Raw genomic sequence first — 144,179 nt, forward strand, 5'->3', positions numbered from 1 at the left:
GGCACTGAACCCTTCAAATAAGAGTTGAGCTTGAAAAATTGATCATTTTTTGGGAAAATGAGCTCAAGGGTTTGAGCCCTTAAGGGTCGAGCCCTCCATTTTCCCACATCTAACTTTGAGTAACTTCTAGAAATAATCTAATGTAGTAGATGAAAGAGAGTGTTTTAAAGAGGCGGGATACATGAAAATATCATAAAATTTTAAAATAATATAATAATAAATTATTTTTATAAAACAAAATCAAGGAAAATATCATAAAATTTTAAAATAACTAACTAATAATTATTTTTTATTATTATAACCAAACATAAAATAATGTTTGCTTTTTATAAAATCTCTATAAAATAAATATTTTTTTATAAAATCTCTAAACTAACTAAAAATTACTTATTTTTTAATTTTAAACAAATGAGTCCTAGAAGAAATTGAATTACAAAGTATAAAAAGGGACTATAATTTTTAGAGTGCTCTTTAATTGTTAATCTTATTTTGGATATATTCTTTGACTTCATTTTATTTTATTCATATTTTCAATATAATTAAAATTTTACTTTTTGATTGGATAAGTTAATTGAGACAAAAACAACTTTCATTTATGCCAATTCCTTTCAATTAGTTCCTTGTAAGATGACTTTGATTCGCTATATTGTGTAAGATTCATGTATTTGCTACATGTTTAAATTTTGTGCACGCCATCACCTTTGAGGAATTACTTCTGCCAACGACAATTGGAGCTTCGACAGCCGGAGGTGGCAATCCAATAGTTGAAGCTTTGGCGACGGTGGATTTTTATTTTAAAAAAAATTCTAAGAGTATTTTGGTCTTTCCAGTATAAAATATAATTCTAATTTAATCCATTGGTCTTACGGTATAATTTCACAATTTTTTGGGATTGATTTAAAATTATGTTACTTCCTAGTTCAATAACAAAATTCTCACCCGAAAAAAAAAAAATACTGTCTGTATAATTTTACAAAAACTGTAAGACATTTGGACAATATATAATATATTTTTCAAAAAGTGGATTAGTGGATGGATCCTTGCATGAGATGGATTTCTTGTTTTCTTCTAGCTTCACACTTTTTATGCAAAAATCATATTTCATGTCTGGTTAGAGTATAATGAAATTAAGGCTCTAATTCGTTTGTACTAAGGGAGAAAAATCCCATTTCACCCTTCACGAGATGAGGAAAAATCAAAATCTAATACATGTTTAATGCGTTGGAGATTTTTTAAAACTAAGAAGAAAAAGAAGTGAAAATAAAAAGGAAAAAGAGAATGTAATAGAAATAGTGTTTAAGAGTATGCCCGTCATACAAATGGAATCATTGCATAGGTTTTATTTGAAATGTATATTTATAATATAAAAAGGCTACTCTTATTTAATGAGAAAGATTCCAAAGCATATGAGAATTACCATTGATATTACACATGAAAATAAGGCCGATCTATTTATGTAAATAGACTTAATTATAAGTTTAATTTTGGCTTTTTTGTTAAAAAGGCTAAATTAGGTTGAGAAATTCTTGGATGGATCAGATGTATTACATTATTTATAATTTTTTCAATAAAAACATCCCATGCTAGATGGCTATAAATGTAAATTGATTCTCTTGTCGACAATGATAAAGAGAGAAAAGCTAACAAATTAAAGAGACACTCTATTCAACAAATAAAGTCATTAAAAATAATGGTATATAAAATTTTATTTGATTAAATTAATACAACATAACATGTTTTTATTGAATAAATCATGAATGACGTGAAGCACTTGGTTCATCTGAGAATTTCTCAAGTCCGGCTACAGTTTAAACAACCTAAATTGTACGCTCATGCAATCTTGTTTGTTTACTTTAATATTTTGAATAAAATTTAATTAAATTATATTACAAAATATTGGATATTTATTTATTTATTTATATAGGGGAGGAAAAATATTTACTTATATTTATAATAATAGTTATTTTTTGGCCCCATATTTACTATAGTAGTTAATTAATATAACATAAACTGAAGTTTTGTTTTATTTATTAGTTTAATTTTCAACTTATAAAAATTTTAAAAAATCAAATTAATTATATTTTTTATATATATACTCTTTCTGTTAAAAAATATAAGGCATTTTTAACCGAATCTTACCCCCAATAAAGTGATTATCTACTTTCAAACTAACCCTATATTTTTATATTTACCCCCGTCAAACATTCTACCATAAATATAAAGTCATCTATCAAGAGAGGCACTTTTAAAAAAAAGGCAATGATTACACTTTGAAAGACTAAAAATGCTTTACATTATTAAATATTTAATTTTTTAAAAAATACCTTACATTTTTTAATGGAGAGAATATATGTATCATATTATATATATTTATATAAATGTGTGTGTGTATTATTTTATTTATATATAAATATAATATAAAAATATAAACAGACAGGCTTGATAAGCCAACAATTTTGGCTTGATAGAATTGACCTATCTGCTTAAATGGGAAAGATTGTAAGCTTAAACCTAGCCTTTTTCTTAAATAGATTAGGCCCTAATTAGGCTAGACCATGGACTACCAATAGAGCTTTTGGCTTATTTTCACCTCTAATTGACATCTTAAATCATGCCCAATATCTAAGTTTCAATATCACAAATAAAATATCCTCTATAAATCAAGATCCAAAAAATTGAACAACCATATTCATCAATTTTAGTATATGTTTGGTTTTCAGTTTATATTTGGTAAAATTATATTTGAAGGATCAAAATATATGTTGAATTTGGCAAAAGTACTATCCGGGAATGATTTAAATGTACTTTTGAAAGTTATTTTAACAAGTCTTTAGTTGTTTGGCCTTCAAACTCTTATTGCCATAAGTGCTCTAGATCATCAATATTTAATGAGGATAAATAAATAACTAAATTTTATTAGTATTCTACAGTAAAAAAATTTCTTACAATTTAAACCAAATAAACTACAAGGGTTTTACATGGCTGCATGGCAAATGAAGTATTAAAATGTAAGATATTTTTAACTGAATCTCACCTCCTAATAAAATATTTATCTACTTTAAACTAATCCTATTTTTTCATATTTATCTCTATTAAATACCCTATAATAAATATAAAGTCACTATCAATAGGTACATTTTGTTAAAAAAAGATAATAATTACACCTTCAAAGATTAAAAATATTTTATAAATATTTAACTTTTTAAAAAATATTTTATATTTTTTAACAGAGGTAATAGACTTTAACCCTATTCTTTTAAAATGTTTTGGACCCATTGATTTTGGGAAAACATATGCTCCGGGACACACCAAAGCGAAAAGGCAAACGTATTATTCGAATCTTATCCAAGTCTATTTCTCTTTAGGTGGAGAGAGATAAGGGTTCATCGAGCGCTGTTTGATCCACTAAGTCTAAAGTCTAAATAGAATGTTTATCCAAAAAATAATGTGAATAGAATGTCATTCACTAATACAGCCCTAAAAGTAACGTCTCTTTCAACAAAATGGAATAAAGGCCTGACTCAGATATTGGAGAAGACGTGAGTTTGTCAATATAACTATTAAACATATACCACAAACACAAATCATCAATCCCATATATAAAAGTCCCACATACGGCAATCCTAGAAATAGAAACAAAAACCCTCCCTTGCCATGAAGCTAGATTTGACAGAACCATTGATTTTTTTTAGGCTTGGCTCGTGAAGAGGCAATTTTGTACAGTTTGAGAATGACAATGTTGTTTCGAATTGTTTCATTCCAAAGAAATGCGATCTCATGATTTCTCTTCAGTTTAGAATCTGAATCTGATTCCGGTTAGACTAAGCAAGTGGAAGTTGTTTATTTGCAAGTCTTTTCATGATCCTTCACTTCATTCTAAAGCTTGATATAAGGAATCATGTTTTCCTTCATGCACATGGTTTGATCAATTATACCCAACTCAGCTTGTAAAAGCATCTCTTATATTTTCCAAAGCTTGGCATATATAACCCCTTGATTCATGATTCTCTCCAGAGCTTGTTTCGTAGGGCTAAAAACAGTTTGTTCTCCAAGATTCTTTTTTTGGATCGTGCGCATGTGTCCTCTATTTGAGGTAATTAATCCTGTTTAAGACACCGAGCATTCAATGTAAAGTTTGGTAGGGTACAAAAATATTTTTTAGGAAAAAAATGAGAGATATATTAATTTTTTTAAAATACATTTCCCATTTCATCTTTAGAGAATATTTTTTTATGTACCAACGTGTACTAAAGTTTTGTTTGAAATAGAAAGAAAATAGAGGAAAACGACATTTTTAACCATTGTTTCTCTTTAATTTTCTCTTGGAAAGATGAAAAACTTTATGTTAAAAGAGGGAAAAATATCTTTTTCTTCTACTTTTATCTTTTTCATATTTTCCTATCATTCCAAACAGAAGATAAATGTCGATCACTTTTTTTAATAAAAATTTAAACTTTAATTTATTATATTAAGAAAAACTAACTCGATTCATAGACTTAACATGTTAAATTTTTTGGTCTATCGCATAATGCTTGTTAAGTGTTGCAGTAAAATTTAAAACGTCAATTGTCTTTCTTAATGCCTGGCAAACAAATTGTCTTTCTTAATGTTCCATGTATCAAATACGTAGCTGGAAAACATTAGTGGACGACAACTCAGGAATTAAAAAAAAAAAAAGGTTTCCTTACCATTCTTTAATACTTATGATTGTTCTCCGCGTCAGGTTATTCAAAGCAGCCAAACTCAATATTCAATCCAATTTGGCTGTAAGCATTAAAAAATAATAATTGAGAAACCTATGTAGCAAAGTTGCGCCAAATTAAATAAAGGCACGAGACTTGATTAGGATCTTTAATCAGAAGATTCCGAAACTAATGTTACATATCGAGATTTGAGACGTAAAAAAAAAAAAAAAGGGAAATGACAAGAAGGCCCCCATAAAAAATTAATGTTAAATTAAAATTTTTTCATAGTTACAGTTTTCAAATTCAGTACTTCTTCTATTCTGTTTTAATATTAAAATTCTTAACTTGACATTAATTTTTTTTTCAAGATGCTTATTTATTATTTTTAAATTAAAAAAAAAAAGCAAAAAAATATGAGTATACAAAAGATTCCTCAATCATTAGAGCATTGGGTCCAATCATATATAGACCTCAAAATTCTAACCCCACTAGGAGCGTGATTGTGGGCCGATTTGATGGGATTAAAAACCCAAAAAGAAAAAAGAAAGTAATCAAAACTCATCAAATCTCTTTTTCTCATTGTGTGATTATGCCAGTGTTCAGTTTAATTTTTTCTACAAGAAAAAAAATATTACATGAAGAGAAACATTATTTTAAGAAAAAGGACAATCATTTATTCTATAGAAAGAAAATTTAAGTACAAAATATCAATTGATTCTTGAAATTGCTTATGTGAAAAGACATGGTCATTGGATTTACCTATTCTAAGAATTGAGCAATGGAGAGAATCCAAATCCGAACAAGGCACGAGGACTTGCTCAGTGAAGGATATGAAGAGAGCGAAATAAGCGTTTGATGAGGGCAGCTTTAGGGAGTGAAGTGCGAGTGATTGGAGCTAATTGGCGCTGTTGCATCACTTCACCAATCGTTGGTAATCTAAAAGTGAGAGTCACCTTCTTTTCCAACACGTTCACTTCCAATGATTCTGTCTCTGCTGATCCAATTCATTCATTTTTGCCTTGTCTTAGTCTCATCAACATAATTTCTAACATCAAATTATTAATAATCATGAACTACATGAATATTTTCACTATCATATATTGCTATAAGGGTCCACACATTATGTACTTATTTCAAGAAGTCGTTTACATGTTCATTTTTAAATTGATATTTGGATTATTCAAATTTAATTTCAATTATTGAAATTTAAAATATTTTATCTATAGTTTTTGAAGTTAAGACTTTATTTTTAAAAAAACAAGAAATTAATAGGCTGACAAGTATATTTGTTTTTCATTTTGAACCTATTAAATGGAAAATACAGGAAAAAGTAAGCATGAAATAATATAAAATATGGATTGATAGAAATTAAGAGACGACCATCCTATGCTCGTCCTAGGAGTCATGAGTATAATTTTTATTTTTAAAATAAAATAAAATATTGAAGTAGTGATTTAGAATTTAGATGCTTGAGCTCTACTGAATTTTTATATTAGTTGACTTCTTAAAAAAAGTTTTTATTGCTTATGTTATCAAGATTATTATTAAAAAAATGTAATCACCCTAAGCCACAAAACCAACCAAACTTGGGTATTTACAAAAATATAAGATATTTTTAACTGAATTTCACCTCTCAATAAAGTAATTACTTACTTTTTAACTAACATTATTTTTTCATATTTATCCCTATGAAACACCTTGCAATAAATATAAAATCACTAACTAATAGAGGTATTTTTGAAAAAAGAATAATAATTTCACCTTAAAAGAATAAAAATGCTTTACATTTTTTAATATTTAATTTTTTAAAAAATATCTTATATTTTTTAGCAAAAGGGGTATATTTTTTTAGACAAAAAAAATCATATGCCTAAGATACTTCTTCTTTTTGGAATAAGTATATATATATATATATATATATATATTTTTCACATCGTTTGTGATCTCACTACCTATTGTTTTAACTTATTTTTAAATTTATAAGCTAGTTACTGTAATTTAATTGGAAAAATATTTGAACTATAGAAATGTAATCAATCATGCCAAACCCAAAATGACATCCTTTCATTCGGAAATTTTTGAGACATTAAAATAAAAATTTACAATGTAACCTGGCTTAAAAAAAAAAAGAATTTATCCAGTTATCCATGTTTACATTTTTAAATAGCTAGCAAGTTAATTAATCATTGATATAAGTTACTACCTTTTAAGTCTATTTATAAGAAATAATTTATAATTAAAATTTTAATTATTCTCAGAGGTAAAGCTAATTAACAAAACTAACTCCAAATCTTTCAAGAAAAAAAAGAAAATAAAAGGTCTTTCTTTAGTGAATAAAAACAAACTTTTTGACAGCAGTGGTTCTGTCTTGTGGTTTTATAGAACAAATAAGATGCTGAGCCAGCTTGTAAACTAAGAGAAGGCTCAAAGTCATCAGAAGGTGACAAAGGAACTTTTTTTTTTTTTTTAACTTTTTGGCATATTTGGGAAAATGAGTTAAAAGACAAGAGAATATCTGAATCAAAAGGTAATAATTACAGTGATAATCATAAATTAACAGCTTATATATTCCAAAACATTTTGTCATTGCCAGCCTATTTAATGGTGGCAAGTATCAAGGATCACATGGTCTAAACTCTTCCCTACTTCTCTTCCTCTTTAGCCTGTTTCAAGATATTCTTACCCATAATACTCCAAAAAAAAAAAAAAGAAGTTTCTTTGAAATGGTCACTTAACAAATAAATTAGGGCAAGGTATTTCACCTTATATGCTCAATGTATTTTGATCCAATTGAATCACAATACCTGAATTTTAACATGGTAATAATATTAATAATAAGATTTCATCATAGAATAAATAATATATAAAGAATCAACATAGCTTGATTTAATTAAAATTAAGTATATTCAACATATAATATTAAGTATATAAGATTATAAGGTTTTCTAATAAAATTAAAACCGATGTTTCAGTGTTTCACCAAAAAAATTATAATGTAACTTTTACTCTTTAATTTTTTTCTCAAGTATCAATTTAATTTTGAACTTTGACATGGTATAACATATCTCTTATAATTTATTGAGCTAATCAATTATAAAGAATGGATTGTAATAGGTTAAAAAATTATAAAAATTGAGTTATTTTGAATCAACAAACTATTAGAACTGAGTTATTCTTTTTTTTATTGAGTATTAGTGCAATTTCATTTAAGGCATATCGAGCACTAATTTAAACAACTTTCTTTATGAGAATTCAAATTTTTTCATTATATTGTGGGGAACTATTTTTACTAAATCTAACATCATTAGTAGAACAGAGTTGTTCTCAAACAAAGTTAGGGGTTAAAATAATATTTTGCCAATAAAAAAATTAAACAAATTGATGAGTTAGGGTATTTTCAGGAAATTCCTTAACTAGTTTCATAGTATATGTACATAGAAAAGTTAAGCTGCTGAAGGTGGACATAGACAAGTTTAATGCAAAATCTGAAAATACTAATCCTCTAACACAATTAACCAAAACCAGTTAACTGAAAAGTAATGCAACGTCCCACGAATTAAAGGAAAGGAACATACCGTTCATTTTGTGATAATGTCAGAAACTCTCTTCTGGCAATTCTTACATTGCATATCAGCAAAAACAACCACCTTCTGAACCTGATTTCACGACAAAAATCCAAACCCATCATCATCTTCATCTTCAACCTCCAAATCAATTAATCTCTGGTCATCACAGAGAGAGAGAGAGAGAGAGAGAGAGGAAGCAAGAAACAGAACATACTATTGGATGAGACAGAGACTCCATAGAAGCCAAGGTAGCTCCAGAAATAGAAAACCCATCTGACATTTTTATACCAACTTCATATTCTTCCTTCTCAGCTCCATCGTCAAAATCCATACCTGTAAAACGCCAATCCGTACACAACCACCTGAAAGAGGCCTCACTTTATGATAACTTTATTAAGATGGCAAGTTCTTTCAAATTCAATCCCATCACCAAGAAAATGATCGATGAACAGCTAGCCAGCTTGCTAGTTGCTTCTGTGTCGTTGATAGAGCAATCCCATCTCCATGACTGCTTCTTGGAGCTTCAGGAGGATGAGGAAGAGTTGGTAAAGTGAAAGAGGGTCTGTGCCTAAGTTGAAAAGGATGGTTCTTTCTTTATTACCATTATTATAGCCCCACAGAGTGCTTGGTGGAGTTAAATTGGGACTTTTTCAACACAAGAAATTATTCCACTCCGAGGTTGCTTCTCAGATCCGGCATTATAAGAAGGGTTCAAAGTTAGTTTTGCATTCCAGTTTACTTCAAGGGTTTAAAAACATTTTAAACTCAACTATGAGGTAATATTATTCAATATTAAAAATTCTCTATCTTGATAGTTTTTATATTATTCTCCTGTCCCGTGTGGGTTTCACATTTGAATTTTTAAAATAAAAAATATTTGTAATGAAAAATAAAAATATTTTTTATTATAAAATAAAAATATTAAAAAAGTTCAAATGTGAGACCTACTATATAATATATATAATGAAAAATATTAAAAAATTTAAATGTAGGACTCACGTTAGAAGAGAAGAGACAGTTAATGTCAATGATATCAAGATAATGAATTTCTAATATTAAGAGATATAATTGATCTATAATTGAGTTTAAGGTAATCATAAATCTAATATTGTATGCAAAAATGACCCTTAACTCTTATTAGAATCAATGTATTTAATTAATGATGTTAATTTTACAAGGCAGGATATTGCAGCTTCAATTTATCCTCAAAAGCCTAAGCATTTACTTGTCTCTTTGTGAGAATGGGTTCTTCAAATTATACACTGAGTGGAACGGATTTATCTTTGGTGCTCATCACCTGAGTGGAACGGATTTATCTTGGTGCTCATCAAGGTGATGAGCACCATGGGTGAGGAATATGGACCGTTCAAATTTTTTAATTTGGATAATTTAAATTTAAATAATTAATTTTATATTTTTTAAAATACTTAAAAATTTATAAAAATTATAAGAAAATTTTTAATAAATCTTTTCATGATTAATATGGTCTATATTTAATCTGAAATGTCTAATTTAATATTAAAATTTTTTATATATTGGTTATCTAATGTATTTTGTATAATCTAAATTTAAAATTTTTAACTTATAATTTTTTTAAAAAATATTTTTTAAAAAATTCTAGTTAAAATATTATATATTTTATTTTTTCAAATAAAAAATTATAAAAAATTTTAATATTAAATTTGAAGTGTACCGAGCACATCTAAATAATCAATATATAAAAATTTTAAAATTAAATTAACTATTCAAATTAGATTTGCACTGTCCTAATTGATGATAACTATTTATTAATGAAATAAATAAATTTTTATTTTAATAAATATAAAATAAAATTAAAATTATAAATTAAAATGTCATAAATAATTTTTTATTTTAATAATTATAAAATATAATTATAATTATAAATTAAAAATGTTAAATCTTGACCATCCATAGTTTAAATCCCATCATCATGAGCACCCAAGACAGACCCGAGTGGGACTCCCATGGGTCTCAACTTTGTTAATTGGCTCGTACTCTTATCTATTTTCAACAAAATGACATTGTTGTATTGAGATCTAAGAAAAGAAACTTGACCTTGACTTGCATTATGTGGAAATGAGGGAAAATCGATTTAAGGAGATTTATTTTATATGCAAAATCGGATAAAATATAAAATTAATAAAAGGGTAAAGACTAATAAATATCCCAAACCATCTCTGTTTCTGTATACTCAAACCAGAAATTTGTGATCCACAGTAAACTCCTGTCACAAGAGAACACAAAATGTCCTAATGCAGGACATTGATAAACTAGTTATCATTTAGGGAAGAAAAAGCTCCCCCCAACCCTCCTTTTATCTCTAAGGTCCAATTTAATTACTAAAAAAGAATGAAATGAAATCGATTGAAAAAATAAATGTAAAAATAAAATTATCGAAGGAGATATGAAAATACATTTATAAGAGAAAGAAGTAATTTAGTTTACAAAATTATGAATTATAATTCATAAAATTTTGAAGGGTGTGATAATTCTCATATTTATAGTACTTTCTCTATTTTTATTTATAGAAAAATTATCAATTTTAGCTTCTTTTTTATATAAACAAAATCACATTTTTCAATAAGTATTTATTGCAAACTTTTTAAATTATCCCTCATAATTTTATTATTTATTGTAAACTTTTAAATTTTTTATTTTCAGACACAATTAATATAATTAAATAACTTTATTAATTTGTGTGATACAGTTTTTTTCTTACAAATAAAAATGGAGGGAGTATATATTAATGAGCATTATCATATTTATCATGAGAGTAAAGGTGATTTACCTCATTTTTATTTTAACTATTTCAATTTATTTTATTTCATTTTACTCCTTTCTAACAATCTGGGTAGGTTAAGTCTATGTATTCACTAGAAGATGAGAAAGATTTAGGAAGAAGAAGGAACTTAAGATGCCAAAAGCGGTGATAATGAGACGCATTGGATCCAACCTGGAGAAGAATAGGGCCTTCTGGAAGGAACAGAAGTCAAAATGAAGGCTCCTTAATTTCTTTGGTTTATTGTAATTAGTGGTCATTGTCTGGCATTAACATTCTACTTTTCTCGCTCCACTTGTACTACGATGCATACTATTCAAACTCTATGCAAGCCTCAATATACACCTCATGCCGATCTTTTAAATTAGTCAAATGCTAACTACTCTCTGTATACCAAGCCTCTTGTGTTGACTGTACGTGTCTTCGTCTCTATAATTTTAGTTGAATATTGTATGAACCAATTAGGAAGAAACCATTTGACAAGTCTTTGTTAATTTTCATGTTTATCTTATGTTTTCAACTAAAAGAATTTCTATATTATTCATGACTTATATTTCTTCTATTTAAAAATATAAAATATTTTTAATCGAATCTCATCTCTTAATAAAGTAATTATTTACTTTTCAACTAACCTTATCTTTTTATATTTAGTCCTATTAAATACCCTATAATAAATATAAAATCATTATTAATAGGGACACTTTTGAAAAAAAATAATGATTACACCTCAAAAAATTAAAAATACCTTATATTTTTTAACATCCAACTCTTGAAAAAATATATTATATTTTTAAACTGAAGGAGTAAATAATATGATTTATGGGAATTTTTATTGATACATAGATGGTATAGATACTGATTTTTCAATATATATTCATGGTTTTTCTTTTGGTTTACATTGAGATGATTCATGTCATTTTCAGTTACCTCATATTTTTGAATGTTTGATCAAATAAAAAATATTTTTAATAATCAAAACCAGCTGGACACATGAATCTAATTTTTGAACACAAAATACACTTCTTCAAAATATGAATTCATAAAGGTCAGGGATTCTTTTGAAAAATTAGACTGAGCATAATCTTACATTAAAATATGTGATATACGGAGAATGAATCTAAAATTACCAATTTTCACTGCCTCTAAAGTAATTAAGGGATCTGAATAGCTCTCACTTAATTAAGATATCAAATCAAGTGCATGTTTGCGTTAACAATGATTCTAGCGCAAAATTAGAGATTCGTGTTTTAAAAGAAAAAATAAAATAAAATACTTTCTAACTCTTCTCCGATCGTATTAATCTTAATCCTTCAATTTATTGAAGAGATCTTATTTGCAGCGCTTTGTCTCTAAAATTGATTGACAGCTCATCAAATTGATAAATTGTTTTAATTTTTAAGTATCTCTCAACTGACGCGTGTGATAATAAATTGAATTAAAACTGGCCTTGCCCATGTTTTTAAACTTTAAGTAATGAACTTTTTCCTTTTCAATTTTTAAAAACAAAAAATACAAAATTTTGAGGCATTTTTCTATAAAAAAAATACAAAATTGCACCGAACCATTTCATTAAGATGCCAAAATTTTTTTCATTTTATGTAAAATCTGATGATTAAAAAAAAAAAGATTGAGATGCTGAGGCATTACAACTTATGCTAAACATCAGAGTATGGCATTAGAGACCCAAAGTAGTATGTTTGAATTTCATATAATTAATTATAAAAAATAATTAATATGATTGGTTTGAAATATGATTGATTATATTATGTGGTATATAATTAATTTTAATTAAAATTAAAAAATAGAATTAAAATAAGGTATAACCATTGTTTTATAAGAAAATTCCAAACATCTACTATCTTATAAGTTAAAATTAATTATGAATCTAAAATCATGTTTTCAAAAAAAAATTCAAACACCTATTATACATGTCAAAATTAATTATAAATTTAAAATCATGATTTTCTTAAAAATATCTAGACATCTTCACACATGTCAAAATCAATTATAAACTCAAAGCCATTATTATCTCATAAATTACTACTGCCTACTTTTCAATTTAATTTTTCAATTATACATTTTGAAAAATTCATCCAAAAATTATATAAATTATTTTAAAATTTTATTTTCTGTTTCAAAATTAATTTTGAAATAATAAGAGGTATTTGAATATTTTTTAAAAATTATGATTTTAAATTCATAATTAATTGTAGTATGCATAGTAAAATTTGAATATTTTTAAGAAAACGCGGTGTTAAATTCATGATTAATTTTAACATATAAGAAAAGTATTTACGTAATCTTTACTAAAACATAATTTCCATACAATTAATTGATTTTAAACCAAAATCCAAACAATCACTAAGATATATGTCCCTTTGGGGGTGGGGGGTTTGGCTTTCCATCGCTGTAATGAAAAAAGTATTATTAGATTTGAACTGTTTAATTGAGTTTGATTTGATGATTTAAATTTAATAATTTTTTTAAAAAAATCAAGTTAAAAAACCAACTAAAGGCAGCCTGAATAAAGACTTTCACCATTAAGCACGCAATCAGAAGTTCAAATCTCAACCCTTATATGCATAACAATTTATTTTTAAAAAAATCTACTCATTGCTCTCAATATGGAGAAATATCCTTTACTGCCGGCAGAGCATACTGCTTATACTTGCCCAAAAAAAAAATTGAGCAAGAAGACGGAGTCATACTCTCCTATTCATTCAGTTCACAAATCCTTTGTCCTTGTGGTTAAAAGGACGCACTCATGCTTTCGTTTAGCCCGAGATTTTGGCAAACAAAGAGTCAACTGTTGACTGTATTCTACATCTTGATAAAAGACTACCAATTACTCAATTAGAAAGCACAAATATAGAACTGAAATTAAAAGCACAAATAGACAAGGAGAGAAGCTAAATAAAAGGGGCGATCTCTCTATTCTTATTATTAAATATATGGTTAGGTAACAAATTCCACTTCAGCATATCAAAACAAAACCTAAGTCACTCTGAGACAACCACGGTTATTGCACTACGCCTAAAAACTTCCAGCCAAAACTTTAAGGCATCATCCTTGCCTCCCTCGGGCTTCCACATTCCATACAAGCACCAAAATCAACTGAAGCTTCGATGCCAAAAGATTGCCCAAAATAAATAACAAAACTTGACCTAACACGCAAGAGCAGGCATGCATCGAAAAGATGCAGGGGAGAGTATATGCTATGTATGTACTTTTTGAGAAAACAGAGTGGGGAGACCAAGGAGACTAGCAAACCTAGTATATAAATGTGTATATATAAAAGTTCACAAAAGTCACCTACACATGACCAAGTTAGTTAAAGAGGGCACCACTGAAGAGCTGAAAATAGCTTGATCACCCCTGCCGTATTTGAAGTCGTCATGATCGACCACTTTCAAGGATGCCGCGATCATATAACTGTCAGAAGATTGGGGGTCTGAGGAATCCGGTGACTTTCTGCAGCTGTTTCGACCTGATCTGGTGCTGCTACTGCGTCCCCTCTTCCTAGATGACTTCCATCTTAACTGAGAAAGTATATCGTCCTTTGAAAGGTCTGGAACCAGCTCAGGCTTTCTTGATTTACTGTCACTTTCAGAATTCAAGTTAGTATCATTCCCACTTTGCTTTGAATGCCTGGCATCTCCGGCAGATGCAACTGCATTTGATTTGCTGGGATCTTGTGATGTTTTTAAGCTGGATAATATAGAACTAACTAGGTCAGGCCTTTCCCGCACTTGCAACCACCCACTCCCTGTCCAATCCTGGGCCGGTCTCAAGTCACCAGATCCAAATATTGACACTAACTTCTCTCCTGCAAAGAGGAGGTACCAATGAATAGACGTTAACAGAATAGAACCAAAACTAATAAAGATGCCCCCGGGAACAAAAATTTATGAAAATCGATAAGAGCTAACAAGAGGAAAGAATTGTTTGCTGTACCTGGGAAATAAACATGACACCTAGCTTCCGACTCTTTCTGAACAACGATACCTTCCCACCAACCATCATGCCACCAGACATCCACAACCGAACCAACATTAACCATCCCAGAAACCTTACACTGACTAGACTGAGGGGCCGGGCGCATCTTAGCACGCCCATTCAAATGGAGATCCAAGTGGTCTTGTGCTGCAATTCTGGAAGCTGAAACCCATTCCTGGATGACAAAAGAACAATGAGAAAAAAATTTCAAGCTTAAAGCAACCACGCAATTGTTCTTAAGAAAATTATAGTAAGTCAGTGGTCATGGAAGTTACCTCAAGCTTCCTAGCTTCATCAACTGCATCCTGAATGTCTTGATATTGCACCTTCACTTTATCTTGGTGTTTCTTTATGACAGAAGCTCTAAACCAGCAGCCCCTAATACCGCTGTCTTGAGAGAGGACCTCAACCTGAGAACCTACAGCTAAATACTGTAAAGTGTTCTTTTTTGTCTCTTTGCCAGCTGTAAAGCGAACTTGTTTTAAGGAATCGTTTCCATTTTTTCTTTTAGTTTCATTTCGACTATCATTCAGAGTTCCCATTTCAATAGCAGCACCTTCACCATCAACTTTTGCCCATCGCAACCTCTTGTTAGGTCTCATCCCAGATGCAAACTGGAGGTCCTCTACTTCCACTTTATCATCAGACTGCTGAGAACTTCCATTAGATTTTGCGTCAGAAAGGGTATACATGTATCTGAGTATTTCCTGTCTCCAGTAACCTTTAACTTGAGTTATATCAAAGTGCTTAACATCATCATTGTCAAATTGATTGTCGCAGACAAACGGTTCCAACATGGTATGTCTTGCTTCGTTCTGAAACTTTTCATAATGCTGGGGACTGAGTACAGTAGCCAATCCATCTATGCATTCGATGCTCAGATCTTGAAGACAAAGAGAAAAGAAAATCTCTCTGTCACTAAAACTGTGAGGCAAAAAATTACCAACCTCATCAATTTTGTGAAACCAGCGTACCATAACCATCTTATTGCCTCTGGAGTCCTCATACATGTCTTCCAAGTAGGCAACGAGACGTTTATCTTCTTCTGCTAAAACATATACGAAATCATAAACCTGAAAATGTTTTGACAAGTCAAAGGAAATGAAAAAAGGAGTATAACAGTCAGATTGTATATTATGTAAGGCCAAGGGAAGGGGAAAAACCGCAAATAAAAAACATGAATACTCACAGATATCTTTAAACCATTCCATATAAATGATTTGTAGTGCTGTCTTCGCTTCCTACAGGTCCACGAAGACCCTAACCATGAGAACTCTTTTGCACAATGGCCCAACTTGCGCAATTGATTATCCTGAAAACCCGAAATAGAAAATGAGAAAGCGAAAAAATAACAAAACCAGGAGCTCAACATACAGCAAGAAGTTCACAGGAAGATGCTAGGGGGATCATTGTAGATTTGCGTAATCAAATACCTTCAAGGTTTCCATGACATGTCTACTGCCACCATTTTGTTCCCTGACAGACGCATCCTCGCGCTGTGAATCTGAAAAATTAATTGGCAAATTTTAGAGAAAACACAGATTTGGCAACGCACAGTAAACCACATTAAATAGAAATAATACAACACATATCGCAAGAAAATTTTGCAAAAATAAGCGAGATAGAATTTTATGGTTTAAAAGATCGAAAATTTTATTAAAAAAAAGGTACTTTCAGACAGAGAGGCTTGAAATCCCATGCGATAAGGAACGCTACGCAGGTGCCCAACCAGACAGACATCCACCGAAGGTTTAGATGTCTCAGACAAAATAACCCATGCAAAAACTGGCGGAAAAACCTTGTAGGGAGAGAATAGCGAACAGCCCCAGTGAAACTCAATTTTACAAGGAGTTCTACCACGCCGCCCCGAACAGCAAATAGAATCGCATAAAGATACAATAGACTATGGTCAAGACATGAAAACTGGATGAGGAGAAAAGGATGAAACACCCTTCAGCTAAAAGCGACCAGCCGGCCAAAAGAAAATCACAAAGACAGCACGAGAACATTCGGAGACATTGAAATCAATCCCAATTTCATAGCTTTATTGATATTGGTCGTATACCAATACCAAATGAAACCCCAGATAAGAATTTGAATGAGAATCCCGAAACTCGAAAAAGAAATTTTAGACTTTGGAACGGGCGACGAAAACTTTGAGAAAATGATAAGGGATGAGGCGTAGGAACCTGAAACAATGGAATTCAACCAATCAATAACGTCTCTGCGTGATTTGAGCTTCAATAGCGATAACGAAGATGTCGATGACCCAATGAAAGCAAGGACCTCATCTCTAACAGCATAGTTATAAGACATGTGCCTCGTGCTCTTTTCTCTCCCAACCACGGCCAGATCTGAGCTCCCATTTCTTCTTTTGAGAAAATACCGCACCTCCTTCCTTCCCTTGCTTTCGCCGCCTGAGACAAACACCTCCTCCCAGCTCACATACCCACACGGCGTCGTGGCCTTCGCCGACGCCAATCTCTCCATATCACCTTGATGTTTCAATCTCTCGCCGAAACCCGATTCAAACCCTGCTTTTCCCTCCCAAGTTATCGCTTGCCTTCGCTTATCTTCGCTTCCGCGCGTGCCTGGATGAGCAAATACTCGATCTCCCTCTCTCTGCGAGTACAGAAATGAGAAGAAGATAGAGGAGGGAATATTGAAAGGGATTTATAGTTATTATTAATAATTAATTAATTAATAAGGGTGAATTTGAAAGAAGAGTGAGAAGGAGAGAGGGAAGAAATTAGGGTTTCGAAACAGGGGAAAGTCGAAGGAAGTTTCGTGAAGAGTGGGAACAAAGGCAAGGAGATGGTGACGTCAGCCCATAGAAAATGGATCCAAAACGGCAGCTAAGCCGGCCGAATGGGACATTACAAAATGAAAATTATATAATGGAAAACCCGGAAACGGGATCTAACGGTAGGATTGGGGAAAAGGTTGGTAGGAATAGGAGCCACAGCTTCACCGGCAGTTACCGGTAACGGTTTTCACGAAAACATTGCGAAATCAATTATGAGCTGTCAAAAAAAAACTTATTTTAATTAGGAGACAAGTCCACGATGTGGGCCTCCCCACTTGCCTTGCCGTGGATCCCACTACTCGGTCCACTGTCATCCATTTACGACCCCCTGCTCTAGGACTTTGCGCTGTCTGGAGTAGGCAAGTGGAATTTTACTTTCTCTATTTTAATTTAATTATTTATTTTATTATTAAATTAAATATTTTTAAATATAAGGAAATTTTAATTTTTAGACAGGTAATTAATGAATTTTTTAAAATATATTTAATAAATAAACTAGTAAATCATTCACATCTAAATAAAATATTATATTAAATAAAATTAAATATAAAAAAATTATATTAATTAAAAAAATTATCATAACGTGTCTTGATTAAAATAATTTATATTTTTAAATAGAGAAAATATTATTATTACCATTGCCACTTTAGTATTGTTATTACACACGCGATTATGATGACAAAAAACCATGGTCAACAGCAGTTTGAATAATTTAGTCATCCAACGGTGAAATAACCTTTTTCACTAACAACAATGCTTTTTAATTTTTAGTGATAATAAAATAAATGTAATATTATAATCTTGATGTTCTTTATGGCCAAAAATATCTAGCGTCAAGATAAATAAATAAAAGGAAAACTGCATCGGATCAGATCAAATTGTGAGGATGAGGTGAAACATAGATAATCATCAAGGATTCAATGTTTCATGATATAATTAGAAAATAAAAGAAAAAGGAGGGGACAGGGATCTAAAGGATTGATATTATTATGAGAGGGGGAACATGCTTTTATGTTTAAAATATGAATTTTAGTGTGATTAAGTGTATTTGGAATTATCACTTAATAATTTAAATTATTTGGTGAAATTATGATATTCCTTTTATGTGGTTATTTTATTGATCTTTGCTAAATATAATTGAACAAAATTCAATATACAAATACAAGAAAATTAAGTTCAAATATTTATTGATGCCCATGTCCACACTTACAATTTAAGACTTATTTAGCAATCTATTTTGAGAACAGTTTTTTATTCTCCACTATAAAAAGATAAAAAAATTTATTTAATAATGTATTTTTAAAAAGTATTTTAGAAAATAAAAAACCATATTGTTCTGAAAAATAAAAAAATAAAACCATCTTTTCGATGTTCTAAGATTATTATTTTGAAGAATAATGGAGGGTGAAAAAAACATCCATTTTTATTATCTTTTATTTTAAAAATATATTTTACAAAATATTATTTTTTAAAATAATAAAATAAAAATAATTTTAAGCAGGCCCTTAATCTGCTCTTGAAGTCACGGTACTCCTTTTTTAAATCGAAATCATCATTTACATCGAATATTGAGAATAGGAGTCAGTGAGGAGAGTGAGTTCTGAAATTTCCGCCAAAACATCTTTGAAAATTCCACTAGGCAGATCCATTATTTGAATAGATTAATTGAGAATTCTGAGAAAGACATATTAAAGCATTTAATTGATCATTACTCTCTTCGTTTTATAAAAAAATTTAATATTTTAAAATATAAGACATTTTAATAAAAATAAAATTTTATTAACAATAATTTTCTAACATTACATTTTTTATATATTCTCTCTCTTTAATATTTTTTTATTAGTGAAATATTAAATAAATAATATTTTTAAAAGTTTATATTTCTATCTTGAAAAAGTAAAGTTGTAAAATATATTTAATGAGTTTTATTGAAATGTAAAATTTTATCTAAAATATTTTATAATTTAAGACAAAGAGAATACATGATTTTCTAAAATTCCATAAACTTAACCTTGTAGTTTTTTCCCTGATGAAAATATAAATATTATTAAAAAACACTACAAACGGGAAAAAAAAAAATTCAGCCAAAAAACACCAAGGTTGCTTCGCAGTAATTGCAAATGCCATGGTATTTGTCCACATAGAAAACGAGAATACGAAGGTTTCAGTAAATAAACACCAAAGGATATGAACAAACTGAAGAAACAAACATTTGTTTGAACAGAAAATAAAAGATTTAAATTTATAAGTCCTTTAATTTTAAAAAATATATTTTAAATTTTAAATAATTAAAATTGTGACTATTTTATCTTACTATTAACTTTTAACAAAAGGTTGTTAGTTTTTTAAAAATTAAAATTTAATATGCAATTTTATCAAATTTTACTTTTTTTCTTTCTCTTACTCTCATTTGATAAAAATCACACATTAATTTTTAATTTAATGAATATTTATTTAAATTTAATTGTAAGAGCGAAATTAATTTAATTTTAATTATTTAAAGTTTATAATATACATTTTAAAATTTTAAAATTTAAATTACGTGTCAACCCCATGATAACTATTATTGGCATTTCAACAGCAAAAGAAAATAGGGTGCCTATCTGTAGCTACATAAAGCAAATTAACCGGGAGGAAATTATTAAAATTAGTTATAAAGCCCATGTTTCTAATGATTTGACCGTTAAATGCTTGTTAACGAGCAAAGAAGTTCAATGAGAAAAGTTGACTTGAACGTAAAAAAAAAAAAAAAAGTCTCCAATTACATTACGACATACACCAATATTATATTCATTGCTCTGAGTTTTCAATTCACAAACTAGTAGGTAAACTATATTGTTTACCAGCATTTTTTGGATCTCTTCAAACGTGACAAGGAAGGGACTATTTCCAACTGATTTTTAAATCTCAAGACTCTAATTTCGTAGAAAGGGTTGTTGATTCTTTTTTTTTTTTTTTGCCAGAAGAAAATTTAAAAAGGGTTGTTGATGATTACCCGGAAACAAAAAGGAGAGAGAAGCTTAATTTAAGCAGGTCTCACCTAATGTTTGGATTAATAAATTTAAAATTAGATTTTAGATTTAAAACTTTACATTCAAAATTAATGTATTAAAAATTCTTTATTTAGATCGCATAAAAAAATTTAAATAAAAAACAATAAAAGCAAAAGATGGTAAATGAAAGTGAAAGACTAGCAATAACAGTTAAATAATTAGTTATGGTGTAGAAGAAATTTAAAATTATAAAAAAATTATAATAAAATATGAACCTGTATAAATTTTTATATATCCAGAGCATGGATTTGGTTAAAATCCAAACGGACCTATATCTAAATGCAAAATTATGATATTTAGTTAACCTGTTAATTACTTATAAACTAATATAAAATCGTACTCTTGTATTTATGAATTCACAAATATATTCAATAATTTTAAAGGTCAACGCTAAGCGGCGAGTAAATTGTCGGTCTCTCGTTTTTTTTTTTTATTTCGTTGATTTTTTGTCTTTATTAATTATTGATGGAATGATTTGGAGAAATTATTATGTAAAAAGCAACATGAAAAAATTTAATGAAAAACTATATCTTACATCTTGTGAGAGACATGAATGCTGTCAGACAATGAAGATATAATTAGAATTAGATTGTTTTCTTGTGGATCGAATTATTAGTAGATATTTTTTAATACATATGTTCCCATCTTATTCTAAATTTAATAATATCTATGTTCTATGTTGTTAGGAATGAAAATCTTGTATCATCTTTCCCCATTTTTAAACTGCATAGTTATATAAAGTATTAATATCAATGTAACAAAGTAATGGTAGTTTTTTAGAGTTCTTAAAGTATACCCAGTGCACTATGTCATCTTTGATTTGTTCAATAAAAATATAACATTTAAATAATATTAAATATAAATGGGTTAATATTTAATTTAAACTTTAAATTATAGATTCAGGGATAATTTGAACACTAAATTTTAAAAGGTATATTTTGAATCATAAGCAATTAAAATTGAGGCAATTTTATCCTACCATTAAATATAAACAAGTGTTTATTAAAATGAAAACTAATGTGCGATTTTCACCAAGTGAGAGTAAAAGAGAGAGAGTGTGTGTAATTTGTTGAAGATAACATATTAAGCCTTGATTTTTAAAAAACCAACAAACATTTGTTGAATTTTAATGGTGGGGATAAAATTACTTTAACTTTAATTATTTAAAGTTTAAAATGTATCTTTTAAAAGTGTAGGGTTTAAATTATATATTAACCTAATATAAATTAATCCAAATATTAATAATAGTAGAGAGAGAAAATATAAAAAATTAAACAGATGTTTTATAATAAAAATAAAGTCATTAAAACAATGACACATATAATTTTATTTGATTGAATTAGTATAATTTTATTAGATGAATAATGGATCATGTGGTGTATTAGGTGTATCTAAATTTTTTTTTCTTAAACTCTATGCAATATGTATGAGACCCATATCCAGTTATTACTATTGTTATAAACATTTTTACAATAATTAATCACAAATTTAAGTTCAAATAGGCAAAGAACTATAAACATTCAAGATCCATTAATACCATTAATTTTACGCCATGACTCGTCAAGTATAAATACATTAATGTGCAAGATAAGTAAAATAAGCATTAAGTAAATGACCTTATATGACATTAATCTAATTGAGCTAACATATTTTCGTGCATCTTCACGACAGCTGACAAAAATAACTATTGTGAGTTTTTTTTTCTTTATTGTTTGTTCTTGAATTATTATAATTATAGTTGTCAAATTCTTGAGTTAATTTTATAAATTTAACATTTTTACTTTTCAGCTTATAAAATCGTGTTAACTTATTCATAAACTCAGACTAGATATAAACTCGGTTAAACTCGCGAGTTTACCTTTAAGTTTAACATTTTTACGTTTTCAACTTATAAAATAGCGTCAACTAATTTATAAACTTGAACCAGATGCAAATTTAGTTAAACTTGTCAAACGTGTCAATTTTTTTTTAAGTTAAGCGAGTTAAGTATATACTATGAAGAATTCAGTTTATAAAAGTTATATAACCTAATTCAGAAAAAAAATACATGAAATGCAAAAACTAATATTAATAAAAAAGAAAAAATACCAAAAATAAGTTTTCTTATTTTAAAATTTTTATGTCTCGTATATTGTAGTTTATCAATAATGATGAGTGTAATTTCAATGATTTATATTTTTAATATATTTAAATTAAATTGTAATTATATTTTAATAGCTATTTATTAATAGAGATAAACTTTTATGAGTTTACTATTCGAGTTTGTAATATGAGTTTATATTTCTGTCATGAGTTTACTTAAACTCTTGAGTTTAACAACCTTGATCATGGCCGTTGAGTATGAGTAAAATCTTACATAAAAACAGAATACAAAAAACTAAGAAAGAAATTAGAGAATAATTTAAGAATACTTTACTTCATTGGGGATGAAAATTAACCATTTAATCACGGGTACGTAAATTTGGAAACAATTGTGATTTGATAAAAATTATCATCAACTAATTCTCTTGATACATTGATTACAAGGCTTGATTTAAAAAAAACATTAAAAAGAATTAGTCTAATTAATAAGGATTTAATCTGCAACTTAGAAGATCTTGGATTCAAATGTGAGGAGGACTTTGTTGTTAGATTTATTTTCATATAAACAATTTTTAAGTTTACCGACATACACTGTCTCACTGAACTTGATAAGTCTTCATACTTTAACCCGCTAAAAAAAATTTAAATAAAAAAAGGGAGAGAAGAAAGATTGCAGAAAACCAAGTTGCTAAAAACATGGCTGATGTCATGGGACATTCAAAGCGCGTTATTTGAATTTTTGAGACGATAGAGACTCCAAATGTTTTAATGAATTATTTATGCTAAGGGGAATACGTGCGTCGGAGCATGAATGTTTATCACTTTCTTGATGTATGACTTGCTAATATTTATGCTAAGGGGAATACGTGCGTCGGAGCATGAATGTTTATCACTTTCTTGATGTATGACTTGCTAATATTTTTTTGATCTCTTGTAATACTACTTTCTAAATATCTACTCCTGAGATGTCATCGTCTTGATTATTTAAGCTCATATGAATATAATAATTGTTTCATAAATTGTATTTTTCTGTTCCAGGCACTTTCCTTATTAACTTTTCCTTGTTGACTTTAAAGAAAACTTACTCCTTTCACTAAAAAATATAAAATATTTTTAATTGAATATCATTCTTAATAAAGCAGTTACCTACTTTTAAACTAACTCTATCTTTTCATACTTACCCTTATTAAACACCTTATAATAAATATAAAATCATTGGATATTTTAAAAAAAAAGACAATGATTACACCTTAAAAGACTAAAAATGCTTTACATTTTTTAATATCCAACTTTTTAAAAAATACCTTACATTTTTTAAATGGATGAAGTATTAGTTAAGTCAAGAAAAAATTCAGAGACTTGTTTGATTACCTGTGTTTTTTTTTTTTGTAAAAAAAATTGAAAATGCATTTTCTGTTATCTATTCTGAAAAACAAAGAAATTAAAAATTGTTCTAAAAAATTAGAAAACCAAAACATGTTTTAAATATTTTGTTATTTTTTGTTCTATGAAACTAAAAAAAACAGAAAATATCATGTTTTGATTAATGACAGTAATGTTAATAAAATAAATTATTCTTTTACCTTTTATTTTCCAATTTAAATATTTTTTTAATAATAATTTAAACAGATTTTTTTTTCAAAATTTGTTATGAAAAAACTATTATATAATTTTAAAAAAATATATAAAACATAAAACAGAACTAAACAAGCTCTTGTTATCCAATTTTAAAACTTGCTATCTAATAATTAAAATATCCGAACCTAAACTCAATTATTGGAATTGGCCAGCATGAAGCATGATATCAGCCAGGGCCGTGGAACCTATAAGACAAGCGAGGCAATTGCCATATGCCTCCAAATTTTTTAAACGTCCCCATTATATATGTGTGTATGTATAATTGCTATTTATACTGTTATATATATATATATATATATATTTATAAATAATTGGTTGAAAAGATCCAATCTTTCACAGCATAACATTATTTATTGAGATGGGCCCATTATTTATGAAAAAAAATAACGAGATCCATAATACATGGATTTACAGTACATTAGCTTGCTCTAATTTTCTCTCATGATCTCACTTTTCTTTTTCATCTTTTTTTATTCTAAAGTCTAAACATTGACAAATATTGATATTAAAATTGTGTATGGTTTTAGACCATCAAGGCTAGCCTTATTAAAATCTTGTTTAAAAATTATATAATTATTATTGTTTCTTCACATAAATAATTAATATTATATATTTTCTTTGTTAAAAAATATAAAATATTTTTAATTTTTTAAAGTGTGATTATTATTTTTTTTCTTTCAAAAAGTGCTCATACTAAATAAGTCACTTTATATTTATTTTATTATAAAACACTTTATTAAATAAGAGTAAATATAAAAATATATAGTTAGTTTAAAAATAACGAACTACTTTATTAATGTAAGATTCGATTAAAAATGATTTACATTGTTAAACAGATGAAGCATCTTAATATTCACATTCTATCTTAATATATAAGATCAAGACGGAGTGGGAGCACTTTGCCAACTCTAATTTTCATTTTTTTATTAAATTAATTTAATATTTTATTAGAATTACTATAATATAAGATTTTAATATATCATTTTGTAAAAAATAATTTGTGGTTATTTTTCTAAAGTGGCAATTACACAAGCTTTACTGATATTTTCATTTTAGGCCTCAAAATTTCTTCGCGGACACTAATGCCAACTTTGTCGGCTCTCTTCATAAATTCTTTCTTTCTTTATTTTTTTTTAAAATTGGAAATTTAAGAACATGGCGAAGTTTGACAAGTCACAATGCATTCTTACAATTTACTAATTTTTCATAAAAGTTTGTCTCATTTTGTCTCATTTTTTATTACTCTCAATGTATCTTTTCATGAAAGATATGGTTGAGTATTAAACATTAATAAATACTTCTTTTAACAAATATTCGAACTTTGATTTATAAAATTATGGGAGACTATCCTTTTTAGCTAGTCTCAATCCTTATTGGTTAGTACATTATATTACTAAAATCATAATGTAATATGATGATTATGAAATTATTAATATATATTTAAAGTTAAACAAATGAGAGTGAATTTGAAGGTTATTTGGAAACTCGCGTGTCAGGATCACTCTCCCTGGCCCTAACTCAATTGTTCAAAATGACTCCTGTACATTTATATGTTAAAAAAAAGGGACATGCATGAGTGACTATTTATTAATTATAAAAAAGTAAATATATCAATAGTACTTCCTTTAATTTTTTATTATAACACATTTTCAACTATTTTACACATATTAAAAAATTTTAATATCATAAAAAATGAGTTGCACTCTCTTTTTTATTCTTGACTTTTAATAATAATATAACTTCATTAAATATTTTTACATTAATCAAGAAAATATAAAATTAAAAAATGTGATTTAAATATTATAAGATATTTTATATTTTGGATTTAAATTAAAATTAAAAATGATTTTTTAAAGGATGCTTTATAAATAAAACCAACGGGAGCATATTGTTACAATTTATTTCTTGATTCTCTCCTTCCAAACTCTAAACATTAAGTTATATTTTTTGGGTTTATCAAGTCATGAAAAAACCGAAGTAAAAGTGCAATTACCATTTAGACTTGTATTTCTTCAGGCCAAACCAAAAAAAAAAAAAAGACTTATGTTTCACGCTATACTTATTATTTTTATCTTTTCATTTTCAAATTATATATATTGACTTTTATGATCGATTTCATAGAATGATCACATGTGAGAAGGGAGGGGATTGAGATGCTTAAAAACGTGATATGAGGACCAACCGATTGACGTTATACCTTGTTTTTTTGGCAAAAATAAAAAAATAAAAATCATTGAGCATAGCATTAAAAAAAAAAAACATGAGATGAGTTGAATTTTTAAAACTCACTAGAATATGAACAAACTTCAATATTTAAGAGAGAATAATAGATAAGTTCTAAAAAGACTAATTAATTCAAATTAAGTTATGAGTGTCAAATTCTAAGAATGTTAAGTTTGTCTTTTAATTTTGTAATTTCGTTGTAATGAATTTGCTGTTTGTGTTTTCAATTTTAACATGGTTGGAGAATAAATAAATTTATTTTTTTGTTAAAATTTTAAACACAAATTATAAATTCATCATAATAAAATTATAAATTTAAGAGTTAAATTTGTAAATTCTTAAAATTTGATACTTGTAACATAATTTGAATTAATTGAGGACCTCTCTGAGCATGTTTGGATTACATCTCAACCTAAGTTGGAATATCCTCAACCAAGGTTGTGATGTCAAGAGCCTCAAAACTAATGTTGGATTAAAAAAATTCCAACTAGCGTTAGGTTCTAATGAACATTTTTGTGAAAGCCAACTGCTTAAGCTTCTGCGATAGTGTTTTTGAAAGCCAACGCCCCATGCTTTTCTCTCTCCTCATTATCTTCACCTCTACCAATTCTCTCCTTGCTCTGCTTCTCACCTTCTTTTTCATGCTGTCGTCATCCCTTACTCGCCCTTCACCTCCATCTCCTTTGCTTTGTTGGATTTGACTAGAGATCATCGTTGTCGGCTGATCTCGACTATGTGTTGCTTACGTTAATAGCCACTGGCAATAGTCTTGGGCACGCAACTGGTGAATGCAAGCAAGCCTTTATGATTGTCATCGTCATTGCCGTCATCATCCATGAGTTTTGCCATGGGTTTAATTGAGTTTGGGTGTCATCTTGCCAATTATGCCGTTTGAGGAAGAAGAAGGGAATGATCGAGGAGGCGAGGAGGAATAATTATAAATATAAATATATTATAATATAATTATAATTATAATGTTATAATAATTTATCCATTTCTAAATATTCTATTCCAAATTGTAATATTATAAGATAATTATAATTATAGTATATAAATAAAATGATCCAACAAATAAAATATCAATCAATTTTATAAAATAAAAATTCTATATTTTATGAAATTTAGAATTTAAAATATGAAATATCTAAAATATATGTGAAATTTATGAAGATAAGAAAGGATCTAAAATATCTAGAACAAATAAAGAAGAATCATAACAAAAATATCATAATATAACATTATAATTTTATAATGTTCTGAATATGTTTTTTTTATTTTATAATTTTAATATTTTATTTTCTAAAAAATATATATTTAAATTTATAAATTTATTTCAACTTTTCATAATTGAGATTTTTAAATTTTATCATTTAATTCTACATTTTTAAAAAATTAAGATTTTTGACTTGTCAATATATTTTACATTTTTAATCTATGTTTGTTTTAAATGTAATTTTAAGTTTCATATTTTTTCTTAAAAATATCAAATTAGTCATAAGAATATATAACAAAACCTATGCTCGTTTTTGTCATCATACATCTCAATTGACTTTTAAATCAAATCATTTAAAAAAATTTCAGTTTGTCCAACTGATTTTTTAAAAAAATATCCAAATATAAATTACATTACATTCACTGACTTTTTTTCTAACCTCAATTTGTTAACGTTAATTAAACTCTAACTTTAATTGTAACTTTTTTAATTCAAACACATACTCTGTCATTATCCCAATATTCAAAGATAATTTTAAAAGTATTTATTGCTCAAAAAAAAATTCTTAAATTATCATCAGCCAAATTCCAACCAAGAAAAGTTTTTGTATTGACTCGATACATCATATTATTCATAATTTATTTAATAAAAATATGACATGTTAGATGATGGTAAATATAAATTTATTCCATCATTAACGATGAAAAAGAGAAATGACAAGAAAGTCAAAAAATAAATTTATTAAAAATGATAACACTAGTTTCTTCTTGATTGAATTGGTACTAACATGGCATACTTTATTAGACAAATTATAATTCACATGGTACATTGGGTTAATACAAATATTTTCCATTGTTATGTGATATAAGTTGCGCACATATCAATTAAACCAGCTTTCATTTGCTGACTGGCCATGTTCTTATGTTATTTATTGTTTATTGACCTTTTAAATAAATTTTATATAATGTATTGGCACTCATCTCCTATTTTTTATTAATTTATAAATAATTCAAGTAAATAATATTATTCATAATTTATAATCATATTTTAATAAGCTGGGTCTAAAAAAAAACGAGAAATAGGGTTAAAACTTAAAATTTTTTGATTAGTTTTCTTTATTCTTCTATCTTGCATCTCTTTATTATTAAAATTTTCTAACCTTATTTATCTTTTTTTTCTTAAATCCAACTCATTAAAATCTCCCCTCTCATCCCCACTATTCCCTCCAATTAAGCAAAGAGATGTACATAAAACGTGCCCTTATCTGCAATGACGTCATCCATTTAAGAGTTTACATGCAAATTGATTTTCTAATTAATTGAAATTATGATTAATTATGATTAAGTTCTTACCTGAGTATCGTGTATGAGGAAGTGTTTACTCTTCAATGCTAATAATTACGTGACACCATAATTAAATAAATTGTTTTTTTAATCATGTTTCTGAAACAATGTTTAAACAAATTTTATCATACACGCACATATATATAGTGAAGTTCCTTCGCTATTTCGTATGTTTTTAGAATGGTTAATTTCATCACAATCCTTCCCTTCCATTCTTATACTGCCCCGTCCCTTTCCTTGCTCCGATGGAAACTATGAAATAAAATAATATCTGTCTGGTTTGTTTGAAAGTGGAAACACATTATTTAATTTCAAGACTTATATATAAATTAAAATGAAAATATTCAGGCTCTATTATTAGAGCCCGCCATGTGGGGATAGATAATATCAGGCCTGTCAATTCTCACCATCGTCCTTATCCTTCCTCAAGGTCAAACAAGTAAATAAATAAAGAGTGAAAAAGACCTAAAACATGTGAAAAATAAAAATGAAGAGACATAGAATATTAAAAAAATATAAAAATTTAGAATAAAATGTGAGTAAAATATTAGAATTTAAAGTTATATTTTAAAAAAAGTTATAAATTATGACTGCATACAGTTTTTCTTGCTCAATCCTACGTATTCTGGGCATCTCTGTGAGGAAATCATTATAAGTCAATTTGAATTTTGATTCACTGATTGGCTTTAAGCCTACCCATGCAGTGAGTATTTTAATAATAGTTATTGAATCTTATAAATACTTAAAAATTATAAAATGTGTTTTTCTCTAAAAATTTAAACATGTGCTGATTTTGTCATTTTAAGTATATGGTTTCATAACGTGAGAGATTTCAAATCTAAATGATAGGATTCAATGATAGGATATGTGGGGACACAAGTATTTAATGATAGGATTTGTGGGGACACAAATGGGAAGTAATTGGATTCTTGGCAAATTTATTGCTTCAACAAATTTATCTTGGCGTTAGTAAGTTAGTTGGGAGTGATTTACTTGCCCCTCCTATCTATGCGTCATTTATAACATTTTTATTATAAAAAAAATTTAAATTTTATTAACTCTATTTAAAAAATAAAAATTTAACTTTTAATTTTGACCCTCTTAAAGACTCCACAAAAATAATAAAAGTGTATACCATAAAAATCAAATATTTTATCATTTAATAACCTTTCAGCAATTAACAAAAGTTAAAAAGTAAGAGTGAATACAATAATTATTGATGTGTCTTGTAAAGAGGATTAAAATAAAATATTTTTATATGTCTTACAAATAGCATCTGATGAGTATAATCTTGTATATGGGACTAAAGATAGTATTGCTTATTTCCTTCTTGCTGGTAAATTTTATGGCAATGATGTTTGAAGGGAATGAATTTTTGAATGCAAGTTACTCCCTTCATCTCAAATTATAAGATATTTTTAAATAAAATTTTATATATCGATGAGCCTCATTAAATACTTTTAACAACCTTATCTTTCTAAACAAAAATATAAACTTTTAAAAATACCCATAATTTAATATATTGAAAAGAGAAGGGACAAAAATTAATTATATAGAGAGAAATAATAATATTAAAATTGATGCATTTAATAAAATTTTAATCTACTCAAAGTGTCTTATATTTTAGGATAGAAAAATTGTAACACCCTCAAATTTACAAACCGATTTTTCACAAATTATTAAAACCATTATCATGGTAAAAAATTTTCTTACCATGATACATTCAAGACATAACATAAGTCTTAAAATATCCAAAAAGGCAATTAAAACCATGAGGGACAGATATAATCTTCATGGCATGATATTCAAATCAGATCATAAATCAAGAGGGACAGACATAATCCTCTTGGTCATATAAACACTTTTAATAAAAAGGATTAGAGTACATGCTTCACAAAGAAGATATGTCCTAAGTTGGCATAAGATATATTGTATAATTCAAAATAAGAGGCAACATAAAAGATGGTGTCTCATACACCATAGTTACACCTCTGGTGCTTTCTCGGCCGGACTCACTCCTGTAAAAATATTAACCACAGGGAATGAGACTTAAAAGTCCCAGTAACCAAAATTAATATGTAATGATGCATGCGGTTGTAACTAATCATGCGATTGCTAAGTGGGCACACAAAATATTTAACCAAACAATATTTTTAAACAAACCGAACAAGTATTTAATTTGCATGATTGCACCTTACATCCTCCTTTCGCCATGCTCGGATGCCAAATCACCCGGCCAAATGTGAGTTGGACCAAGCGACACGCCACTCATTGGGTCCAATGAGGGCTTACCACGTGGTAATAATTAACCGAACAGAAATGGCCATTAACACCATACATTAAAATACCCTGACAAGTCATGCATCATTCAAATATCCAAACAGAAATATATCCGAATAATAATATCTCATCATGATAAATAAAAATAAATTTTTAACCCACTTGGCAATAATTTCACGGAAGTATATAATAGTATTTATTTTCAATAATTCATAATTTTTTCAAACAACAAAACAACACATAACCATTCACAAACACACCCATCACAACACATTAATAATGGTTACCTTGTGTCTTGAATAACAAGTTCCCCTTCACAACTCCTTTTTCACCACTATCTTTGTTAATATAATCTACATAATTATTTCACAATACTATATATTAATTTTACATTAAAATAATAACTCTAATTTAAATAGTTAGAAAGTCTTAGATCTATAATCCATATTAACACTAATTTAAGATTTATGCCTCATTTAACTTTTCAAATTCTTTTCTAAAATTCTCATACCCTAATAAACTATTTTTTTATCCTCAAATCACTTCTAGTATCACAATTTCATCCTTCTATATTCTAAAAATGTGTCCAAAAATAAATTAAATTTTAAAATTATCCTGAAGCCTCAAATCACCTTTCTACAACCTCAAAAATACCTATTCATACTTAAATAAATATTTAATAATTATAGGTTTATCCCTACATCTCAGATTCCACATAAATTCAACCATATAGATCTAGATTTTAATTCAAAAATTCTTAATCATGAGTTTCAACCTCAAAAAATATTATATAATATTTATTATATCCCTAAGAGTTTTAACCTATATTTTTAATCCATCATATCATTAGATTAATTATCCTATAGAAAAATCCTAATCAAAATATTTACTCTATCCTACAAAATAATCATATCACTAGAAAGCTAATATTATTTATAAAATAACTATAAAATTAATTTTGTAATTAAATAAATTTTTAAATGCTAATCTAAACAGGAAAGTTAGAACATACCTGAAGAAAAAGAAAATAATCCCCTCTTGTAAGAAAACGCCGAGCAACATGAGAGGAAGAGAGAAAAATAATATAAAAATGAGATTGTGAGTCCCAAAATTATATTAAAAAAAAATATAGGTTTGAATTTAATTATTCAAACCTTTGGGCCAAAAGTTGCAATTTCCTCTAAATTGCATCTTAGCCTCTCATGCTTCCTAATGCACACACCCCCTCCTTTTTATACATGAAGGCACCTCTTCTCTTCCCTCATCTAACCAATGTGGGATTTAGAAACAACAACCTTTCACCCCCCCTTTTTTTGTTCCTTCTACCTTCTCTTTTTTTAACACACACATAAAAAAAATTATTTATGTATTATATCTTAACTAAATATTGCTTATGTGGTTTTAAATTTAAATTTTTAAATTCATAATTAAATACCTAATCATAATATTATTTCTAAATAACCTCAAATAATATAAATTCCTATTATTATCATTTTTTTTCCTTAAAACCTAAATTCCACAATTTCTTTATTATATAAAAATCAGGATGTTACAAAATTCTTTCAAAAGTGCATATAATTTGGGACAGAGGGAGTATGATTTATAACCAAAATGTCTCATATTTTTATGAAATTTGAAATGTGCAACATTAGTGCATTTTATGACTTATAGTAAAAGATAGGCCACTTTATAAATCATAATTATATTTTTTTAATACAAGGCCACAGATAACCATGCAAGATTAAGTTAAATCAAGATGCATAAGAATGTGACATTTAAACGGAGGATCTTCAAAAATTGAGATGTCGATATTGTCGTTTAAAGCTTGACAAGCTAGCCAACCAATTCGCACAATTGTTGAATTCTCCAAACATATAGTTGAAGTTGATGACCTAGTCCCTTATGGTGAGGTCTCTGATTTTGCTTATAACTTCATTGAAGGGGGTGGTTGGGATTGTGGTAATGTCGAATAAGCGATAAAGTTTCAATGGAGTCAGAGTAAACATTAACATGGGTAATTTTGTATTTTCAAAAAAGAAAAAGACCTTTAAGGATGGTCAGGAGCTCAACGGTAGTACTAGGATGATAACCAAGGTATTTGGTAAAGCCTTTTATCCAATCATCTTAGTCATTGCGGATAAGGCCATTGCATGTAGCAGCTCCATTGGTGAAGACTAAACCATCAACACCCAATCTAACCCAACCAGGTTTTGGTAGAGTCCATTTAGCAAGAGATCTGTCATGGTCTAAATGCACATTCTCGAGTTGAGTTTGGAGATAGCTATCATTGATAATGTCTTGGGTGCTGGAGAAGATGATATCCTTGTCAGGAATGTGATCTTTAGGTTATATATAAGAGCAGCGATCTTTCCAAATGTTCCAACATATGTGAGCAAATAGTTTTTTCCAAGGGGTTCTTCTGGTATTTGGGCCTCCAACGCTATTTTTTGCATTCCAAAGAATCTAATCTTGTAAGGAAAGACAAAAGAAAGTGTTAAGTTTTGAGTATTTTACTAATTTCATCCACGCTTGGCTTGATTTAGTGTAGTCGTGTAAAATATGAATGGAGGAGTCAAGGGAGTTGCAATCGAAGGGGCAAGCTCTTATGGAAGGATTCACGTTGTTAGGATTGACAAATTTGGTGTGGAGATGATCCCATGTAGCTTTTCAGGAAAAAAAACTTGATCTTTTCATAAGTAGGCTATTTCCATATAGTAGACCAAATTTTGGAATTGATATCTCCTCCACAATTCTTAATAGCTTTATCAGAAAACTTGATGGAGAAGTTGCCATTAGAAGAAGGTCTCCAAACATAAGTATTATTTTTTCCATGAGGGTTGGGAGGTTGAACCAATAGGATGGAGAAGATAACGATTAATTTTTGTGAATATTCCATCTACTTGTAACTAAGCGAAAATTAGAAATTCTAGTATGAAGAAGGTCCTCAGCTTTAAGAGAAGCATACGTAACAAGAGGCTCGGGCAAAGGAGACCACCTATCACACCAGAAGGATATTTGATCTCCCTTGCTGACTTTCCAGCCAACATGAGATATAAAGGCATCCTAAACTTTACAAATACTATTTCAAGTGTAAGAGGAGGAATTAGTTTTGCAAACCATTGGGATGGTAGGTTTATTGCACTTATATTGATTGTAAAGGATCCGAACCCAAAGACAATTAGGTTTGGCAATAGTGCCTCAACAAAGTTTCATGATGAAAACAATATTTTGATTATTGATTTTCTTGAAGCCAATACCGCCATTTTCTTTTCCCTTAGTAATATCATCTTAAGAGAGAAGGTGAGGTTTTTTTCGATCCATCATAGGAGTCTTAAAGAAAGTTACGAAACCTTTTATCTAATTCAAAGAGTACATTGTCAAGAAGAATCATAGTTTACATAATAGAGTTAGGAATGAAAGATAGCACAGACTTTATGAGAATAGATTTTCCTACAGTGTTGAAATAGTGACTCTTCCATGAAGATAAACGAGAATGAGTATTTCCAATAAGAGGAGTAAAAGTTAATTTAAAAGCTCTTTCATGCAGAATGGAAATCTCGAGATATTTGCCAAGATTTCCAATAGGAGAGATTCCTAATTCATTGCTAAGTTATAAGGCTCTATTAATGTTGATATTTTTAGAACAATAGAGTTTTCATTTAGCATTGAGATGTAAAATTATATTTTGCATAGTTACATTTGATTTATACACTGAAATGTGAAATCAAAATTCTTCACACTTCTTGTATGCCAAGAAAAAAAATCTTCAAGCTTGTTTAGCAAACAAGAACACTTATTTCCTTTTTAGATCTACTGATATGCTGTTTGTATTGAAAAACCTCATTCACTCCAACTATAGATGAATTTTACATACACAGAAAATAAATAAATTGTTTTGCATAGAACAAGTTTTGAATGCCTCTTAGAAAATTTAAAAAAGGTCATGTAAAAAAAAAAAAGGCTCCCCATGCCAGAAGCTAGAGAAGTTTTTGAAGGTAGACAATTGCCAGAGTCGTAGAATACTAGGATGAAACATTGGTATGGTATCTATTAAGCATTAGAACTTTTCCAAGTTTCAATGCCTCTCGAAATATGAAATTAGAGATCGATAATCCTACTTAGGGGGGTGTTAGAAAAGTTAAGTCTTGGCTTGAGATTGTGCTTTTCCGGGCAATGGATAAAATGGATACTTGTTAATGCAAAATTTGGTTAAAAAATTATTTAATTTTATATTTTTAATTAATATAATAATATATAAAATACATGTTTTCATCACTCCACCCCCATTTTTTGGTTCACCCGTGGCTTGGCCTTTTTGTTTTTTGTTTTTTTAAACTTGTCTTGATGGATTTGTCTTTGGAGATAGTTAATTTGAGTATTCAATAAATATGTTTTTGTATCGAATTTTTAACTTGTTTAAATTTCAGTTGAATATAATTAATTATAAAAATAGTTGATAATATGATTAATTTTAATTATAATTAATTATATTATAATATAATTTATTTAGATACTGAAATTGATGTTAATTGTATAAATTACTATAAAATATATTACTTTTTAAAATTAAATTATTGATAAAGTTATATTTAATCGTATTATATTTGTTAAACTTTATTTAAGAAGTAAATTATATTATTGAACAGTAAAATTTAATCTACAAGCAATCTTTAAAGGTTTATTTTAAATTTTAATTTTAAATCAATAATTAATTATCAATTTTTTTGACCGCTTGAGTAATTTTTTTAAAAATTGATTATTTAGGCTCCAAAATTAATTATAATGTTAATCCAAACAGCCTATTCATCTCCAAAGCCTTGATGATAGTAAGCCGAATATTACTTCGATAAGGCCCAATGTATAAGGCCTAAAAGATCAACTCTGAAGGCTACGACAGCAAATCAAAATGGGCTGGAAGAATTGGGTTAAGAGAAATGCAGGCCCAAAATAACAAAGCACGTGAGGTTCCCGGCTTTTAGCTATGTGCTGGCCTTTTGTATTGACGAGTTTGAAAGCCTTTTTTCCCCACTTTCACGCCGGACCACGATTCAAATCTCTGCTTAAAGCTAAGAATATAAGCCAACCTAGATTATATAAATTGACTAATATGATTTGAATTAAGTTCAACTCATTTTTATGAATTGGGTTCAATGCATATGAAAATGGCTTTAACTCAATCCAATCCTTGAGTATTGATAGATTGAATGAATTAACCTGTCAACTCTTTGTTTTTTTTAATTCATTAATTTATGAATTTTTTTTAAAAATAAACTTAAATGTTGAGTTTTAATATGATAGTTTTTTCATAATTTATTCTAAATACACTAAAAAATTAAGCCAGCCACGTAAGTCATATCTTATATGATTTATACCCCTCTTTAATGATAAAATTTTTCTTTTTTTTTTAATTTTTTAAAAATAATATAAGTTAAATAGGTCAACTCTAATTTATTGAAATTAACCTATATGATTTATAAGTTATACAGCCTAGGTAAGAAAAAACTTATTCTTATTTGAATTACTTGTTTTTCAATATGATTAGTTATTTGAGCCAATTCATATAACTTGAAGCATATTACAGTTCTAACTCTATTATAAGAGTTATCCACATTTACTATTAGGCAATGCTTTGAATGAAAAGATAGTTATGCACAATTTAAAAAGAAAGTTATTTTTATTTTTATCCTTTCTTCTATCTGGGCCAACGAGGTTGTAAGCTCTTTAGATTTACTCCCACCATAATATAATGTAGTGTATCATGACTAATGCCAGTATGAGTTGGATCAGTAAAATGTACTAATTTCTTATAATATAATGAATCAATGTTTAAATTTTTGTTGAAAGATGCCCCTATATTAATTGTAACTAGATAGACAATCTTATGAATTTATACAGTTAGTTATAAAATTTTCAATATGTTACCCTTTCTGTTAAAAAATATAAGTTTTTTTTGAGAAGTTGAATGTTAAAAAATATAAGACATTTTTAGTCTTTCGAGATGTAATCATTGCATTTTTTTTTCAAAGATGCTCTTATTGATAATAATTTTATATTTATTATAAGGTGTTTCATAGAGATAAATATTAAAAGATAGGGTTAGTTGAAAAACAAGTAACTACTTTATTGGGGTGAGATTTTTTAAACAAAAAAATATTTTAATAATATTTGTTTTTTATTTATAAATTAAAATCATGGTGTTTTCGCAACTCTATGTTTAGATATGACATGAATTTAGATTTAAGTCAAATATCTTTTTTAGACATTTAAAAATTTATTGATTTGGAAATCCAAATTTTATCCTTTTTTATATAAATTTAAATTTTATCTTAATTCATTCATAATTTAAAATCTTTTTTAAACCTTATAATTTTAAATTTTTATATGCATTTTTGAAACACTACCAAATAGCAATAACTTTTGTTATTTAAACTATTTAAATAAAATTTTTTATTTAACCTGCCTATTCAAATTACCAAATATTACCTGATATCATATTATTAATGCATTAATAACAAGGCACGTAATTGTGATTTTTCCCAAAATTTTTGTACCGAAAAAAGGCTCCAGTGCTCATGTCTGGGGCGATGAAACCAGAGCAAAGAGAAGCAGCAGCTCAACAGCGTACAACTATCGCAAAGCAAAGCCCCCTCGTATTCTCCGCCTCCTCCATCTTCTTCTCCTTTCGTTTCCATATTCTTTCCTTCATTCCCATTCTTATTCACTCAATTCCTCTCTGTTGTCTCTCTCACATTACCACATTCATCTTATATTCCATCTCCGCCATGGCTTCTCTCTTTCTTTCCTCCTCCTTCGCCACCACCTCCCCTACCGCCTCCATTTCTTTCTCCTCTTCTCTTTCTACTTCCCTCTCATGGCGTAAATTCACCGCATTACCTTCCAAGCCTCGCCGAAGAGTCTTCTCCATTCAAGCCAAGATCCGGGAAATCTTTATGCCTGCCCTCAGCTCCACCATGACAGAGGGGAAGATTGTCTCCTGGGTTAAATCTGAGGGGGATGTTCTCTCCAAGGGCGAGAGCGTTGTCGTGGTTGAGTCCGACAAGGCTGACATGGATGTCGAGACTTTCTACGATGGGATTCTCGCCGCTATTGTAGTTGGTGAGGGCGAGACCGCTCCTGTTGGTGCTCCCATTGGACTGTTGGCCGAGACGGAAGAGGAAATTGCTGAAGCCAAAGCCAAGGCAGCCAAATCAGGCTCTTCTGCCCCCGCCGCCGTAGCTGCTCCTGTTGCTTCCACTCCTCCGCCTAGCACTTCGAATCCTGCTCCGGCGATCGATCATCAGTCTCCTCCGCCGGCCAAGGTGGCTTCTGCTGGACCAGGAAAAACCGTGGCGACTCCTTATGCAAAGAAGCTTGCGAAACAGCACAAGATAGATATTGGATCGGTCGTTGGCACTGGTCCTTTTGGGCGGGTTACTCCTGCTGATGTGGAGGCAGCTGTTGGAATCACGCCTTCCAAGAGTAATGCGGCTAATACTGCTGAGCCAGCTCCGGTGGCCGCTCCTCCACCAAAAGCTGCTGTTCCCGCTGCTCCCGCGGCTTCTCTACCTCCAATTCCTGGTTCTACAGTTGTTCCTTTCACAACAATGCAAGCTGCGGTTGCGAAGAACATGGTGGACAGTCTTACTGTGCCTACATTCCGAGTGGGGTATCCTGTGAAGACTGACGCACTTGATTCTCTATATGAAAAGGTATATACGCTGAAAGCATTCTTTCGTTCGTGTTGCTAGCTGAATACGGGGTTTCTGATGCAAATTTATATATTTCCTATTTAATCCTTAGGTTAAACCAAAGGGAGTGACTATGACGGCCATTCTAGCAAAGGCCGCAGCAATGGCTCTTGTTCAGCATCCAGTAGTAAATGCAAGCTGCAAAGATGGGAAGAACTTTACCTATAACAGTAGCATAAACATAGCTGTTGCTGTGGCAATCAATGGTGGTTTAATTACACCTGTTCTTCAGGATGCGGATAAGGTCCGTGATTCATTATGAAACCTGATTTCTAAATCAAAACTTTCACTTGAGCATTTGTTTCTGTTATCAACTTCCCATTGGTTTTCAAATGCCAAGTTTTTTGTTTTCTTGTTTTGGTACTTCAGTTGGATCTCTATCTTCTGTCTCAAAAGTGGAAAGAGCTAGTTAACAAAGCTCGAGCAAAGCAGTTGCAACCTCATGAGTATAATTCAGGTTTCATTAGGAAGTTATTTGTGTGTCTTTTCTAGTGCTCATTCGAAGGGATTTGAATCTTTCAACCTAAGTTAACCTGCGCCCTTCTGTCCACAGGAACTTTCACGCTTTCCAATTTGGGTATGTTTGGAGTCGATAGGTTTGATGCCATACTTCCTCCAGGGCAGGTACGTAGTGACATCAAGGACTTCAACCCATGACTTTTATAGATTCCGTACTTCATTTTGTGGTATTTTTGTTTTTTTTTTTTTTTTGGCTGAAATTTGCCATTTACTTGTTAGGGTGCTATCATGGCTGTTGGAGCATCAAAGCCTACTGTTGTGGCTGATGCAGATGGATTCTTCAGTGTGAAAAATAAAATGCTGGTGAGTTATTTGCTTATAATTAAATGTTTTATTGTGCTATTGTTCACTTATTTCACTTTATGCTTAGAGCAACAAATTCATCTAGCGGACCTTGAAGTGCTTTTTGACAGAGATCGGCTTCTTAGTCAATAAAATAAGTGGTTAACAATGGATGATAGGTTGAAACAAATGGAGTGATAAAAAACCTAACTAAACTCTCCAGAACCTTGAATATACCCATTTATCTCACAACAACTACTCTCAAAAAGTTGTATATTCTCCGCACTCTATGAGAAATAGTTTCACTCAAAAAGCACAATCTTCTTTTCTAGAAGTTTGCACTCTCTTCTTTGCTAGCTTGTTTCTAAAAGGGCAGTAATGTGTTGACACTTACAGCCGCTTATATCTATGTGGTTTTAATGGTTCATGTCCTAGGCTGGCTTAGATAGAGAACTAGAGTGAGAAATTACTGTGATTACTAATGATGGAAGTTGCAACACATTCAAGTGTCGAGAAACAACTTGAGTTTCTTGGACTCACATAAACAGATCTACATCCTGCCTTGAAGTATGTGAGGCTTTAGACAATACTTGGCCAAAGTTATTTGCTCGACTGGAAAAATTCATCAAGTTCAAGCAAATTTTTGGACACTTGCCAGTTGTGGAGGATTTATAACAGATTGTCTTCAATATCATTTTTCTTGACAATATTGTATTATATTGTCACAAACAAAATGGTACTGAACTTCTACATTCTAAATTTAGTTTGTCTGCAATGAATTTGATCTTTGGGTAGGCGAAATTCACTTCACCAGCCACTCTGAACTATGGTCACTTCCTTATCCGAACTGAACTAACTAAGCAAACTTGCAATCAAATAGTCTCCTTGAAGGTCAATGTCATGACCTTTATCTCCAAGTAACTGTGTAATTACTAATCATAACACATAACCTGTGAGAGATCTTTGCTTGTTCAAGTCCCTTGTGTCATCTGAGTGAACAAATCCTTCCAATCTTCTCTAGTTCTGATTAAATTCAAAACTCAGATCTGCAACACGTTTTACATACCGCAGAATCTACTTCAGTGCCTTGCCTTATGTCTCCTCAGGGTTTCCCATCTAGCAGGTAACTACGCTGACCGGTGAGTGCACCAGCTATGTCATGTTCTCTAGCGGCTTGGCATGGACAAAACAAAAACTGAGCAAACCATTAGCAGCCTGAGAAAACCAGTACTGAGGAAAATATCTGACTTATACGTTAACAAAGCCTCTAGCTATCGCCAAGTTCAAAAATTGCTTGATCTAGATTGCTTTTTATAGGAATTAAGTTTCGCCCTTCAAGGTAATTTTGGAGGAAGGAGGAGGTACAAGTATTGGTTGAAGCTTAATATAATTCAAATTGAGATGGAGATTTTGTTTGTGACAAAAGTGTTGTGACAGTGGGTAGTGGTTACTATATCTTTTGACTCTGCAGTTGGCGTCATTTCCTGGCATATTAATGTGTTGCAATTTCTATCATGAGAGTCCACTCAGATTTCTTCATTTCAGTTTGGTGCAGTGGATGGCCAATTAAAGCCACATACCATGAATATTCCACTCAAATTTCTTGATTTCAGTGGGGTCTAGTGCATGGCCAATTAAATCCGCATACAGGATGCAGCTAGAAAGTAAACATATTTCCATAAAAGGGAATTGTGGGTATGGGCATTGTCAAGACAAGAAGAGTCAGTTATTTTTGTGACCAAAAAGGTATATTATTAGAGAGGTCCGCAGAAATGTGTGACATGAAAAATGCAAAACCTGTGAGGATGCTATTCGCTGCCCATTTTGGGATGTTCACATTTATGTCACCATCAATAGATAAAAAGATAATTCATGCCCTGAGTTTTGAATGTTGTCCAGACTTTTTCAATATGCTTTTGTTGTGATGTGGTTTGTTTGTTGGCATGCCTATTCTTGAGAGTTCTCTTGCCATTTTTTTTTGGGGCTCCCGTAGTGTCTTTTATGTCTCAGCTGACTATTGATTTGGTTGATCTTGGACTTTTTACTAGCTCCAATCTACATCTTCTCAACATATTATAGCAAATACTTTTAATGATAAGCGCTTGATGAGCTCATTCCTTTCTTCCCTGCTATGTTGCTTGATGTAAGTAGATGGTAGGACTTGTTTTTCCCCCTAGCCATCAAGGATATAATTACTCGATTGTATTATTCATCCAAAGAGAACATGTATGCTGCAATTTCTCAAGTTATTTATTTTCTAGAATCTCTACAACGATTCATGAAAATGTATTTGGTTGTGGTTGTCCAGTTAGAGCTTATAGCTTGTAATGTCCATAAATCATCATTTTGTAGAGGGTTCAATTCCCTTCGTAGTCAATGAACGATATGTTCTTCTAGTAGAGGTTGCATTGCAAATAACAAATCCAATTTGCTAAGGCTGAAAATTGTTTGCTAATATTTTTTAAGCACTTTCCAAATTCAACTATCGCACTCTTATCTAGAGGTAATTGTCATCTTGATCTTGTTGCTGATGATGGTATTTAAGGGTTAAAATTTATATTTTTTGCGTGCTTTATCTGCCACACTTATAGCGACCAGTTTTCTTTATTCTCAAGTTTGCATGAATAAAAAATCCATGATCTCTCTTCAGAGTTCAAAAACTATGTTTCATGGTCTGGGAAAAAAATAGGTTCTTGCTCGGCAACCCAAGAGCTTTGTGGACGTTCTTCTTGTGCTTGTTTCCTACCATAGCTGCAAATGTTTCTAACTTCCAACGATGTTTTGCATAATCAGACTGCTGTATTCAGATTGCATTGTACAATCTCATATGGCTTGCTTTCATATTGTTAGGTTATGTGAATGGATTTGAGTTGATGTGGAAAGTCTTATATCATAAAGTTAGGTTTAATAATTAATGCACAATAAAGGAAAAAGGCCTATAAATTTGAGTCTTGAAGCTTTAAGTTAAGATGTGATGTCTTTCTCTTAATCTTGGTTTTGTACAACATTTATCGCAGTTTACAAGCAGCTAAATGCTTGTACAACATGTTGGGACCATCTCTGAGGAAATTGTAAATGTAAATGACGTTTTCTCTGGATATGATTCTCATGGGCTCAAATTTTTCTTTTGCAGGTGAATGTAACAGCTGATCACCGAATAATCTATGGGGCTGACTTGGCTGCATTCCTTCAGACGTTCTCAAAGATTGTTGAAAACCCAGAAAGCTTGACTTTATAGTCTCTCATCACCTTGACATTATTATCTGAGCTTTCCACCATTTGATCCCAAGTCAACGAGATCTGTTCAGCAAAGTGCTAACATCTGGTTCATACTTTATAGCTTCTACTTTGCCTAAGCTTCAGGAGCTATTTTAATTTTATTAGTAACGTTATGGATGGATTTTGAAGGAGAGAAGATAGCTTTGAATTTTTTCTGCGTGAAAAGTGTTGTAAACAGTAATTTGTGATTAATAAAAACAAGGTTCGAGCATATTTAAAAATTGTTTTCCCTACACGGAAAAAGGAATAACATTTGTAATGTATGGACTTATCTTGACTCAACCTTGTGAACGAGAAATAACTGATGTACTTCTGCTTTAAAAAATAATATAAAATATGGTCTTGTTGATCAGACGATCACTGACCAGTAATCACTCACTCAAGGCTACTTATCTTTATAGTCTTTTGAATTTTGTTCGGCTACTCAAGCTTGTGAGGCGTAGCCTTCTTTTATAATTTATCCTCCTGGCGCTCTTTGTTTACCAGGCTTGTAATTATACATTTTTTTTTTTCAATGAAACATTGTGGGCGATAATAGCCATAATTAAATTAATTTTTTTTTCTCTTTTATTGCTCAGCGGATGACTCTCAATGGAGATTCGAACTTTAATTCGTAATGTTGTGAGGAATTAGATTTTTTCACTGGACTCAACACCGGTTCATCAAATTAATCTACTTTTAGTTTATATATAAGAATGTAATCTAAAATTTGCTTTTAGTGATTCAATTTTATTTTTTTGAGCCAAGCCAAGATTCGGTTAATTTGATCCAGTTTTCATGACCCAGAAATTGATTAATGATAAATGATAGTAGACAACATAATATTTATCTCAGCTTCTATATAATGAACATGGAATCCATTTCCCTTCATATACCAATCAAAAAGTCCAAACGTAAATGCATCTTCAATTCTTCATATAAAAACCAACCAAATGGAAGAATCTATACAGGAGTCACTGTTATACAGGACATAGGTATCACTGCCATCTTAAATATATACAGAGAACATTCTATTTCTTCTCTCCTTTGTTCTTAGGGTTGAGTTTTCTATTTTTCTTCTTTTGGAAGTTTGGCAAAGCATGAAACAACCCTCCTTGAACAGAAGAGATAAAGAGATATCTATCTATCTATCTATCTATCTATATATTCACCAGTCCAACGTAATATTTCCAGAAAGGTATAGTTTATCAATGTATTCTATAACTGGAACTGAGGCATTGATGTACCTCATCATTTTCTTCTCAGCTGACTGATCTGCGATTATAATAATATTAAGTTTTGGTCTCTTTGAAACAGGAAATTTAAACGAAACTAGAAAATTTTCTTCGTCAGACCTGAGCTATAAAAGAAATGTAGATCAAGCTAATTATAAAGAAACAACAGGAACATATTAGACGCACCGTTTTTTTCCCCCAATAAGCCTCACTTCTTGTTTATATTTGTTATTTGTTAATAAATTGCAATTAACTTGGGCTACCTCTATTTTTGGTGAGCACAAGGAGTAGACTTTTCTAGTCGTTGAGATTATGTCCCTCGAGTATTGACAGCAAATGGTAGACTCATTCCAATTAAGTTGCTATATACATATTCTAAAATACTATGACGTGATATCTAATGATGATATGGTTGATCAAATATAATATCTCCAAGGAGTAACAGTCTATCACTCTTCAAACTGTGCACGTCCCTCAATTTATCCCTCTTCAACTGTACGTTTTACATTTATTTCTTGAATGCAAAGGGTTCGGATCTTATTCTCCCTTTTAGTCTAAATAATTAGGCATTTTAGACAAGTTTCTAGCCATAATAAGTTGAATTAGACACTTCCTTGTTTTGAAGAACCAAGACTCATGCAGGTGACCTCAGCGTTACGATTAAAACTGCTTCTTGCCTCGCAATGCAAAATTTGTATAAATGCTACTCATAACTACCAATATGAAGTGTCAAATTTTCAGTCTATAATATATTGTGATGTATGTCTGTATAAACTTCACAGTTCAAACACATCAAACACTGAACAAGATAAGATGATAAAGACTTACTTGTTTCATTAAGCCTCACCAAAAGTTGGTCTCTTGTTGGAAGTGCATACATGCCAGCAGCTACAGCCGCTCTTATTGTCCATGAATGATAAGGAGCACAAACCTGTGCATAGGCTGTTGACGCTGCTTCTTTTAGAGAACTGTCGCTGGAAATGTCAAAATCATAAATTATGTGTCAACACCATCCGCCAACCACTTGAAAATAACCGAAAATGATATGGAAAAGACGACACTATCTTTATACACTACTCATTATTACTGCATAGAAGGAGCTTAGACTTACAAACGGTGACACTATACAGGGTAGGTCTACTTTCCCAGTTATCTAAACAATCCAGAATGAGAGAACCACGGAGGTAGCGTGATTAACTATGACGCAAATTTATTCTCTGTACTTCTTATACAAGATAAGGACACATACAACTTCATAGTGACGAAATTGTTTTTCAAACAAGAGTTCTGTCGTAAAACCATGAAAGTATAAATTCAGTGTAAAAACTCAGGATTGGAGGATCTCTAATATTTATCCCATTTGTTTCAGTCGTCATGAGCCGTACTGAAATCCATTGATCTAACATACTTACTAACAGTGCACTCATGGATGGAACTGGTTTAATGGGAAGTCAGCGCTTGAACGAATGATAGGAGCAAATGATTAGAAATTAAGTTATAAGCCTTGGCAAGCGCATAACGTGTCATTCATTTTTTTTTTTTTTAAACTACATTATGTAGGACCTGTGCTCTGCATAAAGTTTAAGGTGAGCCACACTATTCATGGCTTATGAATAGTATAACTTCTTTTAAAATTTATATTGTATATAGATTGAAGTAATATTTGGTGATGCAAAAAACACTTTCCATTTACATGTTGAATATAGTGAAAAATGGAGGGCACTGTTAGCATGCCTTTTCCCATTCCTAAATGTTACTTCTTTTCATGGAGTTAAGGAACCGCCGAAAAGAATTACACATTTTATCCACACACACACACACACACAAAAACAAACAAAACAAAACAATAGCATTACTCACAGTCAATTCACCATCTTTCTATGTTTTAGACCCAACAAAAAAAAAAAAGAAAAAGAAAATTCTCAAAGATAAGATACATACTCAGTTAACAAAAACTGTTTGAATATAGCTTTGACAAGGTCAAGACCCTGCCGAACTCTGCGTAGACAACGTGAAAGGCTTCCTTGTGTTTTCACAGTCCCATTTGCAACATCAAGGTCAATTATATCCCGTAGAGTTTCATATGTCTTTGATGCATCCTTGAGCGCATGAAGCTGAACAATATCATAAGAAACGGTGTTAATGGTCTGTGATGAAGATCCGTGAAATTGAAATGATACTGCTAAAATGAACCAACTACGCGTAAAAGGATAAGTAACTAAACAAACCAAAGACCGGACAAACTTCAAGAATGAAGTGTAAATTGCCATGATAACAGCTATATACAACCGTTAATAAAAATGAGTAAACAGGAGGGCTACAAGTTATAGGTATAACATAACTAGAGCCTTGTGAAACAATTTGAAAAAAAATTCCGTATCAGAGCTCAGAAAGGGATCGCAATTCTCGATATCTCTTTTTAGAAATGCACATATTGTTCTGATACATTGGAACTTCTGACCTTCTGGGTCAGGTTCATAATAAAAAATTGCATTTCATAGCAAACAAAGCAAAAGCTATAACTAATGGTTGCAAGCAACATCTAGGCTTAGCCACCACACATGATGAGATGGCAAAGATAACGTCAGTCCATGTTACATTTCCCGCAAAATATTGTTACATAAATCAGAAACTGTCAGGAGTTGGATACATATTTTGAAGCACAAACGCTTTATAGGATAAATCAATGTTCCATCAAAGACTTAAATTTCCATTACGAAAAGAAATTTTATTGCAACTTAATATAAGACAAATAGGCTTCGACATAATGTGCAAATTCGAAGCAAAAAAAAAAAATCCTACCTCAGTTGGCACAACATTATCTAGATCACTGATAAATAAACAGACCAGAAAAAAACGAAAAAGAAAAGGCAAGAGAAAAATCTTGAAACCTTGCAACCATAATCTAATGTCGATACAAAACATTCAAACTTCTAGTTACAAACACAAACGAAGAACATCAAATCAAGAAGAAGTCTAATCGAAAGGCCAAAAAGGAAAACAAACCTTGGAGATGTACTCCAATTCAGCGAATTTGAAAACGAGGCCAAGTGAATTAAAGAGAACAGAGACGTGAGAGCAAGCATGGCAAAACTTGTCGAGGCGAAGCTCTTGTTGATCTGTATTCCCATTATTCTCAGAGCCACTGAACTTGGCAAGGTCCTCAAAGGCCTCGGCTATGGCGGATAGAGGTGCGACCGCCATCGTCGAAGGCGGTTGTGCACACACGCCTTCGCTATGAACCATTGCTGGGATCGGGATTCCGTTGTTGGTAGATCGAAAAAACTGCAGAATCGTTGAAGTTAGAAACGTCAAAAGAGAAATGGAACAAGGTAACTTTAATTTCGTGGTGCCTCTACGTGTTACTCCTTAGAAAGAGAGAGAGAGAAGGAATAAACCGATAGTCCGTCTCCTTTACGCAGTTTCTCGGTTCGCGCCATTTCACCATGAACGTTGGTTATATTGGGCTAGTTGCGTCCTCTTCATTGTTGGGCCAGCCTAGTTACGGTCCATTAGGCTGGCCCATTTTATCAGGGTTGCAACAAGATTTTGCACCAGAAACATTGTCTTTCGCCCCCCGGGGGGGGGGGGAATCTAACAGTAATAGTGAAAAGGAGTGTTGGGATTTCAATGTTAAGCAAATGCTTTCTGTTTTACAGTTCATGTATTAATCTTATGATTAAATTTATTTTCACCAAATAATTATATTTTTACTTATTTTTAAGAAAAAAATGGGTCAATACCCAAAAAAAAAAAAATCTCTCTCTCGCACATGCATATTTACACAAGTTTATTTTGTATTTTACGTGAGCTTGGGAAAATTAAATATCAAATTTCACTAATATTGAGAGGCCATTGGTTGCGCTGGATCTAAACTATTTCTTTCTATTTTTAAAAGATCAGTCAGTTTAAAATGAATATAATTTTCTGTTACAATATTTTGTTTCATTTCTTTTTCGCTTTGGTATCTCACGTCTTTAACTTAGGCTAATCCAATTACTAGCTTGTAGGTACTTCTCTGATGGGCATCTTCTCACTGAAAATTGAATCGCTACCCAAGGCTCAAATTTGAACCTTTTTATTAATTTGGACCTACCCTTTAGCTAATTGAATCAAGCGACCGGTGATTTTACTCACAATATTTTCCATTAACTTGATTTTATGTTGAACGTTTTTAATCATTGGATACATTAGGAGTCGTAGTATGTATGAAAAACGCCGTGATCTTGATGTTGTACATTTTATATTAGTTGCAACCAGTCTTTTAGATTGTTTTTTTTTTATGAATATTAAGATCTTATGTGATGTTTATTGTTTTAGATTTTTCAATATTTTTCAGTTATTATTTTTTGTATATTTAATTTAATTTAATTGATATATTTGTACCTATAAATAAAAGATATTTCAGTTGTATTTAAATTAATTATCTTCGTCTCTCTCATTCTCTTCTTCTAAGTTTCTCTATTCTCTTTTATTCGCCAGGAGGGCACCATTATAATTATTGAATTAGAGATTATTGGAAGCATGCTCACTTGAATATTGAAAAAATTTCTATCATTCATGTGTTCTTGTTATTTTATATGTTATTTATTTATTGGATTTTTTGTTCAATTGCTTTCTTCCTCTCTCAGTTAATCAAATAATTACATATTATATGCCACATCCAAGATTAGGAGGCACAATTTAATTTTAAAATAATAGATCTTGAAATTATCCACACATAACATAGAGTGGATCTAAAAGTTATTCACACAAAATATAAAGTGGATCCTAAAATTATCCACATATAATATAGAGTGAAGCTTGAATTTATTCACATGAAAATACAAGGTAGATCTCAAAAATATCCACATATAATATAAAATAAATTTTGAAGATATCCACAGAACTTAAAATGGATATTAAAATTATATATCCACACAATATAATGTAGATCCTAAAGATATCTACATTTATTTGTTTATTTAGTTATCCTATATGCCTTCAATTCCTTATTTTAATTCATTGTTTATATATATAATTTATTTAGCTATCTATATATATAATTTTTAGAAAAACATATCTTGAGGTTATTTATATAAAATAGATCATGAAGTTATCCATATAAAAGATAAAGTAAATCTTGAAGCAAGTTATCCATATAACATAAAGTAAATCTTGAAGATATCTACATTCAAATATTTATTTATTTTATAATTTTTTTATTTTATAATCGAGAATCATAACTATCATATCTCGATTTGTTTATTTTATTTATGATAATCATATCTCTATTTCCCATTTTTGATTATATAATTTGAATTACTAGCGTTATATATATAAACACACATGTGTGCGTGCGATTGTTTTTAATTTTTAGAAAAAACATAATTACAGGTCCTTATGATTTTATTCAGTTTTAAAGAATTAGTAATTCATGCCAAGCTTGATGGGTCTCTAGAAAAAAAAAAGTTAGGGTTAGGCTTAACTATGTGAACTTTTTTAAAAAGATAAAATATTTTAAGTTCAATTCGAATAAGCGTGGCTCGAATTAAGCCTAGTCATTGAAATTAACAGCTTTATATGCATATATAGTTGGTAATTTTGACCAAGCCTGAACTTGACAGAAAAAAAATTAGGACTGAGCTTAATTATATGGGCTTTTTTAAAGGATAGAATATTTTAAGCCCTATCTGAATAAGCCCAATTTAAATAAATCTGTCATACCTGAATTACCAGCTTTAAGTTTTGTTTTTTTCCCTGTAGTTTTTTTAGTGATTTCAGTCTCTATAATTTCATCAAGATTGGGTGACGTTTGTTACTTAGGTTTTTATAGTTTTAATGTTTTCAATGTTTTTTTTCTATCTCTATAAGAATTAAAAATATTGAAAAAAAATTATAAGGATTAAAACAAAAATCTAACAAAATTATGGGGATCAATTTATGATCATAATAAATTATATGGCTGTAAGCTATATTTAATTTATTATCATATGAGCATAAGTCATATTTAATTTTATTATTGGATGGCTAGATGCTATATTCAATTTTCTTATTATAGGGTGAGAAGCCATATTTGATTTTGTTATCATTTGATCAGAAGTCATATTTAATTTTATTATTAGATGGCTAGAAACCATATTTAATTTTGATATTAGATGCCCAAAACCCATATTTAATTTGATTATTAGATGGCTAGAAGTCATATTTAATTTTATAATTTTATAGCTTGGAGCCATAGTTGATTTTGTTATTATATAGTCGAAAACCATCCCAGTTTTGATGACTATTCTATGAAAGGATAATTTTATGATCATAATGACTGATATAAATTTTGTGAAATTTTGATTGGTATTTTGATTATTAATTTATTTGTCTTAACTAACATGCTATCAAAGCTCTAAAGGCTAATAGTTTAAAAAGAATTGTCAAGTTTAAAAGATTATTTTCTTATAATACTAAAAATTATAGCTAATAGAGTTTATGTTATAGAACATGTAGCCATATAGATACAAGGTCAATTATTATGCCTTAAAAGACTATAAGGTGTTGAGAAAATATTAATGAGTGATTATGAGAAGCCATTACAGTAATGCTTTGAGAATCAAATTGGATGTTAAACCGAAAAGGCTAGTGGTTCACGGTTTACCTAGTCCAACTTAAAAATTAAATTAAAAGAAATATATATGTATATATAATAAATATAAGAAAAAAATAAAATTGCTACATAACTTGAAAATATGAAAATTGGGCTGGTTTTTAAGTAGTTCACAGCCTGTTAAGAGCAGTCCAATCTAGTCCAATAACTAAAACAACTAGATAGTTCAAATGTAGTTATTAAGGTGACTAGCCAGTGGTCCAACTAGGTGGATCATTCGGTCCAGTTTGGTTTTGTAATATCCTTAGTTTTAAATTCAGATTAATTAAGCTTAAATAGATTAGTAAAGTGAATCTTTGAGGTATGTGGCTAGAGAGGCTTAACGGGCGTGTTTGATCTCGATTTTAGTACCAAACCCGAGTCTGAAGGAGAATCGGGTTATCTGGGGATAGAAGAGGAAGAATTTTTGAAATAAGTGGTTCTGTGCCATGCATTGTAGTGTGGGGTTGGTCCACCGCGGTGCATGCATGCTAACACGCTTGGGAGAAGCTCTCTATACCATGCGCCACGGTAGACGCGGCGCATTGTGCGTCCGCTACAGCGCATGGCCAAAATTTTACAGTATTAAGTCACAAATTTGAAGTGAAAATGAAGAGAAAACAAAAGAGAACGAAGGAGTAATGAAAAAGCTGAGCTAGGGTTTGAAGAAATTGATTGTTGGGAGTAATTTGGAGCTTATAAACACTCAAGGTAAGCTTTCTAACTTAAATCTTCCTCTCTTCTTCCATTTTCTTGATGGTAGAGGTTATGGTTTGATTTCTAATGGTGATTTTTAGTTTATAGAAGTTATAGGTCCGAACCCATTGACTTAAATAGAGTTAATGGAGGTAGATTGAACTGATATTTATGATTTTATAATGATTGGTGGTTGGAGGACATTAAATGTTCGAAATTCTCATAAATTTAGTGGTAGGAAATAATGTGGCCTCATTAATACCCATTTAAGAGGTTAATGTTGTAAATGAGAGTTAAAGGAAGCTAAAAAATTTGTAGGTTCTTCTATATGAGTTAAGAATAAAGCTTGAGTATTAAGAAATGATGAAAATGCTAGTGAAAAATAATTCAAAATAGATATTGATATTTTACATGATAAATGCTTGTATTGTAATTACCATTGACACCATTCAAGCTTCTTTATATAATCAAGATGATCATATTAAAGAGGCTAGCATTTTAGAAGAAACCAAGACATAACTAGCTTTAAGTTCTTAGAAAAGGATTAAGTACATGATAACAATAAAGAGATTTTGAAAAGTTATGACAATATAAGAAATGATAGAACTAAAAAGAATAAAGTTATTGACAACACTTTTAATGAGAATGAAAAATTACAATCAAATGAGAATCTTGATATATAGGATGTGGATGAAAAACTAATCAGATTAGAGAAAAAGACACAATACAAGTAGAATTACATTATATTCACTTGTTCATGTATGGAAGTTATGAACTTATAGTTCAAGTACCTGAAGTGTGATATACACTAGCATTCATGCGAAAGAGAAATATGAGATGTCACATGAAAAGCTTGGCTTTCAATATAAGAATGTCTTGCAAAGATTAAATAAATGCATTAATATACTATCTCATGGTGGATGAAATTATATTTGAACATGTTATTAGTTTGACAGTATAGAAATTTGACATGTGTCTAATAAATGATGGCATATTTATATTGCTTTTTGTACATTGGTATTTTATTGAAAATCTCATAAGGATTCAAGATGACAAAAAGTTATAAAGATTCTTAAGAAATTTTCTTTTTCATTTGTTCATATAATTATATACATATTAATTTGCATCAAAATTGATTGATTTAGCATTATTGAATATTTTGAAAAGTTTATATAAACACTTGATTGTTAATGAAAGATGTTAAAATATTGGGTAATTATATGTGAATTGAGATCATTTTTTTAAAGAGGATAATGAAATATGGTCTTGAAGCACCATATATAAATGCTTTCATATCACAATTTATGATATTGTATTGATTCCCAATGAAATTATGCATTTAATATGATATGTTTGAGAAATCATTGTGTGTGATTTCTTTACTAAATTTATTTAGGATCAAGATTAATTAATCATGCATGTGTTATACATGTATAGTTTGAACCACATGAGTTGATCTTTAAGAGGTTATTTGTTTTTGAAAATACATGTATATCCAAAATTGTTTTGCTACTCCCACAAAATATACAATAACTAAAAAATGTATTCATGTTCAAAAGATATGTATTGTTATATAAAAAAAAAGATATGTATATAAAATATGTTTTAAAGGTAGTGATTCATATATATATATATATAGTATAGACATAAGAGATATCAACTCACAATGATGTTGGCAACAACAATATTCAAGAATTGATGCAAAAATTCATATTACAATAACTCAAAAGGACTCAAGAACAATGAGTGATATCGTCAATCAATAATAATAAAAGTTATATTGTGCTCTTTTTTTCTTAACTAAGATTTTGTTCTATTAGATTTTCTTAATAAGGTTTTTAATGAGACATTTTCAGTGAGCATGAAGATATTGTGTACTTGATCTTTTTCCTTCACCATGTTTTTGTCTCATTAGGTTTTTTTTTAATAGTTTTAATGAGACACAATATCAGGGGAGTGTTATGAACATTATGATATTATATGAATGTTTGTTATCTTAAATTTTCTAATATTTTTTGATTACCATAATATTTTTAATAATTATTATCTTGTATATTTTATTTAATTTATTTAATATGTTTGTGTCTATAAATTGAATGCACCTCAGTTATATTCTACAACTAAGATGAGAAGACTCTTAATTCTCTCAATCTCTTGTTCTCTCCTAATTTTCTCTATTATTTTCTCCTCTCAATCCTTATTTTCATAACGTTTGACAATTTGCCATAAAGTAGTCACATTGAAAACTAGTCCATATATCTTTTTCTTATTTATAATAGAAATACATCGGAACATACAATATGCTAATAACATTAGTGCGATTTTATTGTATGCTTATCACTTAGCTAACTAATACTATATATACTGCCCCAGCTAATACTGTGTCTAAATTATAGATCCAGAATCTAGCTAGACCTTGCTTGCAAGCTCAACTCCTTCGTGTTCTTCCCTCTCTTCTGAACTACTAGTATCAATACTCTTACTGTGAACTTGAACGGGCTTGTAAGTATAGCATTTGGCGCACCACAAGTAGAAGATAAGGTTAATAAGTTGGAGCAAAGTGATGATCCAGTAAAAGTACTCCAACCTGCCCTTGTTCAGGTTGTTATCGGGAAGCCAGTTCGATCCATCCGGACGTCGAGTGAACCTGTGAATCAAGGTAACCAGCAGAGTGCTGCCATAGTTTCCGACGGATATGACGGCCCAGAATAGAGCCATGGCGGTGCTCCTCATGCTTTCCGGCGACTGATCGTAGAAAAACTCCATATGCCCTATCGACATGAACGCCTCAGCCACACCGTGAAGGCTGTACTGAGGCAGCAACCAGAACACCGAGATGGGAATGGTGGCATGAGAATGATCGGCGAGGCCGTGGGCGAAAGCGGCATTCTTGCGCTTGATCTCGACGAAGCCGGCGACAAGGGTGGCGAGGGTGGAGACGACGAAGCCGATGCCCATGCGGTGGAGGAAGGAGATACCACGGTCGAGGCCGGTGAAGCGACGAGCGATAGGGATGAAGACGCGGTCGTAGAAGGCGGTGGTGGAGAGCATGGAGATGATGGTGAAGACGGACATGGAGCCGGCGGGGATCTGAAAAGAGCGAGTGAGGTGCCTGTCCATGGTCTTGGCTTGTTGAAGAGAAAAGGTGCCTTGCTGGGCATAGGCCGTGATGAGGAGGATGCCTGAGGCCCATATTGGGCCCATTCTTATAAGGGACTTCAATTCTTCTACTCTGTGAACTGTGCTTAGCCTCCATGGGTTTGGGCTTTTCACGTTGTCTCCTTCTGTTGCAATAGCTGCCTTGTCCAAAAACCTACATTACGCTCCATGTTTAGAAGAATTAGAAAAATACTAATCATCTTGTAACTTACTGACATAAAATTCACGTTACTAGTGAGAAGTAGAGGGTTCAGTCCCGCTAGCTTCAAACGTTTAGTTTGTCCTATGTACTAAAAAGAAGGAACCATAAAGGTGTCTTTGTCACTTGAATCGGGCCTAGGCCCAATTAAAAACTGATGGGCTATTGGGCCTAATATAGGTTAGCGAGTGTGATCCAAAACTTTATCATGCGAAAAAACTTTGCCATATAACATGACCATATAGTATGGAAAGAAAACAAACTTGTTTGTGATAGTGATGAATTTTTATAGGACTCAGATATATGAGCAAGATGATACAACTTGTTGCGGCAAAGCTAAGTAATTAAGCACCTGAATTTGGTGCACATCCATGTGTGCGTCCTATTTGTAATATACAAATAAAATATGAATGATTTATATATGATTTTGTTTATGTACTTCTTCTGATCTTAATTATAAGACAAAGTTTTAAAACTTTTTTTTATCCTAAATATATGGCAAAGACGTAGTAGTTATTTTTTCCCCAATATTGTCCCCTTTAATTGCATCAAGTTATTAGCAAACTTTTAATTTCTGATTAACACATTTTATTGTAGTCATTAATTTATGTGAAGGATAAAATTAAGAATCAAATATTTTTTTAAGTTTAAAAATATTAACCATGAAATTAAGAATCAAACATTAAGATTAGAGGAAGAAGTATCTTTTACATTAAAATATTTTTTAATAAATTTTAGTTACAATAAAAAAAAAATCCAGGACCCTCCATATCTCACACCCAAATGATCCAAATAAAATATACACATGATAAACATCTTGATAGACATATAAGCAATCATATGCACCAAAACCAACTTTAGAAGGGCCGGCAACGATAGGAATGAAAGAAGAGGTAAGGATCTACCCATATGGATGTAAAAGCAAAAGCACATGAGAGACAAAAGGCCCGCCGGTTTGTGCAGTGCAGTGCCGGGTGGGACCACCAAATATCATGACTCGTAATCTTATCATAATCAAATCGGACAGCCACTAATTTATTACCGGACAAAATATCAGTCAATAATTCAGGCTCAAAATTTTAATAAATAGTGTTATTCAATCATAACTCAAAAGGGTAAGCTCAATCCAAGTTAGATTTGATCAAATGGTTTGTATAAGATCAAACTTATATAAAAAAAATTATATAATTAAGCTCAACTTTGATGTTTTGCTAGGTTGTTTGAATATTTGAATTGTCAAAATTTCTTAATTTTTTAAACAAATTTTATTTTTACTTCAAAATTATTTATTTATATTATTATTATTATTAAAAAAATATAAAATACTTTTTTTACTTAAAAATTACAATAATCACATTTATTTAAAAAAATCGTGGGTCTTGAAATTTAAAAATTAAGATTAAAATATATTTTAAATATTATTTTAAGATATTTTATAAATCAAGACAATAAAAATATGACAATGTGAATATTTTAAATTTTTGAAAAAATATTTATAATAATATACCCAAATATGGTATCTTATTACTATATACTAAAATTTGAAGAATTAATTAATATATAATATATTTTTTTAAGAAAAGTAAAATGTTATTGTGGTGTTCAGGCCAAGCCTCAAACCGAATCTAAGTTTGGCCTGAATTTTGAGTTAGTCTGAAGATGGAAGGAATTATTTTATTAAGCCTGTTCTTTTAAAAAAAAAAATTATTCAAACTGTCCTGAAGTAATGCCTTTAATTTGATTGTACAAAAAAAAAAATGCAACATATTTTTTCGAACCCTAAAGAGAAGCAAGAGAAGGATTAAAGAGGCACTCACTTCATTTGGTCGGTATGTATTAGCTTCCCTCCCAAAGATATGGGTGCATCAAGTTCATCGTTCTGGTACAGCAATTCTGCATCATCCACATTCATCTTTCTCTTTCTAAAAGCAGCCACACCCACCTGCACCAATCGGGTAAACGGACTCCCAGCCGGGTCCATGTGCCGGTAAAGCGGGTACCCGACCATGAAAGCAATGATTGAGATAAACATTGCAACGGTGGGGATGCCCAGACCCAAGCCCCACCCGATGTTGTCTTGAATGTAGACAAGCAACGTGACTGCCACCAATATTGATGCTCCCATCACGAAGTAGTACCAATTGAAGTAGGACCATGTCTTGGTGGACTGCTTCGGATCCGCGTCGTCGAACTGCTCCGCCCCGAATGATACCACACAGGGTCGGATCCCGCCTGACCCGATGGCGCCTAAAAGGAGTGACACGTACAGAACTGCTAGCTGTCCCCCATTAGCCTCTTGGCATGGCTCTTCGCCTCTACATGGCGGTGGCCTTAGCTGTGGAAGTATGGCTGATATCGTCAGGCTTATCATTCCCTGCTCATTATCAACATAAATAACAATATTTATTAGTTTTAGTTGGCATATATACATTAGAAAGATGAAACATCTTTGAAATGGTAATTATTTGAGCTTATGCATGATCAAGATTACGACACAAAAGTTTCTACTATATCAACTTTGGAAGAAATTTTTTAATGGAAAAAACTACTGCAGTGAAAGCAGTTCAAATTTTAACTTAAATTTTATTATAAGCTTTCAACTTGCTCTTGACTTATTCTCTCTTTAGTTTATTAGGTCTATTTACATCAATTACGATCGACTATATGTTTACCAAAGTCTTCTAATCAGCCTAATGGCATCAATTTGCCTTTTAATGAAGAAGGTCACGGGTTTGAAACAGGCAAGGTTTAACTAAATAGTATATGATGTGCAAGCAGATTTCTTTGTAAGAGAATCGTAAGGTGCGTGAATGAATAAAGAAAATAGATTATTTGGCTCATCTTTTTGTTGCACATGAATTAAAAAGTGATTAATATGGAATCCGTAAACAGCAACGCATTGTCGCTAGTAAATATGCGTACCGCTTCAGAATCATCAGAGTCAAAGAAATGGACATCTGATGACTTAGCAGAGATTTTAAACTTAGATAGACATTATTAAAAAAAATTTAAAAAAATCCAGAAGATGAAAATTAAGGACGCTCTAGGTGGAACTTATAGAAGCGCTTCTAAATAAAAGCGTCCCCAAAGGAGGAAGAAGAAGAGAGAGAAAGAGAGGGAGTGAAGGGATCTTAACTATTTGGTAGATGATGGAAGCGACAGAGATGGTCCAGAACTTTCCAGCAAAAGAATCAGCGATGAAGGCACCAACAAGAGGGGTCAAGCTTGCAGTTCCACCAAAATTTGTGAGTGTGTTTGCTGCTTTTGTTAGCGGCAAATGAAGCTGCCCGGTCAAGTAACTTATCATATTTGCATTGAAACCCACCACGGCTAGTTTCTCACACATCTCATTAGCTACACGTACACCAATTAATTACTCATTAAACAACTTAATTAAGACGTAATGTTGAAGAAGAAGAAAAAGAATATATGTGTGTGTGTGTGTGTTACCGAATATGAAGGGCATTGTGACGAGCCCTCCCTTTTTCCTTCTCTCGTGGCTTCGGTTTTCTGTCTGTTGCTCCATTTCTGTGTGTTTGCTGGTTAATTTCTGAGCTTGCTAGTACATATAATGGCCTCAGGACAAGTATTTATAGGCCAGACTGAGACTTGGAATTCTGTAGAGACTTCATGGCCACAAAAAAGAAACATTTTTCTTTTTCTTTCTTTAGGAGGTTCAATAATTAGGTCTCTTGAATCTGGGTCGATCACTAGGTGGGTAACAAGATAGAGCCTGGAGCTAATGATAGGGGGTTGAGATAAAAATACATACTACTAAACTTTCATAAATTTTAGGGGTTGGAAATATGCAAAATCTATATTATATATATCACACTAAGAAAATTTTAAAAATTTGGAGATTCGTGGTCCTTGCTAGTTGCCTTCTCTCCCCGATGGGTATGCTGTATAGTATATATCTTTTTTTTAATCTAGAAACATTAATTGGTTGCTTTAATTGATTCATATTTTTCATTGCAATATTTAAGAATAATTTTACATATATGTTAGAAATTGAAAATGACCCTTTTTAATTTGTGATTGTTTGTTTGTTTTTAAATATATGACAATTTTCATTAATTAGCTATGGGAATCGATTGTAAATTATGCAAAAGTAAAAAGATGGTGATGATGAGCAGGTTATATGTAGTTAAACCTAATTTTATTTTAACTAATAATACATTAATTAATATGACTTTATAGAAAATCAAGCATTATTCACTTGAAAAAATTTCGTGTAAGAATAGTTAAGCTTTCAAACTATATCTACTTTTTAAGTACAAACTACAAAGTGATAGTATATATGTGACTTGATAAAATATATGTGACTATGTGAGATCAAACTATAATTTGGTGCCGCTAATAGTTACAGTCGGCACCACTAGATCATATATAGACTATTTGCATTTCAAAATTTCTATTGAACATATAAATTTTGTGACAAAATTTACTATTTATAAATCATAATCAATCAATATGGCTTATTTTAATATCTGCATGTGTATGCACAAAGGCCACCTATGAACAAGTAGGCTTTGTCTTTTTCCTCCCCTTCACAACTTGCAATACATAAAACGTCCAATTAAATTAGAAAGAAGAATTGCTGGTATATGTTACATATTAATTTAAATATTTTTATAATATTCAATATAATAACACATCAAAGATATGAATAGTATACCTACAATATATAAAATGTCCATATCTGGGCTCCAAATATTGGGGTTAGGTCAGAACTTATTATAACCAATAATGTTTTTTTATATATTTAAAAAGGGCAGAGTAAATAAAAAGCAACTTAACAGTTGGAAAAAAAATAGTAACCTAACAAGATTATACTTTTGATAGTATCACCGCCAAAATTTAAAATTACTTTCAAGTTTCAACACACCTCTAACACAATACAATATTGTGTTCTTAGAAAATAACCCGACATTTTTGCATTTATGTTATTATTAATAATAGCAATTAGAGTGAATCTAACACGGTTAAGAAGAAGTGAATTCAACCCTATGTAACGTAATTTTTTTGGGCAAAATCCTATGTAACGTAATTGAATTCAAACAATAAAATTATATTGGTATTTTCCTCTCTTCATGAAAATTTAAATATTAATTCATCATGTTGTGAGAGATTAAAAAGATTTTTTTTGCTAAACCTAGCTCTCATTCAATATCATATTGGTTTTTTCAAAAAAATTATATTATATTGATGTGAAGATATGAACGATGTGACAAATGTAAAGACATATACAATCTATATTTAATATTTGGTTTAAATATTTTTTATAAAATATAAATATGTTTTTATACAAATAATATAATATAATCATTTTGATAACTAAATTTAAAAATAATAATTTCAAATAATTTAGACTTTTTTGATGAATATATGCAATTGGAACTTCACACAAAAATCATTCCCTTTATTTCATGATGATATATTCGAATTTTCATATCCATGATAGGATTTGAACTCATAATCCTATGAATTATTAATCCAATATTTATCACTTGAATTTTTTTTGTTAATATCATATATATTCTCTTTGGGTCATTTTCAAAATTTGAACCCAATCTTTTTTTTTTTATTTTGTTGTTTGAAAACAGATATATCTCTTTTACTATTTTTTAAAATATATGATAGATTTTTAAAATCATATATGATAAATATTTAGTAGCTCTCGGCCTTTCGCTTGCATAAATCAAATCATGCATGCATATTAACAGTTGCAATTCCAAATTTGTGATATTACATTTGGGCCACGCTTGAAAAGCATTTTAATGCAGTTTTGTTGCCTCAACCAATAATTAGATTTTTTATTAATTAAATTCAAAATAAAATAATAAATTGATGAGAGTTTGGTGTCAAAGAAGGGACAATATTTTCCCATCTAAAATCTCTTTCTAATGCTTCAATTTTGAATCTTTTATTGTATCTTCTTTAATAAGCGATGAAAAGGTGGAAAATGAACTTGAAAATGAGATTAACGACGGGAATATACTATTCTGAAAAATCAATAAATTTTGTATATATTTTTTGTAAAACACTATATTAATTCCACCGCTAGAGTTTGATACCCCTTCATACATGGATGCAAAAGCATTGTTGTCAAATTTTGACGTTGATTCTCTAAAATTATTGTTTTTATATCTTTAATTTATAAAATTGTGTTAACTCATTCATAAATTTAAATTGATTGTAAATTCAGTTAACTCATGAGTTTACTATTTTTATATTTTTAGCTTACAATATTATGTTAATTTACTCATAAATTCAAACTAAATAAAAACTCAATTAAATTCGCCAAGCTCATTGATTTTTTACCGAGTTGAGTAAGTTAAATATATATGATATAGAACTCTTTGGTCATAGAAACAGCAAAACCTGCTTCAAAGAAAAATAAAAGTAAAAAAATAAAAACTAATATTAATACAAACAAGAAATATTAAAAATAAGTTGCTCTATTTTAAAATTCTTACATTGAGTAAAATGATCTATCCATATAGATTGATTTAATTTCAATGATTAATATTTGAAATATATTTAAATTAAATTATGATTATATTTTATATTTTAATTATTTAATTATATACTTATAATATTTATTTATTAAAAAGATAATTTTTATAAATTTACAGTTTGAATTTACATTTTTTTTGACAAATTTATTTAAATTTATGAATTTAACAACCTTGTGTGGAAGTACTGTCAACCAAATTTTTTTCAATTAATTATATATAAAGAATTCAACTTCCATCGAAAAAAGATTTCAACTCTTTAATCATTACTCATATCTCACTTCATTTCACTTTTACCATTTAAACCCATCTTCGGTGGCTAAAATGATTTTAATTTTAATTTAGATTATGACTGAAATGTGCTTTCCATCAAATTAGATTTGGGCTCATGTATGTTATATGAAATTAGAAAAAGCCATGTTTGCAACAACAAAAAAATTCCATGTTATTAACGATTTATATAAACAATACTATGTAAAATACATACTCACTTGTTCATATAAAGTACCTCGGACTACCTTAATAGAATCAATAAAATCTGGTTAAATTTTTAATTTTATCTTTATTTAAATGAAAATATTTTAAATTCATATTATATTCTCTTTTAAATAGAAATTATGTTAAAAAAATTAATTAATACGTCATAAATAAATTATAATGAGGATCACCCATTTTTTAAAGGAAAATGACAATTAAGGCCTTTAAATTATTGAAATTTTAATAATAGATCATTATCCTTATTTGTAATAGACTATTTTTTATTAATTAGCTTAAAATGTACAACAGACTTTTATAAATTTTTAATTAACATTACAAAAAATTTTACATATTTTTTTTTAATTTTTTAAGCAATAATATAAGTAATTAGTTTGTGATTTATAATTAATTTTTATAAATTTTTAAAAAATATTATAAATAATTTTAAGTGTATTTTATAAATTTTTTAAGTGATATATTTATATATTGACAACAAAAATTACAAGTAATTCACTTACAATTCATAACTAACTTTCATAAATTTTTAACTAATGTTATAAATAATTGTAATTATATATTTTTTTAATTTTTTGAGTGGTTTATTTTTATATTAATAGCAAAAAATTTGAGATTCACAATTAATTATCGTAAATTTTTAACTAACATTATAAATAATTTTAAATATTTTGTATTAATTTTTCAATTGAATATTTATATTTTTAATTGTAAGTAATGACTCTGTTATTGAAAGTATAATAATTCATTGTCTATAATTATTTTAATATTTTTATTAGATCCCTATTTGTTATTTTCTCCTTGTGAAAAAAATTTGCACAACATAAATATATAATCACTGTTAACTTAGGAAAGGATAATGAAAAGACCATTTTGTGCCACCGATCGCACCCATCGGTTGTCATAAAGGAAGCACGATCAGTGCAATCTAGGGACGTGTGTTACCGAGTACTGACAAATTAAATGACTAATTGACTATACATATGATTTGGAATTTTGATATTTAAAAGAAATTGTGACCCCCATCATCTTAAATTATACAATACTTTTAAATAAAATTATATATATCAATAAATTTTATTTAATACATTTGAAAGTTAAATTTATGAATAAAATAAGTATTTTATATGTTAGGGTGTTAAATTTTTTTTAAAAATTTCTTGTAATTTAAGGGAGAAATAATAGTATTTTTAATTTAGAGGTATATATTTTATTGAAATAAGATGAAAAAATTAAAATGGTTGACCTTTTTATAAAGCAGGATATCAATTATTTATTCATATTTTATTTTATCATTTTATTATCCTTATTTGCATCATCTTTTTATTTTTAATTTTTTTTAAACCTCACCTAATGTGACATTAAAAATACAAAAGAAAATTAGGAAAGCGTTGCCTTTTTTTTTTAAATTATAATCAAGTAATACAAAAAAATTAATTATTATAAAATTCTTTAATAATTGAACTAAACGTCATTAACGACACGTTGATATTTCAATGTAATTCCTCCTTCTTTTTTTTGGCCTGGGCCTTTGTAGTAATTAATTGTCTTTTCATTGCTCTCATCTGTCTATTCGAACAACTTGCGAGCAACAAATTTATATGCTCCGATACTGACATTAACAACGGCGAATAAGCTCTTTGAAAATCAAACAAATTTTTTTATTCATGTAATTTCCTCTGAAAAAACCGAAATGCAATAAGTTTATTGTCAGAGAGAGATAAGAATACCGAAATTTGAGTGATATATACTTACTTCTGTTAACTTCTTTGTGGACACGTATTTAATCGTCTCTCTTATTTTATTTAAGTTAAATATAAAAGAAAATTTTTCTCTCTTGCACTCTATTTTTGATCATATATTGATTAATTTATTTTCACGTCAACAAATAGATTTGTAGAGTTAGAGTGAAACTGAGTTTAATTTGTCAATGCCAGCTCATGTTATCTGTGTATTCATCTCATTAATGTTGCTAATTGATCGAACTAAATAAATCAGGAATAATGAAATAAAATTATAAAAATTAAAAATAAAATACAATCAAATTAAAATATAGAGAATCCACATTGTATTTTCCCAAAATTGTAGTATAAAGTTCAATCAATCTCCATTTTCGTTTACGTCAGGGGGAGAAACTCCACAAATCAAATACACGAGATTTTTTTTTTTACCAAATAAATACACGAGAATTGAGATCTATGATTTTCTTTGGCCATGATCACAATATATAGCCTTTAGTCACCATAGACACTTAGAACATGCATGCACCTTTTTCTTAATTATTATTACTATTCAATGAATACGTACAAGAGTGAGTGAGTGTGTGTGTGTGTCTGTGATTTCTTTTTCTTTTTGATTATGACTGATTCAGAATCTTCTGTAGTCTTAACTATGTCTTCCCTTTCTCAATCTTACAAACTAATCTCTTTTGCCCCTCAATTTTTCAAAAGATTTTGAACATCTTTTATACAGTAGGACGGGTAGTTCAATGGCAACACATGGCCTCCCACAAAGTAGGGTAGTTTCACATAGAATTCCCCCCAACTCAAAATCAGCTTTAATATCTGTTTTTTTTTTTTACCCAAACTAATATGATCGAAAACTTGCAGGTACTTCTTAAAAAGGATATGCCTCCTACTGAGAATTTAATCACTAATACATTCAGGGCATGAACTTGCGATTTCTAATTAAGTTAGATTAACACTCTTACTAGTTGATCTAGACATCAATCGGTGGGGTTTCACGGAGGTTTTTTTTTTTTATTATCTGTTTAACAAATTTTTGTTAATTTTAAAAAGTTGCATGAATTTTCAGAGAGAGAGAGAGAGAGAGAGAGAGAGAGAGAGAGAGAGAGAGTGTCCTAAAGATATGTAATTGTGAGATGAGGCTTATATTATTATTATTATTATTGAAATGCAACATATATTTACTCTTATAGAATATGGGGATGATTCTATCTTCTTCCTTCTCATACTTTTCCCCTCCTCTTCTTAATTTCTAACTATTAGATCAAAATTATTGGACAGTCCAAATTTCATCTCTTTTGAAATCTCATTTTATTTTATTTCTACTGTATATTTTTAACTGTTAATATTAGATTTTTTTGTGCTGGTAAAAAAATTAAACTTTTGTAGTTTGAATTTTATTATTTATATTTTTTATAATTTAAAATTTTAATACTAATTTTGTAAGAAGTCAAATCTAAATCATCTAAATCTAATGATTAGAAAGGGAAAAAGGGAAGAGGATGAAGGAAGAAGAAAGAATATAATCCTCTCCCAAAAAAAAAAAAAGGCTTTTGATAGCTATTAGCATTTTTTAATCTGGAGAAGGCTGTAAGCATTATACTGTCGAATATATAAGTGTCTATTAATCCATGACATATAATATATATATATATATATATAAATGTATACTTAAATACTTATAGCTTGCATATGGTATTAATGTGATAAGCATTAAATTGCCACGTATATGAGACTTGCATTATTAATATTGATCTTAAGAGAAAATAAAAATGGATTTCACTCTTAAAAAGATTAATGGCCAACCAGTGCTTAATTTCTATATTTTGCTTAAAATTAAAGAAAATTTTTAAAGCTGATCACAAAGACGACCAAATGACCACAAACAAACAAAGACTTCAAAATAAGACGAAGCAGCTTTTCTTTGTGGACTTTGACGCCAACAATGATGCAAGCAAAGAATAGTGAAAGAATCAAGCTCAAATTATTACATCTATATTCATATATTTGTTCAATATTAGATTCACGCAAAAAATATTAGATCTACGCATAACTCTTAGCGTATCTTAAATCGTACGTCTTGTTCATTATCGAATGTAAATATATTGAATATAATTAAATCAAATCCAATTATTATAACGTAAATTACATCGAATATTTTTTAATGAGTTGGCGATAGTAGATAAACAAAATTTTTTAAAATATTATATCCGCTCTGTGTGTGTGTGTGTGTGTGTGACTATCTTCCATTTATTTTGTGTATTCTTAAAGCTAAAGGTCGGTGACCCAACCACGTGTTATTAACATTTTATGTAGTTTGTTATTATTGCATTGACCATATGAATTTTTTTAAAAAAATAGAATTTAATACTTTTGGAAGTATTATTAGTATAATTAAATATGAGCTCCATCTATTGCACCGACTATATAAGTCGCATGATTTACCACTTATAAAGAAGGAACTTTCTATAAAAGAACTAGTTCTAAAACAACTTACCCGGAGTTACAAGTACATAAAAGCCTCCGGGTACATAGATTAATGGTATGTGGTAAAAAAGAATAGTTCCATTTAAAACTTTTATATTAAATATGCTTGAAGATAGGTTGCTTCCTTAAAATAACTTAAGCATTTTCATTAGACATATTTCAAGTTATAATATATTTCTAATTAATGGATGTGAGATTTCTTTATTTCTAATATTCCCTTACTTATGGATATACTTTTTTTTAGTCTTGAAGGCCTTAGGATCATAATCTATATTTTCTCTCTCTTTTATTTTAATCTCTTTTTTTTTTCTCTTATTTTTTCCTTTTTTATTTTTTTTTGTTTTTTCCTCTTTTTTTCTTTTTCTGTCCCTAGATCAATGGCTTTTGATATGTTGTTAATTTTTTTATATTAAATAAGCTTGATGATAGTTTACTTAACTTCACAAAAATAAAATAGTTCAAACTATTGGTTAAATACATCTCAATCTTTATATTATCCAAATCTATTTTTTTAATTACTAGATGCGTGACCTCTTTATATTTAATATTATAACATAACAAACTAAGATTCAAATCCTTATATTAGTATATGAAAAACAAAAGTATCACATGACTTCAAAATTAATTCAATAGTTTATTTTTTTCTTAAAAAAAGGAGGCATTATATTGTGTACTAGCATTTATTGATGAAATTTGGTACTGGGCAAATGGTTACGGGCTAGCTACATTTTTACTATTAATCATCTTCTCGCCTAGATATGTTATCTTTCTCACTAAGAAAGAAATTTTAAATATAAAACCATATATTTTTTTCAATGAATTCATATTTATGATTTTAATCAATAAATTTTATGAGATTAATAAATAATATATATTCAAAATATTTTTATAAAAACTAATAATCATCCATTTACAAACTATAACAAAAATTTTATTTGAAAATTGTAAAAAGGATTTACACTATATTTCAAATGAAAAGAATATATTTGAAAGTCATAAATCATATATTTGAGAAATAATGTTATTATTGTAGATTTATAAAAAGATATAATGTGATTAAAAAATAAAAAATTATTTTTAAAAAAATATGCTAGCTCGCAAGCCAGCCCATTTTAGCCTAACTTGTTTTAGAAAATTAGTTTATTCAATTCAACTTATCAAATTTTGTCGATTAAATGGGCTAACTCATGGGTTCAACCCATTTTCTTGGCTCTAAATGAACGTGTATGTTATGTTGGCAGGTTCTTATATAAGCGGCCGCTTCTACTATACATATAAAACTCAAAAAGAATTATAAGGATATATATTAGGTTAACGTATGCACGACCCAACACATACCAGCAGCATTTTGTCGATGACATGTGAATTTCGTCACTAAATTTTTTTTAAGGAAAAAAAAGAACAACAACATTTATGTAGTTTATATCTATTTTGAGAGCCACATGTGAATAAATTGGAATTAAAGACCACTTTTTTGCGTAGTGGGGTTGGCTAGGTGGGTAATAAAACGGCCGACTGGACCAAGTGGTGGTCCTTTGAATCGAACCAGAGAAAGAACGAGCCAACAACAACACCTATAAAAACCCACCAGCTGCTACATATGTATTCATGCACTGGTATTTGCAGGATCACACGTGTCATCTTACCGATATGGTTTGGGACCAAAGCCAACGTTTGGTTCTTCCATAGCCATTAATCTATGATCATTATCATTGAAACCAAATAATGTGATTGTGGTCGAACCAGTTCAAGCATGCATGAGTGCTTTGGTGGCGGGGACCCTAATTTTTATTTACTCATGGAGAGACAGTGTATATGTTGATTTGGGAACAAAACTGATTGAAAAGTGAAAGGTGTGTGTATGGAAGACTCGCATCAGAAAACAATGTGATATCTTCTAGGTTGTCTGGTTTCTGTGTCGTTTTGAGCTAAGGGAATATATATATACACACACACCATTATTGATTTCCTGGTTCTGTCGAATTATAACTACAACATTGTTATTATATATATAGCGACCATTTGTTTTGTCACATGTCAGATTCTCATCTTGTGAAAGTGAAAGATGAAGAGATCGAAAGAGAGGAATTAAACTTCTTGATCAACTGAACATGAGTCGTCTTATGTCAGATACTCAACTTTCTTTCGTGATCATTATAATATGAAATATTAGCAGAAGGAAAAAAAGATCATGCATGCTAATTTCAGAAGAAAACAACTTAAATAGAAAGTGCCCTTTTCATTGATTATTAGCATATTTGATTTGGATTTGATTTTACTCACAGGAGGAGAGAAATTAAGATAGAATTCTCGGAGATATACAGCGGGTGTACTATACATGAGCATGCTTGTAAAGAAATGTCTATTGGAATACAAATATTGGTATGGGCATGAAAATAGATAAAATGAAAATGACCAAAACAAAATGGAGCTTCGTTAATAAAACTTCACATCAAAAGAAGATTACAATAATTTTAGCGTAAAGTCATTTTCATTTCAATAATATCCTCTTATTTTGCAAAACAATTTCAAATTGTTAAATGTGTTTGGATGCATGGGGATTTGAATTTGAATTTAAATCAAATCTTCCATTTGGATGCATAATAATCTTTGAATTTAGATTTAACTAAGTACAAATCCATGTTTTATTATAACTTATTTATAATTTTAAATTTTATCAAAATTTTAATTATTTGAAATTCTAACTACTCAATCCTTCTCATTATCTTCATATTTTAACTATTGATGCCTTTGTTATTATTTCTCACCAATTGAAAAAAATTAAGTTCATCACTTTTAATCTTCGGTTTCCGTTTTGAATCGGAGCTCATCTCTCTTCCACACTATTCAAATAAAAAATTTTAAATATATAAATTTTAGATGTGAGATTTAAATTCAAATTCATCAATCCAAACGTTGTCTTAAGGTGATGTTAAAATTGATGAATTTTAAATTTAAAATTTTACATTTAAAATCATTTGTTTTGGTAGTGTAAAAAAATTTAAAAAAAGAAAAGAGATGAATTGAGAGATTCAAAAGAAAATAAAGAATGAGAAGTTTACTTCTATTTTTCAATTAGTAAAATATAAGAACAAGAAATGAGAGAAGAGGCAATAATGGCAGAAGCACCAACAATGAAAGCACAAAAAGAAAGAGGTTAGAGTGACTAAAATTTTAAATAATTAGATAAATGAAATTTAAAACTATAAAAAAATTATAATAAGAAATAAAGTTAGATTTAGATCAGATATAAATCAATAGATTTTTATATATGTAAATGAGAGATTTAGTTTAAATTTAAATTTAAATTCCCACAACATAAATTATTTTTATAAATTAATTCTCTTATATGAAATTTCAATAAAATTTTTTTCATTTATAAAGCTACAAAATAGAGGGAGAACTTATCTGAAGTTTGCCCTTTATAAGAAGAAAAATACAAGAAGGAAGCCATAGATAACCGTTAATCATTACAGATGAGCAGATTAGTCATGTATATTAATGATTATTATTCCTTTTTTTTAATTTTTTAAAGCATTTATATATAAAGGTGCCAACTTGATTGAAGAAATGTGAAATTAACCAACAATTTATTGAGATGTAGTAATTCAATTAGAACTGTTTTTGTGTTGTCGTACCAGAGATAGATGGCATTGCCACCGAGTGTCAGAAACTGATGTGATTGTCTGTGTTGCATTTTAGAGCATGCGTCACGTACGATCCTATTCTGCTTCTGCCATCTGTGGGTCTTGTCTTCTGCTTTTTCAACTTTCAGATCTTCACTTCTCTCTCTTTTTGGAATACCATCATGCCATCTTGATTGTTCCACTCACAACCTCACTTTTTTCTCCGTCCAGCTCCATAATTTCGTTCCACTATAAACATCATACTTCGTATATCGATTACATGGTAAATCATGTTTTCAAACAAATCAACGAGGTTCCACCGTAGAAAAATGGTCAGTCTTGTCGTCCTGTCGCAATCAACAAATGGAAATTAACATTTAACATGAAACAATATAGAAGTTAATGAGTTTGTTTATTGAATCAGCATAACGCAATAACAACTCATAATGCAGAAACGGAAAGTTCAGCACAAGCAGAATTCAGAAAATGCAGGAGAATCTGCCGGAAAGAACAGAGAGAACGTCCAAGTGGGCCTGTGAACCCTGCTATTGCGACGAAGCCCAATACTCAAGTTGTTGGGCTTTTCCTCTGCCCAGCCCAATACTGATGGACCTTCCTCTTGACATATGGATCCAGGACTCTGGTCCATGACACGTCCGCTCTCCAAAACTGATATCTAATCCACGACTGAATTTGCTTTATCACAGGTTCTCATTTTTGTAGTTGAGATTAAAGATGAGTTGCGTTAACTGTTGAATGAGGTATTAAGCTGTGCTGTATGATTTTTTCTCATTATGCATTGCGACATCATTAAATTTTGGGTTTTGTAATATTTCTAAATTTAATTTTTGAGTTAATATTATCATTTAATAACAACTCATTCTTAATGTTAAGCAAATCTCATTATTTATTTAAATTATTTTCAAAATTTTCACATGCCATGCATTGCAGCACGTACTAGTTTAAAACAAGTCAAAATCACAACTTTCCATGACACCAATCCACCAGTGACCTTCAACAAAAATAACCCGCCAACTTCATTGGAGTTTTGCTGGTTACTTTAGCACTAGTGTTAATATATAGGGAGAATAACAGTTAGATCTTAAAAGATTGAATTAATGACAGTTAGATTTTTGATTAAAATTTCTGAAAAATAAATTGTAAATATTAATTCAAATAATTACAAATAAAAATTACTATTACAATTTAAAAGTTACATTAGATATGTAAATACTTGTTTACAATTGAAATTTTTGAATTTATAATTATTTGAATCAATATTTTTAATTTATTTTTTAAAAATTTTATTGAGAACTTAATTGTTATTAATTCAATATAATGGACCTAATTGTTATTCTCCCGAATATCCTTGGGTCACCTCAATAGCTAGTTATTTTTACAGCTCAGTTGCCTGTTTGTTCATGACTAGTTATGTAAAACAAGATCAATAAAAGTCTGAGGGACCAGTTTGGAGTTTCCCAAAGTTTGAGATAACAGCATAATAGAGAACGTCGTCGTCGTCGTCGAAAAGCTTTATTTCATGAACATTTTAAGGTTGGACTATAATGTAATTTTAATATCATTCGTCACGTGCAGTACTAGTCCCAATATTTGTCAGCCCGTCTTAGGACTTTATATGGATAAGCAGTCCATTGTCAGTACTGCAGGTATAGTATCAGTGACATTCACCGGACCTAAAAAGAAGCTTTCCTTGGCCAAAAAAAAAAAAAAATGAACCTTTCAAGTCCTCTTTTCAACGAAAAAATTGGGAAATAAAAATCATTAAACATACCGTTTATTAGTTTTTGAAATTGCTGAGTTTGCATATAGATTATAATCAATCATGCACACAATAGATTATTGATTCAAATCGTTCATGCCTTTGATTGGACCTTAGCTTGGGAAAGAAGCACATGAACTTGGGTAATTCCCAAGGTTTAATATGACATAATCAAAAGTTGTTTAAAAGGAGCACAGCATATCCTTACCTTTTAATTGAAATTATTTTATCTTGAAATTTAAAAAAATGATATAATTTTACCCTGCCATTGATATAACCATTAATTTTGACTTCATTTGCCAAGTGGCTTTTTATTTTTTTAAAAAAAATCCAGCTATATTTTATTTGCCCAACGTCGTTATCTCCCTTTCTTTGAAGCGTTTCTTCTTCCTCCTCCAACTCTCTCTCTCTCTCTCTCTCAACCTTCTCTCCATATCCCACTTCCCTTCTTGTTTGGCCGAAAACTCGAGACCCAGAGCCTCATTGACTCCCTCCCTCCTCCTTCTGAGACACAAAACCGGGAAAGGAAATCAAATGGCACTGAGGCTTGTGGGTTCAGATTGATGATGCTGGGTCAAATGGCACTAGGGTTTCGTGTGTTCAAATCGAAAGGCATGCTTGAGGATTTCTTGCTGTTCCTCTCCGTTGCCTGAATTGGATGTGAATGATGCAGTGGCCATACTGGCCAACATTGACTCATATTTAGATAACCCACTTGAAAGATGACAGTAGATAAATATCTTCTTCTTTTATCGATCTCCCCTGCTTAGAATTGCTAAAGCAAAAGAAAATTTTGGGAATGCACATGCAATGGTGAGCGACGCTTGCTGCCAGCGGAGGTCCGAGGCAAGAGAACAAATCCACTTGACTGAGAGTCAAGACAAGAATTTGTGAAGGACAAGTTTAGACCTGAGTCTTCCTTTTTCATTTGCCACGAAATAACTTGTAAAATCTAACCTTCTATAATGATTTCTGTTTGAAGTTTCTTGCAGAGTCCGTCCTTGGACTTCTTACAAATGATGAGTCAACTTTCTGCTTGAATTTCCTGCAAGTGTTGAGTCTTCAGGATTGATCAATGAGTCAGGCAGAGCAACCATAGTTTCTTTTTCTAAAGTTTGCACGAGGCAAATGTCCATGTAACATTTGCATTTCTGCTTAAACTCCTTGGTGGTAAAGTGAGGCCAATGTAAAATGCCTTTGTGGACAATGATGTTTCGTTTTTTCCCACAGTAAGTTAACCATGATAGTAACTCATAGAAGGTTATCCATCTGATTCGAGGATAAGAATTACTTGTTTTTGGGAAGGAAGGTGCCAGATCTGTCCTTTTCTTTTTTCTTTTTTATTAAAAAAAATGCAAGGTGAATAAAATCAAAACTACCGGTTACACCAACGGCAGGGCAAAATTGCTCCCCTTTCTTAAGTTTTAAGGCAAAATTACTCCACAACTAAAAAGTAAAGATACTCAATACTCCTTTCAAAAAACTTTCGACCATTTTTGCCTCAACCCTATAAGATATGCAGAAAATGATGCACAATAAAACAGCCTATAGGGCAAGCATCCATTTATATTAATGTCATGAACAATCCTAGAATGGTAGGAAATGGGGAATACAAGTGCTATAATGCTAAGGAGATAACAAGAAGAAGAAGAAGAAGAAGAAGAAAGAAAAAAGTCCCTTGTCCACTCCAGACATGTAACATTTATCAACGGAGACCCATGAAGGGGAAAAAACAGAAAGAAATGAGGGGCAACTGGAAATAACAACCAATCATTCCTCAAACTCATGCATGTGATCTAGAAGATAGTTGGCAGCCAGTTCCTCATTTTTGTTGCAAGCAAAATATACTTCCAACACGAGTGCACGATCAAAACCCATTGCTTCAAGCTGGGAGAGGATACAGATAAATCACATCACAACACTTGGAAATTTTAAATTAATATTGGCCAATATTATCAAGGCATTAGATGCGTATTAATCAATCAATTACGTATTAACAACAGAGTAGCATTAATAACAGACTCGCTGCATGTTTGAAAGAAATGACTTCAAATTCGACTGCCGGAACTCAGATGGTGGTTATGTTTCAATAGGTGTGTATGTGCACGCGCAAGCTCTAAATCAACTATATCTTTTAATTTGTGGCCACCGCAATAATGCCAAGGAAAAAGAAAAGGAAGAAGCAGCACTTCATATTGGTATAGTGAGTACTCAAGTCAGGAAAAGATGAACAGGCAAATTTAAATGAGGATGACTCTAATGACGCAAATAATAAATAATCTATCATTCAATCTTCGTGTAGTTGAAAGGTCAAACTTACTCTTTCAATTGCTTGTCGCTCCTCAGGAGTGACAGCTATTTGTTGTGGCATGGCAGCAGCCAGCTGCCCTAATATGTTCCTGAGGCATAAGTAGCAAAATTAACCACCTGAAACTGATTGATTAAGCCAAAAGAATCCAATCTAGCAGAGAAGACGTTCAGATCCCTCACCCCTCACCACCTTCTACAGGTTCATTTATCAGGCGAAGGAAGTCAGCCTGGTGCTCTTGAATCAATCTCATAAGATGAGGATTTTGCTTCCCAAGCTCTTGAAGCATAGGCTGCAATAAAACAGAACAAATTTCAGCAACCTAAGAAAAAGAGAATAATAAACGTTCTGCTATATAATACCTGGAGTATTTGTGGATTTGCCTGCACCATAGCTCGCAAGGCTTGGAACTGAAACAAAATGATAAAATTATAGAATCCAGGGTAGACATGCCTTGAGTTGTGAAACTCCTATCAGATGCAGATACGAGAAAGGCAAAGAAAATACCTGCTGACTATTGCGCAGAAAATCAAGAGTGCCAGCACCAGCAGCACCGGAACCAACGTTGGGGAGGCCCTGTTACAGATAGTAAGTACAACAGGCAAAAAATACACAATAATTTTTTTATGACATAATACAATGTGTCAATGTCTACCTGAGGAAAAAGGTCTAGGGGATTAGCGTTAGGTCCATTTGTAGAAGCAGGTGCTGGCTGTGCAGCTTGTGAAGCTGGTGCTGGAGGATTTGCAGTTTGTGGACTTGAAGGCACCCGGGCCACAGGAGGAGCATCAGCTTGCTCTGGAATACCCTAATGTTGATGAATGATTGTTATATAAACAAGAATGGTTTAAACTAAAGCGTGGGGAATAATAGTAAGTTAATGGACAAAAACTTATATTTGTAACATATTTAATAATTTGTAGTACTCATTACAAAATGGCAATTCTTTTAACCAAAACTGACAATGGGGAAAAATCTGAACCAGCAATTAAAATGAACAGGTCGCATAATCAAAATAAATTAAAAGAGATACAATATTTACATACTGTGTACAAATACTCAACGGCTCTCTCAGGATTATTGTAAGCAGCACGTAGAGCACGAACTACAGTATCCCTATCCCAGCTCCCTCCACCCATATCAAGAATTTGCTGAATGGTTTCATCCAAGTTGATTCCAGCTACAAGGTTAGATGCTGCCTGTCCATAGATATCAGAATCTGGCCTGCTTTCACCAAATTCCTTTATAAGAAACAATTCATGTGATTCTTTCTTTTCATACTTTTTTTGAGACAAGTCAGTCAAATTAGGAAAGACACAGCAAGCATTGCTGCATTTCAAATAGCAAACGTTGATAGAGATAACTGTAAAATCCATGTTTAAACATCGCAAAAACTAAAACTTACACAGCAGTGCCTGAAGTGACAGGAGCAGGAGTAGGTGCTGGTGCTGGTGCTGGTGCAGGAGAAGGAGAAGGAGAAGGAGAAGGAGAAGGAGAAGGAGCAGGCCTGTCAAATTGATTTTTTTTTTTTACAACATTCATGTCAAAATATATGCAATTTAAGTGTCATCATATCAGGTACTCACGCTGCAGCAGGAGCTTGAGGTGTGGTTGAAACAGGAGTGGAAGAGGGTACAGCACTTGTTGCTGGGGTCTGTATTGAACATGTAATCATCAGGTGATAACTAGAAAATCCCCCGTATTGCACGGGGTTAAAAAAAAATTACTTTTTAATGCTCCATTTATGAAAGAAAATTAAAGAGAGAGAATCTAATAGAAAGTGTAATATTGAAAAACATCATTAATGAAACCTTATTTTTATTAAAATATCTTATGTTTTGGGGGGTTGAATCTCTCTCAAATATAACTTATAAACTGAGATGGAAGGTTTACTTCATGATCTATGAGCTGAATTATAAATTATATTCTCACCGGTGCACACAATGGTAGGTTTTTTGTGTTATAATTATTAAAAAACACATAACAAAAATATTAAATAATATTCTACTGTAGAAAAAACAGTATTTTTACTGTACAAGGACCAGTAATTTCAATGCAATTTACGGAAGGTTAAGATTTAATCACTCAAAAAGGAATGCCTATTGCCTCTGTAATAGATAGTTGTTTAGTTAGCCAAATACCAGTACCAAGTAAAGAAAACATCATATTCAATCACAACATTCATCTTATTGATAAACACCCAATTTAATCAAACAGGGCAAAAATTACTATTCAAGAAGACGAACAATCACCAGAAAGTATTTGCAATCTGTTACCAAATTTTAAAATATCTACAAATTATTTATAAATTTGCAATTATAAAAAGATTTCAAATACATTACATACACAGAGGAAGAAGCCCCGTGAGAAGAGTAAAATAATGGTAGAATTAGCAAATTATTCTCACCTTTGTTGAAGGTGCAGCTGAAGTAGTAGAACCCTCACTAGATGAGCTCTTGCTCTAGCATAATTATAAGCACAAAGATTAGAATTTAAAATTGGAAAAATGAGCATGGTGTTTGTGCTGTAAAGGTGGAGGGGCGAGGAAAAAATAATGGAATCTTATGGGTTGAACTTGTTTTAAAAGACCAAAAACCAAAAAAAAAAAAAAAAAACTCCATGTTATGTCAGTCTACAAGAAAAGTATTGAGTGGAAGGCTAAGTGGAATTTGACTCTCGACACTTGCAACCATGGGCTTCAAGAGGAAGATCTAGTTGTTTAAGAAAGTTAGAAAATGATTGCAATAAGAACAATGAAGGTCAACAGATGAACCCCAAACAACAACCACCAAAAAAAAAAAAAAAAGGAAAGAAAGGAAAACACTAAGAGTTCTAGCCAGTAACAAAACTCGGTTTTAGTTTTCAATTGCTTAAAATTATTTAAGGAATGCCTGAAAACAACAGATGAATATGGAAAAATTTGGAACAGCAGCAAGAAAAAAGACTAAACGTAAACACCAATGACCCCTCTGAAGTCTGAACACAGAAACTCCCACTAAGACCTCACATCATAATGAACACTAACACAACTAAAACTAACAGTCACCCTCTCTCATAAAGGCTCACCTTGCCTTCTTTGAGTATCAATGACAATTAAGTTGCCACCATCACAAGCTCTGCCATGGCATTGCTAATCTTGTCTTTATCATTTGTTTAAACACTTAACTGGTAATCATGAAGCCATGTGCACATCCAACCTGATTTACCCAAATTCTATCTACAAGTATCTCAGGCAAAAACTTGTTGGAATTGGGCTTTTATCCTTTGAGCCCATTATCTCTAGGGTTTTTAGTTTATTATTATTATCTTGGTCAGCTTTATCTTTTAGGATTCAGATTAGCATCTCCTTATTTTATTTTATTGAGAGAGGATTTTATGCGATTATATCAATCTCTCTCCCCCTCTATATATGTACCGAACAGTTCTGTGGAACAATAATTAGAAATTACGCATGCATTCTCTTAGGGTATCAGAGTGATCCCTCTATGTCATACAATGCAATGCTCTCTGGTCAACATAGGGTTTTCGCTACTAGTGATGAGGTCCTTTAGTCATCATCGGCACTAGGGGGAGGCCCTAGAACAAGGAGATTGGGGGAGGAGGTCCACAAGATGCGATTATTCCTGTTCTAACTTCGGGAGGGAGTTCTGTATCTGATTCCTTCTCTCAAGCTATGATAACCCATAATCTAAACGGGAACAATTATTTACAGTGATCCAAAAATATTCTCATGCTCATCCATGGGAACAATAAAGAAAAACACCTCACCTGGAACCCCAAGCTGCTAGCTATTAGTGATCCTTAGTATGAAACATGGTGCGCCGAGAACAACTTGGTGATGCCTTGGCCTGTTCACTCTATGACAACCAAGATTAGTGAGACCTATTTACTCGCTAATTCTGCTTGGGAAATTTGAGAATCAGCCAGGTGCGCATATTCTGTCAAAGAAAATACAGCCGCTATTTTTCAAGTGAAAAGAATGCTTTGTAGTCTCACGCAAGGGGAGACAACTGTTACTCTCTACTATAGTTCTCTCATTTGGCTATGGCAACAAATCAATTTGTATGAAGTCCACCAATGGTCCTACCATACAGACAAGGTTTATTTTCACCAAGTGGTCGATCGCGAACGCTGTTATGAGTTCTTGCTTGGGTTGAACAATATTTTTGAAGATGTTCGAGAATGAATTATGGGCATGAAGCCCATCCCATCCCTGGAAGATGCGTTTAATATGATCAGGTATGAGAAAATGCGTAAAGAACTTGTTCAGAATCCTTCATCTACTCCTTCTATTCTTCCTTCCCCAAGTTCAGAGGTCTCGGCCATGGTGGCACGTGGAAAACAGGGTGGAAAGCGAAAAGGGAAGAAGCATCTTACATGTGATCATCATAACAAAAATGGTTACACTAAGGAATTGTGTCGGGAAATTCTTGGGAATCCAGCCCATCTAAAGCAATGATCTAAAGGTGATAAGAAGGGCTTCATGCTAAACAACTCTGACAGTGACATGCTCAATAATGAAGATCTCTTCGTCCTATGAAGAATTATAGAAAAGTACTCTCAAGAAAAACCAAGTGAGAAACTCCCTCTGTTACCTTAGCTCAAATAGGTACTAAACTTGTCACCCCTTTAAGTGCTATTTCTTGGACAAACAATATTTGCGTCATTAATTTCGGAGCTACAGATCATATTACTGGTTTTCAAGAATTATTTTCTGTTTTTCGCCCCTATTCCAAACACACCCGTGTTTAAATAGCAAATAATACTCATGCCAAGGTCATGGGATCGGCACGGTCACTATTTCTCCCAATATAATCCTTACAAACATCTTATATGTGCCTGACATACAGTGTAGCTTGCTGTCTGTGAAGTGTATAGCTCACCAGTTAAATTGCCTTTTTATTTTTGACCAATTTAAGTGTGTTTTTCAGCACATGGCTTTGGGGAAGACGATTGGCAATGCTAAGGAATATAGTGGATTGTATTATCTTGAAGGCAACTCCTCAAATAAAGACTACATGGCTGATTCAAGTTCTTGTTTTTCTACTATGTCTCATGAAGACTTTATGTTATGACATTTTAGGTTAGGTCATCCAAGTTTTGATTAAATGAAACTTCTGCTTCCCAATACAATGAATAAAAAGAAGTTTGATTTTTATTATGATATTTGCTAGTTTGCCAAACAAACTCGCACCTCTTATCCTTCAACTCCATATGTTCCTTCCAAACCTTTTGCCCTTATTTATAGTGATGTTTGGAGTCCATCTAGGATTGCTACTAAATCAAAAGCTAGGTGGTTTGTTACTTTCATAGATGACCACACCCATTTGACGTGGCTGTTCTTGATGAGAGACAAATTTGAGGTTTTCTCTATTTTTAAAAATTTTCACGCCTCTGTTCAAACTCAATTTCAGACCTCTATCCAGGTTCTTCAGAGTGATAATGGGAAAGAGTATTTTAACTCAAACTTTCAAAGTTTCCTTACTGAGAAAAGGATACACCATCAAACATCTTGTGTGAACACCTCTCAACAAAATGGGATGGCTGAAAGGAAAAATAGACATCTTTTAGAGGTGGCGAGAGCTCTTTTGCTAGGAAATAATGTTTCTAATATTTTTTTGGGAGGATGCTGCCCTCACTGCTGCATGTCTTATTAATCGTATGCCCTCTAAAATCTTAAAATTACAGTCACCTATTGAATATTTTTTTGGGAGGATGCTGCCCTCATTGCTGCATGTCTTATTAATCGTATGCCCTCTAAAATCTTAAAATTACAGTCACCTATTGAAAAATTTCTAGCCTTTTTCCAATTCTCACCTTTTTAACCCTCTTCCTAAGCGTGTCTTTGGCTATACTGTTTTTTTTTTTTTCTTCTTCGGCTGGAAAATTGGCTTCTCAGTCTATTAAATGTATTTTCTTAGGATTACTCTTCTACAAAGAGTAATTATTTCCTTAAAAATGATAATTGGACATGAGACTGTTAATATTGTTAGCGCTTATGCGCCGCAAGTCGGGACAGAAGTCAGTCTTAAGGAATTATTTTGGGAAGATCTGGAGGGGTTGATTCAACATATACCACAGAGTGAAAATATTTTTATTGAAGGAGACTTTAATGGGCATGTTGGAGGGAAGCTGGTCAGTATGCGAGAGTGCATGGTGGTTTTGATTTTAGAGAGCTAAACAATAAAGGACAAACTCTTCTTGATTTCTCATTGGCGTATGATTTTAAGATTGCCAACACTTGTTTTAAGAAGAGAGATGAGCATCTCATCACTTACAAAAGTGGAGTCTCAAGGTCACAGATTGATTTTCTTTTGATTAGGAACACAGATAGAAGACTTTGTAAAAATTGTAAGGTGACCCTCGGAGATGCTGTAACGACACAACATAGGATCCTAGTCTTGATGTGTGTATTATGAGTAAAATCCAAAAACGTCGACAAGTAGTAACACCAAGGATTAGGTGGTGGCAATTAAAAGGTGAGAAGCAAGATATTTTCAAGCGAAATCTTTTGGATAAAGGAATTTGGGAATCTCAGGGAAGTGCTAACATCATATGGGAGGATATGGCTAAAAAGATACGGGAGGTTGCAAAAGTAGTTTTGGGAGAACCAAAAGGTTCTGGTCCGAGAGATAAGGAGTCTTGGTGGTGGAATAATAGTGTACAGGACAAAATCAAGTATAAGAAAACTGTTTTAAAGCCATACATTTGTGTAACAATGAGGAAAATTAGGAGAGGTACTGTATGGCTAAGAAGGAAACTAAGAGAGCTGTGGGTGAAGCTCGTTCTAAAGCTTTTGAAGAATTTTATAAGAGCCTTGAGACGAAGGAAGGAGAGCGAAATATTTATAAGATTGCTAAGAGTAGGGAAAGAAAATCAAGAGATCTAGAACAGGTAAGGTGTATTAAGGATGAAGAGGGAAGAACTTTAGTTACAGATGATGAAATTAAAAATAGATGGGAGACTTACTTTTCTAAACTTTTCAATGATGGAGAGGGTTCATCTAATAACTTGGACGATTTAGTAATTGGTGAAGGAGAATAAAATTTGTTATTCTATCGAATAATACGTGATAAGGAGGTAAAGGAAGCTCTTAAGAAAATGGCAAATGGTAGAGCCAACGGACCTGATTGTATATCTATCGAAGCGTGGAATTGTTTAGGTGAAGAAGGGGTGAGATGGTTAACTAAGTTATTTAATGTAATTTTACGGTCCAAGAAAATGCCTGATGAGTGGAGGAGAAGTACATTAATTCCTATTTATAAAAATAAAGGAGATATTCAGAATTGTACTAACTATAGAGGGATTAAGCTCATGAGCCACACAATGAAATTGTGGGAGAAAGTAATTGAGCACAGGTTGAGATTGGAGACAAGTATTTCTGAGAATCAGTTTGGTTTTATGCCAAGTAGATCAACTACAGAGGCGATTTATCTACTAAGGGGATTAATGGAAAAGTATCGTTGTAAAGATAAAGATCTACACATGATTTTTATTGATTTGGAAAAAGCTTATGACCGTATACTAAGAGAAGTGCTTTAGAAAGCGTTAGAAAAAAAGAAAGTACGGATTGCTTATATTAAAGCCATACAAGATATGTATGAAGGGGTAAAAACTAGTATAAGAACGCCAAGTGGTCAAACAAAGGATTTTCCTATAAAGATTGGACTACATTAGGGATCATCTCTGAGTCCTTATTTGTTCAACTTGATTTTAAATGTTTTGACGGAACATATTCAAGAGGAAATCCCGAAATGTATGCTCTTCACGGATGATATAGTTCTTATAGCAGAGACAAGAGAAAAGGTTAATTGCAAATTTGAGTTATGGAGGAGGACATTGGAGTCGAAAGGTTTTCGTCTGAGTAGAAGTAAGACAGAATATTTATATTGTAAATTTGGTAAAGGAATATTCAATAATAATTTGGAAGTGAAATTGGGAGATCAAATTATACCTCAAGTGGAAAAGTTTAGATATTTGAGAGCCATTATTCAAAATGATGGCGAAATCAGTGGAGATATTTCACATAGAATTCAAGCTGGGTGGTTTAATTGGAGAAAAGCTAAATGAGTTATTTGCGACCGTAAGGTGCCTAATAAACTTAAAGGAAAGTTTTATCGCACTGCTATTAGACCGGCAATGTTATATAGTAGTGAATGCTGGGCTCTAACGGGACAGCAAGAGCATAAAGTTGGAGTAGCAGAGATGAGAATGTTACGATGGATGTGCGGACATACACGTAAAGATAAAATTCGAAATGAGCACGTACGCGAAAAAGTGAGGGTGGCACCTATTGAGGAAAAAATGGTAGAAAATCGGTTAAAATGTTTTGGGCATGTACAAAGAAGACCAAGGGAGGCACCAGTGAGAAGAGTGAAACATATAACTTTGAGTCCGATTAAGAGAGGTAGATGAAGGCCTAAGAGAACACTCTTGAAAGTTGTTTAATGCGATCTCTTAATTAATAATATTCCTAAAAGCTTGGTAAATGATAGAGCACAATGGCGTCTTGCAATCCATGTAGCCGACCCCACTTAGTGGGAAAAAAGCTTGTTGTTGTTGTTGTTGTTGTTGTACTCTTCTACAAAGAAGGGATACGAATGTTATTCTCCAGCCACTCAAAATGCTCATGTCACTTTGGATGTTCCGTTTGTTGAAACTCTTCTGTTCTATCCCAAATTACTCATTCAGGGGGAGAGTGATAGTGAATGGTTGATATGTGATAGCTCACCTAGCCCACAAGTTAGCAACCCAAACACTGGATCTCACACACTACCAAATGCTTCTATTTCTCAACCTGAACCCGTTCCACCTGTTACAGCACCTGACTTTGCCTGAATCTGATTCTGCTACAGCACCTGAATCTTGTCCTAATTACCCCACCAGACCTGAATCTGAGTCAGACAACCCTGAACTATCACCAATGGCCTTTCAAGACCAAAATTTAGAGTTTGTTGTGAACGAATCAGGGGAGAATCAGCCTGGTCAGCAGGTGCGAAGAGAAAATCCCATTATTTTTCCAAGGCAAAGTCATGACTCTCAACCTGAAACCAGTCCTAAAGATATCCAATGGCCTATTGCTTTAAGAAAAGGAAAAGGGAGCTGTACTCAACATCCCATTGGCAAGTATGTCTCCTATGATAAACTTAACTCTCAGTTTAAGGCTTTGGTTGCAAGTATTGATAGTGACGATATTCCTAATACTTTTGATAAGGCTGTGACTGATCCCAAATGGAGATTAGCTATTGAAGAAGAGCTGAAGGCCTTGAGTAAGAATCAAACATGGGAGATTGTTGGCTTACCTCCCAGAAAGTCTGTTGTGGGGAGCAAATGGGTCTTTACCAAAAAATATAATTCGGATGGGAGTGTTAATAGATATAAGGGGAGATTGGTTGCTAGAGGATTTGCTCAAACATATGGTTTTGATTACCAAGAGACATTTGCACCTGTTGCTAAATTTAATAGTATAAATGTGCTATTTTCTCTTGCAGCAAACTTAGATTGGCATTCGCATCACTTAGATATCAAAAATGCCTTCTTAAATGGTGACTTGAAAGAGAAAGTATACATGGAAGTCCCTTAAGGCTTGGGGGATCCTAAAAATGTGAATAAATTCTGTAAGCTCCGAAAATCCTTATATGGGCTAAAACAATCCCCACAGGCATGGTTTGAGAGGTTTACACATGCTGTTAAGGGATTTGGTTATAAACATTGTCAGGGTTATCACACTTTGTTTGTTAAACATTGTGGCTCAAAAATAACCATATTGATTGTTTATGTGGATGATATAGTCTTAACAAGCAGTGATCCTGAAGAAATTGCACAATTGAAAGGGAAATTGGCTACAAAATTCAAGGTGAAAGACCTTGGAAGCATGAAATATTTCATTGGGATGGAGATAGCTCAATCTTCTAAGGGTATTAGTGTATCACAACAAAAGTATACACTTGACTTACTCAAGGAGACTGGAATGCTAGGAGCTAGGCCTATAGATACTCCAATGGAGCTTAATTGCAAATTGGAAGTAAAAGCAGATGGAAAATCTGTTAATAAAGAAAGGTACCAGAAGTTCGTGGGAAAGTTGATTTACTTGTCTCACATGAGGCCAGATATCTCTTTCGCAGTGGGAGTTGTTAGTCAATTCGCAAGTAATCCTCAAAAAGAACACATGGAAGCAGTGCATCGAATTCTAAGATACCTTAAGACGACACTTGAAAAAGGTTTATTCTTTTCTAAGAATAATCAAAAGGGTATAGAAATTTATACAGATGCAACCAAGATGACAACCGGCATAGAAGAACAGAAAAATGTGGAAATATATACAGACGCAGATTAGGTAAGTGGAATTAATGATAGACAGTCCACAACTGGGTACTATACTTTTGTCTAGGGTAACCTAGTAACTTGGAGGAGTAAGAAACAATCAGTAGTATCAAGAAGTTCTGCAGAATCAGAATATAGGGCCTTGTCTCACAGAACCTGCGAGGGTATGTGGATTGCAGGTTATTGGAAGAACTTGGGATACCAGTGAATGCCCCAATTAAGATGTGGTGTGATAACATGGCTGCACTCAAGATTGCTAATAATCCTATCCAACATGATCGCACAAAGCATGTTGAGATAGACCAGCACTTCATCAAAGAGAAGATAGAAAATAAAGTCATAGACCTATCACACATCTCATCCGGAAGACAAGTAGCTGATGTGATGACTAAGCCTCTTGTTAGAACTAAGTTTGAAGATTTTGTGAGCAAGCTAGGAATGATCAGCATTTATTCACCAACTTGAGGGGGAGTGTTGGAATTGGGCTTTTATCCTTTGAGCCCATTATCTCTAGGGTTTTTAGTCTATTATTATTATTATCATCATCATCTTGGTCAGCTTTATCTTTTAGGATTCATATTAGTATCTCCTTATTTATTTTATTTTATTTTATTGAGAGGATTTTATGCGATTGTATCAATCTCTTAGAACTCATAATAAAATAAAAGGTCTTTAAGTTTTAATAGTTCTTTTGTGCATAAATGAGATCCTCCTACAAACTACACTGAAAATTAAAAAAAAAAAAAACTATCTAAAATCTTAAAATTTGTGGGTGCCCCAACCATCTATTCCCCAAAATCTCATCATACCCAGCTCCCCTCATTGATTAGTCTGCTACTCCTTGGGCATAAGCTTGTTGCCATTGGAATAGAGACTAATTGGCTAAATCTGTTCGTGAACAGGGTGGCAGAATCTGCAATCAATTGCAAAAACAGGTAATTTCGTCATAGTCCTTGGCAAATTCTTACACTGCTATTACCATCCCAGATCCCATTGATACATATCTAGTTTTTTAAGTTTAGTCAACTATGCATTCAGCCAAATAATAATGTTTGAGATCTCAAAGACCAGACAGTTTATATTCACCAACAAGAAATTTTTACCTTAGAAAGCATAATTACAACAAAACTGTTTTCAACTACTTTATTTTCCTCCAAGGTGGTGCTATCTTTGAGAACCTTCCCTTGATGGATAAGCATCTGCTGTGCAGCGGGATAGACATCTGCACCCTGAACAGTTTCTATATTTTTCTTCACTTCAGTAACCTGAAAAGAATATCGACAACTGATAGTCCATTACAAGACTAAATATAATAATAACTCGGATGCAAAATAACAAGATAGAGGATTTACAAAGAGACAGTCATGCAACACATAAGAAAGAGATGAGTTTTCACATATAAGCATTTTTCTTCCATTAGATGGTTTGGTATCTTTACTTAAATTCAACAGTTAGAATCTATGCCAAAAAGCGAGGGACAGAAACTGTTGCATATTAAAAGGGCTACCACCAAGTTTAATTAACGACATCTTTCTCCCAGCTCACTATTCACACAATTGATTCAAATGTCAGGTTACCATTGTAGCTAGCAATTATAAGAGATAATTAATGGTCTTTTCATTTGCTCAACTGTAAAAATTATTCAAAAGTCCTTAAAATTATCCGTTACCCATGGTACTTTGAAGTTCGATAAACATACTGGCACCAACCTGAAATATACATCACTTGTTACAAAAAGAATGCTATATCATCTTCACATCCTTTGAGGAGATGCACGAATTTCTGATCTGATACTTTAATAGACATGCAACAAATTTATTAATAAAAAGACCTACGATGATTAAATACCCAGTTCAATACCTAGACTTGCATCTTGGCGCACTCATTCACAATCGATCAAATTTGCGATTTCAGAATTGACATGCAAATAGGGAGAGAATAAAGAAGCTTTAAAGCATAAATTTTAAATAACCACGCACTAAACATAACTTTAAAACACTAATTGACTATGTAAATATCAGCACAAACTGCTCTAAAATTATCATGACGTGAGGCCTTAACAGTGCCAAACCATCTCGTTATCATGTGTCAATATCACCAGGCTATCCAGAAAAGATTTCTCGTTAAGAAGTAGACTAGTGCAGTATCCACACACTATGCAAGACCACTATCATATCCGTATTCCGTAAGATGGTAGAGAACTGAAGCAGTTTGGAGGACAAACCAGTCATTGAATATTTGAAGTTACAACCCTATTATATTTCACTCATCCAAGAGCAATAGCTCCCAACCAGAGTAATTCCATTTAAAGGCTAAATTCACCAATAATTTGACAAGTATTTAGACGAGGATTTTCTAATTGCCCATGAAATGCAACAACGACTGAAATATAAATAACCGATCAAACCCATCAAAATGATCAAAATTAGAGTAAAATTAAAACCCTAATTATCACCCAATTTAAGAGCTTCCCCCACCCCCATGACCCAAGACTCCTGAAACAATCAAGAAAGCAATACCGAGTTGCGATATGACGATAAGTAAAAACATTAAAAGATACTAGATTGGACAGAAAAGTGGGGGGAAAGTAGGCGAACCGTGTCATCGGGCTTCACTTCAATTTCGAAGTGAGTGCCTTTAAGAGTCTTGACGAAAATCTTCATCTTCTGCAACTAACAGTCGATCACTGACCGAACAATCTCGAAATTCAAAACTTGCCGGTAGGGCGTTGCCCAAACGAACCGCAAAGGTGTATACCCTAACGGGAGAGACGCGAAAGAAACCGAAGGCGCCAGAAAGAGCTATGAAGAAATCTGGTTCCTTGAAGAGAAGAAGCGCAATTTTTTATTTGTTTTCCCAGCGCTGGCTAACTTTTTTTTTTTTTTTTACCTGAACGCTTTTTTTTTTTTTTTTACCTTCATGGCTAAGCTAAAATTAATTATTAATTAAATCATCTTAAATCTAAAGTTCTTAACCCGCATGGCAGGGCAGCATTAAGAAATAAGTGACACTTATTATCAGTATCCATTATGAAATATATGGTTTATTAGAATGTTTTGGTTGATTCATATTTGTATTTTATTAAATTTAAAATTCATATATTTAAATTTTTTTTAGATAGTACAAAAAATTTTAAATTCAAATGTAAAAAAACAAGTGATATGCATGGGAAATGAAACCAAGGGAAGAACAAGAGGGTTAGAATAATTGATACTTTAAATAACTAAAGTGTATCAAAATTTAAAATTATAAAGAAACTAGGAAAAATTAATTTGTTGGTCTTTTAGTTTTCCTCAATTTTTAATTAGGTCTCTATAATTAAATTTGTTTTAATGAAACCCTCATAGTTTGATTGATTAAATGTATTAGTTCAGAAAGTTAAAATTATTATTGAACAATTGAATTTTTCAAAATAAAAAAGCTTTTAGACTTTATCGAAAATATAATTGAATACTTTTACCCCAGAAATTTTGATTAAATAAAATACTTACATGTTTAGTATTTTGTGCAAATTCTATATATTTAAAAGTTATCTAGAAAATATAATCTAATTATATAAATTTTGAATTATAAAAATTTTAAAATTATATAATAAACGTGTAGAAGTCCTTAATTTCATTTTTTGAAAAAAGAGAAAATTAAAGGATTTTAACAATTTCATGCCAACATATTTGATCTATTGAGGATTGATTAAAATAAAATAAACTATAAGGGTATAATTCAAAATCATATAAAAATATAAGAATTTGTAGATTTTTTTTTTCAATAAAATCAAACAAGCTACTTTGACTCAACCAAAACTTGGCTCCAATTAAGTACATTAAAAACAAACAAGACTGAAGGAACCACATGAAACATATAGATTCCAAAAGTTTGAAAAATAAACAACCCAAAGCTCCAAAAGCCCAAGTTTTTTTGCTGGCCATGATCATGCAAATGATGTTTAGTTGAACCCGCTTCATTGACGTAAAGAGACAACATAGTAACTAGTTCATGATGATATGATTGAAGCCTGGCAACCATAGAATTGAATCGTAAAAGTTTTGATTCAGTGAACAATCTTCCATAAGATTTTGAATGCCAACGCCTAAGGCATGGAAGCCAAGGTAATGAACTAAACTTATATGTCACGCAACTTGAAATAGAGCTAGTTGATTTGTAGAACAACTTATAAATAATAATATTTAAATTATTATATTATTAAAATAAAAAATAATTTTTTTAATACATGGCTACAGCAAGCTATGCAAATAGATTAAGATCTAATCATTTCTAGAGCCAAGAGGCTTCTACAAGCATGTGGAGGAACATCAAAGATTATAATATCAAAATTATCGTGAGATATCTTGTAGGCCAAATAATCAATACATCTATTTAAATCTCTATAAACATGATCAAACATGACGATCCAATCCCTCATTATGAGATCTGTGATTTTTGTAATGATGTCAAAGAGAGGATGACTTCCAGAGTGATTGTAGTTTATGAGAGTAGTTGTTATGGAGAGTGTCCTATAGAATGAGAGTAGTTGTTTTGAATGCAGTTCCAAGTAGCCTTCTAAAGGAAATATTTTATTTTTTCATAAGTAGACCACTTTCAAATCATAGACCAGATATCGGAGTGATTTTGGTCCTTTTGAGTATTTAAGGCTCTGTAAGTAGATTTGATAGAAAATTTTTCATCAAAAGAGGGTCTTCAGAAAGGAACATCATCTTCATTCTGCTAATTAGGAGGTTGAACAATTGAAATTTACTTGAGCACATCAAAATGAAGGTAGTGGCTTAGGAGATCAAAGTTTCATCCTTTAACATTATTGCAAAGATCAGAGACGCTTGCATGAAGGATAGAGTTAACATTAGAGAAAGCATAACTAACTAGAGGCTCTTGGAGTAGAGACCATTTATCATACCAAAAGAATATATCATCTCCTTTACCAATTTTCTAACTAACATGGCTTATAAATTTATCCCAAACTTTGCATATACTGCCCCAAGTATAGGAGCAAGAGTTAGGTTTGACAACCATCAGAATTTTAGGTTTATTGCACTTGTATTTATCATGAAGGATATGCACCCAAAGACAATTGGGTTTAGTGATGAGGCCCCAGTAAAGTTTCATGATAAATGCAGTATTCTGCTTTTTAAGTTTCTTAAGACCAAGGCCCCCATCTTTTTTGTCCTTGGTAATGCAATCCCAAGAAAGAAGATGGGGGTTTTTGATACCATCAGATGAGTCTCAAAGGAAATTTCTAGAAATCTTCTCCAATTCAGATAGGACATTATCAGGAAGAAGTATAGTTTGCATGATATAGTTAAGAAGAGCCGAAAGAACAGATTTGATAAGAATAGATTTCCCAGCTATGTTCAAGTAATGGCTCTTCCAGTTTGTCATACGGGTATTTGTCTTGTCGAGAAGAGATGCAAAAGTAAGATTGGATGCCTTTTCGTGAATTATAAGAATTCCTAGGTATTTGCCAAGGTTTCCTGTGAGAGGAATTCCTAGCTCTTTACTTATTTGCATGGCTCTATTGATGTTAACATTCTTTGAACAAAAAAGCTTAGATTTATTAGCATTTATCTTTTCCTGGATGCATTGCAAAAGTCAGATAGACATTGTTGCATGATCATAGCTTGGGGGAGAGAGTATTCTGCAAAAAGAAGAAGATCATCAACAAAAAATAAATGTGAAATCGGCAGCCCATTAGTTGTGAGCCTAATCGGGGCCTATTCATTATTATTAATGCTACTGTTAATGCAATGGCTTAAGCATTCAATACAAAGGACAAAGAGATAAGGAGAAAGGGGATCCCCTTGACGGATGCCTCAAGAAGGCGTGAATTTCATAAAAGGCTCTCCATTCTAAAGGACTCGTATACAAGAGGTAGAAATGGCCGCCTAAATAAGTTTTCTAAAGTGGTTGTGTTTAACCCAATGGATTTGAGGGTGTCATTGATGAAGTTCCACAATAATCTGTCAAAAGCCTTCTCAAGATCCACTTTAATAGCCATGAAGCCCTTTTTACTTGTTTTCCTTCTCATGGAATGAATAATTTCTTGAACAATAATGATATCATCACTGCTTTGTAAGCCCTGAATGAAGCTGCATTGATTATCACTAATTAAATTATTCATATAAGCCCGAAGGCTATTGGAGAGGATTGTAGTGATAATTTGTAGCTAACATTGTAAAGAGATATGGGATGAAAGTCTTTCATGTTGGTGGGATAGTCATTCTTAGGGATTAGAGTGATAAAAGTGTCATTAACCAACTCGATAGAATTAGGATCGCTAAAGACCTTCTTGACAAATTTGATAATGCTATTATTCAGGTCATCCCAATAAGTATGAATGAAACCCACGTAGATACTATCAGGACTCAGAGCTTTGAAAGCTCTAATATCAAAAGTAGCATTCTTAATTTCTTCATCGGACACTTCTCTGTATAAAGATTGTAGCTAAATGTAAGAAAGAAGGGGGAAATTGCTTTTAGTAACAAGCTTAGGTTTGACATTAACATCTTCCTTGAAGAGGTTATCAAAATAAGAAATAGCCATGATATTCAACTTGTTCTGATCCTAGACCCAATTACCCTCTTCATCTTAAGCGATAAAATTTGATTCCTTTTGTGTCTAATCATAGATGTTGCATGAAAAAATTCAAAATTCTAGTCTCCCCATTTTAACCACTTTTATCTAGATTTTTGAAACCAGATAAGCTCTTCCTATAAGAGCATTTGGTTATAATCCTCCCAAAGGAATTTTTCTAATTTCCTAAGGAAGTAATTGTCTTTAGAGTTTTTACTCTTATCAATACCTTCCAAGCGACGAAGAATTCTATTCTTTTTATAAGAAATACTGCCTATTTTATCCTTATTCCAATTGGGGGCAACAGTAGCAAAATTAGTCACTCCTTCAATCCAATCTTCAGTTATCCAAGATTCCTTGACTAAAGGATAAAAGGATTTTTCAAGCATCCAAGCTGCATGACAATGAAAAGGTATAGTGTGATGCCGATGATGATCTTTCTTCTCAAGTTGTATTCTAATTGGGCGATGGTCAGATCCATATTTGATATAGTGGAAAGAATCAGCTTGATGAAATTTAAGTCGCCAATTTATGTTACAAAAAGCCCAATCCAGTCGTTCTTTAATCTTACCTTTCTCCCAAGTAAATCTTTCACCATGATAATTTAATTCTAGAAGATTAGAGGAATTAATGCAGTGTTTGAATTATTTCATAGATCTTCAATTATAGTTATCACTCCAGACTTATCCTTACAAGAAAGATAAGAGTTAAAATCACCAACAACAAACCAGGGTCAGAAGTATTCTGAGCTAAAGAGATAATAGAGTCCCAGAGGAGATCACGATTATGGTAGATAGGGTCACTATAAACACAAGAAAGCATGTAACTATAATTATTAGCTAAAATGTTAACCCTACAGTAAAGCAATTGAACATTATAATAGATATAATCAATATTAACAATATTATTATTCCATAAAAGCCAGATGCCACCAGCGTAGCCAGTAGCTTCCACATGTAACCAATCAAAGTAACTAAGTTTTCTAATAAAGTTGTTAACTCTAGTTCCACTAGCTTTAGTTTCCAATAAAAAAGGATTTGAGTATTATAAGTTTTAGTTATTTCTTTAATCTGATTAGGGAAGCTTTTAGCACAAGAACCTCTACAATTCCAATAAATAATATTCATAAAGTAATTAAATGGAGAAGATAAACCAGGAAAAAAATTTAGATGTTGGGAGAGTATTCTAGATCTTCAACTTGGTCATCACTGAACTCATCATCCTCTAAGTCCTTATTTTGAAACTGATTCTAGAAATCCTCATCTAGAAGATCATCTTCCAGAAATTCATCATCAAAATTACCATGAATTAGTTTGTCTAGTATGCCAGATCTAGAGGGGATAATTTGATGATCCAAAGCAACTATAGCATTAATTTAAGTTTCCTAGACAATTAATTTGCTATCCATGGGATCAAGTGGCTCACTTTGGTTGAAAAATTAATTGGAAAGTGGTTGAGAATTTATTCTAGAATGAGAGTGCAAATTGTTAGCTCCCCAAATATTTAAATTAGGTGCGTATATATCTTCATTTTCTTTTCCTTTATCAACTTCAGTGGTAGAGATGTTTTGATTAATCAGATCATTAGTGGGCCTACCTAATTGAGCTAGATTTCTTTTATTTCTTTAACCACATTGTGTATTCTTTTTGCAGGCCTGTAAGTTGTGTATTGGGCTTGATCCTCTTTAGAAGCCTTTTTATCCAAGTTGAACGTTTTTGGACCTTCCCATGTAAAGCTCAACCCAGTTCAATTGTTTTTCTTTCCTCTTCCTTCTTCGGTCACTATCTCCTTTCCTTTAGCTCGTTCAGTCGCCATTTCCTAATCACTAGACCTTGTCCTCTTTATGCCTGCTACTTCTTTCCTCCACCATACCCGTCTGACAACTTTAGGAGGAGAGGACGATTTAGGTTGTCCGTTACTTGCATCAGTGGTGCATCTCCCCTGTTCTTCAGCATTGTGGTTGAGACCTGCCAGGACGTCGAATTGAGAACCAGAAGTAGGGTTAGGTTCTTAATTTGTATGAAATGGCCGACTATCCATTGGGTTCCTCGAATTTTGTGAGTTTCTTCAGCGTCTAGTGTCTCGTCGGAATTTCATGAACTCACCAAACTCTTCCTTCGGTAGCTTTTGATGATTATCCGGTGAGTCTCCTCTACTATTAACTGTCTTGTGACCTTTTGATGACGTTGATTCCTGTTGGGAGTTATTTTTAGCAAAATTTTCCTCATTCCCCTTCTCTTTTTCTAAGGATTTATTCTTTGGGTCGTGTAGTCAATTGTTCTTGTTATTCCCGTAGCATCCACATCCAAAACAAATTAGGCTTAGGCTCTTGTATTCAACATTGTAGAGTTCATCTTTGATTAGTAATCTAAGAACTAGCTTCATTCGTAAATTTACTTCAACACTGATCCGAACGTATTTACCACGCTTTGTTTTGCCATTCTTATCCGTGATGTCTGATTCAGATAAAGAGTTAGAATCTACCTTCAATGTCTTGCCTATACATTTCCTAACCTCCAAAGAATCGCTTTATCATAGCATTGTATTAGGATATTGGTTAGTCTAACCCATAGAGCAATTTTTCCAAGAATGTTAGAGTTTGGGTTGAAACTAGGAGACCATCTCTAAACTAAAATACAATGATTGAATATTGTCCAAGGACCACCATTAAGTATGTTATCATAAGCAACCTGGTCTTTGGTTCTAACTATATAGTAACCATTCACAAGATCAATCAGTTTAAAATCTTTCAGTTGCCACATTCTAGCTAACCTGGGCTTAAGTGATTTGGGGTTGAGTTGTAGGCCTAAAGTGTTGATAACAATGGCATCCATCCAAGGCAAGCATATTTTTTTCCACTCATCATTTGAGATTTGCAAAGCTGGGTATTGATCCATCAGTATCTTAATTCTTTCAAACGGTGTCCACCCTTGTTCCAATTCTTTGGCAAGGGTTTCATTTATGTGTGAAAGTTCTCTTCCTATATGAATTCCTTAACATCCATTATACCCTATAAGAGAATCTTTATAAGAGATGGGAATTTTGGTCCCTTGCATCGTGGCATTAGTTTTAGTAGTCTGGGCAGTGTTTTCTAGAACATCAGTTGTTTAGACTTCCATTAGCTATTCCTGTTGATTAATGGCTGAATTCTCAATTCGATTGCTATTGCTTTGCTTTTTTCCTTTGATCTATTGGTTCTACATTGTTGAAGGTTGATGTGATTCTACCTTTTTATTAATCATTTCTTCATCAGGTTTGGATATGTTTCCATTGAGAAGATCCGTTTCTTCCTTAGAAGCAGGGGGACTAATGGATTCTTTTTAGGATGAAGAAGCGGCAAAGATGAAATTTGAATCAAGCTTATGATGAGAGTTCATTGAAGACAGCAATAAAAGAGTAGCGTAGATGAGAAGAAGATGAACCTTTTCTCCAAAAATCTAGAGAGAAGGTGGAGCTTCTCACTTTAAAATTTGAATAACTAACTTTTTTTTTTTAACTCTTAGGTAGCAACTAGGCAATGATTGACATCGACGGTCAAAAGTGATGGTTAAAATTTAAAGGATTGGTGAGCAATATATCCTAAACTACTATGTAAATAACATCCTAAATCTTAAATTCATGAAATGTATAAAAACTTCATTTAACTTCTAAATTTTGAACACCTAAAACCTTGTTGTTAGATAATAAAAAATGCCCATTGCTTTTTATTACTTTTCAAGTTGTAGGGCCTACTTACATGTTAATGTGGCATCCCACAACCTAAAAAATAACAGTTGTTTAATGACAAAGCTTCATGTACTTAAATTTGAGTTGAGATAAATTTTTGCACATTTTATAAGTTTAAAGTTTAGAATATTATTTATGTAATAGTTTAGGTGGTATATTGCTTATTAACCCAAACTTAAAATATTGATATTTTGATTATTTTACTGATATTGAAATATCATCCAAGTTTCTTGATGTCTAATTATTACAAAACAAATTCTTGAGATTTAGTAATTTATATACCATTTCTCAAACCTATTCCCAAATTTTAAACACATTTGTTAACTCCAAGGGAGAAAGTCATAACTCATAACGCAAATTCCAAATCCTATTGCATTACTCGATCATCCATACGACCCCATGAAATAGAAGGAAACAAGATTGGGCCAATCGATTATAATGAGCCTACAGTTAAACGTATTTTTTTGTTTGGACTGTGATCTTTTCTGAAAGAATTTCCCTTTCCCTTCTTATTTTTATGAATAATGGAGATTGCAGCAAGGTCAAACAAATAATAGAAATTGTAGAATAGTAAAAACATATGATGAATATTGGAAACTATAGAATAAGTGTGAGGAAAAAAATTGATGATAAAGAAAATAAGAGATTCACTAAAAAATAATAATAATAAGAGAAATTCTCTAATACTTTTCCCAAGTGTTCCAATGCAAACAAAATACCATTTATTCATAAATACAGATTTTCAACTCCAATCTAACCAAAACATCCTCAAGATATTGCATGATAATGGAAGATAATTGGGGATGATGGGCATATTCATATTAATTTATATTGACGACATTTAAACTGTTATTTCTTTTTTTTTCTGGTCTTTTTAGACTCTAGTAAATTTAAAAATTAGGTTTTGAGTCAATAGACATTGAACTAAATAAAATGAGTTATAATTATTTAAGTATGAGATTACAAGTCTGAATTGGCATGAATAAAAAAATATTTTTATGAGAGCTATTCTTATATATATATATATATATATATAAAAGGAGAATTTCAATTAAGAACCATGGATGTAGCTTAATTACAAATAGGTCTAAAAAAAAATCTAAAAATTCAGTTTAGTCCAAGAGGACTGAAATGAAAAAAAATTTAATGGTGAAAAAATTAAAGTACCCTTTACTTATTATATAAAATTATTAGTTATTAATTTTCTTACTTCATTTATTAATTTATTAATATAAGTTACAAATTACATTCATTTACCAAACAAGTAGCAATATCAATTGTTAATTTATTAATTTTATTTATTAATTTACTAATATCAATTGTATATCAATAATTTACAACTGATATAAGTAAATTAACAAGTAAAGTTAGCAATTTAATTTAACAATTGATATTACTGTTTGTGATTGAACAACTGATATTAAGTCATATTAATAAATTAATAAGTGAAGGAAGAAAATTAAAAACTAATAATTTTGTATAACACGTGAAGGATAATTTAATCTTTTTACCATTAAAATTATTTTTAATTTAATCCTCTAGACTTTATTGAAATTTCAAATATTTTTGAGATCAATAATAATTAAGTTACACTCATGATTCTTAATTGAAATTCTCCCACGCACACATAATACATAAGAATTTAAATTCAAATCCATAATTATTTGTTTACGTGATGAGAGCTCTTACTAGTTATGCCAACTTTAATTAGCAAGAGCACTATTCTAATTGAGACTGAACATATTTCAATATGACATAGTCATGTAGTTACGTAAAAAACAAAGAAAAAAAAATTACATTTTGAAAAAGAAAATGATACTTGTGATGTTATGGTATAATTTGAGTTGACGCATGTTATTCTTTAAATATTTCTTGCACGGTTCTACTGCTCTGCATATTTGTATATTAAGAGACAGATATGAATAAATAGTGGCTACACCTTTCCTTTCTTTGTTTTTGTTCCTTGCAATATATTATTTTTTATGGTTTTGTTGTTAAAATATCCTTTTCATTGAGAGAATACAACAAATAGAATTTGACGTTTCTGATATATATATATATATATATATATATGAAAAAATTAATTTTTTAGTCCTTCAATTTTTAATTCACCTGTAACTCAATTTCTCAACTATAACTCGCTATAACTTAATCCCCCAATTATGATTCGTTACGATTCAGTCCCTCAACTTTTTTCTCACTTATAACTCAACTTTTATTTTTAAATTTTTTTAAAAAATTTCTTATCAAATAAAAAATAAAAAAATGTTTATATTTTACTCTAAAATACCACCTTCTTGTTCTTTGATGTGATATTTAAATTAATATAAAAAAATAGTGTTAACAAAAATTGAAAGATTGAATTAAAAGTGAGTCAAAAATTGAGGGATTAAGTTACAGTGAGTCATAATTGAAGGACTAAATTATAAGTAAGTTAAAAGTTAAAAAATTAAAAAATTAATTATATATATATTTATAAGCATGTTTTGACATTTTAAATTCTAAATAAAACAAGTCTATAAAAATTAAAAAAATGTCTCACATCGAAACATGTAACTGAGGCAGCCTTTGATGGTTAACAGTAACAAATAAAGTCTAAACTTTTCTTCCCCCTGTATATTTTTGCTCCCACGTAGAGTTAAAACCGTTAGAGAAGTTTCTCACACGACGTCGCGTCGGTCGTTACATCTGGACGCCGGTGCGGGGTCGGAGTTCAGATCCAAACCCGAACTATCGGCCGTCAGATCCTTAACGTCGGCTTTGTCGTCCCCTTCGAAGTCGTCCGCCTGGAACGACGGCTCCCAGGCCTTCGCCGTTAAACTCTGACCCGACCCGCCAGCCTTCTCGAAGTACTTACTGCCGCGCGAATCCTCCTCAAGATCGCGAAGAACTCCTCCATCTCCTCCTCGTCTTCTGATTCTGTGGTCTTCTTCTTGTTCATCATCTTCTCTGCATCGATGTCGTCGCCTTCACGCTTTCTCTTCTCTAGATCCATTGCGTCATACGACGTCGTTGAGCCCAGAATATGCTCTGACGATTAATTAGGCGCCGAGGTTGTGTGTATATATACACTCATGTAGAGGCCACGGCGACCTGGAAGGCTGGAATAGAGAATTGGACACCTTTTTTTCGTGGGGTTGTTGGACTATTGACGGAGCATGTGACACGTGAATGACGTCACTTTCACGAAGATGGATGACGTCAGAATGGTGACGAGCGCATGCGAGATGCGACTTTGAAAGCAGGAGCGGCCGCGGGGAACCTTCCGGTTCTCATCACACCGCGTCCTCATCACCCAAGTAAGTAATCCTGCCCCTTCAATTCAATTCAAAATGATATCTACGGTTGATTTTAAATTAATTTTTAATATTTTAAATAGGAAAAATTAATCAAATGTTCTATAGTTTTAGCTCAATTATAATTTAATTCTTAAATTTTAACTTATTGTAACGTAGTCTCTAAACTTTAACTTATTGTAACTTAATTCTTATAATTTTAATTTAGTTGTAATCAAATTCTCAAACTTTACCTCTTGCAATTTAATCTCTATAATTTCAACTACTTAAATATTAGTCTTATATTTTAAAAAATAAAATTATAAAGATTAAAAATATTTTAAATCTTCAATATTTATAATATTTAAAGATTAAAATTACAATATTTTAAACTTTTAATATTTATAATATTAGAAATAAAATTATAAAGATTAAAATTATGTTAGAATTCATTACTAATATTTTAAATTATTAAACCCTTTTAATCTTATAAATATTAGAGGTTAAAAATATTTTTAATTTTTATAATTTTATTTTTTAAAATATAAGGATTAATATTTGAGTGGTTGAAACTATAAGGATTAAATTGTAAGAGAAAAAGTCTAGAGACTAATTACAATCGAGTTAAAATTATAGAGTTTGAGTTACAATAAATTAAAATTTAAGAATTGAATTATAATTTGGTCAAATATTTGTTAAAATAAAAATTTTAAACATTTTTAATATTAAATTTAGTTGCTTGCGGTAGTCATCAGATGATAGGTACTATGGTACCCATTACCCCTGTTGGAATCTATTTATTTAAATATTTAAATTTAATTTAGTACAACTCAATTTTAATTGGTTTACCTAGTTCAAAACTCCCTTATTAAATTTTAATTCAGTGCAACTCAATACATATAGTTTCAATCACTTAAAACACCAGTCCTTAAACTTCAAAAATTAACTTTAGTGCTCACTCCCTCCAGACCAAAGAATAAGTATTTTCTCTCAACTAATCTTAATTCAAATAAAAGCAACTTAATACATGTAATTTTTTTTTTCATTTTAACCTTTGTATTTATTGATTTAAATGTTTGTGTAAATGTATCTTTTACTCATCATAAAGTGTCTTAGTAATTAAGACTAGGAATAAAAACAAAAAGCAATATATATTTTTATAGGAATGAAGACTTTATTGGTGTGTGAATTCTTTTAAAAAACTACTTATGTTTTGAATCGAAAGGAGTATAATTTTATTTTTTAATATATAGGAATTAACATCTTAAATGATTGTTGGTTAAAAAAATCTTAAATGATTAAAATTACATGAATTAAATTGCATTGAATCCAAATTTAAGAACTGTGTATCAATCAAGGCAAAATTATGATGATTAGGCTACATTGAATGAAAATTAAAACTGTAAGAGTTAAATGATTAAGTTTTCCTAAAAATAATAATACATTCAAGGACATGTCGGGGTAGCAAAGCGAGAAGCTTAAAGATCTCTCCTCTCGTAATTTTGCATCACTTATCGAAACATTACAGAAGAGCTCAAGGGCCATACATGACTGAATTGAAAAACAAAAAAAAAAGTGGGAGCCATATATGGCTTCTAGAGATTGAAGTAGAGGACGAATGTTTCCATTATGTCTGTCTCGTCTCATCGTTGGGCAAACTGTGCCTAACCATACAAGTACAAATCCTGTTGAATTAAAATGTGGTGATATAAGAATCAGATTTAATGAAAAAAGTTAGTTCCTCCTAACATGATGAATTAAGGTTTAAATTTTTATTAAATATATATATATTTAATATCTAATCATGTTTTGAATATACTTACTTGCAATAGAAGGATACCTGTGACTGTAAGCAATTAAAAAAAACAAGAATTAAAATGTGGTTTGAACTTTAACTTATTAAAATTAATATGGTCTGGTTTGGGCTTTGGCCCCGCACTTTACCACAAATATAATTAACATGGTCTCCCAAAGACTTGGATCCTCACATAATATATATATATATATATATATATGGATCTTCACATAACATGTCCACTGAAAGATAAGTTTTTGAGAGAATTATATTAAAATCTCACACAAAAAAATTAATTATGTAAGGTTTATTAACAACTGACATAAAGTCATTTATAAAATATTGTGTTGTAAATGATCTTATATCAGTTGTTAATGGACTCTGCAATAATTAATTTTCTTATGTAGGTCTTATATGTAATTTTGTCTAAGTTTAATTACAATCAAAGCAGGTGGAGCTCAATTCTAGTTAAATTTAAAGTATCTAAATATATTAAAAAAATGTATATAATTAAGGGTGATCCTAATACCTCAAGCTTATCTAGCTCAACTCAAATATTTGAATTGTTAAAAATTATTTTATTTTATTATCCAATTTTAATTTTTACCTTAAAAAATTAACATGTTTAATCAGTGTAATACTACAATATACTTTTTCTCCTACTCTTACAAAGTGAGACCGAGCATTGAAAGAATAAAAATGAAAATATATGATGTAACTTTTTGTATTTATTTTTTCTTAATATTTTGAAACAATATTCAAAGCAAACAATAATTGGAACCTTGGAACTTCATTTGCAAGTGCAAAATATGTGAATTGAGAGTTTGGAAGAGGGTTTTGACTTTTGAGTGGTAAGCGAAGGCTGAAGTAAATGTTAATTTCATTTTATTAACAATAATAAAAAAATTTAAGTATTCAAACTAAGCTCATTCAGGTTTTAGTGCAGCCCAAATATCTTCTAGCTAATTCAAAAGGCCTGAATAAGTTCAAAGAAAAGAAAATTTCTAAACTTTCAAACTTAACCTTAAGATATTTTGAGCTTATTTAAATTAGTACATGAACTTTGCATGAATCACAAGCTTTGAGTTTAATAGCCTTGCCTCAAGTGCTGTTATGTTTGTCAATGTCTTGTAATGACATAATGTATCTAACTAAAGTTTCCCTCTCAAGTCTCAATATGGGTCTATTCTCTATTTAAAAAAAAAATATGAACAAGCAACCTTCATTTAACTAAATGTAAAAACACAAAAAGAAACTAGTACAAAGAACAAAACCAAAAACCTACCAACCACACCCAATCAACTAATGGGTGGTGTATCAAACAAATTAAAATCATTAGGTAAACTATGAGCTAACTTAGTTAGATGGTCGACTATCTTATTGTCTTCTTTGGACGAAAGTTAAAATTCACCATCCAGTTCCTATATAAAATCAAATTCATAGAATCAAGGATACTTTAAAAGAGATGATAACTATGGCTATTCTTTGTGATTGCTAAAATAGCCCAAGAACAATTACAAAAAACTTTTACAATCCTGAAGCTTTTTTGCCAACATAATTCAAGGCCCTTTAAAATACAAAAAAAAAATCACTAATAATGAGAGATACATGCCCTAATTTCTAGTTGAAACCTTGTATCCAAGATCCATTAGCATCCCTCAACACACTACCACAAGTATCATGGCCATCACTAAGAGTATATCTATTAGTTTCTAGTCTAACTCTATGCATGACACACTGTAATTGATGTACTTGAAGACCATGTACACTTGATTGGGATAACTAATTTCTAGACCCTTAGTCTGCCACTATATTAAAGAAAACGTGGACGACTCTTTAACCACCCAATCATCCTGATCTTGAAACACATATTTGCATCAACTCTCTGGATATCCCAACAAATATAAACAAAAATGATATCCCATGAGACTTTGTCAGTAAAGGAATTTCCTCCTTATTCCTTCTTGTTTCAACTAAGCCAAACAAGGTAAAATTTTAGCATTTTGCACATCTTTTTATGATGATGATGGTTAGAACAGTATAAATGTTTAATTTATGAATGGAATAAATTGGTCCTACAAAAAACCTCCCTCTTCTCAATGCTTGGATGCCACATAAGGTAAATTGACTTTTGATATGTATTTGAAATTTTGAATTAACTTAGTTTTTTAGCCAAAAGTCGATTTGTCAAAAATTTGTTTGACAAAAGTCAGTTTAGTAAAAATTAATTATTGTAAAAAAATTTATATTTGAATACATTTTTCTTAAAAATTAATTTGGTAGAGTTGTTTAGATTATATAATAATGAAAAATACTTTTAAATGTACTATTACAAAAAAGAACATTATTTTTTTATGATTTGTAATTTTTGATATACAAATACATTATATTAGAAATGTTTGAAAAATATATGTGATAAAAATTTTAAATAACATAAAATTTGATTTGTTAAAATAATAATAAAAAATATAAAATGTTAAATAGCATAAAATTTGATATGTCAAAATAAGAATAAAAAAATATAAAGTTTGATATATTGAGAAAAAATTATATAAATAGTTCAATATACATCAATATTAAAAAATAAAAATTAGCACGATTAATTGTTCAGTGTATAATGTGCAATATTATCTCTTAAAAGGATAACATAGCATGGCCAATTCAAAAGTTAGGCACACATTTTTAACTTCCTCATTAATACCTGACACCCAAATATACTTTTGAAAAGCTACCATGAGCCATATTGAGAGAAAGTCCTTTCAGGTATTAATTATAATCTTCTGCTAAATCATAAAAGGTTCCAAAAGGGTTTGGTCTCTCTTTCTTTGAAGAGGTTTTCTCTCTTTTCCTCTTACCCTAGTTGTCGTTCCTTTGCTTCCTTCCTTGTTATTTGCTACTATTTATTCTCGTCATCACTTTTGCTTCCATCCTTGTCTTTTGCTCCTTTGTCATCTTTGTTCTCGTTCTCAATTGTTACGTTGCCATTGTGACCTTTTTGTCTTATGGTCTCAGTCTCTCTGCCTCACAACTTTTGTTCGAGGACCTTCTTCATCACTTTTCTTATGGTTTGCTTTTGTTCATTGTTTTATTTGCCTTCTCTTCTTTGATTTTGCTCTTTATTGTTATCAAAGAGCTTGTCTCTCTTTCTTTCTCCTACACCTAGCCGCATCACCTTTGCCACTTCCTCTCTTACATGGTGTAATGTCCCCCAACAGTATCCACACAATAACTTAGGCTTAAGAATTAACCGCAATGATTAAACTTATTAAAATAAGTTCTAAAACAAATAGGATCAACTATGGCTAGTTAATCCCCGTGGTTCAATTTAAAGACCTTAGAATATAATGAGATCCCAAAAAATAATTAAAATTTAGAAGTAAGTAAGGCCTTCCTAAGACATGAAATTAAAGTATAGATGATTTAGGAAGTGTAAAAAATAGTTACAGCAATGAAAACATGTTAAACAAGGTTAAAAAGATCATTTTTGCAAAATAAAGCCATTTGTTGTGGCCAAACGTGCATTCGCCGCATCTTCTAATATAAAGACCACTAGCCGTAGACAAATGCTTAGTCTATTGCAACCAACATGCCATGTGCCATCCACCATGACTAATAGGTTGTATTAGCAACAAATATGACAACTCCTATTCTCCAACTTTTGGAGCATTTAACTTTCAATTTGAACATTTGATTGAGATTATCCAAGAATCCAAACAAAGATAATTAAACAACCTTATTAATGGCATTGATCTTACCACTATCTGGTAACATATGAGAATTTCGAACACTCGGGGGACCAAAAGTTTTCCACTTTCTCACCAAGTGCTAAACATCCCAACTCAAGTTATTAGCCTTAAACAACCAAACAAGCATACCATTCAACATGCATTTTAAATATGGATAAATCTTTAATGCATCATGATAAGTTAGGCTTCAAACTATGCACACTACACATTTGCATGGTTAACCTTCCTCAAAAACATTAAAGGTCACCAACTAAAAATGGCCAAGTCTATATAAAGGATTACATGCAAGCGATAATAGTTAGACATATACAATTGTGACCATAGTGTTGGCAAATGCATCATCAGTTACACATAATAGGATAGAGACTTTACAAAAATAGTAAAGCATCTCTAGCTCTAAAGGCTTCCCTCTTTCCTTTATATTGAGCATCTACCAAAAAAGCATTAACAATCGAGATTGAGATTATAAAATATCAGTAACTAAGGTCTTCAATCAAAGCATATAAAAGTGTGACAAAAATAAGCAAGCAAGATATAAGATCACATTTAACAAATGACATACTTGCAATAATGTGCATAAGTAATAATCAAAATGCATGATCATATGCAATCACCTTATTCCTCTCCTTATATCATTTGATTGAATCTTTAAGCTATTAATTCATATAAGACCAACCTGAGTGACCTGATTAAACCCGGTCTCTTATTGTGAGAGGTTACTTGCCTAAAGACTCCCACACTCACTTTTGGATCATAGATTTCCCTTTTTTGAATTACTAGAGTGTCATAATTGCTCGATCCATACTATTCATAACATCTGATAATACTAAGCATAATGCCTGACCCATGCCAATTCTCGAAGGATATCGACAATACTAAACACTTTTATTTAAATCACATGCCAGCCACTGTGCGTAACTCTCGATGGAGCTCACACCATGTGGAATTTTATCATATCACTTTATACTCTCTCTCGGGTGAACTCTCATCCATATATGATCATGCAAGTCACATGATAATACCAAGCATATATCTAATCATCAACATAAATGATCATGCTTATCATATAGTCACAGAACACATGCCATTTAACACACAAGCTCATAATCACAAACACAAGAATATACAAAAATGAACTCTTTATTGCCCTAACTCTTGGGTTTACCACCTCTAGAGCATAAATTTGGATTCTAAGGGAGTTCTCTAACAAGTCCAACAAGCTCTAAAGCAATTAATCTACATATTAAGATTAACAGACATCATTAATAACTAATCATTATTAATCAACACTTAATCATGATTAAGGCCTAATCCTCGCTAAGTGTGATTAACTAAAGTCAACCCCATTTCTTACTTCTTTTAACTTAATAAACATTGTTAACTAACTTCATTAACTTAATCTAGGTTGATTAGCATTGGGGTTAAGCTTAAAGTCATCATTAATAACACTAACCACTACCATTATCATAAACGAATAATTAGGAACTTAAATAACCCTCATTAAACTCCATTGAAATCATTAAAGTGGGTAAAATGTGGCTGCCATTACACATAGCAACCCCTATACCAAAAGCTCCCATGAAAAGCAACAAGAAGAGAGAAGAATGGAAGAGGAATCTTACTTACGGGTTTGTTAACTCCAAACAAGCCTCTAAAGGCTGCCTTTCATGAACCTTAGTAGAGCCTTATCTCTCTCTATCTCTCTCTATCTCTCTTAGTTTCTTCTTTAATTTCCTTTTATGATTTTGTTTGAAATCACGTTTTGTGAATTTAAAATTAATTGTGTCTATTGCAATGCATAACAACGTTCGTCATGGTAGGTTGCCAAAATGACAACCTTACTAAAGTCCAATAATTTGGACTCAAAACAGCCCAATAACTCCCTAGACCTTATTCTAAGCCCTATGTAGGGTCTAATTGAGCTAGAAGGTCATCCAAATTCTCTAATTAAACCCTAATTACCTTAATTAACTAAATAGACCCTTCAATTAAGTTAATTAATTCTTAAATTAAATTTTGGGATATTACACATGGTCCTCTTTGTTTTCACTGACTTTTTTTTTGTTCTTTGTTTTACTTTTTCTTGTCGGTTTCATCACCTTTCAACGTTTTCCTTTTTCTTTTTGTCACCGTTTTTTCTTTCATCTCTATTTTTCCTAGCCCCTATTTTCTAGTTTCTAAGTTTACTCTTCTTTTATTATGGTCTCTCAGCAAAACCAAATTTAGGGTTTATTGCTTTTCTTAATCATGTTTCTTCTTTTGTTTTACAGTTTCTTTTTGTCTCTCTCCTTTCACCACATCTATGAAATGAGTAGTGTTATAGATGATGGTTTTTATCTCAAGCTACTCTTTTTCTTGTTTTTTATTATGTTCTTATTTCGTTTGCTGGGTCTGTTTTTTTGTTTTTTCTTTTAATATGATTTTACTTGTTATGGCTTTGTGCCATTTCAAGTCTTGTTTAAAAGATCATGAAATGGATAGCGTAATGATCTTTCTTATCTTTTCAGGCTGCTCATATTTTGCTGGTTTGCTAGTTTATTTTTTCTTGCAGTTTTGGCCCTCAGTTTAGCTATCACGAGGTTCATTTGTGTATGATGACGATATCTTTGGGATGCACAAAAGCCGAGGTCATGATTAGTATGCTCGTAAGGTTTTTGGTCTTTGAAGTTTCCATAGTCTTTGGATCGTTTGTTTCGGGCTGGTATTCATTGGCTTATTGCCTCGTTCTTGAGAAGTACCCACACGGTACCTTTGTGCGTGGAAGCACGTTCGAAGACGGGTTCAAGCCCATACATGTTTGCTTTTTCCTTTTTTCTGCCTTTCACTTCCTATGGATCATGAACCTGGCTTGGGCTTCATCCTGGATCCTGTTTTTTTCCTGTGTTGTTTGTTTTTTTAGGCCCAACACTTGATTGGGTCATCACCTTTTAAATATATGTTGTGTTAAAAAAAAAATTATATGTTGTGTTAAGTTTTAGTAATAAATAAATTTGTCTTTTTATTTTAAAAAATAGAGAGAAAGTCCTTCTAGTATGTGCTTGGATAACAAACTTTTAACATTTGTAAAGTACTTTTAAAAAATTTCAAATGTCAAAGTTGTTTGATTTGCAAAAAAAACTTTCAAAGTCCTTGAAAAATATTCATAGAAATGGTCATTAAAAGTTCATTTCCTCAAAGCTATTTTCGCTTAAATTTGTATTTGAAGTTGGAGTTTGGGCATTAATGAGGAGTGAGTAAGTTTTCTTTTACTATTTTACCCTTATAATTATTTACGAAACATTATATTTTTCATAAATTGTTAAGGTTGTATTTTTTTTTTTCCATACATCACAAATTGCGGGGAGAGAGGGTAAATCATACAGGAAGCCATCATCATCATTAAAGTAAAAAAAATGTTTAAGAAAAATAATTACTTGATACTACTTTCTATTTAATTGGTCAGACAAACAAATAAAGGAAAGTAATTTATGAAATTGGAAATGATGAGCAAGGCTAATGAAGAGGTGTTATTTGTTGTTTATGTATTATTTAACGTATTAAAATTTATGTTATTTTAAATTTTAATTATATGTATTTCCCAAACATTTTAAATATATTGCATGCGTATAATAAAAATTACATATTATAAAATCAATGTCCTTTATAAATTATACATATAAAAATACTTTTCATTATATACTGTTCAAACTACTTTTACTTTATTAAATTGACTTCGTTTTTTGTGTTTTTTTTTTCGTTTTCTTTTTTTGACTCAGCCCAATCCAATGTAATTAATATAAGTTTGGGTTTACGGGGCTGGACCAGACCCCATGCACGGCTATGCATCATTATTGAAAGAGGAGGACCATTTTTACCGTCACGCTTTGTTTATATTCCCGCTTTACACTTCGCTTTCCTGACGGGCCATTCATAATCATTGGGCCCACCGTGGAGCTTTCAAAAACTTATTGGACTAGCTCTTCAAAAGCACGCTCCCGGGATTAGTCATCATGTTGTGGGCCTAGCAGGGGCCATTAGGACCTTTCTAGATACTAGATTGGGCCATTGTATGGGCCATCAACGTAAAAATTCACTTGTTAAAAATTAATTTATCCAAAATTTATTTATATTTTATTTTTTTAAAATAAAGTTATTTAAATAATATGAAAATCAATTGAAATTAATTCCAATCCACATTTGCGTTGTTGAAGTAACTTACCATTCAACCTCATTTGTATGGTGTAAATCTCACCTTTTTGTCTCATAAATAAAGTTAAAAATTTGACTTTTTTATAAGAAATAAGTTAATTAATTTTTTTAAATTGAATCCAGAAATACTTAAATCTAATCCGTAACATTGAATATTTGTTTGATAGTTAGTTATATAATTATATAAGAAAAATGAAATATTTGCCCCTTTTTTTTTTATAGAAAGACAAATTTTATGAAACGAAAGGAAATGATTGCAACAAAGAAAAAGTTTCGAAAAGGATAGTTGAATTATCCACTTAGGTCCGTCAAACTAACAACAACATAGAAGCACAGAAAGATTACAATCAAAGTTTGACTTAAAACTGTAAAAATAGAAACTCACTACAGCGAAAAAAATAAATGACAACGACAACAACTTTTTGATTGTGAACTTGCTGCGTGATAAGAGGAATTTTCGGTCTCTTTATACACATGCATGATGTATAAAGTGCCAACTGGTCAATATAAGTCTTGACAAAAATTGTAAATTATGAGTGCGATAAGGCTTTGCCTGGGCATGTTGGCCGTCCTGATAAAAAATTTGGAAAATCCAGATTTATAGTTTTTATTTTTTATTTTTATTATAAAAATATAAAATTTTTAATAAATTAATTTTTTAAAAAATTTATTAAATTTTTTTATAATTTTGTTATAAAAACTAAATGTTAAATTAAATTATTCAAATTAAATCTACATTGTCCAAGTTGATGATAAAATAAATTTATTAATATTTAATATTTTATATTTTAATAATTAAAAAATAAAATGAAAAATGAAAAATCTGAATCATCTAGGATGCTCATCATTAAAACTAAACATGGTTATGTCGTCTACTTTTTTTAATTTTTTGCAATTTTTTTTATTTATTGAAGATAATTTTATTCAAAATATAATCCGTTATTAAATATAAATATTTTTAATAAAAATTTAAATATCATTTCATTATGTTATAAGAATTAATATCTTCTACCAAACCCTGCTATGCTAGTGGCTTTGCCATCAATTTCATCCAAAAAAAAAAATTGTAAAAACTGATCCCACGTGACCGATAAATTCAATAACTATTAAAAATGAAAATTACAAAGACGAAGCCCAGACCCCAGAGGATTTAATTTTGTCTTCACCTGCTATTCTTAACAGTATCATATTAATGTCCGCCATTTAAGCATGATTAACGTTTAACTTTTTTTAAGGTTTTACCCAATCTCTACTCTTCCCTCTCTAGTTTTTATCATGTAAGATTATCAAATTCATAAATTTAAATAAATTTATAATGAATATGTAAATTAATTGTAAACTTGTAAGAATTTACTTTTATTAATAAATAATTATTAAAAGTATATAATTAAAATATAAAATATAATTATAATTTAATTTAAATATATATTTTAAATATAAATTATTGAAATTAAATTAAACTACATTGATATATTATTATATGCAATAAAATTTTTTTAAAATAGAGTAATTTATTTTTGGCAAAATTGAAGAGTTAATTTAGGAGTTAGACAACAAAGCTCCCATGCAATTTTCCCGTTCTTGGTTTGGTTCTTACAAATTATATGTGTGTGTGTGTATCATTCACATAATTTTTTAACAATACAATTTCCACGAATTAAGTTTTAATTGCTTGATTATTGAATTTGGCATTTTGAATAATATCACCTTTATTATAGCAAATTAGATCTAAGACACACAGCATTTAAAAAATGAGATAATATTATCCCTTATGCCATAATTAAACTGTCTAAACAATAATATGCACAGCGATCATGGTTGAGAGGTTTTGTAATGTGAATTAGTTAACAACTTTTGATGGCCGTTTCGAGCACGAAAGGTTATAATAATATTAACAATAAACAAAACCATTATTTAAAGTTCGCGGAATAAATCTCATTGACCCGACTCAAAGCAACCTACTGAAAGATGCCTAAGCGGACCCGATAATCAATCAAACATGTTTCTTTATACATAATTAAAGAAATTAACTATTAATTGCATATTTTTATAAATGTATGAAGATATTTTTGCTTGTCAGGAAGGTCTTTATTAATTTGCTCCGTAAGTTAATATGAGCAGCTTTGAGAGCCTTGAAAATAATAAATATTGCAAAACCATTTGCTCTTAATTATAATTATGCAAGATTTATTATTATTCAAAGAGGTTTTTGGACAAAATATTTATTAAATTAAACTATCCATCGAGTAGTAAAAATTCATGTCACTGGTTCGATCCTATGATTGATTCTGATAGGGATGAGGAAAGGGACCAGCACCAGAGAGGTCTAATTTCCTTTGTGGCCGGACATTTAATTTCAGCAAATAAATGTGAGACAACGCATCGAAGTATCGAAAGTTGAAACTTGGAAGGCACCATGAACAATTAAACGTGACTGATTTATTAAAAGGTCAATGGATTGTGCTCCCTCTTATTTTGTAAAGTGATTTTTTAACATATTTTATTAAAATCAACAAAAATTTTAAATTTTATGAACTATCTTTTTTATTTCCACTTTCAATAAGGACAAAAACATTTATTAATTAAAACAAGTAAAGATGAATATATAAAATAATGGAGTGCACTCTAAAAATAAGAGTCAAATTAATCTTCTCTCTTTGAATACCCTATAAATGCTCCATAAATGCTTTCGAACATATTGATCATTTAGTGCCTTATAAATGTTACCTATAAATAGAACTAGACGAGTAAGGATCAATAGTCAAAATTATAGCCAAGCAATTATCTAATTGATCATATAAAAAAGCATTTTATTGAATTAATTAGAGTACTAATTACACAGACTATTGGTTCAATAGATCAAGTTAATAAGAGTAAAAAAGTAAAGATGAATATCAAAAATAATGAAGTGCCTTATAAATAGAATTAAAATTAATTTTCTCTCTCTACCTTATAAATAAGATCAAAGAAGCAAGGATCAAAGGTCAAAATTATAGTCCAACTGATATCAAAAAGATTGTGAACAAAACATTTTATTGAATTGATTAGGATACTAGTTAAACGGTTTACTACTTCAATCGATTGAGTTACCCAATTTTTAATATTGCCTCAGTCCAAGATTATAAGATAATTTTGGAAATGATTCAATATTGCAAGGTACAATTTGACAAAAAATAAAAGAGAAAATTTCTAACAAAGACCGAGGATGTGACTTAATTATTAATGGGTTTCAAAAAATTTTAAAATTTCAATTCAATCCGAAAGGAAAAAAGCAAAAATAATTTCAACCATGAAAAGATTAAAGCATCATTCACTTGGTATGCATAATAACTAGTTGTAAATTTTCTTACTTCACTTATTAGTTTATCAATATTACTTATAAATTACAATCATTTGTTAGACAAGTAATAATATTAGTTGTTGATTTACTAACTTTACTTATTAACTTATTAATATCGGTTGTAAATTACAAGACTTGTCAGTGTACAATGATGTTAGTAAATTAACAAATAAAGTAAGCAATTTAACAACAAATGTTGCTATGTATGATTGAATAACTGATATCAAATCTCATATAATTAATGACATGTCAACTCATGTAATTTGTAACTCATATTAATAAATTAACAAGCGAAGTAAAAAAATTAATAACTAATAATTTTACATAACAATGAAGGGTATTTTAATCTTTTTACAATTAAAATTATTTTTACTTCTATCCTTCTGGATTGAACTAGAGTTTTGAATTTGTTTGAAGCTCATTAGTAATTAAGTCACATTCCTAATCCTTATTTGAAACTTTCTCCGAATAAAATTTTATTAAATATTGATTCAGTCTTTAATATAACACGATGTTACCAAATTTCATACTTATTAAAAAATATTAGTTACAACTTTAAATTTGTAAAAAAAAAATCGTGACTTTCCAAATTTTACCCTTCTTTCTAATCAATGACTATGATAAATTATTATTTAGAAATTTAAATTATAATAAAAAAATAAGAGATGAAATTGAAAAAAAAAATTAATTACACTAACTTCGTTTTATATTTATGCTAACAAAAAATTTTCAAATTTCATTCATCTTATATTAAAAAATGGATGGAATATAATTTTTTAATATTACTCTTCCTTTTATGTTATACTCTCTCTCCTTATCATTATTAAGTGCAGGGAATATTTGAAAAATTAAATTTTTATTTTGAAAAAAATATAGTTGTAAAGTGCTCATATATCTAATGAATTTTGTTTTATTAGTATATATAATCTTACTTAAAATTATTACTATTTTAAAAACTGATGAGATGGAGGGAGTGTAAAAATTTGAATTTGGGTTTGGGGGGGGGGATCAACATGATTGTTTTGACAAATTTAATCAGTTTCTCAGCCTTTTGCTTCTTTCATGGCATATATGTGCTTTTTTTTTTTTTTTAAATCATGACTTATATTTTGGAAGGAGAGTAGCTATATGTTAATTAATTTAATTGTATCCAATGTAATACTCCCCCTTTTTTTTTATCACTATATATTTATTATTCATGTTTGACATGTGAGCATGCTGTAAGAAGTTCATTGACATTCACTTGCATATATGAACGCTGTGGACGTCATAAAATCTTCTTTTTATTAATCCCAATGAACACATAAATTTATCCAACTTAATTAAACTTTTTATATAAAAGATAAGAAAAAGAAAAGAAGTAAGTGGGACACTGATGCTACCATTGTTGGAAGCAAATATGGTGGAAAAATAATTGTTCTCACATTTTTTTAGGTAACAGAAAAATCAGAAAGAGCCAAGCTAGGTGACACCAGCATGCATGTAACCTAAGAAAATAACAAAGAGGCAAGTTGAGGATAAAACGAAAGGAGATTAAGAAACTGCATCATATAGAGACAACTATGTATCAATGACAGTTATCTCGCATCTCAAAACACTGAATATGTTGTTCTTATGACAACTTTGAATTACTATTCAAATTTTAATTTAATTTAATTTATACTCTCTTTAGTCTTAATTATAAGGTAAAGTTTTTAAATTTTACTTGATTTTAAATATAAGATAAATATGCGGTAGTTAAATTCTTTTTTACAGCTTTACCCTCCTTATCTGTAACAAGTAGTTGCCATGCATGCTTTTAATTATAGGAGAATGACAAACATATTTCATTGAAATAGACAAATTATAAAATCGTACAACAAGATAAAATAATTATTCTAAACGTTTGGAGTTCTTAGAGACTTGAATGACAATTTTTTTTAATGAAATTATGTCTCTGACCCCCTACAAAATAATAAAAAGCGTACTTTTTAAAGCTTAAATTGAAGTTATCAATAACAAATATATAAAGTTATTAATATATGAAGTGTAATTTTATAAAAATAATTATGTTAAATAAATCTATAAATTTTAATTTCATAGCATTCTTGTCACTTGCCTATTTTGATGGGATCTATTTGTCATTCTCTCTTTATTTTTTTATACAACCTTTTATTATAATTCTTAACTTAATTTCAACAGAGGATGAAATTAAAGAATCCCGCATATCTTTATAAATTTAAGGCATCAATGACCACTTCCTAACTTTATAATTAGGACTGGGTGAAGCATAAATTTTATTAATAAATGCTTAAATCTCTGCCTTCAATGTAAGATCAGATAGATGCGTAGGCGTGAAGGAGAGATGATTCTGGCGAGTAGGTTGGGAAACCGGAGATCCAAAAGCAAAGGTATTTAATTCAGATTCCGAACTTAATGAATTAAAAACAGATTAAAATATAATACTAATAACAATAATTAAATTAAACGATGAAACAACAGTCAAAGACAAGAGTAATCTTGTTGGGAAAAAAAAAAAAAAAGGACGAGTGTAATCTTATGATTAGAGAAATGGCCAAAAAACAGTACGAAGTCATACGTAAGTCACATGTTGCAGACAGCATCACGAGGTGGGATCAATCAATCACGCTTTAGATTTTTTTTTTTCCGTTAATTTATACACTCCCTCCTTTTAAAAACATAAATTATTATTCAAAAAATTATATATTAAAAAATATAAAATATTTTTAATTTTTTAATATATAATAATTATTTTTTAAGAATAATTATATTAAATAAATTACTTTACATTTATTTTAAAATAAAATAATTTATTAAATATGAATAAATTTAAAAAAAGATAGAATTAATTTAAAAATAAATAATTATTTTATTAAAAATATAATTTAATTAAAAATATATTATATTTTTTAATAGAAGGGAGAGTAATTATTGCATCACTGTTATTAATGGGTTCACTCCTTCTTACTTTGCCTATCATCCAATCTAATCTTATCTACTGACAAATTTTTTATATTTTATTTATCTCGGATTCCTATTGCATACAATGCATGAATTCGGGACCACCGACAGATTTTTTTTCCAAGTGAATCCGTAAATAAAATCAAGTCGTTGGAGTTAGGGGCTAAGGGCGATCAAAATAAGTAAAAAAATTAAAATAAGATTGGCGTATGTGTTGTTTTTTATTTATTTGGCCAGCATAGAGTTTAAGGATAAATAAATAATTTATTTTTCAGTATCAAATATCAATCGAATATTCAAATTATCAAAAAGGTAGTGGGTAAAAGCAGAGGATTTTGTTTAATTTGTTGCACATATAATTATAATAGAGAAGATTAGAAAGTCACACCATCCATAATTTGATTGACTAGGATTAATTTCGATGTTTTATGAATAAGAATGTAAGGTGATAGATTTGAACCGTATCATAAAAAAGAAATGTTAATTTGAACATTTAAATTTTATTTTTGCTAAAATTTTCATCTTATTTACAAGAGAGAAATAAATATTTTATGGAGATTTCCTATTTAGATCTCAAAGGAAAAAAAGTCATGCTTTGGTGTTGCTTCTTGACTTTACAGTCTTCCTTTGACGGCCGGGAATCACGCTTCTTTCTCATGTTTATCTTCCTGATCATCTTCTCCATTATATTTCTTTTTGTTTTTTCGCCATAATAAGACAATAGTAAAACATTTCTCAATTAAGTTGTTATATGTATAAATATCGAGATTTAAACTTTCAAATTCATATGTATAATTCGGGCAAAGAAAAATTCATATGCATAATTATATTAATTTCTTTATTTCAATTATTTCAAATCTTATTATATTTTAAAAATGCATATTATATAAAAAAATTCTTATCAATTAATTCATCTGTTTTTTTCCACTTAAATTAGCTTTTCAGTACAGTACAAGTTTCTATTTATACTTAAAATTTAATAAAAGCATCATATATACTTTTTTTTTTCTTGGGAATGAACAGAGAGACTTCTTAAAAAAAAAAAATGGATGGACAAGGAGGCGTATGAATATGAGATGCATAAGATCCTCTGACAAGGGCGATATAAAAATCTTGAGAGGAGTGACGAGGTGGGCCCCCCATGCATAACCCAAACGTGTGTAAGGGACCATGTGGACCCCACTCACCCTTCATCCCTACCCCTCTTCGCGTGTTGTATTCCCGAAAATTCCAACTCCATCCCATGCCCCTCCATTGCCATCTTCCACGTTTACTTGTTGATTTTTGGTTGGTCTTCTTCTCCTTCCCCCTCCTTTTTTTTTTTTTTCCTGTATATCAAATTTTTAGCAAGTAATATGATATTTTTTAACATTGATTTTCTGTCAAATGTCACAAATTTAAAATCTTTAAATATATTTAGTCTTCGGTGACTCCAAATGAGTATCATTTTTAGTTTTTTATTTTCCACCGCACAAAAAAATTGCAATTTTGGCGCGGACTACATTTCTTAATAGCTCGTTCAGTTTATAAAGTGGACGGTGAAAATAATATACTATCATTTTGAAATAGACAAATAATTGTTGATTATTTTTTAAGAAAATGTTGAAAAATAAAATTGATCTTAGTTAGTCTAATTTTATTTATTTTAGCAAGACATTTTAATATCTATATACCATATTATTTTTTAGCTTTATGACTATATGCTTACGCAAGATTTTGATCATATGTTCTCATGTGCTCCTCTCCCTCTCCTGCTTTCACAAATACATGCTATGATATGATATTAGAGTTCGAAGAAATACTAAAAAGTCTGCATTCATCCCCCACTTTCAGAAAAAAAATACATAAATAGGTGGCACTTTTTTCCTACAAAAGTTAAAATATATTTTGAGTATTTTAATTTTATACTTGTTTGAGCTAAAATATGAAACATCATTTAGATATGTCGCAAGGTTAGCTGGATTGAGTCACTAAAGCGTCAAACCCAGCAGAACAAAGAGGCTGGCCCTAAAACTCAGTAAGAGACTACAATAGAATAAATATGTCGAAATCTCATTGGCTGCAAACAATAAACCGTTAGCATGAAAAGACACGATCTCAAGTAATACTGAAATCTATGAACTTCACGCCCAAATATCTTAGTAAAACGAGTTGATTACCAAAATAAAGGACATAAAATAAAGACTGTGCCATGATTTTTATGAGATTCTTGATTTTTTGGCAAAATGTGTTAAGTCTTAAGGAAGAGGTTACCACCACTCTAACATTATAAATAGAAAACAAAGACATAGAAGAAAATAGTCAACACTTAACTAAAGACTCACATTTTACACTTTTTAACCTTTAAGTTATCAGTTAATTTATAGTTTAGACTTGCAATTTTCGTACTTCAATAAAATCAAACACTTATTTTACCAAAGTCTTGTATCTTTTTACATCCGAGTGAACTGTCATAAGGGAGTCTTGTATCTTTTTACATCCGAGTGAACTGTCATAAGGGAGCTGGTACCTTTTTATTATTAATTGAGGTTCAACATCTCTGACACGTTTGTTATTTGTTGTTCATGCATAAACAATACCATATCTTACTTTGGCACCTTAATTTTATAGAGTGTGTTTTTAATTTTTTTTTAACCATAGCACTTTTAGTTTCATCAATAAATTTGTTTACATTAAATTTTTAAATATTGACAAAATATTCTCAAAATTTTAATTTATTATATTTATTTTTTAAATAAAAATAATTTATAAAAAAATAATCATTTGAAACTGATGGTGTTAAGATTAAATAAATCAAAAAATATTTTATAAAACTAAGGCACAATTAACTCTTATACAAAATTGGAGAATCAAAAGTATAATTTAACATATTTTTATTTTAATAAATACGTGATACAATATTTCTAGAATATGTGTGTATTAAAAATTAATAAAATATTATATATATTTGAATCTAATCCTTTATTTTAAATATTAATTTTCCTATGTAAGAAAAGATATTGAAATATAATAAAAATAAAAAATAATTTATAGCCTAAAATCATGGAAATATTTACAAGTAAATAGTAAATGATATTATTAAATAAATAAAATATTTAGTTTTAGAAATATAAGAAGCATATTCTTAAAGAATTTTAGTATTTGATTTTAAAAGTAAATCATAAAAATATATTAAAAATAAAAAATTAATATAAGATTCTTTAACAAAATTTATTTTAAAAAAGATTTGAGGTATCAATTTTAAAGTATAAATTCAAAATTTAAAAATACTGGATACGAATTGAACATTAAAAGCACTTTTTAATGAAAAATAATATTGTGACACTATATGGATATGTATCAAATACGTGTTGGCAATACCATACTCACATATCAAGCAATTTAAAATATTAATGTTTCATAGCCTCTCCCCTTTTATCCTTATTAATACAAAGGTCTTTTAAGGTAGATTTATAAAGATAATAGGAAAAGTAATTAAAACCCTTAACTAACAATAAATTCATACATTTCAGATAATGTAATCTTCAATTTAAGATAAGGGTAAACTTTTTTATAGGCATAAAAAAAAAAAACTTTTGCAAGGGTTGGAAAAACTCATCTCATTCCTAGTATTAAAACTTAACCTAAGTTGGTTGACTAGACTTGGGAATTAGTGGATAAATCTTCTAGTCAGTGAGATAAGAGTTTCGGAATATACAATAAGATAGATTTTATATATTTCTCTCCGCTTAAATTAAGCCTAAGACAACATTGATTTTAGAAAGAATTATAGCCAACTTTTTTTTAAAAATTAATCATAAATAAAGATCAATATAAAATAAATTATAATTAAAATAAAAATATGACTTATTTTTTTAAATGAAACTTATTATTAATTTTTATTTATAATTAATTCTCTTGAGAGTAACTGATTGTAATTCTTCCTTGAATTTAGTTTAAAAAATAAAGATAAAAGAACATTTCTTTGTTTTTTTACAAGTGATTTTGTATAAAAATGAGGATTATTAATTATTTATTCTAATTTTATTTTTTCACAATTTTCTATAAACAGAAAGTAAAATATTATATAAAATAAAATATTTTTAAAGATAATATATTTAATAAAAATAAATTGAGATTTTTTATTAGTCAACATTAATAATTAACTTAAATTTTTTTAATTAAAACGAGGTAGTTAAAAATAATTTATATATAAAATTAATATAATATATATATATATATATATCTATATATTGAGTTGAACTCGATTTGGCCAGCATCTTTGAACCAATCGATCGGATCCATGATATTCAAGGTCCGGCTGCATTTCCTTGATCTCTAGTTCTCTACTGATCGGGCCAAAAAAATAAAAAAATCACAGCGGAAAGTTAATTCCATCTTCTATATATGTAGGCGTCCTCCGTCTTGTTCTCTTCAGCCCTTGGTGCCTTTACTCCACAGTGAGCTATGGCTTCTCACACTCATTTATCTTCTCTCTGTGTCTGTCTCTCTCTCTTCCTTCTAGTCTTTCTCACTTGTGGAGTAGGAGCAGCTAGTTCTTCTCCCAAGGGCACCAAAATAGGCGAAGGCTATCGCTTAATCTCCATTGAAGAGACCCCTGATGGTGGCCTCCTAGGTCACCTTCAAGTTAAGAAGCAGAACAAAATTTACGGTCCTGATATCCCCCTCTTGCAGCTCTATGTCAAGTAAGTTTCACCAATCTCACATACATTGTTATTGCGTCCCCCCCCTTCTCTTTCAGCGGCTCTTGATTTTTGAAGAGACATTGAATTGAAAGATTCTGATTCGTGTTTTCTGATTTATAAAACCATCGACATTGATGTGGAAAAAGACTTTCGAATATTTTTTTATAGAAATTTTTAGTGATGATGATAGCGCTTGTTGGAGATTTTTCCTTTTCTTTCTTTTGGCCTTACTTTCTTAGTTCGGCGAAGGAAATGATCTTTTCTCTCGAGTCGGAAATCTGATTTCCGCAGTAGTTTAAGCTGTAATTTAAGCAAAATTTTGTTCAAGTGCATACAATCGAGCTCTGTAGTTAAAGTTTTCTCAGGCACGAGACAGAGAACCGTTTGAGGGTACACATAACCGACGCGGAGAAGCAGAGATGGGAAGTGCCGTACAATCTGTTGCCGAGGGAACAACCTCCAGCTCTGAAGCAGACGATTGGAAGGTCAAGGAAGAATCCTATAACAGTTTCAGAATATTCAACTTCTGAGCTTATTTTCAGCTACACTGCAGACCCATTCAGCTTCGCGGTGAAAAGGAAGTCGAATGGACAGGTTCTCTTCGATTCGAGCTCGGATGAATCAGATGCATATAGCCCAATGGTTTTCAAGGACCAGTACCTTGAGATTTCGACCAAATTGCCCAAAGATGCATCATTGTATGGCTTGGGGGAGAATACTCAGCCACACGGGATCAAACTCTACCCTAACGATCCGTACACTTTGTACACCACTGATATTTCCGCCATTAATCTAAATGCTGATCTATATGGGTCACACCCTGTGTATATGGATCTCAGAAATGTCGGTGGCGAGCCTTCTGCACACGCTGTTCTGTTGCTGAATAGCAATGGGATGGATGTGTTTTACAGGGGAACTTCTCTGACGTACAAGATTATTGGAGGTGTTTTCGATTTTTACTTCTTTGCAGGGCCTACTCCTCTAAATGTTGTTGATCAGTACACTTCGTTAATTGGCAGACCAGCTCCAATGCCTTACTGGTCATTTGGTATGGTTCAATTTGCACTCTATCTATTATGCATTGCACATTCTATCTACTATGCATTCACCAATGTATGTCTTATTATTTTGTCTAATGCTCTTGATCTTGCTTCTGATTTGAGGTTTATAGATGGAGTAGTTATCGGTTGATGAAAATGGAACTCACTGGGCAAGTTTATTCGTAACTTTTAGATAATACTTGCCTTAGAAAAAAGGGGGCGGGGGCAATTAATGTAACTCTGTCATGAGGTATTGCATCTCATGTATGCGCATTCTCGCTTTTGGCTGATTAATATGTTGACGGTGATTAAGATTTAAGAGTAAATGCTTAAGCTTCACAATGCACGTGAGAGTGCAATTAGTCATATGTTGCATATTTCAAGCTGCTTTGGGCTTTGCATAATGTATATTTTTTTAATAGGGATGTTGTCTTTACTTTTATAATTTTAGGTTGGTGGTCTGTCACCTTTCTGGTTTGCAATTAATATGGTGTGCTGGAACGATATTTATCTTGCTATAGCTTTTAAGGTCTAAAATAAAATCTCCTCGAGTGATTCATTACCTTTTTTGGGTCCACAAGTAAAGTAGGGCAATACATAAAGCTGGAAGTTTATCTTTGCCGTATGAAAAAATGAAAAAGCTTTATCTTTTCCGCTAAACTTCGATCACCTAGAAACTGGCGTTTGTGACATGCTTAAACAAAGCAATTTGTGGGTCCTCGATTAAAAAAAGAAAAAAACTATCATCTCACGCACTTAGTGTATCATTGTCCCTTTATTTATTTATTTGTTGAACGGGAGACACTAGATTTTTGTTAAAGATTTGGTATCATGGTTCCTACAAGCCAACCTCATGGAATATCTGCCTTTCCTTCTAAAGATAAGCTTCTTCACACTGGCTGATCTAACCTAAATACGATTAGAAAAACTTTAGTGAGGTGTGAAGGGTGAAATGAGTGAGGCAGGGGAGGTCATGGGGTCTCAATTTTCGTTTTAATTCAATATGGGATTTATGTATTTTATCAGGTGAATGCTTTGGGTGAAAATAATGAAAAAAGTTGTTATAAAAATTTACTCTAGCATTACTTTGAAAGTCTATATTTTTGCTGGCAGGTGTCCTTTTTTCCGTTAGGGTTTTATTTTAATTGTTCCTACTTCGTTCCATTATTCCATCCTCGGTTGAATGTTATGGGTTGACAGCATTGGATTATTGTACTTCCAGATCTATTTTGAAATGATTCCTGAAAACTTTGACTTCCTTATAGGGGTGCTCTTCTGAAAGAATTATTATTTGTGTGAGCATTTTATTTTAGAAACCATATACATAATCATCGTATGAATTTGTAAAGCAATTAATTTAGGAGTGGTTGGTTTGAGAGAGGAATTTGAATACAGTATTCATCTAATGTTCCTACTGATTTGGTATTACAGGTTTCCACCAATGCAGATGGGGTTACCATAACCTATCCGTTATAGAAGATGTTGTTGAGAGTTACAAGAAGGCTCAAATCCCCCTTGATGTGATCTGGAATGATGATGATCACATGGATGGGAAAAAGGACTTCACACTCAACCAAGCCAACTACCCTCGCCCAAAGCTTTTAGCTTTCCTAGACAAAATACACCGCCTGGGTATGCATTACATCGTCATTATTGATCCAGGGATTGCTGTTAATGCCAGTTATGGTGTCTATCAGAGGGGCATGTCTAATGATGTCTTTATCAAGTATGACGGTGAACCCTTCATGGCCCAAGTTTGGCCAGGGGCAGTATATTTTCCTGATTTCCTTAATCCCAAAACAGTTTCTTGGTGGGGTGATGAGATCCGTCGATTCCATGAACTTGTTCCAGTTGATGGCCTATGGATTGACATGAATGAAGTTTCAAACTTCTGTTCAGGAAAGTGCAAAATTCCCAAGGGCAAGCAGTGCCCCACTGGAACAGGACCTGGATGGATATGCTGTTTAGATTGCAAAAACATCACAAAGACAAGATGGGATGACCCACCCTATAAGATAAATGCTTCAGGAATACAAGCTCCCATAGGCTACAAAACCATTGCCACTAGTGCAGTCCACTACAATGGTGTTTTGGAGTATGATGCTCACAGTATTTATGGTTTCTCCCAATCAGTTGCAACACATAAGGGTCTTCAAGGGCTTCAGGGAAAACGACCTTTTATCCTGTCCCGCTCCACTTATGTTGGTTCAGGCAAATATGCTGCTCATTGGACTGGTGACAACAAGGGCACGTGGGAGGATTTGAGGTACTCCATATCTACAATGCTCAATTTTGGAATTTTTGGGGTTCCAATGGTTGGTTCAGATATCTGTGGCTTCTATCCAGCACCAACTGAAGAGCTCTGCAACCGGTGGATTGAAGTAGGTGCTTTCTACCCATTCTCAAGGGACCATGCAAACTACTATTCCCCAAGGCAAGAGCTTTACCAATGGGAATCAGTCGCCGAGTCTGCTCGCAACGCCTTGGGTATGAGATATAAGCTCCTCCCTTACCTCTACACATTGAACTATGAGGCTCATATTAGCGGAGCCCCAATAGCCAGGCCACTGTTCTTCTCATTTCCAAGCTACACTGCATGTTATGGCGTCAGCACCCAGTTCTTGCTTGGGAAAGGTCTTATGATCTCTCCCGTGGTGGAGCAGGGAAAAACACAAGTGAACGCGCTCTTCCCACCCGGCACCTGGTACAGTTTGTCTAACCCGACATCATTCATTTCATCGAAGAACGGAGTCAATGTCAACCTTGATGCACCACTGCATTTTGTCAATGTCCATTTGTATCAGAACGCCATTCTCCCTATGCAACGGGGAGGATTGCTTTCCAAGGAGGCAAGAATGACACCATTCACTCTAGTCGTGACCTTCCCGGCCGGTGCCACTGAAGGCGAAGCTCAAGGAAACCTTTACCTTGATGATGATGAGCTGCCAGAAATGAAGCTTGGGAATGGCTATTCTACATACGTTGATTTCTATGCAAGTGTGAAACAGGGAAGTGTGAAGATTTGGTCACAAGTCCAAGAGGGCAAGTTCGCTTTGGATAAGGGCTGGATCATCGAGAAGATATCTGTATTGGGATTAGAAGGAGGTGCTGCACCATCTTCACTTGAAATTGATGGTATACCATTGTTGGGTGTATCAGATGTGGAGATTCATAAATCAGAACTAAAGTATGTGCCGGAGGGACAAGAAGATTATCAGCAAGAGGCAGCGATGGTTGATGTGAATGGCTTGAAAATCCCTGTGGGTAAAAATTTTGCGATGACCTGGAAAATGGGGGTTTCACGCTGAGACATATTGATATGTTGTCATGTGGAATTTGGGATCTTTAATTAGGACAGGGTGACATTTTCTTGATTTCGTTTGTGCTTTTTTTTTTTTTATATTAATGTTATTAGCATTGTTTTTTTTTTTTTGGTAAAATGTTATTAGCATTGTTGATGGAGAGGAGATGAGTTTAAGAATTGCGCTCGTCCTTTTCCATGTAAACAAAGCCCAAGTTTGCGAGGTTGTATTGTCGGTCAGTGCTGAGCAGTGGTTTATCTTTTAGAAGCACTCGGGGTTAAAGTTTCACCCTTTAAAATTATTTTCAACGGTTGGCTTTCCTTTGTTTGAATTCATTTTGACTTCTGAGTAATATGGTATAAATAATATCAATGCTTAATATTAATATAAAATATAAAACTTATAATCAATATTGTTCACTAGTTATATGCGGCCACTGGTGTGTTGTATTTTTTAGCATTTTTTTAGCATTCAATTTTTCACCACTATCTTAGATGTTTTTAATACTTATTTTTATGTGTTATTTTTTCACTGTCTTTAGTTGTAGTTAATATTCTGTGAGGATTCTTGAATATCATTTTCCTAACATTTTCATTATTTTAGATTTAAGCATTGGTAGGTTACTAGGTTTTATTGAGGCCAGCTGGCAACATAAATTTTTGATTTTAACCTTGTGGATTTCCACTTCACCCAGCCATATTTGGAAAAATCACGAGATTTCACAGAAAAATTCACGAAATGTAAAAGTAATTCTAAAGTCCGAAGACTCTGATGGTAAATAAGTTTTGATATATCTACTAACATAAGCAGCTCCAGCTGTCATCTTCTTCTTCTTCCTTCTTCTCATCTCCCTCTCAGCATCAAGCTTCAATAGTTAAACTACCCTGAACCACCAATAATGCACCATGAACCGCCTTCAATTTGCAGCAAACCAAGGTCAGGATCCATGAATGGAGAAATAAAATCTATAAATAAGATATCTGCAATTTAGAAACCCAAATCTCACTCTGGTTCTAACACCGTCGAAGGCAGATTCAAACAATGTAGAAAGCTTACTCTGGCTCAGGCACGAAAGCTTTAGCTCTCGCCATTGCGGCCGTCATTGCCTCACTGTAAAGCATCTTTCACTAAATCCCAAATAGAGAAACATCCGCCAGCCAAGTTTCTGCAAGTTTCAGTCTTGATTTAGCAGCATCGACTTTAAGCTATGATTGTTGGAATATTTATGAAATATATATATATATATATATATTATAGATTTGCATTAATTAGATATTAAGCCTAGATAAACTTGATATTTATATAAGTAGACTATACAAGTGAGCTTAATGGATAAAGACCTAACTTACAACCCTGCAACCGTTAATTATTCCCTATTTTTTAATTGATCAAGTAAAAAATTAATGAGAACTTTTAATTTATTTATTAATTGTTAAAGTGGTTACTAATGTGATCAATCAGTAACCAATATATATAATATGGTACTTTTCACTTGTTCCATTATCTCAATACTTTTTGCAATTTATGAGAGTCTGATGGGTTGTGTGTCTGTTATATTCAAGATAATTAAATACAAGTCAATTATAAATTTTAGGTACTAAAATTTTATTTGATTTATATGAATTAAGGCACTAACTATAATAATGGTGTCACCCAGTAAATGAGTGCCTTGTAATTTTGAATGTTAGAGAGAAGACCATCGATTAAATGGAGTGTACTCAATGAAGTCAATGAGCATCAGCCGGAGAAAGGAGCCGGAAAATTCCAAGAAGCATCAATGTCTGCCACTGGTAACAAACCAAGTTCCGTCGAGTTTCAACGTTATTTAGCAGTGCTGGCTTTAGAAGCTAAAATGTGTGAGCCAGTGAATGAGCGTTTTTGCAATTTTGAGTGCATTTTAAAACAAGTGTATTTTAACAAACACATATTAAAACTTATTTACCACGAAAACTTGTAGAATTTTAGAATTATTTTTATATTTTATAGACTTTTGTATCATTAGAATCTCTACATGCGATCTCAGTTTGATTTTCTCCTGTATTTTGCATCTGCCATTTCTTCAACACATGTTTAACATAATGCAATCAAAGACCCTCTTTCTTAAGCTCAACATCTGGGTCGATTCTATCAAAGCGCCCAAAGTATGGGCTTTTTTTCCGGCCTAAAAACTCATACTCTGGGCCTTTAGGTGATCCAGTTGTAAAAATACCTTGTTTTTTTTTTTTTAAATGAAATGACCGAACTCAAACACTAGCTACCACAACTACTATTGGCAGTTAAAAACACTACAAGCTTCCTCCAGAAGCTGCATTAACTGCACAGTGGGACCAATGGACCTTTGGTAGAGTTGACAAGAGTTGTTATCGGTATTTTTTAGGGTGAAGATTCAAATCCTAAAGAGTGATAGACGCGATAATTAACGTAACCTCAAGAAGTCGTCCTATCGATACCTCGCTACCACCGTAAGATCTCCTTGCGGTGGGTCCGCAATGAATCTAAAATGTCTTAGGATACTTGATGTTTACAAAAAAAAAAAAGTGGGCGCATTAAACACCTCAAAGTCCCGTGGCATGGCACGAGCTTCATTCACCAAAAGGTCTGCAGCTCATTTCCCTTCGTGATCAACATAACTAATAACATCAACACTACTTTCCTTTCTAGATTCGAACCCAGCATTGTCATGTACTGTTATGTGTATGTGTGCGTCTCTCCCTAAAGGCTTAGGTTAGGAGATTGCGTCCACCACAGCCCCTGCAGTCACATTCAATCACAAGTCTGCTCATTCGGCAGTGGCAGGCCAGTTTTAGTCTTAGAGCCGCCACTTATACGACACATAAATCCCCTGATGAAATCTCCCTTAGTCCCTTTGTGGCTCCTCACTAGACCCCCACAAAAACAGGCGCCAGTAAAAGAACCATCAACAGTGACTGGCGGCCTCTTGTTATAAAAATACTGGATTCATGTTTTATGCAGGTTTTTTAACATAACATCCTTTTTTTAAAAAAAGTACTAATAATTTTTTCACCTGGTATCTTCAACCAATGATAAAATTTCCTAATTAATTAAATAAACTTCCCTGACTAATGACTCTATTGAGAGTAAATTTGATATTTTTATAAAATAAAAATTAATTTGTAGATCTTTATAGTGTTCTTCAATTTTAAATTAAGTCACTATAATTTATTTTATTTTAATCAAATCTTTATTTTTTTATTAATTAAATATGTTAATCCCTCTATGTTAAAATTATTCATAGATGATTAATTTTCTCGAAACAAAAACACTTGTAGAATTTATAGAAAACTTGATTTAATACTTCTTGGTAAAAGAACTGATTTAATACATTGTTTTATTAATTTTATATGAAATTTATTTAGGTAGAAAAATTATTTATAACACATAATCAAATTATATAAATTTTGAGTTGTAAAAATAATTTAATTAATTTTAAATTTATATATTATTTTAATAAAAATATATAAGTTAATAATTTATTTTTTAAAAATAAAAAATTTCAGGATTTTATACTTGAGGATTAATATATTTAATTAATAATTAATTAAATTATAAGGGTTTGATTGAAAAACAAAATATATTAAATCTAATTTAAAATTAAAAAATTATAAGGACTTGTAGATTAATTTTTTTATAAAAAAAACTAATTTTAACTTCTTTAATTTACTTACATTGAGTTATTAACAACATTTGTTTGTATAAAATGAGTAGTCGTTCTAATTAATTATTTGTCTATTTTATGATGATGACGAAGAAAAGTGTGAGAAGGGGATTCTGGAAGCCGGAGAAGAGAGGGAATTTTGGCGCGAAAGGAGGAGGGTGGGTCCACGTCGGCGATGGGCTTGGCTGGCGTGGCCCCACGTGCTCCTGCTTCAGAATTAATGCCCATGCATGTGACTGGTGATATAGATCCCCCCATGTCTCACGTGACTTCCCATCATCCGCATTTATTTTTATTGCTATATTTATCAAATATCTTCTGTGTGTCTCCCATTAATTATGGTGGGTGAACTTTTTTGAGTGTTTGGGAGAATCTCAGTATCTTCTTCAACACATGCCACGTACCACTCATTTCAAGTGTTACAGACGTGGATTTAAATTGTGCTCATATATTTAAATGTCCATGATACCCATGATGCTAAAAACCAATACAAGTTGGCTCAATAAATCAGATTAAGGGAGTCTAATGCATTTTCCTCTAATATATTTTATAATATTTTATTTTTTTTATTATTAACTTCTATATAAATTAAATGACATCTTCATGTCTTGTCAAGAGAAAAAAAAGACATCTTAATGTTCTGAAGTTTCAAAATGATGAGGTTTTTTTTTTTTGTAGTTTAAAAAAATAAAAAGTTATAATTGTGATGTGTTTCTTTAAAAGGCAATTAGCAAGGAAAAAAATGTATTTAGAAAAAGGTAATTAGTGAGAGAAAAATTATATTTAGTGAGGAATTTGTCCCTAACTAAATGTGACTTAAACCAATACATTTTTTAATTTTTCTGTGAAATATTTCATAAGGTATGCTAAAACCTAAAATTCATTGTTGCAAGCTAGGCATGACTAGGATTCACATACTTTCTATGATTGTTCTGTTATTAGATTGGATCTTTTCCATTTCTTATAACTAAATCTCGTTTAAAGAGTTATAACTCAAGGTAGTGCATTTCCTCTCAAGCAAGTAGTTTGAATTCTAATTTTTATGTATGGAGTAAATCTAGTTTAGAAAGTAGTACATGCAAAGAGATTTGTTCATGCTACTAGATGATAGAATATAATGTTATTCATATCGCCCAAGAAAAATAAAAATGAAATAGTTTTTATTAACTAAAATGTTTTTATATATAATGGTGAACTGTATTGATCAATTTGATAATTTCAATTTAAAAGTTTAAATTTATTTATTTCATTAAAAATTTGATATGAAGACGTGTTTCATGAATTCAAATATGTTTACCGATCATAGCATGATACCAAACATGTCATCTTAGAGAACACTAACCCTTGAAAGAATCAAAATTATTTTATTAATCTAAATCAATTATCCAAAGTACATTGGTTTAGATTATATAGCCTATAAACTAAACCCATGGGCATATGATACAATACCACGGACACTATTATTTCTCACACCTTCCTTCAAGTTTGAACCTATACAAATTTATGGTTCCTAACTTGCATGACATTCTCTTATAGTCCTCACAACCAAGTGCCTTAATAAGCACAACAACTAGTTGCCTTTGGTCCAAACATGCTATAAAATAATAATACCTTGCTGTAACTTTTCCTTAATAAAATGACAATCAATTTCTATGTGCTCAGTTCTTTCATGAAAAACTAGGTTGTTAGCAATATGGATCGCAGCCTTTTTGTCACAAAATACTTGTACAGGTTTAATGTCATGCAAACCAAGGTCTTTCATCATCCTGGTAACCCAAACAACCTCTACTACAACAGATGTGACTGCCTGATGCTCTGTTTTTGCTGAGATCTGAAATTGTGTTTTGTTTCTTTATTTTCCAGCAAATCAAGGATCTTGCAAACTTCACAACATAACTAGTCATAGATCGTCTTGTATCTCCATAGGTTCCTTAATCAAAATCCACAAAGCACTCCAATGTATTTCCTTTTGATGCAGACAGTAAGATACTCAATCCTAGACGCCTTTTAAGGTTTCTCACAATCTCACAAGCGACATCCACGTGAGACTTCCTTGGTGCACTCATGAACTAGCTCAGATTCTACACAACAAAATCTAAATCAAGATGGGTAGTTATAAGATAAGATAATCTATCCACAAGTCTTCTGTATGAAGTTGGATTTTTTAAAAATGGATCTTTCCTTTTCTTTTGTTCTAGTTTGTGCCTTTTTTGTTGATCTTTTTCTACTTCTTCCTTTGATTAGCAACTCTACCTTCAAATGAGAGACGAACATTCTGTTCCATTGAGATATTAAGAGGCCTTGTACCGCTTAGTCCCATATCTAAAGTCAAATCTAAAGTGTACTTTTGCTATCTCAAAATAATTCCCTTTTTAGATCTAGCCTACTTTATATCTAGAAAACATTTTAAATTGTCTAAGTCTTTAATTTTAAACAGTTGATACAGATACTATTTGATGGCATTTATACTTTGAATATTATTGCTAGTTACAACAAAATCATTAACATAGGCATGTGATTTCATATCTATTTTGCTTAACAACAAGATAATAATTGTATTTCCTCTACTTAAACCCCCATTATATTAACACATTAATAAGCATAGCTTCCATTACCTTGAAGCTTGCTTGAGACCATAGAGATTTGGTTAATTTGGGAACCTTATTAGGCCTAACTTAATCAAATCCTTATGGAATTTTTATATAAACCTCTTCATGGAAACCCTCTTGTAAAAAAGCATTATGCATGTCTGTCTGAAACAAAGGCCAAGCATGCATAGTAGTAAGAGCAAGAACAATCCTCACAATAACCATTTTAACTACTAGAGAAAGGATTTCAAAATGGTCAATTCCCTCTTGTAGATTATATCATTTTGCTACAAGTCTAGCTTTACGCCTTCATAAACTCCCATTTACCTTGTATTTCTTTTTAAACATCCACTTACATCCTATAGGCCTCTTTCCTTTAGATAAATATACAATTATCCAAGTTTTATTATCCTCTAAAGCCTTTATTTCATCTCTCATAGCATCTATCAATTTTTATTTTTTATAGCCTCTTAAAAACTAGAAGTTTCAAGAAAATCATCATCAAGATGCAATAAATAATCCTTATATTCAGATGAAATGTTAGCATATGACATGTAATGATGCAAAAGATATTAAGATTTTACCTTTGTACCTTTATGAAGAAATATAATCATTAAGCCATGATAAAGGCTTCTTGATCTAGGATATTTTTGTATCAACTTGAGTAAGATTGTCTTCCTTCTCTTCATGTAAAGGTGAGTCAGACTATGTTTGACGTCGCTTAAGAAGTTATAGGTGTGTGAAATATTGTTCTAAGTTCATGGGTGGATCATAGGGAGAACCATGGTCCCTAATGACTAAGGCTGAATCATGCTAATATAAGAAAGGGTCACTTACATGAAAAGGTGTAGAAATATTTTGAGAAGAAAAATACTTATCATGAAAAGGAAATTTGTTTTCTAAGAAAGTCACATGTTGAGTTACAAATGAATTCTGTGTTTTAAGATGATATAAAATGAACCACTTTTGATTTGGAGGACAACCCATAAGGATGCATGGCTCAAACCTAGACATCAATTTATCAAAAGAATTTAAAACAGTAGTAAAAGCCAAACAACCAAAGGTCTTTAAAAAGGACAAATCTAGTGACTTGTTATATAAAAGCTCATAAGGAGTTTTATAACCTAAATTGTTTGATACAGTTCTGTTATTTAAGAAGGAAGTAGTTTTAACAATTTCTCCCTAGAATCTTAAGGGAATGTTAGAGTGAAAATTAAACTTCCAGCCACTTTAAGCAAAATCTTGTGTTTCCTCTCATCCACCCTATTTTGCTGAGGAGTATAAAGGATAGGAAGTTTCGTGCAAAATACCCTTACTGTTATACATATTGTTAACTTCAGAATTGATAAATTCTAGGCCATTATCACTCCTAATTTTCTTAATTTAAGTAAAGAATTGGGTATGAACATAAGCAATAAAATTTCTCATATAGTACATAGCTTTATTCTTATGTTTCATCAAGTACAACCAAGTATAGTATGAAAAATCATCAACCAGAATAAGAAAATATCAATGACCATTATATGTTAGTTGCTTATATAACCTCTAAACATCTGTATGGACTAACTCAAAGCAACAAGCAATTTTTAAAGTACTAAAAGAAAGAGGAAGTCTAGTTTAATCAGCACTAATGCAAACCTCACATTTATTTTGATTGATATTCCTAATGCCTTGCTTTAAGAAATCTAAATGTTTAAGAACTTCTAAAGGAGCATGCCCCAACATGCCATAACATAGATCTCTGTTCATTATTGAAAGATGCACCCCATTATAGCTATAAGCTTAAGACTATTCAGGTTTATGTCTTTGCTAATCAAATATAGCCCATTGTTAATTTTACTAATCTTTCGGAGCTCCAAGTTGAGATCTCCTACAAAGAACAAAACTTAAAATAAAAGGAGACTATATACCTAGCACTCTTAGTTAACTTAGAAACATAGATGAGATTGAAACAACATGGTAGAGCATAATAAACATCATCCAATATAAAATCATTAAACAATTTCACAAATTTGGTATGTGTAATAGTGATTTTATCTCTATTGGGCATTTTAATTTTTCTTAAAGGACCAACATAAGGTTTAGCAGAATCAAGCATATTAAGACTACCTATAACATGGCAAGTTGCACTACAGTCTAAAATCTAATTAGAATCATAAATAAAAGGGGGAATAGCATTAAACAATTTTCTCGCTGTGGCCTCTTCTTTTATAGTGAGTGCACTCATCTTGGGACTACCCTCTCCCTCTTCCTCCTTTACCTTATCAACCACCTTTCATGGTCATGGTGGTGGGCTTGAGAGGAGTTGTCTATCCTAGTCAGGAGTGGGTGACTCCCTTTCATCTTGAGATGCTAAGTAATCCTTAGGAACAAGTATATAAAGCTCGATGAAAAGAAAAATTTGCATACCACTAGTCTTGTGAAATTGATCTTCCAGATCCTTCTAAATGAGATGCACATTGTCAGAGAAATTGATTCCATTAGTGATCTATTTGTCTACTAAATTGAGGAGCTAGTAGATTACAATCATGTTATAGCAATCCCATTGATTGTGAAGCTTAACATCTTATTACTCTCAAGTGCAAAAACTATTCATGAAGCCTAATTTGTTCTTCTTAAGCATTACCAATCGAATTACTCTAATCTGAATTATGTAATTATCAGAACCCGTGAGAACTTATAGGATAAGAGTTGACTTCTGTGTGTCTAAAGGATGGAGGTAGAAAGAATGAGTGAAGTCGATGGTAGGCGGCTTCAATTGATTGACCATGTTAGTTTTTGAAGATGCAATGAATAGTGGGAGAAACACCTGAATAAGGTTAGAGGTGCGGCTAGGGCTTCTCTCGTGGGGATGGAAGATTGAAGGAAGCTCTAGAGCTTGATTAAGATTTCTTTTATAGGTATTCAACATCCACAGATGCTGTCGTTTCAACAAGAACAATAGTAATGTATATTTTTCTTGTGTGGACAACATTGTTCTTTCCTTCTCTTAGTGGAAAACAACGTCATTCTTAATTGCTACTATAGACTCAGAGCGATTCTTTGGGCTATAAGAGGAATTGATGGGCTTTGTATCATGCCATCTTAGAGAACACTAACCCTTGAAAGAATCAAAATCATTTTATTAATCTGAGTTAACTATCCAAAGTACATTGGGTCAGTTTATTTAGCTCATAAACTAAAACCCATAAGCATATAATACAATAACACACTATTATTTCTCACAAAACATTCATTGAAGACATATGTTGAGAGCCAAACGAGAGAGATTAATTTGTCTCTATTGCCAGTGAAAAATATTTAATTTGTGACGTGTCACCAAGAAAGCATCATGGAAGTATGGATAATGTGATGAATGGGTCATAACTCAAGTGTGGTTGATGGATATTCAAAACTCAAAAGCTTAACGCTTATTACATGATCATATAAAAAATTCATGAAACCAACGAGATGCTTATTAGTTGACAGCCAACACATTCATGGGAGCTAGAGGTAAGATTCTATTCTAATATATTGCCTCATTACCATGCTTGTCTCGTGTTAATGCTGCCACTCTCTCATTTTATTGCGCTTCGTGCAATTTATATTTTTATTTCTTCAATTTTCGTATACTTGAGCAAAAGGTAAATGTCAGGAAAGTTGGTGAAATATTTCCTTTAAAAAAAAATTACTCTCTCTGATAAAAAAATATAAGAATTAGTTGAAGAGTTTGCTTTACTTCTAGTATAAGAGTGCAATCTCCTTTATCTCTTATACTTATGACTCACTCTATTTCAATTTATAAGATATTTTCAAAGTAAATTATAGAGATCCAAATTAGTCCTTGTTAAATGTAGTTAGAAACCTTGATTGTTTTAAAAAAAAACTTTTAAAAATACTTTTCAATTAACACTAAATTATAGCTATAATTATCTCATTAATTAATATAAGTATTTTATTATATTATGAAACATGAAACCATTTAAAAAAGATATTATAAATTAAAAGGAAAATGACAACAAAATCTCATAACCAGTCTAAAATTTAAATTGTAAATATTGATTCAAACAATTATAGACAGGAATTCTAATTGCAAACTAAAAGTTATATTTAGAATTTAGATGCCTTATTTACAATTAAACCTCCTCAATCTATAGCAATTTGAATAAATATTTATAACTAATTAAAAAAATTGTCAGGATTTAATTGTCATAAATTTATGATTTTAAAACTTTAATGCCATTTTTTCCAAATTGAAATGGAGGGTGTAGTTTTCTCTCAAGCCATCTCTAATGTGATTACATACATACTCCCAAATCAAAATATAGGATTTTAATAACTAATTTAAAGTTTCAAAAAAATGTTAGTTGGAATATTAATTTCTTAAAATGTTTACATCCTTTTAATTATACTTTCATTGAATACCCTATACAAGAGCTTTTATAATTGTAATTAAATTTTTAATGCATCATTTTTTTCAAAAAAAAAGTAATAAATGAATTAAGTGTATAGTTAAAAAATAATTATAAAAGTAACTCAATACCTATATTTAAAATTAAAAAAAGGCTTCTAAAATTAATTTATAGGAAAAATGATCATAAAATCTCCTTGAATTATATAGATATAATCTAATCTTAAAATATTATAATTTTACTAAAGTCTCTGGAACTTCTTTGTCAATAAATTTTAAGTTGAAAAAGCATTTTATCCTTATTGCGAAGTTGTGATTTCTTGTTTAATCTTTACAATTTTTTAAATAAAAGTTGTAATTTTTTAAACAAAAGTTGTTAATGAGGTTTGTTATTTTGAGAACTTATTTTTCAATAATAAAAATTATATTAAAAATTATAATTTATTATTTAATTTTTGTGATTCACAGAATAAAAATTATTATTTCATAATCAAAAGTTATGATTAAGAGTTATTTTTTAATAACAGAAATGACATTTGATAAGTTATGATTTATTATTTAGCTCTTATAATTTACAAAACAATAATAATAATTTATAAATAAAATTTGTAATTAAAACTTATTATTTTTAATAAAAATAAAATAATATTTTTATTTTAAAATTTATTAATACAGAAATTTTTAAGAAGTTCATTAAAATTATAATATTTTAAAAAATTAAATTATTATTTATATAATTTAAAAAATTTTATTATTATTTTTTTATATTATATTATAATGTGAAGGAGTACATTAATAAGTGCAATCAATGCGGGGGTGTGTGTGTGTGTGTGATTATCGAGTGTTGAATTATTTATTTGTTGCTATTCATAGGGAGACGGATAATGTAGCCCGCTCAAACGAGAGGCCGAGGTTTCATGTCTGTAAGCAAAAACTAAAAAGTGAGTCACCATGCCGCACACTGCCCACAAATAATAGCCTAGGGGTTATTATCAGCTTTAAGCTAAATCTCCAATGAAATAATATGGATAATAGCCTAGGGGTTATTATCAGCTTTAACTATCATTTTTTAAATTCATTGGAGATTTAACTTAAATCATCAGCTTTACACTTCCTCTATTTTATTTTATAAAATATTTTTAAAGATGATTTAATATCTCATAATATGAAATATTTTTTTAAAAAATAAAATTTTGTTAATGATGATTAATTATTTCAATATTATTTTTCACTCCTTAAATAAATTTCTTTCCCTTTCTCTTATTAATAAAAAGTATCTTTAGATATTTATAAAAAAAACTATGATGGTAAATTACTCTATTTTAATGAATTTTATTAATTTATATAATTTTATCAACAAATATTTTATAAATTGAGTCGAAGGGAGTATTAAAAATTAATAAAATCATAATTATAATTTTAATAGAAAAGGAAGGTAACAGTTCATATTTCCACCACAACTAAACTTGGTGAGTGCTGGGGACTCAGCTCAGTTAAATTTTTGCCTACTAAATAATTATAATAAATTTTAACATAAACCACACATTCTTCTTCTCTTTTCATATTTTTGGGTAACAAGCCAATTGATATCCAAAGTCACATTCAATTTTGTTTGATTTCGATCTACATCAGTGGGGTCCAAACTAGACCTCAAGATCTTCTTCTTGGATTTTTTTTCCTTGGCATTTGCGTGTGTACAAAAAGTATGATATATGTATAAATACACCACTTCCGAGTTATGACACAAAATATCTTTTAAAAATTCTACTTAATTCAAAATATAAAATATAAATAATTTTTTCTAATTATTTTTATTATATTCATACTTTATTTATTATTTTTTTAAAAAATAATGTATTAAAATTTTAATTATCATTATCAAAGCACTTACATAAAATATATATATATGGGGTAAAATTGAAAAGATTGTAATTTTTTTAAGATAAGATTTTAATTAATGTTTTGTAGAAAAGTGAATTATTTACAAATGCCCTATATTTTGATCTAGGGAGAATATATAAATGTGAATAAAATCATACATACTAATAAAACTTATTAAATACACATTATAATTTTATTTTTTAAAAATAAAAATATAATTTTTTAAAAATACCCTTCATTTAATATAACCTTAAATTATTACTCCCTCCGGTCCAAAATTAAAATCACCCTTTTCAGTTAATTTAATTCAAAATATAAGTAATTTATTATTTGCAATATCTTTTTTATTTTTTCCATTATATTTACTAACATAGATTCTAATGTTTATTGTGAATTTATCATCCTCTTTTTACTCGTCACAAATATATTTTACTAAGAATAAAAATTTGATTGATATGTAGATTATTGATGAGAGTCGCTTATATTTTAGAGCGCAAGAAACATAAAGAGAGAGAGAATAATTAAGAGGAAAGAGTACATTTATAAGACTACATTTAAGCAAACTTTATTTTTATTAAATTGCCTTATATTTTATAATATCAAATAATATTTAAAATTGTCTCATAATTTAGGGCAGATAATACATTCTACAAGATTATATTAAATTTTTCAAAAAATAGTATAAATAATTCAATTATTTATCTTTGATTTAACTGAAATAGTTAAAAGTCATTAGCGAACAACATGAGAGAGTTTGCAAGCGAGAGTTGAATAGTAACGCAGACACAGCTGATTGTTGCCCTTGTTCGCTACAGGAAGGCGAGACGTCGCTTTTGTTTTCGTATAAAAAAAATTATTTATTTATTTAATAATTTAATAAAAAGAGATCTATCACTTTTTTTTTTTTAATCTTGAAAGGATCGTTTTTATTGTCAGAGCAGTCTATTCTACATGGATTAAAAAAAGAGGTAATAATTAATTACGGAAAGACGACCAAGCTGCCAGTAGCAAGTTGCAATGCAAGACTCAGAGCGCGGTCTCCGATACTCATACGGTCACATGACAGACACCACAGTTTGGTTCCGTGTAATAATTTAACCACCCCAAAATATCTTTCGATTTTTATAATTACATTTATATTTAATACTGCCGCTGACGTCACTACCTTTTTTTTTTAAAAAAAGAAAATTCGGGGCGCACGCGATCTGTGTCTGTGCGTGTGCGTGATACGCTCCATTTTATTTTACTAATATTCTAACTAACATACACTACCCTCTCACGTTCACGTTTTTTTTTTTTTGGTCTAATACTGTCTTAGGAATATTGTATTAAATTAAAATAAATTTAAAACGCTTTTTCCTTTTGTTGTACTTAAAATACTTTTTCTAATTTTATATTCAAAAAACTTTATAATTATTAAAAATATTTTTAATCGAATCTCATTTTTAATAAATTAATTAATTATTTTTATATTAAAATTATATTTTTATATTTACCCTTATATGATAGGGTATTTTAATTAAAAATAAATATAAAATAATTTATTTATCAATGATATTTTTAAAAAAATATATTAATCATATATTAAAAATGCTTCACATGTTTTTAATTGAGGGAGTTTATTCTTGTTGTTTAATATTACAAGCCATTTTTATCAGATTATAGTCTCAATAATCTCATTATAGTCTTATTTGATTAATTTTTTTATTAATGATATCCCTTAATTAATACAATGCTTTAAAGAAATCTTATAATACTGAATGGGATGACTAATATTAAATTACTTCTTCTGATCCTATTTATAAGTTACTTTAAACATATTTTATCTAGAACTAAAAAAATTTTAAATTTCATTAACTTTGTTTAAAAATTTAACAAGTTTTCAGCTTTATTCCTAATAAATGTTCTTAAATTTCATTAATGATATTTTTATTAAGGCATCTAATAAAGGAAAAATGTTAAAGTGAACACTGAGAATTGACAAGTGCCCTATGAATATAATCAAATTTTTTCTTCTTTTTCTATCTTATAAATAAGACTAGAGAAGTATATGTAAAGAATATTTTAATTCAACATATTAATAAAACATTTAATGCAATTTGAAGATAATAAAAGCTCATATAATTTACATTTCATTATCCATATTCTTACTCCCACTTGTTGGCCTCATGCTAAGTGATCGAGTGGAGTTAATTCTTTATCAAATTGTTATTATATAGATACATATTTTCATTTAAATTTTGATGAATACATTTTATTGAAGGCGCTGATAAATTATCTCAGTCCTAGTAATTACTTATATTTAAAGTCGTTCAAATTCTTAGATTTATTTTTAAACCTTACCCCTTTCTTGTTTTTGCTAAATTAACTAATATGCTTAGACATAACGATTATCTCATGTGGTTTGTGACCTTCACACGTGTATTGGCAATATAAAAAAATATTAATATAAAGTACTACTTTTTTTATTTAAAAATATAAAGCATTTTTTCAGGAATTGAATGTTAAAAAATGTAAAGCATTTTTAATTTTTTGAGTTATAATCATTGTTTTTTTTCAAAAGTGCTATTAATAATGACTTTATATTTATTATAAAATATTTAATAGGAATAAATATGAAAAAATAGGGTTAGTTTAAAAGTAAATAACTATTTAATTGGAGATGAAATTCGATTAAAAATGCATTATATTTTTAAACGAAAGGGGTAAAAAGTAAAAGAATTTATGTACTGGCTCAGTTGCACCTCCAAGAGTAGGAAGGACGAAATGACATTATGCTATATTTGGATACATATAAATTTAAGACTTGAATTTAAATTTAAACTAAATTTACTATTTGGGTAATTAAAAATGCATGGAATTTAAATTATATCTTAATTTCTTTGTAATTTATAGTTCTTTTAAACTTTCATTATTTCAAAGCCTAACTCAATTTTTTTTGTAATTTGACCAAAATTCACGAAGGCTTGACCAAACCACCAATTGTAATTAGACCAAACAACAGAAGCTGATGGAACCAAGCTGTCATTGTTGATTAGGATTGAATCGCCGCTACCAATTGGGATTGCATTGCCGGCACCAATAAGGACTGGATGGCCTACTTTCATTGAGACTGAATAGCCCGCACCAATAGGGATCGAAGTGCAAGCAATAATCTGGACTAGAAGATCAACTTCCCATCCTGATTGAAGATACTAGTCCAATTTTTATCAAAGTCATCAACCCAGTCACTGTGGGAGCTAGTTATTCGATCCTGGTTGTCGGCACAATCCTGATTGGTCGTAGGGGTCCTATCCTGGTCGCCTCTTAGTTGAAGTTGGTCGTCTAGTCCTACTCATCATTATCAGTCTAGTCTCATTAGAAGTCGACCATTTGGTCTCAGTCGTCGTCATTGATTTGATCCCGATGGAAGTTAGCCATCTGGTCCATATGGAAGTAGGTCGTTTAGTCCGAGTCATCATTATCGATCCAACTCAAGTGGAAGTCGAGTGTCTGGTCTTGATTATCGTAGTCAATCAAGCCTAGTGGAAGTCGGTAGTTTAGTCCCAATCATTGCCATCGGTTCGGTCTTAGCGAAAGTCAGTTGTTCAGTTCCAGTAGTCACGGGTGTCATAGTACCAGTCAATGTTGATAGTCCGATTCCAATAGTCACTTGTACCACAAATATAGAATTTATAATTTAAAATTTTACTTTAAATTTAAATAAAAAATTTTAATATTATAATTTAAAAGTTTTTACATCATGTAAACAAAGAATTTAGAATTTTTAAATTTTACATGTGAGATTTTAAATATAAAATTTTAAATTTAAATTTTCAACTTAAATCTATCAATGCAAACGCAACCTTAAAGTAATTAAATATTCTTTTGCACTATTAATGGGTAATCAATTATTATTGACTAAATTAATATTTCAGTTTTGGCCAAGAGTCTTTGTGGTAACAATGATTCAATGAATTCTGACCAAAAAAAAAAAAAAACAATGATTCAATGAATGCTATTTGTGGTCATGGGTTAAATGAGTGGCCAATAAATTAGTTTTTCATGATATGTTACTGCACAAGGTCTTCAAAGGAACAAAGCGTTGAGTCATCCTCAATTTATGAGGCCTTATCTAATCTAAGTCTAAATTATTATAATTAAGCTGTTACAAATTTTTGAAATTATTTTAAGAATGTATTATTAGAATGCCACGTATTATTATTATTTTGTGTTTTACTCATGAATAATAATAACTCATAGTAAAAACTTTGATATTATTGTTAGAAAATGATCATCCTTTCATTTTTTCATGATATCGCAACAATATTTCTGAAAAGCCAATAGTAATTTGTTAAATTAATGAATATTAATGCATTGGCGGGGTCAAAATTTTGATTCTATTGTAATGTAATATTTTATTTATAGACACCTATTAATTGCAATATGTATTGTTCTAAACAATTCAGAAAATTCAATGTATCACTAAATTACTGTCTTAGACAGAACTTGGACAACTAATTAGCAATTGAAACTTCCCCGTAAACATAATTCATTTTTTGTTTTGTAAATTCAAAAAACTTACATACTTAAACTTATACATTTAATGAATATGTTTTCAATTAAACTCAAACATGTATATTTTTTATAAATTATTTAATTTATAATCAATTTTTTCTCGTTAATAATAATAATATTATTATTAATTATTAATGTATTAAAATTCCTGTGTCTTAATTTGATTGAATAAAGATTTATGTATTTAACTTCATATATTCATATTTAATATACTTATATCAAATCAAATAATGACACATGTATCTTAATGTATTAATTTAATTAACAATAAAAATTTATTATAGAAAAAATAATTTATAAAAGAGTCACATATCTTGATTTAATTGGATACAAGTATATCTTAAGTATATACATTTTTTTCATTTAATATATAAGACTAAACAAATATTTTTTTCCTTGCAAATTAGGGATGGCCTTTTATTTGTTTAGTTTCTTACCCTTGGGTCTATTCCATTTTCTAATGAATTATTTATCATAATAATTTAATTTAATAATAAACAACAGAGACTTCTCCAAGACAACTTTTCTAGTCCATGAGGTGCTCTGTTTCCATCAAATCAAATATATATATATATATATATATTATATCAGGTGTTTCGTTTCATTTCATTTCATATATGTATTATGTGTATTTAATTTAAGTATAAATATTTCCCCTTTATTATTTATATTTCAATTAAATGCCTATGTTTATAACAATTTTTCACGTTTTTTGCGTTACACATGAAAAAAGAACATTCTATTCTATTCTATTCCTCGTTATTTTTCCAAGGCAAACAACAACTTGTAGTCGAAAAATAATTACAATCTGGAAGAATCAGGGAAGGTAAGGCGAATAATCAGAGAAATGGAAAGTTAAAATTTATCTTCATTTAGAGAAATCACCAGAAGGAATAACAGAGAAAATCGATTCACTTTGTTTCCTTTTCACTTTCACTATCTTTCTACTTTCTTCCTTCCCTCGCGTCTCTTTAATTTCCTTCTTTTTATAATCACATTCCTTTCACAGAGAGAGAGAGAGAGAGAGAGAGAGAGGACAAAGTTACTGTGATTGATTCTTTATATACAGAGAAAATGGCACCAACCCAGTCTCTCTTCAACATTTTGACCGACGCAAAAAAACAAAAAACAAAAAAAAAAGGTAAATGAGAGGGAAGGCATGGTAGAAATGTGAGAGGAACTGTGTGGGAGGAGCGCAGTGAAAGAGACAGCAGAGAGAGACAAAGTAAGAGGTAGCCACCACAACAGTGAAAAACAAGCTGCGAGGGAGAGAAAGGTAATTAAATGAAATGACTTTTTCTTTTTGTATATTGTGAGGGTGAGGCTCGCATTGATTTCGAGTCATAGATTTTGATATTAAGTGGTTTCTTTCCCTCCTTTGTCAGAAAGAAAATAAAATAAGTAAATAAATAAATACAGGGTCTGATGTTTGTATAGAGATTTGCGTCTGTTCAATCGGTGAACCGAGGTCGGCTTTTCCCTCATTTTTAACCCTTTTTCTCAGAATCGGTCGGTTGGTCTTTGTCAAATGGTTTTTGCAGATCGATAAAACCTAGCAATAACTAAATGTTTTTGTCATGTTTCCGTGAGAGAAAATTGTAGCCACAGATTTGCAATCCTTTTGATCCTTTCCGTTCATACCCCTCCTCTTGGGTTCTTTATATATCAGTTTCTTCACTTCACTCTCTCCTCTTTGTTTGGCCAGCGAAGAGCACACAGCGAGAGAGAGCGAGAGAAATTCTGAGATTTCTGCGAGAGATTTCTCCCTACAGTGTCCGAGTACAAGATTTTATGTCGTCTAGGTTTGATTCGGAAGTGATTGGAGCTCCGTTGAAGCTCTGCGTTTTGTCTGCTTCCTCGCTCTTGTTCTCTGTGTGCTCTGTTATCCGCTGCTGCATGCTCCTCTGTTCTTCAAGGCAGAGCTTGAATCTGGTGAACCCAACGGCTTCGATGCGTTTGAGACCCAAAAGGTTCGATGCTTGTCCTTGTTTTTCTCCTTCAATCTTCGATAACCCTTTTCTGGGTTTTGAGATTTGGGTCTTAATCTGGGTTTTTCATGTTTGGATTTTGCAGGACTTGTTCTGGAGTTGAGTGTTTCGGAGGCTTTCACAATATAAGATTCTCACACCTTTTCATATTTCTCAGAGGGGATCTCACTTGATATTTGTTCTCTCTTCGTTGGGTTTTCGATTTTTGTTCTCTCTCTCTCTCTCTCTCTCTCTCTCGATTCTGTTTTGATTTTCTTCGCAATTTTCTGGGTATTTTGAGGGGCTTTTGGTGGGGTTTTCCCGAAATTTTTCTCCACCGTGCCTGAGCCTCGGAATCAGCCGTCAAATCAGACGACGAACATGAACAATCTCTGCAAAAAGATGAAGCCGAAGCAAAATCCCATTCCGTCGAGAAAGCTTCGCATAATCTGTGACGACCCTTATGCCACAGATTCGTCTTCAAGCGAAGACGAAGGAGAGCGAAGAATCGAAAGACCGCCGAGAAAGATGAAGCGAATCGTTCGTGAGCTCACTCTCCCTCTTTCTTCTGCCATGTCTAAATCCACTGAAACTGAAAGCTCGTTTCAGGAAAGCAATAACGGAGTCCTCAAGACATCCTCGAAGTTCGCAGATGGTCAAGCCCATAACAAGAAGAGGGTTTTGACCAAAACCCCATCAACGAGAAGCTCGTCTTCTTCGAGATTCAGAGGCGTTCGACAGAGAAAATGGGGGAAATGGGCTGCTGAAATTCGCGATCCATTTAAAGGTGTTCGTATCTGGCTTGGTACTTACAACACCGCACAGGAAGCTTCTCAAGCCTATGAAACGAAGAAGATGGAGTTCGAAGCCATGGCTAAGGCTAAGGCTGAGGCTCAGGCTCAATCTGACAAGAGTCATATTGTTTCTTCTTCCTCAGCTCAAGTTGCTGCTTCTGTATCAGAAGATTCTGAGAGCGTCTTCTCTCAAACTTCACCTTCCTCTGTGCTTGAACTCGATACCTCAACCTCCAAATCCACTGAAGATGCTAACATCATCAACAGCAGTTCAAGCAGAGAAGAAAACGAAGAACATCAAGCAGCAGCAGCAGCAGCAGCAGCACCTGCTATAGCTATTGAGACTAACGATTTTGAGAATGAATTTGCAGAACTCCAAATCCCAGATTTGAGCTTCCTGAGCGAGCCGCCAGTACAAGCACCACCTGCATCATCATCTGCAATACCAGATGTTTCAGGCATAAACCTCGGATTCGATGTGGACTGGGTAATGGTCGACGATTTTGGTCAGGGTTTGAATGATCCTTTTGGGTTGGACGACATGCAGATTTGTGGGTTTGATGACGATGACAACAATGCCAGTGAGCTGCCTGATTTCGATTTTGATCTGTTTGTTGATGAGTTTGCTGGCTGGACTGAGGAGCCCCTCAATATTACCTTGCGTATAAATTTTGCGGCTAGCTTCAACAAAACAACAGCAGCATAGGAATGAGAAAGCATAATTATTACTCGTATTTAGTAATTTAGCAGTGTACTAAGTTCAGTTTTGTGATCTTCAAGACTATGTTTTTGGTCTGCAAGAATGTCGATTCTTGTGAGAGTGGGTTTTTGTTGTGCGTGATGAGGTCCTAGGTTGTATCGTTGATGCATATTGATGAGTGGTAGAAGATGATGAAGAATCCTTTGGGTTTTCCTGAGCTATTAGAGCCGTCCAAGGGTACTTCTAATCATCTCTTAATTTATAATGGACTTGTGTTCATGTTCCTTTATGTTGTTACTATGAATCGTTT

The 144,179-nt window shown here is 30.8% G+C and overlaps 7 protein-coding genes and 1 long non-coding RNA gene across 10 annotated transcripts; 3 read left to right on the top strand and 5 right to left on the bottom strand.

Moving 5' to 3' along the window:
* Nucleotides 1-5,316: 5,316 nt before the first annotated feature.
* On the bottom strand, nt 5,317-8,869 carry LOC129323095 (uncharacterized). Of its 2 annotated transcripts, none has more exons than XR_008596357.1 (4): nt 8,466-8,869; nt 8,261-8,341; nt 7,448-7,489; nt 5,317-5,676 (listed from the first exon to the last, which is right to left on the bottom strand). It is a non-coding gene; the product is annotated as an uncharacterized LOC129323095 (long non-coding RNA). The 2 variants fall into 2 exon arrangements; XR_008596356.1 differs by having other exon boundaries at nt 5,317-5,679.
* A 5,092-nt stretch (nt 8,870-13,961) lies between these two features.
* LOC129284400 (uncharacterized) lies at nt 13,962-17,783 on the bottom strand. The gene is made up of 6 exons (XM_054919868.1): nt 17,237-17,783; nt 16,481-16,551; nt 16,237-16,359; nt 15,323-16,120; nt 15,006-15,222; nt 13,962-14,877 (listed from the first exon to the last, which is right to left on the bottom strand). Exons 1-6 carry the CDS (start codon nt 17,535-17,537, stop codon nt 14,360-14,362), a joined length of 2,028 nt encoding a protein of 675 aa, XP_054775843.1. The 5' UTR covers nt 17,538-17,783; the 3' UTR covers nt 13,962-14,359.
* A 20,457-nt stretch (nt 17,784-38,240) lies between these two features.
* LOC129323004 (dihydrolipoyllysine-residue acetyltransferase component 4 of pyruvate dehydrogenase complex, chloroplastic) lies at nt 38,241-43,891 on the top strand. Its single transcript, XM_054969502.1, has 6 exons — nt 38,241-39,394; nt 39,486-39,677; nt 39,803-39,890; nt 39,987-40,057; nt 40,172-40,255; nt 43,368-43,891. Exons 1-6 carry the CDS (start codon nt 38,258-38,260, stop codon nt 43,470-43,472), a joined length of 1,677 nt encoding a protein of 558 aa, XP_054825477.1. The 5' UTR covers nt 38,241-38,257; the 3' UTR covers nt 43,473-43,891.
* Nucleotides 43,892-44,323: 432 nt separating this feature from the next.
* On the bottom strand, nt 44,324-48,139 carry LOC129322944 (ACD11 homolog protein-like). The gene is made up of 4 exons (XM_054969411.1): nt 47,734-48,139; nt 46,669-46,841; nt 45,556-45,701; nt 44,324-44,767 (listed from the first exon to the last, which is right to left on the bottom strand). The coding sequence occupies exons 1-4, from the start codon at nt 47,971-47,973 to the stop codon at nt 44,661-44,663; spliced, it is 666 nt and encodes a 221-aa protein (XP_054825386.1). The 5' UTR covers nt 47,974-48,139; the 3' UTR covers nt 44,324-44,660.
* A 6,134-nt stretch (nt 48,140-54,273) lies between these two features.
* On the bottom strand, nt 54,274-59,001 carry LOC129321351 (protein NRT1/ PTR FAMILY 3.1-like). The gene is made up of 4 exons (XM_054967089.1): nt 58,848-59,001; nt 58,534-58,751; nt 57,215-57,771; nt 54,274-55,352 (listed from the first exon to the last, which is right to left on the bottom strand). The coding sequence occupies exons 1-4, from the start codon at nt 58,921-58,923 to the stop codon at nt 54,449-54,451; spliced, it is 1,755 nt and encodes a 584-aa protein (XP_054823064.1). The 5' UTR covers nt 58,924-59,001; the 3' UTR covers nt 54,274-54,448.
* A 14,592-nt stretch (nt 59,002-73,593) lies between these two features.
* Nucleotides 73,594-87,501, bottom strand: LOC129321983 (ubiquitin receptor RAD23c-like). The gene is made up of 12 exons (XM_054968009.1): nt 87,274-87,501; nt 85,780-85,941; nt 76,761-76,814; nt 75,940-76,007; nt 75,759-75,860; nt 75,400-75,577; nt 75,009-75,161; nt 74,861-74,929; nt 74,716-74,763; nt 74,536-74,645; nt 74,366-74,444; nt 73,594-73,932 (listed from the first exon to the last, which is right to left on the bottom strand). The coding sequence occupies exons 1-12, from the start codon at nt 87,337-87,339 to the stop codon at nt 73,816-73,818; spliced, it is 1,206 nt and encodes a 401-aa protein (XP_054823984.1). The 5' UTR covers nt 87,340-87,501; the 3' UTR covers nt 73,594-73,815.
* Nucleotides 87,502-118,577: 31,076 nt separating this feature from the next.
* Nucleotides 118,578-123,624, top strand: LOC129322349 (alpha-xylosidase 1). 2 transcript variants are annotated; one of them, XM_054968667.1, is made up of 3 exons: nt 118,578-118,974; nt 119,331-120,022; nt 121,446-123,624. In XM_054968667.1, exons 1-3 carry the CDS (start codon nt 118,736-118,738, stop codon nt 123,320-123,322), a joined length of 2,808 nt encoding a protein of 935 aa, XP_054824642.1. In that variant the 5' UTR covers nt 118,578-118,735; the 3' UTR covers nt 123,323-123,624. The 2 variants fall into 2 exon arrangements, with proteins under 2 accessions (XP_054824642.1, XP_054824643.1); XM_054968668.1 differs by having other exon boundaries at nt 118,579-118,974; nt 119,340-120,022.
* Nucleotides 123,625-142,084: 18,460 nt separating this feature from the next.
* LOC129321238 (ethylene-responsive transcription factor ERF118-like) lies at nt 142,085-144,153 on the top strand. The gene is made up of 2 exons (XM_054966943.1): nt 142,085-142,378; nt 142,482-144,153. Exon 2 carries the CDS (start codon nt 142,757-142,759, stop codon nt 143,873-143,875), a length of 1,119 nt encoding a protein of 372 aa, XP_054822918.1. The 5' UTR covers nt 142,085-142,378; nt 142,482-142,756; the 3' UTR covers nt 143,876-144,153.
* Nucleotides 144,154-144,179: the final 26 nt, after the last annotated feature.

The sequence above is a fragment of the Prosopis cineraria genome, unplaced genomic scaffold (genome assembly GCF_029017545.1).
Source record: "Prosopis cineraria cultivar Desert tree isolate PC_DT_omini unplaced genomic scaffold, ASM2901754v1 PC10, whole genome shotgun sequence".
Classification (NCBI taxonomy): Eukaryota; Viridiplantae; Streptophyta; class Magnoliopsida; order Fabales; family Fabaceae; genus Prosopis; species Prosopis cineraria.

Coding starts and splice junctions, on each gene's coding strand:
- LOC129284400 (XM_054919868.1), bottom strand. CDS start 17,537: ATGGAGAGATTGGCGTCGGCGAAGGCCACGACGCCGTGTGGGTATGTG. Junction 16,360..16,480: donor ATGTCATGGAAACCTTGAAG/GTATTTGATTAC, acceptor TCGGGTTTTCAG/GATAATCAATTGCGCAAGTT. Junction 15,223..15,322: donor ATGAAGCTAGGAAGCTTGAG/GTAACTTCCATG, acceptor TTTGTCATCCAG/GAATGGGTTTCAGCTTCCAG.
- LOC129323004 (XM_054969502.1), top strand. CDS start 38,258: ATGTCTGGGGCGATGAAACCAGAGCAAAGAGAAGCAGCAGCTCAACAG. Junction 39,678..39,802: donor TTCTTCAGGATGCGGATAAG/GTCCGTGATTCA, acceptor TTGGTACTTCAG/TTGGATCTCTATCTTCTGTC. Junction 40,256..43,367: donor GTGTGAAAAATAAAATGCTG/GTGAGTTATTTG, acceptor TTTCTTTTGCAG/GTGAATGTAACAGCTGATCA.
- LOC129322944 (XM_054969411.1), bottom strand. CDS start 47,973: ATGGTTCATAGCGAAGGCGTGTGTGCACAACCGCCTTCGACGATGGCG. Junction 46,842..47,733: donor AATTGGAGTACATCTCCAAG/GTTTGTTTTCCT, acceptor GATATTGTTCAG/CTTCATGCGCTCAAGGATGC. Junction 44,768..45,555: donor GGTGAGGCTTAATGAAACAA/GTAAGTCTTTAT, acceptor TTATAATCGCAG/ATCAGTCAGCTGAGAAGAAA.
- LOC129321351 (XM_054967089.1), bottom strand. CDS start 58,923: ATGGAGCAACAGACAGAAAACCGAAGCCACGAGAGAAGGAAAAAGGGA. Junction 58,752..58,847: donor CACAATGCCCTTCATATTCG/GTAACACACACA, acceptor GTGTACGTGTAG/CTAATGAGATGTGTGAGAAA. Junction 55,353..57,214: donor ATACATACCGACCAAATGAA/GTGAGTGCCTCT, acceptor AGCGTAATGTAG/GTTTTTGGACAAGGCAGCTA.
- LOC129321983 (XM_054968009.1), bottom strand. CDS start 87,339: ATGAAGATTTTCGTCAAGACTCTTAAAGGCACTCACTTCGAAATTGAA. Junction 75,162..75,399: donor CCGTTGAGTATTTGTACACA/GTATGTAAATAT, acceptor CATCAACATTAG/GGTATTCCAGAGCAAGCTGA. Junction 74,764..74,860: donor TTCTGCGCAATAGTCAGCAG/GTATTTTCTTTG, acceptor ATTTTGTTTCAG/TTCCAAGCCTTGCGAGCTAT.
- LOC129322349 (XM_054968667.1), top strand. CDS start 118,736: ATGGCTTCTCACACTCATTTATCTTCTCTCTGTGTCTGTCTCTCTCTC. Junction 118,975..119,330: donor CTCTTGCAGCTCTATGTCAA/GTAAGTTTCACC, acceptor CTGTAGTTAAAG/TTTTCTCAGGCACGAGACAG. Junction 120,023..121,445: donor AATGCCTTACTGGTCATTTG/GTATGGTTCAAT, acceptor TTGGTATTACAG/GTTTCCACCAATGCAGATGG.
- LOC129321238 (XM_054966943.1), top strand. CDS start 142,757: ATGAACAATCTCTGCAAAAAGATGAAGCCGAAGCAAAATCCCATTCCG.